Source organism: Bos taurus, chromosome 11, assembly GCF_002263795.3.
Source record: "Bos taurus isolate L1 Dominette 01449 registration number 42190680 breed Hereford chromosome 11, ARS-UCD2.0, whole genome shotgun sequence".
In the NCBI taxonomy this organism is placed as follows: domain Eukaryota; kingdom Metazoa; phylum Chordata; class Mammalia; order Artiodactyla; family Bovidae; genus Bos; species Bos taurus.
The window spans coordinates 20980031-21085129 of record NC_037338.1 but is presented as its reverse complement, the minus strand read 5'-3'; the positions used below and the strand labels follow the sequence as shown (position 1 = coordinate 21085129).

General features: G+C 42.2%; 1 protein-coding gene and 1 pseudogene across 3 annotated transcripts; one reads left to right on the top strand and one right to left on the bottom strand.

Annotated features, from left to right (window-relative positions):
- Positions 1-9360: 9360 nt before the first annotated feature.
- Positions 9361-63987, bottom strand: GALM (galactose mutarotase). 2 transcript variants are annotated; one of them, XM_005212684.5, is made up of 8 exons: positions 63588-63987; positions 51332-51486; positions 46776-46982; positions 41150-41231; positions 27179-27220; positions 12805-12946; positions 11181-11355; positions 9361-10552 (listed from the first exon to the last, which is right to left on the bottom strand). In XM_005212684.5, the coding sequence occupies exons 1-8, from the start codon at positions 63775-63777 to the stop codon at positions 10475-10477; spliced, it is 1071 nt and encodes a 356-aa protein (XP_005212741.1). In that variant the 5' UTR covers positions 63778-63987; the 3' UTR covers positions 9361-10474.
- An 8876-nt stretch (positions 63988-72863) lies between these two features.
- On the top strand, positions 72864-73960 carry LOC782437 (large ribosomal subunit protein uL30-like; annotated as a pseudogene). Its single transcript, XR_083791.6, has one exon. The product of XR_083791.6 is annotated as a large ribosomal subunit protein uL30-like (transcript).
- The last annotated feature ends 31139 nt before the right edge of the window (positions 73961-105099 follow it).

The following is a 105099-nucleotide window of genomic DNA, read 5'->3' as shown; positions in this document are numbered from 1 at the left end:
CTGGTCAAGCTTTTACCAGGTATTTATTCTCTAGCCTTGATGCAAAAAATTCTTTTTAGTGCTGATGGCACCGCTATCTGTCCTTGTTTCTGACACTTTCCAACTATTACTGGATAACAGTACAGTTGGGAATACTGATCTGCCTCATATTTACTGGTTTGAATGATCATTAGTATGTTCAAAGTTTGGACGTTTTTGTTCTTGGAATTTTGACAACTGGCTGCATTACATGGTTGCCGTAAAGCTATGTGTAATCAGCAGGCTTGTTTGTTGCACTTGGTCAGCTTTACTTGTTCTGTATTACATAAAGATAAGTTAACTCAACAATAAATCTGCAGAGAATAAACAGTCCTGATACTCAGTTTGTGGAAGTGGGAGTTCTGAGCCAAGAGTAGGAGTCATTAATTCTGTAGCTTTGGGATGGATTACTAGCAGCATCCTAGAGATTAGTTGTGAGAGGATAAAAATATGGAAGAGGGGTTAGGGGCAAAAAATGAATTTAATAAGCACAGAAAATTCTGTTTACCCTTACAAGAAACGGAGTATAGGGTATGTAGGTCAACACCTTTTTTGTAGCCATGACAACTCTGTACCCACATTTGTTATTCATCTTAATGATGAACTGGCTGGCGCAGTGCACCTTTAAAAAAAAAAACACTTCAAGGTTGAGACTGCTAAGTGGATTGTGTGATTGATTTGAAAAATGCTGGTTTATATTTAACTCTAAATTATTAACCTGGTAGCTAATTGAACATGTCAGACACAGTGCTTTGGACATAGAACCTACTTGGTTGGCACTCCTGGTGTAAAAGTAAGTAAAGCATGACTTAGGACCTCACTTTTGTAGTTCTCCTTCAGGCTTTGAACTCAGCTAAGTATCAAGACACAGTGCAATGCTGTGTTTTGCCATGTCCCCTCCATTGAGAAGAAAATTTGAGGGGTTCTTGAAATAATAGCGGTTTGTGACTAGGTTAAATGAATGATAGTGTGGTATTGTGATTTTCATCATTGTGTAGCCTATCTTGAAGTCGAGTGTTTTCCAGGATATAGTAAGCTAAGTAGGAATTGAAAGCTGTAAAGCTGACATGTTGGCAGTGAGTTTTCAATGAAGGACAGTAGCAAAGAATTCACTAGATCTGGCTCTGAGCAATTAATTGCTTGGAGACCTTTACAGGGCATGGTTGTATAGCCTAGAAGATGTGTATATAATTTTATAGCTGGGAAGTTGTGATGAAGGCATGGTTAAAGTAGAAAGAAATAATGGGGGCTTGGCTGGTGTTGGTGTTAATAACTTGGTTATTTTCTTTCCAGACTTAACGGGGAAAAGATGCTGGATAGAAGGGTAATTGTAGAACACAGAATGTAGTAGCCAAATAACTCTTCAACCCTCAAGGCCAGTTGCCAAAGCTAATACTTTTCCCATTTCCCACAGGCTGCTAGCCTAACCTATTTTCCATTTCATTTCACTTTGATTTGGTGTATATAGCAAGAAGGCTCTGAGCCACCCAGTTACCTCCCCAAAAGCAACCATTGTCGTCATTTGTACATGAGATACTTTTTCCTTCTTTTGGCTGCACTGTGTGGCTTCTGGAATCTTTTTTGCCTAATCACTGATTGAACCTGGTACCCAGCCGTGAAAGCTCTGAGTACTAACCATTGGACCGCCAGGGAAGTCCCACTCTCCTTTTTTCTTTTTAAAAAGAATTATTTATTTATGGCTGTGCTAGGTCTTGGTTGGGAGAAGGCAATGGTACCCCACTCCAGTACTCTTGCTTGGAAAATCCCATGGACGGAGGAACCTGTTAGGCTACAGTCCACAGGGTCGCTAAGAGTCAGGCATGACTGAGCGACTTCACTTTCACTTTCCACTTTCATGCTTTGGAGAAGGAAATGGCAGCCCACTCCAGTGTTCTTGCCTGGAGAATCCCAGGGACGGAGGAGCCTGGTGGGCTGCCGTCTATGGGGTCGCACAGAGTCGGACGCGAGTGAAGCGACGCAGCAGCAGCAGCAGGTCTTGGTTGCTGCAGTCCGGCCTTCTCTGGTTGCGGGAAGTTGGAGCTCCTCTAGTTGTGGTACATGTGCTTCTCGTTGCAGTGGCTTCTCATGGCGCCTCAAGAGTGCAGGCTTAGTAGTTGTAGCAATGGGCTTGCCCCGCTGCATTTGGGATCTTCCTGGACCAGGGATCGAACTCATGTCCCCTGCATTGGCAGGCGGGTTCTTTACTAATGAGCCATCAAGGAGACCCTCCTTTTTTCTCTTAACACAAATACATAAGCCTTGTTTTTCTCATTAAATATCTTTAGAGATCTTTTACATAAGTAAAAATGGCACTTTTTTAAAGTTGCATACTATTAAGTTGCTTGGATGTTGCATAATTTATGCATTAAACTTGTGTGCTCCTTCAGTGTGCCAGGTACTGTTAGGTTTGGAATATAGAAGTGAACAGTCTATCTTCATTGAGCTAAAGTTCTGGAAAGGAAAGGAGCAAACACCAGGTGGGTAATAAATGATACAGAGAATAATGATACAGAAGGATAGGGGATTGGTTGCTTTTGTGTAAGGACTGGTCTAAGGCCTCATGGTGACACTGGAGCAAGTGAGAGCCACACCAACTTCTGAGGCACAGTACAGCAAAGGCCTAAAGTAGTTCGAGTTGAAGGCTAGGAGGCCAATAGGCAGTGAATAGAGGGAAGAGATGGTTTAGGAAGGAGGATGAAGGATTATAGATCGTGTAGGACTTTGTATGCCTTGGAAGGGACTCCCTCTTTTCCTTGGAGAGTTTTTGAGCTACAAGTAATAGCAATTTAATCAGTTTTCTATTCATGGATGTGAGTTGTTTCTGATTACTGTTACAGTGCTGCAGTGAATAACTTTACTCAGTATGTCACACGTGTAACCCTGTGTATGTATCTAGGGTAATTCCTAGAAGTTGAATTGCTGGGTCAGAGGGTCTGTGCATTTATATTTTTGCTGGTACTGTTTGCCCTGGTGGAAATGTATAGGAGAACCTATTTCTCTCTAACATTGCCCATTTGGTACCCATGGTGTAGCAACATGATGGGCCGTCAACGTTGATTTTTACCAATCTTGTGTTGAAACATGGTATCTCAACATAGTTTAATTTTGCGGTAAAATACATGTTTTTCCCCCAACTTCTGTAAATTGTCATGTATTCAAGTCTGGTTTAGGTTCCCTTGCTCTCAACACACTGACCTCTATAGTAGAACACTGGAATTGCCTGTTTACTTCTCTGCACGTATGCTATTGCAAGGCACTTTGTGACAGCAGGTAGCTTGTTCTGTTTCTTCACTGCCTAGTGCTTATTAACACTTAAATATCTGATGAATGAATTCATGGATGAGTGAATGAATTGTAATCTGTTAAACAAAATTAGAACTGTCTTTATAATTAATCACCATTTCAATTAAAAGCCCATACTTTCAGTTTAGTAGCCTATCAGACTTCGGTGTGCATCTGCTTGCAGGGGATGTAGATCCTTAGGCTGCTGTTTACAATGCCCAGCTCTACTCTGCAATTCTAATGCAAGGTTTGTGCCTCAAACCTGGATTAACACTGAGAGGCTAAGAGTTCTGGTCAGAAAGAGAAATTTTCTGTACAGAAAATTCTCTGCTAGGAAAGGTTCAAATTTATTTCCTCTCCTCTTCAAGAACTGGTGAGCCCAGGTGAGTCAGCCTAACCTGCATAAGGAAGGTCAAATCATCCATTTCTTATGACAGTCAGATGCCTAAGTTTATGTCTTATCCACCTCTAGATTCCCTGGGATCTATGACTGAAGCTTGAAGAAGGCTGGATGTGATCCTATTAAAAGACTTTTTATCTTGGTTAATAACATACCTTCAAGAAATCTGGGTTCTAGAAAGTGAATCCTTTTCACTGCCAAGGATCAAAAAATCTAGCTGTAAAGAAACATAATTGATGTGGCAGAGGTAAAGGGAGATAGGTCTGTTTGTCTTGGTCATTGTCCAGAGGACCATCACCAGAGTACCTGGGCCCCTACAACAAGTTAGGAGTTCTTTGCCTAAGAATGGATACCCTGTGACATTTTGTGTTACAGTGGCTGAGCTGAGTAATTGCAACAGATTAAGTGCCACAAAGCTTAATTTCATCTCTTGCCCTTTACAAAAATACTTGCAAATCCCTGATTTACACTTACCTCTTGGTTTTTTTTGGCCATGATGCAAGGCCTGCGAGATCTTACCCCAACATCTCTCTTAACTATTTAGTCTTCAACATAATGGTGCCAGGATTGTCAGTCTGGTTTCTGGGGTCTTAAGACATACTTTTGGTCTGGGAAGATTGTTTTCTCTGACTCAATCTTGAAGTGCTTCCTGAAGCTAGAGAGTAAATTCTAGCTAAACACACTAATGCACTTAAAATATTAGCAAATGTGGAGACTCGTTACTAAGGAAAGCTTTTACTTTATGCTAGAGCCAGTGGTTCTCATCCCTAGTTACAAATCAGGATCACCCAGGGAGCTTTAAAAACAGTGTAATGAAATCAAAATTGCTGAGGGTAGCTTGAGCACTAATATTCTAAAAAATCTCCCTTGTATGCCACAATTGAAAACTACTGCTGAAGGGGTTAGTTTTAGCCAGCTCCTACTTCACTATAACATTATTAGACAGACTGGCCTGGCTTACTGCTATTATCATAAGAAAGTTAGCAGCACACGTGATTCAAAGGAGGATTCTACAATACATCCTCTAGGATCCTTTACTGGAGAAGGAAATGGCAACCCACTCCAGTGTTCTTGCCTGGAGAATCCCAGGGACAGAGGAGCCTGGTGGGCTGCCGTCTATGGAGTCCCACAGAGTTGGACACGACTGAAGCGACTTAGCAGCAGCAGGATCCTTTAACCAACTGACCCTATGGAATGGAACCTTTCTATGAAAAAGGAGTTTATATTAGTACCACTAGAGGTCACTGTGCTCAAGAGAAATACTCATTTTTTTAAAATGTAACATTCTGTTCAAGAAATTTGAAGGGCTATTTATCAGAAGTGTTTGGGTTTTGTCCAACACTAACTGAACTCCAAACATGGCCCCTGGTCACAATAATTCCTTCAAAGCATCTAAGGCTCTAATGCATATACATTTATAATTGTTATAGCTTCATGATGTGTTAATTGTTTTATTGTTAAATATCTCTAGAAATATTGCTTGTTTAAAAATCAGTTTTTTTCTGATATTAATATAGCCACTCTACCTATTTTATGGTTACTGTTTTTATGGTATATCTTTTTCATCTATTTACTTTGAGCTTATTGGTGCATATACAGTTGACCCTTAAATAGCACAGGTTTCACCAGCATGGTCTTCCCTGATGGCTCAGTCAGTAAAGAATCTGCCTGCAATGCGGGAGACCCAGGTTCAGTCCCTGGGTCAGGAAGATCCCTTGGAGAAGGAAATGGCAACCCACTCCAGTATTTTTGCCTGGAGAATTCCATGGACAGAGGAGTCTGGTGGGCCTACAGTGCATGGAGTCACAAAGACTCGGACACGACTGAGTGACTAACGTTTGACCAGCATGGCCCACTTACACAAATCATGTAGGTATACAGAATCTATTGAAAAAATAGATTTTTTTCAATAGATTCTGTATACCTACACGATTTGCAGATGTAGAACCACAGATGCAGATGGCTGGAGTTACATGTGGATTTTTGACTTGGTGGTCATGGTGGTGGGGTACTTCAAAGGTCAACTGTAGTTAGTTTCTAGATCTTGTTACTAAGTATGGTTGGGTTTATGTTTGGGGTTTGTTGTTTGCTGTATGTCTCCTGTCTTTTTACCATTTTGTATTAAATATTTTTTTAGCGTATTATTCAAATTCCTCTTGATTTTTTAAAACTGCATTTTTTAGTTATCTTCTACGTGGTTATATCTTGTTACTGTTCAGTCACACAGTTGTGTCCGACTCTTTGTGACCCCATGAACTGCAGCACACCAGGCTTCCCTGTCCTTCACCATCTCCTGGATCTTGCTCAAACTCAGGTCCATCAAGTTAGTGATGCCGTCCAACCATCTCATCCTCTGTTGTTCCCTTCTCTTCCCGCCTTCAATCTTTCCCAGCATCAGGGTCTTTTCCAGTGAATCAGTTCTTCAAATCAGGTGGCCGAAGTATTGGAGTTTCAGCTTTAGCATGAGTCCTTCTAAGGAATATTCAAGACTGATTTCCTTTAGGATGGACTGGTTGCATCTCCTTGCAGTCCAAGGGACTCTCTAGAGTCTTCTCCAACACCATAGTTCAAAAGCATCAATTCTTCAGCGCTCAGCTTTCTTTATGGTCCAACTCACATCCATACATGACTACTGGAAAAACCATAGCTTTGACTATACAGCTGGATCTTAATTTATCACAATCTCCTTCAGATTAATAGTCAGCAAATAGTCAGAAATTTGCTGCAGTATATTTTCTTTTCCCAAACTTCCCTCCTTGTGCTATATTATGTGTTACAAACTCAGAAGCATGGTGTTTAAGTATTGCCTCATACAACCTTCTGTCTTTTAAAGGAAAGATGAGAAAAATTACCGTTTCTGGTATTTTTCCTTTTTTTCCATGGAATTGAGTTACTGTCTTAATTCCCTTGCAGCATTAAAGGAAGACTTCCTCTAGTATTTCTTGTAAGTAGTTTTGCTAGAAGTGAGTTTTCTGATTTTTTATCTGGAAATGTTTTTAACCCACTTTTGCATTTGAAGGATAATTTGGGGTTTAAGCACATTGACTGTGCCCTTTACTGCCTCCTGCCCTCTGTTGCAGGCAAAAAGTCTGATGTTAATTGTATTGGTGGTCTCCTGTAGTGACGAGATGTTTTTCCTCTTGCTTTCAAATTTTTTCTGTCTTCAGGTTCATTTATCTTTGTTCCCTGCCGTTTTTAATCTGCTTCTGAGCCTCTGTAGTTGGAACTGTCATTGGTTATTGTACCTTTCAACCTCAGAATTTTGCTTGGTTCTTTTTTTATAATCTCTATTCTGCATTTTGGCTATTTCTAAAAGAACACTCTTGTGTGTATTTTGAAGCTCAGCTTTGTAGGGTTGCCCTGCGTCTGCATAGCTGGCTCAGTGGTCAGCAACCGGGCAGTAGTGCTCACACGTTTCAGCCCAGGTTACTGTGCTCTGCTGATGGGTCTGTGTGAAGGCAGGGAGTGGATTCAGTGTTTAGACATTTTTTCAACTCTTTTGTTTTTGCTTTTTGCTAAGTCCTTTTAATTTCCTTTGCATGTACCTGCTGCATCAGAGTTGGCCAGGAGTGTGTGTGTGAATAGCTTGACCCCCTCTGGTCTTTGCCGTGCACGTGTAGCCTCTGATCACCCAGAAGTGTGCTTGTTCCAACCACAGTTGCAAACCTCAGGCTAGTAGAGCCATCAGCCTCCCTGCTTATAGAGCACCAAGATCACTATTTTTATTAACAAAGCAGTTGGGTGTGGATATCACCTACCACTCCAAACTGAGAGAACCCTCCCATCCCCGAAACCATAGCAGTAGCAGTCTCCTGGTCTTCATGCTCTGTTTCGCCCTGGCAGAAGCTCCGCTGCAAGTGAGCTGGGGAAGTAAAGGGAATGGGAGCAGCCCCAGGCAAGGATGCCACAATCTTACAGTTTCTACTCAAAGTTCAGCAGTTTTTCAAACAAACATGCCTTGTATGTTTTGGGTTAGTTGCCAGAGTGACAAACTTGTTTTGTCTCAGTTTTTTTCTACATTATAGTTGCTTTTTTTGAGGAGAGAGTTTGCTGACTTCACTTAGCCACAGCTGGCAGTGCTACCCAGATCATCTGAGACATTATGATTTGAGTAATTGAATTCAAGAAGCTGGAACTTAAAAGAAGATAAAAATTCCTTGATTGGAAAAGGATTGCAGTCCTGTCCAAACTCTCCAAATAGCCCAGGGAGCTGGATCCCACATGCCACAACTAGGAGTTCACATGCCACAACAAAGATCAAAGATCCCACATGCCACATGCAACCAAGACCTGGAGCAACCAAATAAATAGTTTTTAAAAAGCCCATTGCAAACTTCTGATTCCATTGTTTCATTTTAAACAGCTATCAGTTGTAACTGGTGATGGGAACTGGCTAGGGAACAGGGTATATGCTGTGCTTTCTGTTTTCTGCGGTAGTTTTTCATGTTCTACTTTTTGCAAATGATCCATTTATTCATTGATGCTAGCTACTTTCCTTTAGTCTTTGGAGATTGAACTTGTCATTGGTCACCTAACAGTCACAACAGTTCAACGTCCATAGCGTGCATCTTAGACTATAGCAATGATCGTGCAAATTATTTAATGTTAAATCTTACCTTGTTAGGCAAAATGGGTGGGAACTGGAAAAATGAAAATCTCAGTCAGCGATAAGAATTTGTGTCATGAATTTGAAACAAAGGAATCCGTAGATCATTGAACTGAAGTCAATAATATGCTCACCTATGAAAGACCAGAACTCAGAATAATACAGCACTAGTTTGGTCGTGGGTGGGTGTGGGGGGGCTGTATGGTAAAGAAGGCGTGGACTTGTGGGGACCTGGAGACTTACTCTTGGTGGGGGTTGCATCTGAGTAGATACTTACATTTTCAACAAGTTTTTAATAATTCTATAATGTATGGTGTTTTCCATACCAAATAATACCATGGTTTGTTTTCACCACCTCACATTAATTGTACTAGTGGCCAGCTTTAGTTTCTGCCTGCAGACTTACACTCATCCTCCAGATAATTACAGTCTATTCTCTTTGCCTCAGAGGTGAGAAAACAGGCCTAGTGAAATTAGACTGCCCATGTAGTAAAAGCCAGGAGCAAAGTCAGTGGTCAGGGCTCCCAGCTCTGTCATGGTGCAATTCTACATCATCTAGTTGTTCCTGTTAGTCTTGTTTTCCCCAAAGAGATTTGTGATGTTCCTAAGGAACATACTACATCTTGGACATCACCTCTTGAACTGCTTAAAAGACCCAGGAGAGAACTGTAAAGTGCTCAGAAAATTCATGTCAAAGTGAATTAAAAAATAAACCGTATTTTCAAGGGGTGGCAGAGAATGAGATGATTAGATAGCATCACCGACTCAATGGACATGAATTTGAGCAAACTCCAGGAGATAGTAGAGGATACTGTACTCTTAGAGAGGATACTGTAGCTTGGTGTGCTACAGTCCATGGGCCCAGAGAGTCAAACTCAGCTTAGCAACTGAACAACAAAGAGAAAGGGAAGTATAGAGGAAGCTCCACAGGCTGCTGGTTAGATGGTATTCCCAGCTAGGGCTGGGACTGGAGAGCATAGTAGAGTCCAGAACACACGGTTTATATTTGATCCATTTCCCAAAGGTTCACACCTGACAGAATGAAGAAACGGAGTTTTTTTGAAGGTGCAGATTTTGATTTTATTTAAACTGATTATTAGTGTATAATAGTATAAGATACATTTCTTTAAAAGCCACCAACCCAAATCCATCACTGACGATTCAATTAGGAAAGGTGGGAAGCCCAGGCTGGTCTACGTAACACATGTGCTCTCCAGTGCAATTTGTAGTTCTCTCAGTTAAGGCCCTCTCCTCACACTAACATAGCTCCTGTCTCCAGTGACTTCCTTCCTATGCCTTGGCTGAACTGGCCTTCTCAGTTAACTGTGAAGGCAGAGAATCAAATTTACAGATTCTTTCTGGACATTTTGATCTTGCACCTTAAATCACATTACCTGTAAAGCTCAAACAGACTCGCGCTTCTTTTTATAAAAGTGAATTTGGGAAGAAAGGCTAGCTAACAGTAAGGGTTAGACTCCTCTGTGCCCATCAGTTGATGCTAGGGATGCTCCTGAAGACTGGAGTGGAGGCAAAGAAGGGGACTTGAATTTGCACGTTTTTCATGCAAATAACCCGACTTAGAGTCTTGGTTAAAATTTTTCCTAGTTCAGTGTCTTTAGGTGAGTCATTTATCCCCTGTAAGCTTCAGCTGACTCATGTCTCCATCATCTGTTGCCTTATTGAGGCAGACAGGCTCCCTCTGCCAGCAGGCTGAATGAGCTAAGCGACCTGAAAACTCCATAGGATGCATAGGGCAAGGTGATGTGAGCTAGAGAAAGAGGGGGAAAAAAAGGATTGAGTAGGATTAAAGAAAGAAAGGGTGGAAAGTAGAAAAGAAAGGGGCAGAATGGACAGATGGAGCCAACACATGGAGCCCAGGTGCCACTTCTGGGCTAGGATCAAGGCTGAGATGATGGGTGACATTGGTGGTTGAGTCCCCTTCACTTCACAGAGAGGAGAGCTGGTCATTAGACCTGGCCTGGAGCCAGTCTTTGGGAAGGAAATCAATATTCAGACCTGACTACCCTGACTGCTACCATTTGTATGATTTTAAATCACAGGATCACTTTGAAAGCCTCTAAATCTTCAACTCATCTCTTTATAGGAGAGTCAGGCTGCTAAAGGGGCTCCCAGCCTGACCTTGGAGCAGGACATATCTTTACATTTCCTTAGGCCACAGAAAACTTGAACCAAGTGGTGTGGTCATACTCCTCACCAGGCTTCAGCAACACAGGCGGAAAGTGAGGCTGTGAAGAGGAAAACAATACAGGTTACACCTTGCCAACCCAGGTTGCACCCTTAACCACTCAGGATGGCTTCTGGACTGGTCTCCAGACCAGTTCTAATGTGAACCAGTTGCCAGGGTAAGAACCATTTATTATTGGTTTGCAATTAGATGAACTCGAACCAGGATAAAAATAACCACATCACGAAACACACTTTGTCACAGCAAGACTTTCTTAATGAAAGAAGAGGGGTTGATTTACATTCTGGTGCAGGCTGCAAGTGTCTTATTATGGGCTTGAACTTTGAGGAGCATTACTCTAGGCAATAGCTGGAAAAGAAAGGAGGAAGCGAAAGGATGAAAAGATTTGGAGGATCATCTTAACAGTGTGGTTGTATAAAATGAGTAAATATTCATAAGGAGAAAGGTTAAACTGAATAAAGGCTTTGAAGGTACAAAATACAGTTTTTTTTTAACATATGAATGCCATGTTAGTAACATGGCTAAGAATTTCCTATGTTTACCTTGACTTGGAGAAGAGAACACACAGACTTTTGAATCATTCAGATCTGATTTGAGTGTTGTGATCTCTGTCATCTGGTATGACCTCGGACATACCACCACTCTAACAAGCTGGCTTGTGGACTTACCTGATTGACTGCATCAGGCCAGCTCTGAGTCTCAAGGCAGAATCCGGAGTGCTTGGGGTAGCCTGCTCCACTCTTGCCCTTCAGCGTGCCATCCAGGAAGTTGCCCGTGTAAAACTGGACCCCAGGTTGGGTGGTGTACACTTCCAGTACCCGCCCGCTTCCAGCATGATGGACCCTAGAGATAAAGCCAGAGCACGTATACGGAGGTCCAGGGTGAAAAAGCAGACAGGGAGAAGCTGGGAAGCAGCTTTGAGATAGGAGTCAGACCCAGCCACACAGCCAGGCAGGATATGGAAGAGACAAAGATGAGAACAGCATGGTAGGAGATTCTCGCAGCCTCTCAGGGGAGATGTAAGTAGGTGGTTTTGAGGATTCGCCATAGCACCTTCTCACTCTGAGCTTGGCTTCCCTGGGGAAGGCAAAAGGGACTCACCCTAGTCAGATATGTTTGTGTGTGTCAGGGGAGCCAGGCTGGACAGAGGCAGTTTTAGGGCTCTGGGGGGAGACTGGAATAATTTCCCATAAGGAGTTGGAGCTCTCTGCTTGGTCTGACAAGACAACCAATTATGTCTTTTGAAAGAGAAGAGATGCTTTTCTAAGTTAAACTACCTGCCGCCCTGGGGCTAGAGCAGGCAGGGGGCTCCTTAGTCAGCTATTCCCCCCAGAATAGGCTGCTAGACTGTTTCCTTTTTTTAAAAAAAGAAAAGCCTCTACAGAGGAGAGAGTACCTACTTGGTCTTATATTTGGGGTCAAAGGGATATACATAAGGCTAGGTCTCTCATAGCCTTACCAAGGTAAAACATCCCACAATGAGGTTCAGGGAAAGATGTTTAGAAAGAGAAAGGCCAGGGACTGAACAGCCAGAGAAGGCAGGAGTGGCGAGAGGTCTCCTCAGGTGGAGGCCGTCTGGAGAGGGATGTGAATAGGAGGCACAGAGGAGAGTGGGCAGGAGCTAGAGGGAACACGCCTGGGGTTGGTGCTGGGGCTGTGAGGGAGAGAAGGCTTTAGAAGTTCTTTCTGCTGCTATTAGAGCTTCAGTCATTTTCTCTGCTTTACTTAAGGTCCGTCCGTTCTACAAACATATTGATTATGTGCTAGTGCCAAGCATGGTGTTAGGTGTCAAGGTGGAGGGAGGGATTCACAAGGATGAGATGATGTGAAGTACTCGGAATTTAGTGAGAAGGAGAGTGTGGACACAGATGCCTATCAGACAGGCTGGAGGTGGTGAGCGCTATAGGGGAAACGTAACCTCCAGCCTTCCATGCAAGGAAGCAGAGCATACATCATGAGTCAAGAAAGGACAAAGGACTCTGGAAGTTCAAGGAAAGCAGAGGTGACTTTAGTCAGGAGAAACTGGCACTTCTAGTGGGAAAAAAAAGGCCTGAGAGATGGGGCAGAGATGGGGAGAGAAGAGACAAAGAGACAGAATGCCAGGCAGGGATAAAGGCAGATGAAGGGTGGGGATGAAGTCACCCGTGGAACAGGAGCTTTGAAAAGACACTTGAGTTGTGGGAGACAGTCCCCTGCAGCATAGTAACTGGCATTAATAGGGCCAGAGGAAAAGCTCCTCGAATAGGAGTTGGGATCTCTTCCCAACAGAGGCAGCAAATGAAAAGTACCTACCGTGCACAGAAACGCTTTTCTTTAGATCCCTTCAGACAGAAATTGTGGTCAAAGCCATTCACGTGGAACTCCTGCAGGTGTTTTCCAAGCTCCACTGGCTTCCTCAGGTCAAATGCCGTTCCTTGCACTGAAGCAATTTCTCCTGGTGGGAAGAAGCAGAAAAAAAGAGTGATAAATGCCTGAATAAAATCTTTATACCCTGAACACCCTACTGGTTCTACCCTCCCAGCCTTAATTTCAATTTGTAAAGGAGGTGGGAGTCAGATCTTAAGAAGAATAAATTATTAGATTTCCTTAATTGTAAGGTGTTACTGACTGCAAGACGATAAAATTCAGAATCATTCAAGTGTGGAAAAAAGTACAAAAATCAAGGAAGCACTTAATTTTCACTAAAGGATAAGGTGGATAAAGGCTGTCCTAACTGTTGAGTCAGTTACCTTGTTGACATTTCTTGCTTTAGTTCTGAGATACCCCAGGGCTCATATCTTCTGCTCTACTAAAACCACTAAGGAGAAGTCTGGGCTTCAAGGGTAGAAAAGAGGAATCAGAATTATCTTGTGGGTGAATTTTCTAGAGATCCAAGGGAAAGAGTGAAGTTCTCAATAGACAGTCCTCTAGACAGGGTTTGCCAAAAGACTGTAACATGGATTTTACATTCTTCTGAATATTGTGCCATTTTGCTTTATTACTTTCATTCTTTCCCCAACTTCCAGGTCTGTTCTTTAGATGTTAGGCCAAGCCATCAAACAAGGTACACAAATATTTTGAAGTTAGCTCCATTAAGAAAGCTCAGGGAATGTGCGGGAAACTTCCCCCCATAGGCATGTTCCTGGAATGTGTCAAAGCCAAAGCAGTGGACTAGGTGCCATTCACTCAGTCACTCTTTTGATTGATCAACACTTATTCAACACCTACTGTATGCCAGGCACTCTAATGGGCAGAGATGCCACGTAGATGAGACATGGAACATATTTTTTAAGCTGCTTGCAGCCTGAAGGAGGAAATGGACATATAAGCAGTTCATAACCATAGTGTGTAGAGTGTTCCAGCAGAGGCACAGCTATAAGAAGGAAGACAGGCGGTGTGAATGGGTTGGCTTAGATGTGGCAGACTGGGGAGATTTCATGGATAAAAGTTTAGCAGTTGAGCTGAGACTTTAGGTGAGGTCATAGTAGGCTGAATGGGTGAAGAAGTTTGAAGAATAACTGATATGGAGAAAAACGGCTTAAGTACAAGGTGATTTGTGTGTGTTTATCATATCAGTAATAGCAGCAAAAGCAGTAGTAGTAATAGTAGTAGTAGTAGGGTAGAACCTGCCTCAGATAAGGAAAGAGATTAAGCCAAATTAGCTGAAATCACTTCTCTGGGCCTGGGGTTTTTCATCAGTGCAATGAATAAATTGGACTAAATCACTGACTTTCAACCCCTACCCCATTCCTGCAGAATTTATTGTTAATATTCAGAGGGGAGTTCAATAAACACACACACATGTAAAATAAATATATAGTTGACCCTTGAAAAACATGGGTTTGAAATGTTTTTTGTTGACTTATATGTGGATTTTTTTCAGTAATATTACAGTACCACACTGTCCTTGACTGGTCGAATACTTGGATTTGGAAGGCCAACTGTTAAGTGATAGGTGGATTTTCGACTGCATGGAGGGTTAGTGCCCCTAACCTCTTCATTGTTCAAAGGTCAACTGTACACAACATAAAATACATACATATATATATATATATATATATAGGGATTTCCCTGGTGGTCCAGTGGTTAAGAATCCACCTGCCAATGCAAGGCCACAACTAGAGAAAGCCTGTGTGCAGCAACGAAGACCCAGCACAACCAAAAATAAGTAAATAAAAATTTACAAATACAAATATATATAAGCTAGAGTGAAGCCAGTACAGGCTCTGAGCAGCTCAGCTAGAAAACCCTGGGAACAGATAACAGCAGAGGTCTTTGCCGTCTTACCCTAGAAGTATGGCTCAGCAGTGAGAAGCCCCTGGCCCTAGGCTCTTTCCCCAAATACAAGGAATCCTAGGTTCCTCTGCAGCAGGCCAAGCAATCTGGCCAATCTTTCTTGAGAGGGAAAGCGGAAAGGGATAGAGCCTTACACAATGATACAGTTTAGTCCTTTTAAAAGTTTTGTATTGTCCCAGAACTTTATAATATATTTTATAGGTAAGTACAGACTTTAGATGTCTAACATATTCTTTCAGGATGTGAGTCATTTTTCTTTTCATGTGGTCAGATGGAGATGTTTTAGGAACTTGGTTTCGTCTGTTTTTTGAGAGACATACCATGCAAAGTGGAGCTAGAATCTTAGAGGCTAAGAAAAATTAGGAACTTGTATCTTACCATTAAAAAAAATGAAATAGGTAAAAAGAGAACTGACTTTTAGCCATTTAAAGCATTTGGTTCCGCTTTTGTGAGTTCCTAAATACCAAGTAACAGGGATGTCCTGCCTTTGGGTGAAAAGAGGGTTTTCTTTTTTTAACTCAGAGCTTCTGCTCAGAAATGTATTCTTCCTGATGTGTGAGGAATAGGGTCTTTGAGTTCACACAGAGCTGCAAGGGGGCCTGGCGTCCAAAGCACCTGAGAGAGACAGGGAGGCCTGGCCAAGACCATTCCGGAGTCTCGGGTCCATGTTCAACCAAGAGAATCTTTCTCTTACCAGAGTCAGCTTTAGGAAAAGTTAAGCAGTATTCTTGAAAACAGCCTTTAAAAGCATTTATTTCCTTTGTCTTGGTTCTACTTTTCCAAAAAAAATTCTTGAGTAGGTAATATTTACACATGTAATCAGTTTAAAAGATGACAGATGTAAAAGGTACAAAGTAATACCCTGTAGTGCAAAGAAGTTCCCTATTTTCCGTTCCCCACAGACCCAGCTTCTTTCAACAGAAGCAACCACTGTCACTTGTTTCTCACGTACCTTCTAGAGATGCTACAAGAATACCCAAGCATCTAAGTGCATATCCATAAAACACAGCCTGTTTCCACCCCGAACTTTTCACTCAATTTATCTTGGAGGTTGTTGCTGAACGTACGTCCGTATTTCATTAGACAACTCCACTGCACTTGTAGTTTTCTCCATCTTTCTCTGATAATCGATTTAAAATTTCTTTTGGGGCTCACAATCACAAATTTATATATTTTCCTAGAAAATTATCCATTTCATCTATATTACTCTCATGTTGACTTGTGAAGAGTTGAGGAAAGAAATAATTTATGATCCTTTCGGTTCCATCCATCTGTCATTATTTGCCTCTGCTCATATCTAATTCTGTGGACTGAATAGGTTATCTACTGTTATATTTATTTTGGGGGTTATTTTCCCCCTCAGTGAAGTGGCTCTTGGATTTATGTACTACCTTTTCTGATTCTTTTCAAAATTATAATTTCTTTTATTTTTGTTAATTTTTCTTTTGCTCTCTTGGATTTATTTTTTAATTGTTTTCAAATATCTTGTATTAGATGCATAATTCATTTAATTTCACAAGTTTTAATTAACATATAAGTAGTGCTAAAATTTTCTATTACTTTAATTATAGCACATGTAGGCATTTTCATTATAGATAATTTTATATTATACTATTTATTTACTATATAGTCCTATATATTATGTATACATTTCCATTATACATAATTATTTTTCTGATATCCCTAGTTCTGGGGTTTGGCTTCCTTAAAAAAAATTTTTTTTTTATTTCCTTTCTTTTTTTTCGCCACACCACTTGGCACATGGGATCTTAGTTACCTGACCAGGGATCTAACCCGCAGCTCTTGAATTTGAAGTGTGGAGAAGTCCCTTGACTTCTCTTTTGATCCAAGAATTATTAAGAGTTAAAACATTTCTAAGCCAATATTGGCTGCATTGTATTTTGTGAAACTGCTAGAGGTTTTCTTCATGATCTTAGATACAGTCATTTTGGGGTGAACTTTCATTGTGAACTGCATCCTTTATCATTTCCAAGTGTCTTCCTTCATGTAATCGAATGCTTTCTGTCCTGAAATCAGTCTTTTCTGATATTCAGATTGAGACCCTCTGCTACTTGGGCTTTCACTTGCTTGGTTTGCTTTCGAGTGCTCATATTTTGAACCTTTCAAACCAAGTTAATCACTTGGTTTGTACATGGCATTCTGTTGGGTTTTTTTGTGTGATTTAATCTGAGACTGTTTAATAGGGGCTATTAAGACAGCACGGACTTCCTGGATGGCACTGGTGGTAGAGAAGCTGTCTGACAATGCAGGAGACATAAGAGACATAAGCGACTTGGATTGGACGTAAGATCCCCTGGAGGAAGGCATGGCAACTTACTCCAATATTCTTGCCTGGAGAATTCCATGGACTGAGGAGCCTGGTAGGGCTACAGTCCATAGGGTCACAAAGACCTGGACACGACTAAAGCAACTTAGCACGCATGCATTAAGAAGACATATGTATATTATAAGTGTTCTTTGTTTGTCACTGTATTTTATGGTGCGTGTTTATGAATTCTAGTTGCTTTTTAAAAAAAAAAATCTTTTACAATATGGTCTGTGTTTGTGTGTTCCTAATAATTTAGAAACTTTGTATTTTTGTTTTAGTGGTTACATCTGTATACAAGAAACTTCAATATAATATATTCAATTCTCCGTTTCTTAGAATCTTCTGAACTCCTTCCTCCCCTTTTCTCCTCTGCTTCCTGAGTTGGGTTTCTGACACTTTCTAATGTAATTCTAATAATGGCACTTCTTTTCCCAGTAGATGGTGCTAGAGACACAATATAAAGAGCTTACTGTACAGACATCCACACGGAGTTCAGTCAAGTCCTCTAAACCCTGAGCAGTTCTGAGGGCTGAACTTGTCGGATCTCTAACATCAAATCCTGGGTGGTAGTGACCCCACCGGGCTGTAACGACTGTCCTCTGAAGTCTGGGTGACCAACCATCTCCCGCACAAACTTTAAAAAAGACAACAGTTAGACTGGAAAAAAGCAGCTGTTTTCATGGGTTCAACAAGATTTTAATCTTACCAACACATATTCCAAGTGATCATTTATGTTTTGCTTTCTTTCCTAACTTTAAATGGTGCTCACAATATTTAGTGCTTTCTTAAAGCCGTATTTGACTCAAAATCTAACCCTTTTAAGATAGTCCTAATACGATTGCCTGGGTCAGTCAAGATTATTTACTTTTCTTGAGTTTAAAGAAAAAAGAAAGTCATGGAATTTTCATGAAGGAAGCACCCCAGGGCACCTTTCATGTCTATTAACCTGATGTTGTGCAATCTACAAATCAGTGTTTACTTTAGTTTTTCTCTCTGTAAAACAAAGCTGCTATTATTTGTTGCCCTCCACATTACATGGAAATATTTGATAAATGATATGCCTGAACATTTTCAGGAAGATGGCATAAATAAATGGGCCAAATTTCAGGAAATACATATATATATAACACAAGCAGAGCTTAGAGAGGGTAAGAATTCAAGAACAGCAGAGAAGTCCTGACTCAAAAATCAGACAATGGGGATAATCCTAAAATGAGATTTTTGCTAAATAAGAAGAAAAAGAGAAGGTTCTAATCGAATCTTTCCCAGCCTTATGCCCTGACACACTCCCTCATGTGCTTGGTGGTCAGGCATATGAAAACTTTTGTATTTGTCTCCCAGACTCACTATGTCTTTGGACTCTTTCTTATAACTGGAATGAGCTTTCTGGCCCCCCACACCATTCTGGCAAAGTCCACTAGGGTATTTAAGAATGCTTATTCTCCAATGCTATTTCCTCTGTGAGGGAATATATCATCCACAGCTAGAACTAACCCCCTTTTTGACTTTGTTCATCCTACTTTGAACATACTTTCCCCCAAACATTCATCACATTAAGGCATAACTCTAGGATTATATCAAGCTATATATCTATAGGGAATGTGAGCCCCTAAAGAGCAGGGACTGTATGTGTCCTACTGATTTTTGTATCTTCTGAGCATTAAGCAGAGTCTTTACTTGATTGAAAACCTGATGAATGAATCAAGTAAACAGATAAAAAAACGGGCAACTGTGAATGTTGTAGCATCCTGTGACAAAGTCAGAATGAAAGATTTAGAAAGAACCTTAGGAATTACCTCATCTAGTCCCCTCGCTTTGCAGATGAGGTTGGGACCCAGACAGCTAAAGGGACCTGCCCAAGGTGACGCGTCTCCATCGTGTCAGAGTCTCCAGGCCGCTACTCAGGCACTTTTCACCTCCCCTTGGATGGACTTGGCTGCAGCCCCTCCCACCCTTAATCCCCAAATACTCTTGCTTTTTCTAAGAATTTGGAAAATGAATGTGCAGTTGTTTTAATTTCTGTTTATCCGCATACGTGAGTTCCTGCTCTGGTGCTAAGAGTAGAAGGAGATATGAAAATAGCTCTCTCAGCAACGCTGAGTGTACATAAAATGAAGCGGAAATGAAAAGGGTGCCTTCAGAGAGGATGTCACATCACCAGACTTCGGTTTTGAAGCCACCAGAAAGCTATGGTGTCAGCAGAGAGAAGCTGTTTTCTTTTTCTTTGGGCCACACTCCAAAGGCATGTCGGATCTTAGGGCCCCAACCAGGGACTGCACCTGCGTGCCCTGCATTTGAAGCATGAGATCTTAACCACTGGACCACCAGCAAAGTCCCCAAGAAGCTGCTTTCTGATAAGGATTTCTTACCATCCTGAATAAGGCTGGATGTGTGCTAAGGTCTGAGCAGCAATGCCTGGCAGATGCCGGGCTCTGACCCAAAGATATGGCCTTATAGCTCTGGGACAGGGGAGTGGCCTGAGGCAGTACTTCTGTTTCCCCATTTCAGGGAAAGTCTGATTGCAAGCCCAACTAAGGACCCACTTGAGGTTGCTGTCATGAATTCTGAGTGAGACAGTAGCTTTTTGGTGGCAACGGTAGAGAGCATGGAGGGATAGGACTAGTCAGGGTTGGGCTTTGTTAGGAGAACACAAGAACACAAAGAGAGGGGAAGGGCATTGAGAGCATATGAAAAGGGGTGATCCGAATAATGGACTTTTGATCTTAGTAGGGAAGGAGGTGAGGAACAGTGACAGGGTGGTGGGATCAGTGCTACAGGTTCTTGTAGCACTGAAGAATTATTGAAGCTGAAACAGACATCTTACATTATGATAATAGAAGGCAGCGATAAGAGGTAGTAACAAAGTCGGGGGTATGACCCACAGACCACAGGAGTGAGTAGCTGCAAAGCTTGGAGGACAAGATCATTGCAAGAAGATGTCAAGAAGCTGAAAGGTCATGGTATCATCAATACGGATAATAAAATAATTAAGAATTATGACAAGAGTGTTGTTGGAGTGACAGTGAGCCAGGAATAAGGTCGAGTCTATGGAGTAGCTCAACAAAGAGAGCTCATGGGGGTGTCACTGTAGCAGCTACAGCTGCCTTATTCTTGCAAGAAGATAATGTGGACCTGAGCAGTGGAAACAGGACTCTCTAACATTCCAGATCTCTGTCACAAGGCCTTAAATCTTCCTCTATCTGCATTCCTGATAGAGTTATAATTGCCGGCTCTCTGGAAGTAAAGGAAAAAGTCACCCTTCATGAAACTCATCTGCCTTGATTCATATCTCTTCTCTCAAATGAGGGATTCTTAGAGGAACTTGGCCTTTTCCCCATGACTGCCTGTGGCATACTGCATTTTTCAAAGATGGCCACTCCAGGATAGATCCATCCCACAGGCTCTACTTACAATGTGATGCTGACACTCCTTCACCGAGAGGTGGAGTCTTGTTTCCTCCCTTAAGCCTGGACGGACCTTTGTAACTGCCTTAACCAATAGAACGTGGCACAAGTGGTGCTATGTGATTTCTAAGGCCAGGTTCTAAATACAGAGTGGCTTTGGCTTGGTCCTGTCTGCCTCAGAACATCTGCTCTTGAGCCTGGCTGCCAAGTTTTAAGAAACTCAAGTTGCATCGAAAAGCCATGTCAAAAGGGGTATTTTGGCTGACAGCCTCCAACCAACAGTCAGCATCAACTGCCAGACAGGCAAGTGAATGAGCCTTCTGATGATTCCCATCCTGGCTCTCTCATCTTCCAACAGAGGTCCTAGACATCAATATGCAGAGACAAGATATGCCCTGTCTAAATTCCTGACCGCAGTGAGAGATCATAAAGTGTTATAGAGCAATAGATAACTAGTGTACCGCCTTGGGATGTTTTCACCTCTTGGCACTTGACAAGTCCTGACAGGAAGTGAATTTATCCCTCCTTGCTATTTTTACATAGTCAGAAGTCCCTTTAGATGATTCTGCCTTAAGAACACTAACCCTTGCAATTACTTTTGCATAGGGAAGAAACAAATATAAATTTGTTAGCTCACTCTTTTTTGAGTATCTTTTATGTACCAGGCATTAATCTGACCTCAGGGGGTCTTCCCTGGTGGTCCAGTGGTTAAGAATCTACCTCATAATGTGTGGGTTCGATCCCTGGTTAGGGAACTAAGATCCCAGATGCTGCGGAGCAACTAAGTCTGCACGCTGAAACCACTGAACCCACATGCCACAGCCAGAGTCTGAGAGCCACAGAAGATCTCGCGTGACCCAATGAACATCTCGAGTGCTTCAACTAAGACCCAAGGCAGCCAAATTAATGAATTAATTAAACTAAAACAAAACCACAACTGACCTCATGGGACTTAGAATCTGGTGAAAGAGATGGACGATAAAATAAAAACTCACAGGAGAGTATGACAGATGCAGTGAGTATGGTGTTCAGAGGACCCTGATGGAGCAGGAAGCGGCAGCAGCTAGTGCAGCCAGCGAGGTCAGGAGAGGTTTTCCAAAGACGTGTCCCAAGGCTGATCCTGAAAGGTAAGTTGGAACTGGCTAACTTGACAAAGGCATAGGACTACCATCACCTGTGAAGGACAAGAGTGGTCACGCGAGTGTCACTCTGGCAACTACCGCTCCTCAATCTTGCAAGAAGATGATGTATATCTGATTACTGGAAACAAGATTCTCTAACATTGCAGATCTCTGTCACAAGGCATTAAATCTGTCACAGGAATGGACTCTTGTTGTCCATATTTGGGGTGAAGGCAAGACAGTTATGTTATACATATCCTATGGGCTCCTGGCTCTGACAATTTTTGGGGCAAAAGTCTTAAGAAACAGAGCAGAAGGTAAATTAGTCCTCATGAGCTCCTGGCTGAATGCTGACTACTGAAATGATGTTCTGCGTAACATCTGGACGCTCTTCTCAGTACCTGACTGAGAAAATTCACCTGGGGTGAATTTTAATTCCATGCTTTTAACTTCCCATTATCTGAAATAACTCTTTTTGCTTCCTGGTGGCCCTAGTGCCTGACTCTGAGAAGATAAACAGATGGTCACTGCAGGAGTCACTGGGTCTTCATGTTTATTCATTTTTTAGCTCTCTCCTTTTTGGCAGGTCCCCTTTCTAGCTTATCTCACACAACCCAGTGACATAAGTGCACAATGAAAACCAGAATCCCTCCAGACAGTCCTCAGCACAAGGAACTCCTGTTTATAATAACAATTAAAAACCATTTTGAGAAAACAGAAAAGAAAATCTGGCATAGACATTCTAGAAAAATTTGCGGGGGGAGGGTAGGTGGGAAGAAATTTTCTCTAATAATTTTTTCTCCTTTGAAAAATAAAGAGTAAAAAAAAATTATGTTATTCAAAAATTATTTTCTATGATTTGTCCTATACACTGACTTATGAATCTATGTAAGATGTCTTAGGATTTAGACAGACTTACCAACTGACCTTCATAAATTTCTTTGCCTCTGTAAAATTCAATTTTCCCACTTAGAAAATTGGAGCTAATAGTGTTATCTACCAAATACAGATACTGTGATTTTTTTGTTCTTCTTTTTGTTTGTTTTTGTCTGAACCATGCAGATTGCAGGATCTCAGTTTCCCAGTCAGGGATCAAACCCACGCCCTCAGCAGAGCTGGCAGGGAAGTCCCTGGCACTGTGGCGTTTAACTGAGGGAATGCTATGAAGGGGTTTGTGCCTCTTGGCCAGCACCTGGCATATAGTCAGTGCTCTCTCTGTCTGTCACACATACACACTCCAGAAATACAGAGAACAGAACAATTATTCATTATGGTCTTTAAGTTATTAATACTACAGGAAAAGTACACTACTTCCTCCAAAGAGCACTGACATTTTCATTAAAAAAGATTTCTCTTTTTTGAAACTTTCTCTCTTAGTGATTTTTTAGTCTGAAACAATGGTTTTTTAAGTGTCTCTGAATCATGGGCTCCTTTGAGAATATTCTAAAAGTTATGGGCTCTCTCTGCAAGAAAATGCACACACACACACACACACACACACACACACACAATGTTCCTAAAACTTCCAAAGTCCAGTGATACATGCCTGGTTAAGAATCTCTGATCTATATAGCCTGGTGAGTATTTTCTGCCTATCCCACTACTTGTCACAAAACAAGCTGCCCTCTGACGCTAAAATGCACCTTTGGAATGTTGCAGTCCCATAACCTGAGGTGTTTAGTCAAGAAACGCAGCCTGAGTGTCTCCTGGCAGATTCCTGTAGCAGCGTCGTAAAGGCCTTGCGCAATACACCAGGCCTCCTTCCAGACTGCTTTGACTCCTCCATATTCTTGCAGCGTGGACAGCTAGTATGTGAAAGGACACAGAAGCTAGCCTTAATCTGAGCGAGTCAACAGCACAGAGAAACTGCAGGAAAATAATGTATCTGAGAAAGTGCAAATTGCCCCCATGACAGCTGATTAAGCAAACTGTCCTCTTGGTCACAGGATATATCAGAAGTCATCATCACCAATTATTATTACCGGCTTCAGGAGCATCCTGTTCACTTGCTGGGAAAACTCAATAGATGTCAGAATGGATTTTAGAGTCAGAAAGTCCTGGATTTAAATCCCAGCTTTCTTTGCTATAAAAAATGGTGGAATAGTAATATAGTTGCTATCAGGGACCGTAGCCAAGGGTAATAACAGCATAGACTTTGGAGTTAGGGAAACTTGCTAGAAACGTTGACTCCACCAATGACTTACCTGTTTAACTTTGTGCAGGTTACCTGACCTCTCCAAATGCCCATTTTTTCCAAATGAGGCTTAACTGAAGCATAACGCCTATTTCAAAGGGTAATTCAATGAGCTAAGGTATGTATATATGCTTAGCTCAGTGTCTGGTACATATTAAACACACAGTAAATGGTGACAATGATGATGATGGTGGTGGTCATGCTGCTGCTGCTGCTAAGTCACGCCAGTCATGTCGGACTCTGTGCGACCCCATAGACGGCAGCCCACCAGGCTCCCATCCCTGGGATTCTCCAGGCAAGAATACTGGAGTGGGTTGTCATTTCCTTCTCCAGTGCATGAAAATGAAAACTGAAAGTGAAGTCGCTCAGTCGTGTCCGACTCTTCACGACCCCATGGACTGTAGCGTACCAGGCTCCTCCGTCCATGGGATTTCCTAGGCAAGAGTACTGGAGTGGGGTGCCATTGCCTTCTCCGGATGGTGGTCATAATAATAGCTAATACTTACTAAGCTCTTAACTAAATTCCAGGAACTGTTCTATGGACTTCACACATATTACCTCATTAAATCTTCACAACCAATGAGGTAGGTCCAGTTATTACCTCCACTTTACACATAAGGCCCGCAGAGGTAAAATACATTGTTCAGCATCACAGAGCTGGTGAGAATTGAAGCCTAAGCAGTCAAGGTTTGAGTCTGTGTTAACTACTGTGTTTTTCTGATTGTGATGAGTCAAAATCAGCCCTTTTAAATAGCCATTCATGGTCATACCAAGGACTCAATTCAGTAAGGCCAGTGAATTGAGTCCATTTCTTTGGCTGGGGCTCCTTTGCCTGCCCCGTACGTTTCAGCCCCATGGTGGGGGACCTACTGCCCAGGAGCAGGTGCATTTCCAGGGTCAGAGGACATTGATCCAGGAGGGTTTGGGAAGGTGGTCTTGAAAGGAAGGTCAAGACTACCTTCCCAAACCCTCCTGCATCCACTGGACTTTGGCACATAACTACTCTGGCATGAGAGGGACAGCCCTTCTACCTGACCACACAGAGATACAGTGTTTGGGGTTTGCTTGAGGATTTCAAAAGGTGAACACATTGGGGCAGAAGAATTTTCCTGCATGTTTGTTTTGCTGCTTCAGAAGCTCCAACTACAAAGGGGGACCAGGAAGCCCAGGCTCACAGGAAAACCCTGGCCTTCTGCTCTCCCCCAAGAGTCACAAGGCTTCCACAGTCATGGTTCACAGGAACCCAAAAAGATCAGCAGGGACAGGTGGGCTGATGTCCTTGCACCATGGAAAACATAGTCACTAAACACAGAGAGCCAAATTATGTTAACAGCCTAGGTCAGAGAACAGAACCTGTGAAGGAGAGGGGAGAAACCAGTCCAGTCTTTCAGGTCAGGTGACCCAGTGGCTGTGACAAGAAATGGCTTTATGTGGGGGATTTAGCCCCTCTGATCTCCATCAGTGCTTCACCTTCTCACAAATCACCCCACACAAATATACCATCTAAGCTTCAAGGCACACGCCTGTCTCCCTCATCCTGAATCTGCTGCCCCAAGCTCCCCTGACACAGAAATGTTGGTTCCATTATAGCTGCTCAGCCTCCTTTGGCTTAGTTTGAACACAGTTCTGTGTTTGTACTAGTGGAGCGAGGCAGGCAGCCTTGAAACACAGGGCCAGCCGCTCCAGTCTCACTACCTGCAAGAGGTGGTCATTATCTTCTCTGCAACAGAGTGCCCTACATACCCGGAGTTCTACTTGTCTTTGCACCTGTCCCTGCCCACAAGGATAACCTCACATGCTACAAATGTGGGAGCAGTTCTCTGTCCTGGGAAGAATTCTAGAATGGAGACATAAAAGGAAAGAGGAAGCACGCTCCCCAGGAACCAAATGCAGTTGCATTCAAATATAAACCACTGGCTTCTCAAATTGGGTCACATGGACTGTGGCTCAGGGAGCTTGGAGGGATGAAGCATCCGGGCTTCAGTGAGCAGAATCTGCAGGGAGTCATCAAAGAGCCTCTGATCTGTGGCTAATCTAGATGAAGATACAGGAGGTTTTTCTCAAACGATGACAGAGAGCATGAAGCTGGAAGGCAGATATGCTTGGGATAACAGAACCAGGAATCCAAAAGAAAGTATAAAGTGGGGGGTAAAGCACTGATGACAGGATGAAATTTATGGACAAGAACAGATGTGTGAGTCCTGCATGTGTCTGAAAAATAAAAACCCAAACCAAAGGACACCACCTAGATTTAGATTACAACTCTTAATCCTAGGTACAAAACAATCTGAAGTTCTATTTCCTCACTAGTGAAACTGGGACACTGTGGCCCCTCCCTCATGAAGTTGTCATGAGGATTAAGAACAGTTAATACAGGGAAAGTGCTCAGCACAGTGATGTGATGATGGTTGTGATGGTAACAGGTAACATGTAGATGGTTCTTTGTACAGTGCTTCATAGCCAGGCAGTACGGTTCCAGAGCAGGTGGTTCTTAACCATCATATTATAGTAACTCTCATAAAGCTTAAATCTAGTTAGTACAATTATTACCAACTAAGGGAGAGATGTGGGCTGCCCTGGTAGCTCAGCAGTAAAGAATCTGCTTGTGATGCAGGAGACATGGGTTTGATCCCTGGGTCGTGAAGATCCCCTGGAGAAGGAAACAGCAACCCACTCCAGTATTCTTGCCTGGGGAATCCCATTGACAGAGAAGCCTGGCGGGCTACAGTCCATTGGGTTGCAAAGAGTCGGACACGACTTAGCGACTGAACTATCAACCAAGAAGAGATGTAGCTAAGCCACAGTAGGTGTGAAAATGACTTTAAGGATGTGGTTGGCAGTCAGTTCAATGGAAGTTACGTAAAGACTGTAATGAGGTTGTTGACAGTTCTTGTTACTATTTGCAGCAGAGGCATCACAGGATGACCTGAGGATGTTCTGCCTCAAGAAGAAATGACTTTGAGGTGACAGGACAGCTGCCTGCTAAAGTTACAAGGCTGCTCTTTAGGGACCCAAGGCCCAGGACTAAGCCAGGTGGGGGTCAGCGCTAGGTAGACAGATTTCAGCTCAATATCAGGAAGGCCTTTCTGACATGCTGGTCCAGGATGGGCAGTGAGCATCCTGCCCAGTGTCAGCAAAACCTATGGTTCTGAGATTCAAATACTTGACAGGTGAGTGGTGGTTGGAGAAGATAAGGTCCTGTCCAGCTGAGACATTCCAGGGCTATAGGTACAATGGCCCTTGAGACAAACACAATGCAGAAAGTTGTTCCCTTCGGGGGCTCCCTGTGATTTCTGGTTAACTCTTTCCTCTTTTTTTAAATAAAAATCTCAGCTTGTCTTACCTAAGGAAGCCGTTGACGGAGAGCAGTTCTTTCCAGAATGAGCTACAAAGAAAAGATTTTTGTAAGAGAGGCCCAGGGTCTTCCCTGGTGGTCCAGTGGTTGAGAATTCACCCTGCAATGTGGGACCCCTGGTCCAGGAAGATTCCACATGCTGCAGGGCAGCAAAGCCCACACAGCAGAACTACTGAAGCCTGCGTGCTCTAGAGCCCATGCCCCTCAACAGAAGAAGGCACCATGCATCGCAACTAGAGGTAGGCCCTGCTCACCACAACTAGAGAGAGCCTTCGGGCAGCAATGAAGACCCAGCGCAGCCAAAAATAAATTAAAAAAAAAAAAAGCATTGACGTGGGAAGTCCTGGAGCAGAGTGGGGTATAGAGGTAGCTAAGGGGTAGCAGGAGGACTCAGGATTGTTAAGGAGAGGAGTCAATGGGCAGAAATAGGTGCCCAAAGTGAGGAAAGCAACAAAAGTTACAGGAGGTTACACAGAGTGGTGTAGAGCCTTTTCAACAACTACTCAAAGCATGGACCAGGGAGCATCCGCGCAGGCATCGCCTGGTGCTTGTTAGAAACAGGCTCCACCCACACCAAGTCAGAGTCATTGCCAAGTCCACCAGGCGACTCGTGTGCACTTTAAGGGTGAAAGACAGTGATGTGGAAACCATCTAAGACAGACCCGGGCTCACGTGTGCTGTGCTTTCGTCTCCAAAAGAAAAAGAAAAAAAAGGTGGGGCCGGAGGAAGACCTGGAGTCTGATCTCCATGGGGATGGCCCAGCTGTGCCTTCCAGCCCAAGCTGCTCCAGTGATGTCTGTGTCTTCCGTCGGGTTCAGAACAGTCAGTCAAATCTGCATAAGGAAGCCAGCTGTAATGGGGCCTGTGGGCACAGTTACTCATCTGACACCTAATTAAGCCATCTTGACAAAATCATCTCTAGAATGCCCGTTATTATTTTAGGAAATGACACAAAGAGAATGATAATTAAAAGTAACAGCCTCGGAGTGAATTTGGACTTCATTCCAGTGGTTGGCAAGTCAAAGCACCTTGGGATTTTTTTTTTAAGGTAACATTTCTATAAATTTTCATAGATCACACAACCTCAAAGCTTGTCTCTGCTGCAGGTTTTTTCCTCTTTCCTTTGCCATTGCTTTGAGTTTACAGCTTTATTCTACTGCTGTTTTTTTCTTTTTTCCCCACTGAGAACTTTTTGATCTTGACTTACAGTGGAGGAGGGCACTACTTCTGGATATTCCATGCCATCTGAAGCAGAAAATGCCGAACACCATCACATGACGTTTTTCAGGTGAGAAGGCAATTTTACACTCCACAGATGGGCCCATGCGAGGCCTGTTCATGCAGAGGATTTTTCCACCCCAGACTTCCATCCAGATGGTACCCGGGATTTGCGCTGAAGTTCACCCACTGTCTTCCTGCTAGACCCGCTCTCCTGAGCACCGCCATGTTCCCCTGGTCTTCAGGGTGTCCGTCAGGGCGCTCACATCCTTTGTCACCTGCCCGGGCCCACTGTCTATGACCTGAGCCACTTGGTCAGTAACACCCGTGCTGTCCAGCCTTATGCCCTGTCCCCTCCTCCTGCTCCTCCTTCCTGACAAAATGCACCGAGGGATCATCCCACAGTCCACTTTCTCTGCTTCTGACTCCAGCTACCGAGAGAAATGGAGAGAACCCCCAGAACCAACTGCGGCCACCACAATTTCACAGTCTCTGTCCTCTCCTGGATTCTCAGCAGCACTTGCAAACATTTCACTTCTCTTCAGTCAGCTCTGCTCCTCTCCCACCAAAACCCTCCTCTTCCTTGATCCTGCATTTCCATCTTAGGGAAGCACCCTCTTCCCTCTTTTCAAGTTGTTTGAACGCAGATTCAACACCAGGGGCTTCCTGAGCTCACTTAGGCAGCATTTACAGCTCTACATTCGAGCAAATGAATGAGAATCTCTAGGGCGGTCCCGAGATGCCGTATCTAGACATTGCCTTAGCTGGGAACCACTCGCTGGCCTACATTCCCTGACCCTCTCATCTCATTCCCAGTTACTCACCAGTTGTCAGTCTGGCTTCTCTCCTCACATCTGAGAAAGGGGCAGCAGTGACAGCCACTACAGCCCAGGCATGCTGCCCAGGTTCCCAGTTCTCTGGAAACTGATGTGGCTGGTCAGTCCAAGACAGATGGATACCTTTTCTCTTTTTTTCGCCTTCTTCCTCTGACCATCTTCTCAGTGCCATTAGTGTGAGTCTTTCTTGCACTTTAAATAAGTTTGGTGGTGGCCTCCAGTTCCCCTGGGTTCAGCCCTCAGACCCCTTGACCATCTCAGTCTATGGTTCCTCCCTGGGAAATCCATATGGCTTAATCTACAAAACACATGCTGAATTACATTCCTGCTCTCATTTCTCTCGTAATGTATCCATTCGTCCAACTCCTTGCTGGACATCCCCACCTGGTTGCCCCCCAGGCATCTTAACCTCAAATATCCCTGAGACCAAATCCACAGTTCCCCCAGCCCTTCCCCTTCTTCATTCCAGCCCTGTGCCAGCTCCTCCTCCTCTATCCTGTGCTACTTAATATCTCTTAATATCTCCATTTCTGCTGCCCGGGAGCTGCCCTAGAAACCCAGACGCCATCCTATAGCCTTCCTGCTTCCTCATTTACTACATGTCATTCAGGCTTCCTAAGTTTTACCTCTTAAATATTGTAAGACTACACTTCTTCCATCTGACTTCTTGTTGCGGTCATCCTTATTTCTTGCTTGGTCTACTGAAATAGACTCTTCATCAGCCTCTGTCTCTAGTCAAGCTCCACCCCTGACAGTGGCTGGGGTGATATTTGTAAAATGCCAGTCTTGCTAGGTCCATCCCCTGACTTAAATGCTTCAAAGTCTTCCAGGATTGAAAGATAAAATCCTAGCTCCTTAGGATGGCACAGAATGCCCATGGTGACTATATTCAAATACCAGGCTGGGACCAGGGTGATGCAATCAGGGACCCAGGGTTCAAAACTTAAGGAGACACTCATTCTTGGGTGCTGACCCTGCACCTTCATGGCCCTGAGAATGAGTGCTGCCTTACATTTTGCACCATAAAATTGCCTCACCCTAGCCTCCACCCTGCCCAACTGTCTCTGTAGCTTTTGACTTAACAGTCCACCCCCACTCCCACCTTTTGTGCTTAGTACTCTTACTCTCCTTGTTGCCAGACCCTCACAGACACACCTCTCAAAGCTCAGAGTGATATCAAGAACGCCTCTTCCAATCCTGCCTCTATGGTCCCTTCGTTCCATGGGCATCACCGCTGCCACTGCCCTGACTACATCAGTCTCCACTCCCTGTGAGCTTCTCAAGAGCACACACAGTGTTTCTCTGGCTAGCTGAGAATCAGCTGGTGCTGATCAGCAGCAATCAGCAGGTGTTCTACCAATGTTGCTGCTAAGTCGCTTCAGTTGTGTCCAACTCTGTGTGACCCCACAGACGGCGGCCCACCAGGCTCCCCCATCCCTGGGATTCTCCAGGCAAGAACACTGGAGTGGGTTGCCATTTCCTTCTCCAATGCATGAAAGTGAAAAGTGAAAGTAAAGTCGCTCAGTCGTGTCTGACTCTTAGTGACCCCATGGACTGTAGCCCACCAGACTCCTCTGTCCATGGGATTTTCTAGGCAAAAGTACTGGAGTGGGGTGCCATTGCCTTCTCCGTCTACCAATGTTAGCTGAACTGAATACAAGCCTGCTCTCAGAACTCGCTTGAGTTAGCCTCAGACCCACAGCTACCTCTCATCCGCTTCAGAATGACCTCTAAGGACTGCTATGTGCCAGGTATAAACTCGAGCCAGGCCTCTGTCCAGACCTCTGAGGGCAGAGGGGTGGCTGTTAAACCATCAGCTTTCAAAGGGTGGTAGTCAGAGTTTTAGCAAACGACTCCCCTTCTGACAAATTAACTTGATGTTAGTCTGAACTTTCCAGAGGAGTTATACAATGTCTGGCCAAGCACTATTTCTGAGCTTTCTTCCTGCCAAATTTTCAGCATGCTGGCTCATGCTTGCCAATCTTATAGCAGTGATGTTTTCTAGTAGGGAACACGAGTAGCTTTGGGAGTTATTCTGGATCTCATAAAGTTGTTCCCGGGGCCATTTTATAGAGTGGGTTTCAGTAACACATCCCCTCGGGGGTATTGTTGCTGCCAGGAGAGGTCCTTGGAGTTTCTGTTGTTGAACTTCATTGAGTACCATCTAGGAGGGATCTGTCATAGACAAAACAGCTCTAGGGTAAATAAAACTGTAGCCTTATTTAGGGGCTTCCCTGGTGACTCTGACAGTAAAGCGTCTGCCTGAAATGCCGGAAACCTGAATTCGATCCCTGGGTGGGGAAGATAGTCTGGAGAAAGAAATGGCAACCCACTCCAGTACTCTTGCCTGGAAAATTCCATAGACAGAGGAGCCTGGTAGGCTACAGTCCATGGGATCGCAAAGAACTGACCATGACTGAGTGACTTCACTTTCACTTGACTTCTTTGGGGATGCGCCCTGTGCTATGTCCATGGCTGTATGTTCTCCATACAGCCTGGGTATACCTAATTTGCTCAGCCTTCTACCTTCCCCGGGGCTGTATTGTACCTGGCACCTAGTATGTGATATCATCTGGTGACAGGGCATGGGAGGAGAAACTTGGGGGCCAGACTTGGACCTGGAGGGGCTAGTCTCCAGAATTGCATAGCTGAGGGTAACAAGCAGAACACCATGCTCTGGCTTTCCGCTTACAGGGAGGCCCAAGAATACTGGAGTGGGTAGTCTATCCCTTCTCCAGGCGATCTTCCTGACCCAAGGATCGAACCCAGGTCCACCGCATTGCAGGCAGATTCTTTACCATCTGAGCCTCAGGGATGGGGAAGGGAAGGAGTAATTGATAGCATGTGCAGGGTGGCTACTTCTTGGTTTCACTTTTCTGTTTAGCATAGATAAGTTTTCTAGCTTCAGGCCAAAGAAACCCAGCCTGAAACTCCCTTCTAGCTCCCTACTTTGGATCTATTACTAAATCCTGATAGAACATCTGAGGTAGACGCAGGCTTAACGGAGAGGAAGATAAGGGAGCCTGGGCACACAAACTCTGAAACAGATTATGTCATTACAAAACCCCCAGAGCAACAAAGAATCCTCTGTTTCCAGGAAGTAGGGGAAATATTTCTAAGGAGGAAGTGTGGGGCTCGAAGAGAGTGGGGGTCTGTGCAGCAAGGAGGGGTTATAAGGTGGTCCCTGTGGTTGGGGGGGAGGTTCTGAAATAGGGGCATGAGTGAGGCACAGTGGGTGATGCGCCGGGGAAGCAGCTGGTGTCTGGCCTGAGAGCCACGTAAAACTTTTTTTTAAACTGAAAAGTATTATAAAGTAAGATTTGCATTTTTGTTAGATAACTTTAGCAACAAGATGGAGGACAAATCTAGAGAGATTTTTCACCCCCTGGTTAGAGAACTGTTGTCCGCATTCTATTTGGTCTTTCACTGATCCCAATTTATGAAGTTTGTAATACAAGCCAGGCACTGATCTAGAGAAGAAAAGATAGCCTACACCAGGACTCAACAATACATATTGAGGAGACAGATTGAAGAAATACTTTGTTGTTAAAAATCATCAAGACCTTGGAACTTCCCTGGTGGGCCAATGCAGGGGAAATGGGTTCGATCCCTGGTCCAGGAAGATCCCACATGCAGCAAGGCAACTAAGCCCATGTCCTACAAATACTGAGCCCGTGAGCCACAACCACCAAAGCCCTCATGCCCTAGCCCACACTCCACAGCAAGAGAAGCCACTGTAACGAGAAGCCTGCGCACTGCAACGAGAGAGTAGCCCCCTCTCGGCAACTAGAGAAAGCCAGTGTGGAGCAATGAAGACTCAGCACAACCATAAATGAATACAATTTTTAAAAAATCATTAGGACCTAGTGACTAACAATATGGGGGTAGGTGGGAGGAGGGACTGAAAAGGAAAGAGGAAGCATACTGATGAATGGTTGGAACTAATACTATGTCCAGAGGATTTTTAGAGTATACCCTGTATGATACCATAATGAGGGATACGTGTCATTATACACTTGTCCAAACCCACTGAATACACCACACGAAGAGTGAACCCTAGGGAATTCCCTGGTGGTTCAGTGGTTAGGACTCTGCTTCCACTGCAGGAACTAAGATCCTGCAAGATGCATGGCATAGCCAAAAAAAAAAAAAAAGAACCCTGATGTAAATTGTGAACGTTGGATGATAAAGATGTGTCAATTTAGGTTTATCAATTATAATAAATGCACCATCCTGGTGGAGGATGTTGATAACGGGGAGACTATGCCTATGTGGGGCTTCTCTGGTGGCTCAGTGGTAAAGAATCCACCTACCAATGTAGGAGACACAGGTTTGACCCCTGGGTCAGGAAGACTCCCTGAAGAAGGAAATGGCAACCTGCTCCAGTATTCTTGCCTGGGAAATCCTATGGACAGGGGAACCTGGCAGATTACAGTCCATGGGGTCAAAAGAGAGTCAGACATAGTTCAGTTGCTCAGTCGTGTCTGACTCTTTGTGACCCCAAGGACTGCAGCATGCCAGCCTTCCCTGTCCATCACCAACTCCCAGAGCTTGCTCAAACTCATGTCCATCAAGTCAGTGATGCCATTCAACCATCTCATCCTCTGTCGTCCCCTTCTCCTCCTGCCTTCAATCTTTCCCAGCATCAGGGTTTTTTCCAAGGAGTCAGTTCTTCACATCAGGTGGCCAAAGCATTGGAGTTTCAGCCTCAGCATCAATCCTTTCAATGAATATTCAGGACTGAATAAGTTGGACACAACTTAGCGACTAAACAACAGCAACATGCATATATGGGAGTAGAGGGTATGGAAAATATCTGTACTTTCTGTTCAATTTTGCTGTGAACATAAAACTTCTCTAAAAAAGATTAAGCTTATTAAAAAAAAAAAATCAGTAGGACCTGACAATGATATTGAGTGGGGTAGGGAGGTGGGATGAAAAAGTAAGAGGAAACCTATTGATGGAGGGTTGAAACTAATACTATACCCATTACTTTAGAATTATATAAAGTCCAAAGGATTTTTCTGTAAGAAGCTCTGCAAAGATTAAAACACGTAGATCAAAACAGTCTTCATTTGCACTATCTTTGAACCAGGAGACTACTTTGGGATTTGTTATTTCTCCAGGTCAGAGACTTAGACCTGCCCTAGGGAAGTAATTATAAAATCAACTGAATTGTAGGTTGAACCCAGAGAGGTTGAAATAAAATACAAACGTCTTGCTGAGCTTCTCTCCGCAGCCTCGTGGTAAGCCTTTCCTACCAGTTCTAATTTTGTCAAAATGGGGTTGCTTTCATGTAATTTTAGAAGGAGCTTTCAAAAATGGAGAGCAGCGAGAACCGCAAGTGAATGCAGATGGGCTGGGGGACAGGGTGGATTTCATTTTATAAAAATGAAAAGTATCCATCTCAAGGAAGAGAATAAGATGAGACTTTACTAATGTTACTTTAAGAGGCAAATCAAATCATTCACTTTGTTAATTTAATTCCTTATCTACAACTACGAGTAAAGAATAGCAAAACTAGAAGAAGAAGAAAAAAAAAAAAAAAAGCTGTGTGCTTTAAATGCCTGTAAAGACACATGCTTAGTTCTGCACTGGGTTGTATGCATCATAAAGTCATGCTGGGCAAGTGGCCCAGATCGCCTCCAAGTCTCACAGTTCTGTAAGGCAAAAGGATGAAATATAATATTTACAACCCTGGGAATGAATTAATCCCTGAAGAAAAGAAGGACTGAATTTTCTCACCTGCTCACATTCAGCTGGCTCAGAACCTAAGCAGGGCACCAAGGACCGGTTTCTTCCTGTTGCCACAGGGCAGGACACCAGATTCAAGCCTTGAAGCTAAATATCTGACCTGTCAGTGCTGGGTCTTTGTGGACTTCCACCTGTTCTTCCTGGTAAATAGCTTCTAGGAGTTTCACCTCTGGGAAACTGCAGGGACAGCCCTGACAACAACATCAAAAACATTCTCAAGAATAGCTGAAGATGCCTCAGGTAACAGAGTATGCACCCATCCTAAGCAGTAGCAAATGCTATATGGGCTGCACTTTTTTTTTTTTTTTTTAAGTGGAGAAAAGCAGTTGATCAGAAGAAGCTAAGCTCCACTTACTGCTGACATGCAAACCCAGCTTTGACAGCTGAGCTGCAGCTTTGCTCCTGGTCTACAGGTGAAATGAGCTCTCAGCCTTGCAGAAACGTATTGGTGCAGGAGAGAGGTGCCTATGAGCAAGGACCAGGCCTCACACTTGCTGGGGCATTTCTGGTGGGCTTTGAGGAAAAGAACAGCCTTCTACCAGAGCAGAGAAAGGGGAAGAATGAAGAGGCCACATAGGGCAGGCTCTTGTCTTCCATGCTTTACTGACAGAAAGGGCTGAAGACATTTTATATGTCCTCAGCTGTCAACAGGAAGAAAGGCAGGAGTAAAACAGGTACCCAAGGCTGCTGGAGGTCCTCATGCCCTGCCTGTAGTAGAGATCTAAAGGCAGCTATAGGACTTCCCTGGTGGTCCAGTGGTTAAGAATCCACCTGCCAATGCAAGGGACACGGGTTTGATCTCTGGTCTAGGAAGATTCCACATGTCGTGGGGCAGCTAAGCCTGTGCGCAACAACTACTGAAGCCCTCGTGCCCTAGAGCTCTTGCTCTGCAACGAGAGAAGCCATTGCAATGAGACGCACACGCTCTGCAGCTAGAATAAAGCCCTCATGCAGCAATGAAACCCAGTGGAGCCAAAAATAAAATTAGAGAAAAATAATAAACGTGGCTATAAGTTTAAGATGAGGGGATCTCATCATATTATGCTTGCTTTGGTTCCCTGAAATTCTCTGTCAGGGTATTCCTTTCCTCTCTCTGTAATAACACCCAATCAGTAAGACTGCTGCTACTGCTGCTGCTAAGTCGCTTCAGTCGTGTCCAACTCTGTGCGACCCCATGGACTGCAGCCTACCAGGCTCCTCCATCCATGGGATTTTCCAGGCAACAGTCCTAGACTGGGGTGCCATTGCCTTCTCCCATCAGTAGGACTGAGAAGAACAAAATGGAGGACAGGACTTTACTTCTACCCCAAACATACACGGGGGGAAGGTTCCTTTTTGCTGAGTAGCTCAGCCATAGTATTACAACTTCCGTACAGTAAGAGGTGTTACTTTCTATACAATGGGTTTTCCTACTACCTGAGAAGTTACTTACTGAGGGTCTATAACCAAGGTAAAACACCCTCAAAGTCTAGATCTGCATCAGCATTTCCCTTAAGAGCTCAGGTTACAGCCTTTATGAAGGAGTTGAAAAACAAATATAAATTAACAGCCACAAAAGATGGAGACTTGGCCTCTATCTTTGTCTCTCTCCTTTTTTTTCTTTGTAAATATTTTGTGCAAATACTTGTCTTTGGTTTTCTTTGCAGAAAAGCAGAATAAACTGAGAAAAAGGAGAAATGGGAAGGAAAATGGTGAGAGAAGCGGGGAGGCCACCTGTATAAAAGGTGGCAGAAGAATGAGAACTGACAACCATCCAAAGCTTTATTTATTTAGTTCCTAGCTTTCTGTTTCTTGGCTATATGGTGATCCTGGCTATCTATATAGTCAATAAATTAATTTACTTTTCTTTTTTTCCCCCTCTCTTGTCTTTCTTTCCAATCTCCCAGAATGTTTTTTGACATCTGACCATTTGTAGGATACAGGTCGAGTTAAGAGCCTGCCTCAGTTTTAACACCAGACTGCCTGGGTTTGAACCCCAGCTTTCCACTGCTCTTTAAGTGAGTGCTCCTCGGTACATGACTCAAACTCCTTGTGTTACAGTTCCCACCTCCATTAAATAAGAAAAATGAGCAGAACCTGGTTATAGGGTCGTGGTATGGATTCTTTATTTATAAAGTGCCCTCTGAAATGGCAGCCATGATTATTATAAACCCTCACCTCATCTCTCAGGTAAACAGTATCTTCCTTTGCCTCAATTCAACACGACTGCAGTCTCTAGTTACTGTATATCAGTTCCCAGAACTCGTAATGAGTGCAGCTGGTCTCACAGGTTTCTTGTAGTATGTCTCAAGGAAGTGGGCTTGGGGTTCAGTGCAGCCCAGTTCTGGCTGAATACCTGGTACACCTGTGAGTCTGTCCTGGGTGGATTGGCCTTGAACCCCAGGCAAGCCTAGGGTCATCCAAGGCCAACCCAGGACTGCAGCCATAGCAGAGCCTGGTGCAGATCTGACCTGGCCCCCACAAACCTCTATTGATCCATCCATAATTTTCTGCCACCAAAAGCATGTGCTGAATGCTTCAGAAGCCCAGCACTGCCCCGGGGACAGTCTTGCTGTTTCCTGCACTGCCCATTCTTGTCCATCTCCATCCAAAACATCTTTCTCCTTCTCACTACCTGGCAAAATTCTACTTGCCTTTCCAAGATTTATTTCATTCTCATCTCTTCTATCATAGGGATTATATCTATCTTGACATTATTTTCCAGGTTAGTGGATAATATTCTGGCTTGACTCCTCCACCAGTCAATTCCTGGTGAGCCCAGCTACACTGGGGAGGCATTTTTTTTTTTTTTCATGTTGCAATAAAAGCACATATTGGGCAAGAAAAATTTATTTCTAAGAAGAAACATATTTCAGTGAATGTTTAAACCATATAACACTCCCAGAACAGAAACAAAAACTATCATGAAATTTTTAATCTTCATCCTTAGAAGTCCGTCATCTTCAGAGCCAGGTAAACAGAGCCTCAAAATCCACCATCATTACTAAAATTGGGGAGGCATTTCTGAATGACCAAATGACTTTGGACTGGCCTCAGTTAAGCCACTTGCCTGTGGGCTTTTGGTCAATATTAAGAGTCAGATAAGGGAGAATGGATACATTTATATGTATTCTGAGTTACTTTGCTGTCCACCTGAAACTATCACAACATTGTTAATTGGATATACTCTAATATAAAATAAAAAGTTTAAAAAAGAAATGTAATCTGAGCTCCTACAGATTTCTTCTTGGCTGAAAGTGGGCCAGACATGTGAAATCTTACATCACTGAAGGGGAGAATAGAAGTTACCACCCTTTTTGGAGGAAGTTCCAAAGGAACAATAGTTGTTTCTTAAGCATTTCTGAGAAAGAAGGAAGAAAACATCCCTTAATTTCAGTTTAAGTGCCACTGGGCAAACAGATATAATCTATGAGGGACCAGCTAAAGTATGATTATGTAAAAGAAAATTACAAATTTTTCATGAGCTCTGAAGTTGTTGCAACTTATTTACGTAATAGAGTTCTAATGAATTTGACGGTGAAGATGGTAGTAAAATGTTATACTAAGAGCCTTATAGAATTACAGAATGTAAGAGTTACAAGTGACTTTATAGACCAATTGTTGGTTCTTAATCATGAGTATGGTGCTTCCTTGGTGGCTCAGCAGTAAAGAATCTGGCTGCCAATGCAGGAGACACAAGTTTGATCCCTGGGTAGGAAAGATCCCCTGGAGGAAGGCATGGCAACCCACTCCAGTATTCTTGCTAGGAAATTCCCATGGACAGAGGAGCCTGGTGGGCTACAGTCCATGGGGTTGCAAAGAGTTAGACACACTGAAGCAACTGAGTACACAGGCAATCACGAATACATGGTACAATTTCCAATGTTCCACAGAAAACTAAGATAGATTTGGATAATCAGTTGTCACATTTTTTTACAAAGTAAGACAAATTCAATTTAAAAGGTCCTTCTTTATTCCAAGATTAAATTTTTCCCATTTTTGTAGTGTTAATATATTCTTTCTTTTATGAAAAATGGTGACTATGAATGGTAGTTTTTTTTTTTAATGTAGCCTATTTAACTCTGCTTCTTATTATCCCAATCAGTTAAATTTTTTAAATCAAAATATAATATGCATATATTCCCAATTAATTTTAATAGCTCTGTATTTGTAATAGCTTTCTAGCTTGGCAAAATGAAAAGCTGAGCAACCTGAGATAAATTTCCCTAATTTTTTAAAATAAAATTTATGGGTATGATTTATAAAAATTTATGAACCCTGATTGAGTTGAACATCCTATTTGCAAAAAAAAAAAAAAAAAGGAGTCTGGAGAGGTTAAATATTAAAGCATTATACACGCACTGAAGGTCCCGTAGCCAGTCAATAGCCAAGCCAAGACTGGAACCTGGGCTCTTGCCTCCTGAAAGTTCAGAGCTCTTACAGCCTACTCAGCTTCACAGGCGTCCAGGATTAGTATAGAGGGGAGAATTTGACCTAAAGCTACTTACAGTGCAGAACTGTGATGAACATGAGTTTTACGTGGTCAATTAGATTACATGTTAAGTTGTATTGTGCTTTGCCACAATTATCTCTTACAATCATGACAAATAATCTTTACCTGGCATGAATTATGCATTTTTGTGTGTGATTTTCGTCTGATCAAAACTCAGTAGGATAACATAAAATTTTACAAATATACAGAAAGAAATATGCCCTTATTTCATCACCTCGCTCATAAGCTACTTAGCTCATTTTCTTACTTATCAGTCACAAAACAGTAGCTGCCACTATTTTTCCCTTGCAGCTCACAATATAAGAGCTCCAATGCAATAATTCTGCCTCTAGGACGAGACGAGCCAGCTTCCTCAAGCCTACCTGTTAAGCCACGTCCTTATCAGATAACACACGTGATCAGACCAAGGTAAATATAAAAAAACCCTGGAGCCAGGAAAACATTCAACTCTGTGATGCCAAAAAATTGTAATCAGAGGAGCTGATGAAGAAAGCATTTGTCTTTCTAGACTTCTGCTCTGCCTTCCCTTCATCCTCTACTTTTGTTTATTTTAGCTTTCTTTGATGATGCTTTTAACAAAATCCCAGTAAGAATATGTACCTATCGCTTTGGGGGTGATTACTCCAAGTTAATTTCTATAACCTGCCACAGATAATAGTACCCCTGCAGGTCATCTTGTTGTCATCCATCTGTCCCCTGGAGCCAGATGGGGGTACACATATGATCCAGTACAAAATTACACTCATCAATCCTGGAGATAACACACGAACCAAGGTTTCTTCTTTCTTTTTTTACACTGAGGTAACTCATATATCATTTCAAAGTGCACAGTTCAGCAATGATCAGTATATTTACAAGGTTGTGCAACCATCACCACTATCCAATTCCAGAATCTTTCACCCCCAAAGAAATCTCATACTCATTATCACTCCCCATTCTCCTCTGTCCCCAGCCCCTGGGAAACCACTAATTGACTTTCTATCTCTATGGATTTGCCTATTGAATGAAGGTACTTTTGATCCCAAATAATAATAATAACCAAAGTGACCTCAATTCAGCTAACCCAGGACACACACAAACACAGAGATACACACACACACACACACCCATGAAATACCTCTCTGGCAACACCTCACCTTCCCTTCTAGTATGCAAGACTCCTTCCATGCCATTCCCCTGTATTTCAGAGGTGATATACCTGCATTTGTCTTACTCAAGATGCAAGCCATCCCACCTTTTTCCTCTTCTGTCAAAAACCATGACATGTTCTATCGGGTTCTGCATTTGTAGGGTAATGCTTAGGTAAATTCCCCTCTGCTAAGATGCTAAGAAATAACAGATTAACAGTTTAGTGGGGACCTTCTGAAGTCTAAAGCTCAGCTGGAATGACCATCTGACCCAGTTGTTTGGGACTATCTCAGCGTATGCCTGTTGCCTGGCTTAATTATTAACAGCATTCCCTTTCCCTCTCAATATTGTCATGGTTTGAGCGTCTAACTACATGGTCTCCCAACCTTACCCAAAATAAATGACTAATTATGGTAACTATGAGCACTGTGTCAGGCCAACAGGGGAAATATATTTAGGGAAATGAAGTTTTAATGTTTCTCACACTGCACCCCAGTTCTGCATTCCTATAAAAGGTTTAAATTCACCAACCTGTAGGAATCAGGACTTCATCCACAGGCAAAAAAGCATCAGCTTCTATAGTGACTTCATGGTCATATATATTTGGGGAACCCTGGGAGAGAAAAATTAGAGAAAGAAATGAAGATTTAATGCTCAGTCTTATATATTTGCTTTACAACTTCTCTTGCAGAAATGATTTCAAGTATTGATGAAAACTTCAGAAATCTCATTTGACTGATGAGGATGACTAATGTGTTCATTTAAGTTAGGTAGGTAGGGGCTCAGAATAGTAGCCGGTACATCTGAAAGAAGATTCCAAGGATGATCCCAGCATGACTTTTCTGAATGGAATGATGAAAGTGAAAAGTCAGAGAGACAATGGTGGTTTGAAAGCCTTTAGGGTTTACACTTATTAGCAGAGGGGTTTCTTCTACTCTTCACATGCCAGGCAAAGAGAAGAGCAAGGGTCAGCAACCTGTAACACACAGGTGCTGGGTGTTCAAAGCATCGCCTGTAGGCTCGCTAGGGGTGGGCCATGTCACCACTTCTCTGGCCTAGTTCCCACCCAGAAGTCCCCCACTCCCTGCCACATAGCAGAAGACTGGGAGTCAGAACTGGGGTCCCAGCTCCTCCATAAAGACAGCCTGCCCTCCTGGCAGAGTCCAAGTCTGGTACATTAAGTGTTAGTTGGTGGTCAGAAAGGCCTGGGGTCTAATCCTGGCTCCCAGTGAGTGGCCCAGGGAAGTCACTAAACCTCCTGGAATCTCACTTCCTTCAGCATAAGACTGGGCTGATGCACCCATTCTCTCCAGGGTTCTCATGGGGAACAGTTTAGTCAAATGTGCTTGCAAACTGGAAAATACACATATGTGCTTCTAACAAGAAGGGTTATATTTTAACAGCAGTATTTTTAGTTAATTAAAAATTTTTATTTATTTATTTATTTATGGCTGTGCTGGGTCTTTACTGCTGCACGGGCTTTTCTCTAGTTTCACAGAGTTGGGGCTACTCTTTAGTTGCAGTACGAGGGCTTCTCACTGCTGTGGCTTCTCTTGTTGCAGAGTACAGGCTCTAGGGTGCACGGGCTTCAGTAGTTGTGGCCCACAAGCTCAGTACTGTGGTTCCGAGGCTCTAAAGTACAAGCTCAATAGCTGTGGTGCACAGGCTCAGTTCCTCTGCACCACGTGGGATCTTTCCGGATCAGGGATCTAACCTGTGTCTGACGCACTGGCAGGCGGATTCTTGACCACTGAGCACCAGGGAAGCCCTAATAGCAGTGTTTTAGAGCTTCCCAGCAAAAGATGTCGGAGAAGGCAATGGCATCCCACTCCAGTACTCTTGCCTGGAAAATCCCATGGACGGAGGAGCCTGGTAGGCTGCAGTCCATGGGGTCACTAGAAGTCGGACACGACTGAGTGACTTCACTTTCACTTTTCACTTTCATGCATTGGAGAAGGAAACTGCAAGCCACTCCAGTGTTCTTGCCTGGAGAAGCCCAGGGACGGGGGAGCCTGGTGGGCTGCCGTCTATGGGGTTGCAAAGAGTTGGACACGACTGAAGCAACTTAGCTAGCGGCAGCAGCAGCAACAAAAGATGTGGGATGGAAAGCAGCTGAGGGCTTTGCTGAGTGAATGCTCAAAATAAACTACACCGGTAGTTTCCAACTGGGGATGATTTTGCCCCACAGCTGTCCTGAGACATGTTCAATTGTCACGACCAGGGACAGTCATGCTCCTGGGGAAGCAGTTCTTGGAAGAGGCCATGGATTCTGTCAAACAGCCGACCGCACCCAGGACAGCCTCCCCACCCCCACAACGAGGAATTATCTGGCCCAAAACGTCAACAGTGTTGAGGCCGAGAAACCCTGAACTGAGGTAAATTGAAGGCTCTGCAGTTTCCTGAGACGTAGGCAGAGAGAGGTGTGCGCTCTGGGTACAAACTGAAAACAGACTCTATAGTGAGATGGCCTCAGCCGCACAATCAAATGGAGTCATCCTGAGGAGAAAGGCCAAGATTTTAGAGGCCATGAGAATTGATGTCTACACATGACAGAGACCAGTTTATTTACACTACCAAGAGTTTCTGAGGAACTGTTTCTGAGGAACTAGGATCCACTTGGCTTGTCCCAGCGGTCGGGGGTAGGAGTGGGTGGGAGACAAGGCTGGAGCAGAGGCCTCTGCCCACACCGTCTTAGCCACATCTTTCGACCCTGATCTGACCTGGGAAGGCAGGTCCAAGATGGCAGTGGCCTGCATGGCTGCCTACAGCTGTTACAGCCTAGAAGGGTCTCTCTCCCATGTGACTCTCCCTGTGGCATCATCTCATGCCTCAGGCTACTGAGAGCACCGAAGAGGCGCCTGGGACTGAGGAAGAGAATTTGGGACTCTTTCTTTGGCTCGAATTATTTGTCTGATGCTCACCTCAAGGTTGAGTAGTATTCCACTGTATGAATATATCACTTGTTTATCTGTTCTCCTGTTAACAGACTTTTGGGTTGCTTCAGAATTTTTTTTTTTACTATTCTGAATAGAGTGTCTTGGGAATTTCCTTTTACTTCTTTTTTTTTAAACACTAGGGCAGGAAGAAAATGATTCCATATGAAAATCACAAACCAATAAACTGAGTCCAAGATGTTAAGAAGAAGTCTGGGAGGAGAAAGAAAGGAACACTGACTAAGCACCCACTCTCTTAATTGTTGAGTCACTAAACAGCAGTAACATTCCTTCAGTAAAGAAAGCATGCTTTTCAGTTTATGGCTCTCTTACTTGGAATAATGCAATGTCTCCTCTCGTGGATTATTACTGTTGGATTATTTTCTTTTCCAGGCTGATGAAAACTTGGCAAGGAATGCTGATTCACAAACAGAACTGAGGCCCATCTCTGAGTTCAGTGTTTGCTTTCATTAACTTTGGTTGCTACTGTTTGTATTACTAATGTTAATCATTGAGAGCTGACTATGGCTTGGATGGGGCATTAAAGACCTTTATGTGCATTGCCATGACCACCACCTTAATTCAGCTCTAATCACCTCTAGCAAAATAGACACTGTTGGTTCCTACCCAAAAGCCGTCTCAACTCCATTATTAGCAAACACCCTCCTTTCCCCCTGGCAGAACACTGACTAGTTGATTCATCCTATATGAGGATATATTCAGGGATAGGACCCCCACCTGGGCCCCAGAGAGCAAACTGTCTAATTCCCTCACTGGTGATTAGGTTAAGCAGAGCATAGGACACACTCTGGTCAACAAAATGTGAGCAAAGTCTGTTGAGGAGCTTCTGGAAAAAGTTTTGCTTCTTCTTAAAAATGGAACATTAGAGATGGAAAAAAAAGAGGAGGTCCAGTTTTTAAAATCTCTGGATGTGACTATATGAAAAGGTGACTCATGGAGCTGTGGCAACCATTTTGTAATTATGAGGGGATAAGCCTGAAGACAAAAACCGTAACACTGAAAAAGCAGAATGGAATGACGGAAGAATTTGGGTCCTTGACCACATACCTACACAGACATACCAGAACCATAACTATTGCTTTTCATCTCAAATTGCCCCAGGCCTGCTTTCATAGCTCTTAAGGCAAAGTTTCAGTTTTGTTTTGTTTTTTTAAAGTTCACCCACTTTTGCATTAGATAAGAAAGGAACGGCCAAAAGAAAAAAAAAAAAACCTCAACTAATCTACAACCTACATACCTTTTCCATTCTTTGAAAAACACCCTGCTTTCCTGTCTCTAGGCCTTCAACACTCAAACTTAGAAGTGATGAGTCAAAGCTTGACCCCCCCAAGTAGGACAAAAGTTTGCTAATTAAATTTAAAAGACAAACAAAAAGAAAATATATATGATGAGTTGATTACTTTAAATATTAAGCTTTGAGCTATTTTTCCTGGGGAGGGTTTAAAACACACAATAATGCTTTTCTGGTGGGGCAAGAGATGTTCTGAAAATTCAGAGACCCCTTGACCCCAGGCTGATTAACTGCCCAGCAACTCTTACGTGTCTGCTCCAACGGCTGGTGGCCCCCACCCCTGGAGCTACTGGCTGTGGATCTGAGCTGTACTTACTAAGACAGCACACACAAGGGAGTTCGCCCTGACCACTTTTCTGTGTGGGATCTGTGATCTGGGAAACAATCCAGCCTCTGGAAAAAAAAAAATTTAGAAATACCTGTCCCTCCAAGTCCTTGTAGGAAAATTCTGGTCAGGAGGGTCCTCCTCTCGGGTAAACAGAAAGAGCCTTAGTGAACCTTACACCCCCATTTTGTGTCCTTCATTGGAACACACAGGCAGATGTAATACTTCACACCGAATTTCTCTATTTCTGAATCTATTCCTTTAGACCACCCCCTTGGTTAAAAAAATGTGGAAAATAGTGAAAAATCACCATGATCTGCCACCCACACAATACCATTAATATTTTGTGTTATTTCTGTGAAGTTTCCTTCTGAACTTATTTTTGAAAGTGGGGTTTTATGCTTATGACTGCAGAGTCTTTTATGGCTTGTGCATGTTTGTCTTTTTTTTTTTTTTGGTTTGTCTTTAAGATCTCAAGAAGGATGCTTCTTCAACATAAGGAATGAGCAAGTGAAGAACCACCTTTCTTATTTTCAAAGGAAGAGCTTTGGAAATTATGTAAGAACAAAGTAGCTCATGCTATTTGAAAAGATTCTAGAAAAAAATCAGCAGGACCATCAGCAAACTCCTAAAAAGTATAAAAATGCAAGGTATTACTAGCTGGCTGTGAACATCATTTTGTGGTAGGAAATCATGCCAAAGTGATTCAAGTATAGTGAACAATGATGAGCTTCTCAGATGAAGAGAAAGTCATAGACGGAATCTAGAGTTTAGCTAAGTCTTTTATTCTGTGTCATGTAATAACTTCCTCAATAAGCTAAAATATTACCAGTAGGGGGGAATGAGGTAGTTTAGAAGGATAATTACCTAAGAGGGGCTCTCAGTGTCTTCCCACCACTCTTAGGTGGTTTGTACAGTGGGAGCACCCCAATACTGGCAGCATTTCCTAAAAGGGGCTGGGCTAAGTACATTTCCAAGGATCCAATATAGAAAATGCCTTACTTAGAAGTAATTTTTAGGGGAGGGGGAGGAGTGGAATAGGGGAAGCAAATGTAAGCCCTTGTCACAGTTAGAGGAGAGGGAGTATTTTTTTTTTTTAATATTTTTATTTATTTATTTGGCTGAGCCTGGAGGATCTTCAGTTGTGGCATGCAAACTCTTAGTTGCAGCATGTGAACTCTTAGTTTTGGCATGTGGGATCTAATTCCCTGACCAGGGATCGAACCTGGGACCCCTGCTTTGGGAGTTCAAGAGTCTTAGCCACTGGACCACCTGGGAAGTCCCAGATGAGAGGGAGTTCTTGAAATAGCTAGTTTTACCTGTCTGAGCATGTGGGCAGCCAAGCTATTTAATGTACTCCCTTCCCTATAATTTCCATTTGTTGAGCAGCTACTACGAGTCAGATGCTTTGCTGGGTGCTGGTCCTCACTCCAAGGGCGACCCCATCTCCAGAGTAATTCCCTAGTGGGTTAGTCTCTTCAGTCACAGCCCCACCACCCCCAGGTCAATCCACAAAGCTCATTGCAAGAGAGAAGAGGCAAGTGACACTTTACACTACAGCAGGTAAGCAGAGGCAAGTTCACTTACCTGGCCTGCCAGGTTGAAGTAAGAATGATTGGTCAGATTGACTGGGGTGGTCTGACTGGCCTGTGCTCGATAGTTGACCACAAGCTCACCGCCATCCAGTGTGTACATCACCCAGACTTTTAACTCTCCAGGGTAGCCTTCCTCACCGTCTGGACTGACCCGTGAGAACTCGACACCATTTGACAGCACCCGAGGGGTCCAGAGGACCTGGAAGAAAGTATTTTCAAAGCTATTTAGTCACTCTAGTGCCGAGCTAAATGCCACATTGCAATATTTAAGGACAGCTTGGAACCTTAAAAATAAAACTAGTGAGGATAACAAAACAGAAGCAGACTCAGATAGAAAAAACTAGTGTTACCAATGGGGTTTCTGTAAGGATAGAGGATTAAACATACAAACATCTATGTATAAAATAAATAAACTACAAGGATATATTATACAGCACGGGGAATATAGCCAACAGCTTCCCTTGTGGCTCAGCTGGTAAAGAATCCGCCTGCAATGTGGGAGACCTGGGTTTGATCCCCGAATTGGGAAGATCCCCTGGAGAAAGGGAAGGCTCCCTACTCCAGTATTCTGGCCTGGAGAATTCCATGGACTGTATAGTCCATGGGGTCACAAAGAGTTGGACATGACTGAGTGACTTTCACTTTCACTTATAGTAACTTTATTTATTTAGAGAAGAGGTTAATTTTTTTTTGGCTGCACTGGGTCTTCATTGTTGCATGGGCTTTTCTATAGTTGCAGCGAGTAGGGGCTACTCTCTAGTTGCACAGTGTAGGCTTCTCACTGTGGTGCCTTCTCTTGCCGCAGAGCATGGGCTCTAGGCATGCGGGCTTCAGTAGCTGTGGTTCCCAGGCTCTAGAGCACAAGCTCAGTAGCTGTGGCACATGGGCTTAGTAGCTCTGCAGCATGTGGGATATTTCAGCACCAGGGATTGAACCTGGGTCTCCTGCATTGGCAGGCGGATTCTTTACTACTGAACCATCAGGGAAGACCCTATAATAACTTTAAATGGAATACAATCTTTAAAACTTGTGAACCACGATGTTATACACCTGAAATGTGTACATAATCTTCTATGCCTTATCAAGTGCCCATTATGAGCCCAGGGACTTGCTAGAAACGTCACACAATCTTTTCTGTCTCAGGACTGACTTAAAGTGGGTACCATTATCCTCATTTAAAGATGAGAGAGCAGAGGCTCAGAAAGGATAAACTGCTTGTTCCAGGCCACACAGCTAGTAAAACGCTGGAATTGAATCAAGTGATCTAATCCTAGAGCCTGCCTCCTTATCATACACCATCAGAGGATGAGGTAGCCAGAGACCTCCAGTCCCTTTGGGGAGCCCTGGGATCACTAGTAAAGGGAATCTTTGCTGACATGAGACCTTCATTTGTTGGGTGCTCATTAGCCACTGACCTGGTGCTTTACATAAACCATTTGAAAAGGATTTGGCTGAACCAACTAAAATTACCATTTTTGTAGGTCAAAACAGTTGTGCACTGGCAATTTCTTTTTTTTTTTTCCCCACTGGCAATTTCATATGGGTACAACTAATATTATTACCCACATTTTACAGATAAACAAACTGAGTACAGTGGTGTTAACTTGGCCTTAATGTGGGAGGTGTTAACTCTACCTCCCACATTCTATAGGATGGAGTAGAACACTTTCACACTTAATGCAGTTACTTAAAGGGAAAAAAATCTTGTTTAAAGTCATACATGTAATGAGTGACAGAGCTAGGATTCAAACTTAGCCTGAGAGTTATAGTGGAATAGTTTACACTATTCCACAGCCTTACTTTCAGTGAATGTTTTATTCCAATCTTCGTTTTCAACGGCGGAGTTGAGACCAAACACTGTCATTCCAAACAGACTTGGAAGACAGCAACCTGTGTGGGCCATAAGAGTGGCCCATGCGCCCAGGCTCTGCCTACCGACTCCTGACATGGCCTGCATCTCTCACTGACACTACATTTGCCAGGAAGTGGAGCCCGGTAGGAAGGGAGGTCTCTGCCTTCACCTACAGTGAAAGCAGCTGGTATTTGAAACAAATTCAGTGACCTTGGTAAAAAATTAATTTTACACCCTAATTATCTCCTGGAAATGGTGAACTTTTGAGACACTTGAAATATAAAACCCAGTATATGTGTGATTAAAGAAAAAGGTCAATTAAAGTCAATCCTAAAGGAAATCAGTCCTGAATATTTATTGGAAGGACTGATGCTGAAATTGAAACTCCAATACTTTGGGCACCTGATGTGAAGAACTGACACATTGGAAAAGACTCTAATGCTGGGAAAGATTCAAGGCAGGAGAAGGGGACAACAGAGGATGAGATGTTTGGATGGCATCACAGACTCGATGGACATGAGTTTGAGCAAGCTCCGGGAGTTGGTGATGGACAGGGAAGCCTGGCGTGCTGCAGTCCATTGGGTCGCAAAATGTCAGATACTACTGAGCGACTGAACTGAACTGAACTGAACTGAAAGAAAAAGGAATCCCCCAAATGGGAAATTTTATAAATAAAATATTTGAAATAAAATGGTCTTAACTTGCTACCTTGTTTTTCTCCTTTAGAGAAAGGACACGATGGAAAGATTTTCGTGTAAGTCAATATCATCAGATAAAGTGGAAAGTCTTATTCACAGGAGAATTTCCCTGACTCAGTAGTTTCCAAATTTTCCTGAAAACTTCCAAATTTGTTTCTCTAGGCCTACTTACACCATTTCTAATCCTGTCAGGTTATTCAAATTTCATCTTTAAAAAAATGTGTTGGTATAAATAAGAAAACAATTACCCGCAAACCGACAATTATGCAGTAATTGTTGAGATCAAACACAACTGAAAGCAAAGTTCATGTGATACTGCTCATGTTGCTCCATGAAAACCTCATGTCCTAAAATTTCAATGGCTTCATGATTATATTCCGAGTCTTTCCCCACCCTCTGCGGGCTGTTGCACAGCCACTCTCTCAAATATCCACTTATTAAATGACATGCTATATTTTCTTGAAGAACAGTTCAACTCCAACCTCCCTAGCTGCCATTAATACCAGTTCCTGTAGCACACCTCTGGCATCTATACTATGTGGCTCGTTGCCTATAACTGTTATTCTTGTAACTTACTACATGATGCTCACTATACTGGAGTATCAGGAATCCCCATCCTATTATGCTCCCTGGTTCACAGAAGAGGCTCAGTAAACACACGGCAGAGAAGGATATAAACACTCACTATCTTTCTGTGTTTGTTCCTACACGGAGTACCCTGTAAGTAACACCTCTGTGGCAGCAGGAAGAAGCTAGAACAAGGTGCTGAGGCTCCTCTGAAGACTCCTGGCCAAACAGAGCTGAACCTAACTTCCTCTGGTTGGGGTTTGCCCATGGACCTGGCGTATTCCAGAGACCCTCTGCCCTAACACTGCCAGGACAGAAGCCATCCTCTGCCTTCAGCCATCTCTGGCATGAGGAGTTTCATCATGGAGGAAAGGGGAAGTAATGGGGCTGTCTGGCTCTAAGCCACAGACAGGATGCTGATAGAACAGGGCAAACAGAGTGACCAACTTCCTTCGGCAGGATACGTGGCGATTAGGAGGTAGAAAAGAAGAAATTGTGATTCTTAACATGCCATAAATGTTCCTGTCTTCTCTGGCTTTTCTCTAGGAAATAACCTGGGTGGTACAATTTAAAGGAAAGCTAACTACCAAAATTACCTCTCTAAAATTAGACTAGTAAGACAATCGCTGAGGTTAACCTGCAGACTCCCACACAGCTAGGAAAGAACAGGAAGCCAGGCATTCCCACCTCAGGGAGAAGCTGTCTGATCAGTTTATTTTCCTAACCTGGTTTTCCAGGGGTTCACTTACAGGATGGAAGTTAACGTGGAAAGGGGGAACTGGAGAGAACCTGACGTCATTTTGAGGTGTGAGCCCCTTCACTGGAAGGGTAGCCTGGATGGGGCAGCACGATACCTGCCTGTCGGGGTCGGGGGGAAGAGCTCATAGACCAATACTAGCGGGGTGTTGGGTTGGGGGTACGCAGGTGGCTGTGGCAGACACCAGCAATTGTAGTATATATAGGAATGAGGGCTTTGGGTCAGGCAGCCCAACTTAGGAGTTGTGTGGCCTTTCAGGGCCTCAGATTTCTCATCTGGTGATAATATGGGGTTCTAATAAGGGTGGGAGGTAATATATGCAAATGCTTTGTGCAGGAAGTGGTACATATTGTCTTTAATCCACTTTTCTGTTCTGCCTAAAGTCAACTCTCTGATCCCAAAACTGTGAGACAGGCGTTCATTCCCTGTCTTTCCTAAGTCAAAGGTTGTCATCCTTTCACTCAGGGGCTCCCCTGCCTACTATAGTCAGATGGTCTAGAGAAAGGTGGGTCCTGGAACACAGCCAGCAATCTCCTTCATGAGAGCAGCCTCTTTCCTGGATCACCTTACCATGCATTGACTCTAGGGCCTAGGGCTGTGCCTTGCAAAGGCATGCTTGAAGGGACTTAGTGAGGTGTGCCAGGTGAGGACACTGTGCAATGACTTCAACTCACCTTGTCAAACCCTTTGACTCCTCCATGCAGGCTGTTGGGCCCGTTGTTAATGGCTAGTTTATACTCCTTCCCATCCAACGTGAACGTTCCTTTGGCAATTCGGTTGGCCACCCTGCCAACCACAGCTCCAAAGTAGGGCTGCTTTTGGAGGTACCCTGCAAGGATATGGGATGACAGCGATTTTAAAACCTTCAAGCCAAAAATGAGGCTCACACTGCTGCCCACCACTTCCTTCTAAGGGCAGCTGTAAGTATTAACAACATGGGCATACCACATGTGCATGGAAGCAGGGAAAATTGGTGTTCTTTACACACCACCCTTCCCCTTTCCAAAAGTAATTCATATTCTTTACAAACATTTTAAAAAACTAAAGCACAAAGAAGAAACTTAAATCATCCTGATCTTATCACTAGAGAGAACCACTGACTGTTAATATTGGGTTTTTTTTTGGCTGCACTGGGTCTTTGTTGCTGCACATGAGCTACTCTCTGGTTGCTGTGCACAAGCTTCTCATGGCAGTGGCCTCCCTTGCTGAGGAGCATGGGTGCTGGGCTCTAGGGCATGCAGGCTTCAGCAGCTGTGGTGCTCTGATTTAGTTGTCCCACAGCATGTGGAACCTTCCCAGATGAAGAACTCAACCTATGTCCCCTTCACTGGCAGGCAGATTCTTAACCACTGGACCACCAGAAAGTGCACCATTTATATTCTTATGTATATCTATATTGTTTATTTCTTTTGCTTGTTGTTTTGGCCACGTAACATGGCTTGCAGGATCCCAGCTCCCTGGTGGTGGTGGTGGTGGTGGTGGTTTAGTCACTAAGTTGTGTCCGACTCTTGAGACCCCATGAACTGTAGCCTGCCAAGCTCCTCTGTCCATGGGATTCTCCAGGCAAGAATACTGGAGTGGGTTGCCATTTCCTTCTCCAGGGGATTTTTCCCAACCGAGGAACTGAACTCGGGTCTCTTGCATTGCAGGCAGATTCTTTACCAACTGAGCTACAAGGGAAGCCCCACCAGTTCCTTGACCTAGGATCAACTGAGTGCCTCCTGCAGTGGAAACTCACAGTCCTAACCACTGGAATGCCAGGGCATTCCCTCCTATGTAGATCTGCGTATTCCCTTTAATATTTGAGTATACATGTGCATATGCTTTTCAAATGGGTTTCTTTCACTTAGAAACATGCATTTAAGGTTGCTCCATATATTTTTGTGGACTGATTTTTTCTAGCACAGCATAATATTCTGTTGTCTGGATGTACCACAGTTTACTTATCCATTCACCTATTGAAGGGCATCTTGGTTGCTTCCAAGTTTGGGCAATTATGGATAAAACTACTACAAATATTCATATGGAGGTTTTTGTATGGAGATATATTTTTAACTCCCTTGAGTAAAATACCAAGGAATGTGACTGCTGGATCATATGATAAGAGTATGTTTAATCTTGCAAGAAACTGCCAACTATCTCCCAAAGTAGCTATACCATTTTGTATTCCCAGCAACGAATGAGAGTTCCTGTTGCTCCATGTGCTTGCCAGCATCTGGTGCTGTCACTGTTCTGGACTTTGGCCATTCTAATAGGTCTCAACGTTGTTTAAATTTCCCTTTCCCTGATGACATATAACGTGGAACAAATTTCATTTGCTTTCCAGGATCTCGAAAATGTGAAAAGCAGGACTTCTGTTCAAAAATCATTTAGCTACATCTCCTTTTGACTCCTACCTTGATTCATTCAACTGGTGTACACCAAGCCCCTACTCGTTGCCAGCCACATGCTTGGCATTGGAGACAAGGATAAATTCAACAGTAAGCTGCATCATGGACTTGCAAGAATTCTCTCAGAAGGGACCACTTTCTGGCAACAATGAATAAGCCCACCAGTAAGAAGCACTGTTCAACCCTTGGTTTAGATGAAAAGTTTTTAAGGATTAAATGGTAAGGATAGCAGAAATGACTGCTCCTAACTGTCTCTGAGAAACTCTTCAGAACAACTGGATTTTATATTATTTTCTTATGTTACTAAGTTTTTTTTTTTTTTTTCCCAGCTGCATTGTGTCTTCGTTGTGGCATGGCAGCTTTTTGTTGGAGCACACAGGCTTTCTCTAGTTGCGGCACAAGAGCCTCTCCTTGAGGTGCTCGGGTTTAGTTGCCCCGTGGCATGTGGGATCTTAGCTCCCTGACCACGTATGGAACCGGAGTCTCATGCATTGGAAGGTGGATTCTTAACCACTGGACCACCACGTAAGTCCTTATTACTAAGCTTTTAAATAAATCAAAATGACAGAAAGTGGCAGTCCCCCAAAGTCTGAATAGGGCTAAGAAGATTGTTTTTGAAATGCAGAAAATACTATTTTCCATGAAAAAGGGTAGTTTCTAGGTCAAGCCAAGAATGCTGGTTTAATCTAGTCAGTAACTTATGTAGTTTGGCCCCAGGAAAACAGCAGGGAGGGAACACAGCTGCACCCATCAACGGAAAATTGGATTAAAGATTTACTGAGCGTGGCCCCGCCCATCAGAACAAGACCCAGTTTCCTCAGTCAGTCTCTCCCATCAGGAAGCTTCCATAAGCCTCTTATCCTTCTCCATCAGAGGGCTGCTGCTGCTAAGTCACTTCAGTCGTGTCCGACTCTGTGCGACCCCACAGACGGCAGCCCACCAGGCTCCCCCATCAGAGGGCAGACAGACTGAAAACTACAGTCACAGAAAACTAACCAATCTAATGACATGGACCACAGCCTTGTCTAACTCGATGAAACTATAAGCCATGCCACATAGGGTCCCCCAAGATGGATCGGTCATAGTGGAGAGTTCTGACAAAATGTGGTTCACTGGAGAAGGGAATGGCAAACCACTTCAGTATTCTTGCTTTGAGAACCCCATGAACAGTATGAAAAGGCAAAAACATAGAACAGTGAAAGATGAACTCCCCAGATCAGTAGGTGCCCAACATGCTACTGGAGATCAGTGGAGAAATAACTCCAGAAAGAATGAAGACATGGAGCCAAAGCAAAACCAACACCCAGTTGTGGATGTGACTGGTGATGGAAGCAAGGTCCGATGCTGTAAAGAGCAATATTGCATAGGAACCTGGAATGTTAGGTCCATGAATCAAGGCAAATTGGAAGTGGTCAAACACCATCTTCAAACAATACAAGAGAAGACTCTACACATGGACATCACCAGATGGCCAACACCGAAATCAGATTGATTATATTCTTTGCACCCAAAATGGAGAAGCTCTATACAATCAGCAAAAACAAGACCCGGAGCTGACTGTGTTCAGATCATGAACTGCTTATTGCCAAATTCAGACTTAAATTGAAGAAAGTAGGGAAAACCACTAGACCATTCAGGTATGACCTAAATCAAATCCCTTATGATTATACAGTGGAAGTGAGAAATAGATTTAAGGAATTAGATCTGTTAGAGTGCCTGATGAACTATGGACGGAGGTTCGTGACACTGCACAGGAGTAGGGACCAAGATCGTCCCCAAGAAAAAGAAATGCAAAAAAGCAAAATAGCTGTCTGAGGAGGCCTTACAAATAGCTGCAAAAAGAAGAGATGCCAAAAGCAAAGGAGAAAAGCAAAGATATACGCATTTGAAAGCAAAGTTCCAAAGAATACCATGGAGAGATAAGAAAGCCTTCCTCAGTGATCAGTGCAAAGAAATAGGGGGAAACAAAAGAATGGGAAAGACTAGAGATCTCTTCAAGAAAATGAGAGATACCAAGGGAATATTTCATGCAAAGATGGGATCAATAAAGGACAGAATGGTATGAACCTAACAGAAGCAGAAGATATTAAGAAGAGGTGGCAAGAATACACAGAACTGTACAAAAGAGATCTTCATGACCCAGATAATTATGATGATGTGATCACTTACCTAGAGCCAGACATCCTGGAATGTCAAGTCAAGTGGGCCTTAGAAAGCATCACTATGAAAAAAGTTAGTGGAGGTGATGGAATTCCAGTTGAGCTCTTTCAAATCCCAAAAGATGATGCTGGGAAAGTACTGCACTCAGTATGCCAGCAAATTTGGAAAACTCAGCAGTGGCCACAGGACTGGAAAAAGTCAGTTTTAATTCCAATCCCAAAGAAAGGCAATGCCAAAGAATGTTCAAACTACTGCACAATTGCACTCATCTCACATGCTAGCAAAGTAATGCTCAAAATTCTCCAGGCCAGGCTTCAACAATATGTGAACCGTGAACTTCCAGATGTTCAATCTGGTTTTAGAAAAGGCAGAGGAACCAGAATTCAAATTGCCAACATCTGCTGGATCATTGAAAAAGCAAGAGAGTTCCAGAAGAACATCTATTTTGCTTTAGTGACTATGCCAAAGCCTTTGACTGTGTGGATCACAATAAACTGTGATTCTTCAAGAGATGGGAATATCAGACCACCTGACCTGCCTCTTGAGAAACGTGTATACAGGTCAGGAAGCAACAGTTAGAACTGGACATGGAACAACAGACTGGTTCCAAATAGGAAAAGGAGTACATCAAGGCTGTATATTGTCACCCTGCTTATTTAACTTATATGCAGAGAACATCATGAGAAATGCTGGGCTGGATGAAGAACAAGCTGGAATCAAGATTGCCGGGAGAAATATCAATAACCTCAGATATGCAGATGACACCACTCTTATGGCAGAAAGTGAAGAACTAAAAAGCCTGTTGATGAAAGTGAAAGAGGAGAGTGAAAAAGTTGGCTTAAAGCTCAACATTCAGAAAATTAAGATCATGGCATTCGGTCCCATCATTTCATGGCAAATAGATGAAGAAACTGTTGAAACAGTGGCAGACTTTATTTTTCTGGGCTCCAAAATCACTGCAGATGGTGACTGCAGCCATGACATTAAAAGATGCTTACTCCTTGGAAGAAAAGTTATGACCAACCTAGACGGCATATTAAGAGGCAGAGACATTACTTTCCCAACAAAGGTCCATCTAGTCAAGGCTATGGTTTTTCCAGTAATCATGAATTGATGTGAGAGTTAGACTATAAAGAAAGCTGAGCATTGATGAATTGACGCTTTTGAACTGTGGTGTTAGAGAAGACTCTTGAGAGTCCCTTGAACTGCAAGGACATCCAACCAGTCCATCCTAAAGGAAATCAGTCCTGAGTGTTCATTGGAAGGACTGATGTTGAAGCTGAAACTCCAATACTTGGCCACCTGATGCACAGAGCTGACTCATTTGAAAAGACCCTGATGCTGGGAAAGTTTGAGGGCAAGAGGAGAAGGCGACAATAGAGGATGAGATGGTTTGATGCCATTACCAATTCAATGCGCATGAGTTTGAGTAAACTCCAGGAGTTGGTGATGGACAGGGAGGCCTGGCATGCCGCAGTCCATGGGGTTGCAAAGAGTTGGACACAACTGAACGACTGAACTGAACTGATGTATGGTAAAGGGTAGAGAAAACATTTGTCCCTTTTATCTGGGCAAGGGATTGGCCAGAATACATTAATAAACGGGGTACGGTTTTCTGCATTCCTCAAACATCCCAAGGATTCTAGCTATGACATCAACCTCAGACAGCCCAAACCTTAACAAGAGTGCCCTAAAAGTCTCAAATAAAATTGCTCAGGATTCTCAGACAAACCCTCCACACCCTGAATGACTTTCTTTTGGCCTTCTGAGGAAAATCAACACTAGTTTAATTGACAAGCACTTTAAACATCCCAAATCTTTTATATGTTTTACAGTCGCTGCTGGTTGTCCCAAATGAATCTCCATGCCATTTTGTGCAGTGTTAACAAAGTGAAATAGGACGTTCGAGGAGTGTGAGGAAGATATTTGGGGGCAAAGGAAGGAAAGACAATTAAAATTATTAATTGTTCAATACAGTCAGACAAAATCACAGCCAATAGCACATTTAATCATTATCTATTTGTTTCGGGTGAGGAAATAGTTCTAGAGAGGTTAAATAATTTGCCCAAGGTCACAGAGCTATAAGGGACAAAGCAGAGATTTTAAACTAGGGATCCTTAATGCTTCTAAAAGGACACTCTCGTGCATCTGTAATATGAAACTGCAGTCTCTAAACTGGTCCCTTTTCCTCCCACCACCTCTTATAAACTCAGGTTTTCTAAGAGCACTAAGTTGATTTTTTTCCTAATCTTTTCATAATGCCTCTCATGGCAGTAATAGCTGGGTGTTGGTGGCAACTAGGGTGAAGATGAAAGGAAAGAAATCATGTTGATTATCTGGGTAGATTATTTATACCTGTAGCTCATATGCAAATATTCTCACCAAGGTTTTGAAAGAAGTCATAATGACTGCAAGCGGGACACGCAGATGAAAAAACATTAAAAAATATTTTGAAGGGACTTTCCTGGTGGCCCAGTGGTAAAGAATCAGCCTTCTAATCCAGGGGACATAGGTTTGATCCCTGGTCAGGGAACTAAGGTCCCGTATGCCTAGGGGCAACTGAGCCTGCACGGCACAACTAGAAAAGCCTGCACACTACAGCCTAGACCCAGCAAGTCAAAAAAGAAGAAAAAACATTTTCAATACAAAAAATGGCAGAAGAAAAACCTCACAGGAGGCATTACTGATTTTTCTAGCATATAACTAGAAGATCATATTATTTACCTCTTTAGAATTCTACAGAACAAAGATCTCATTTCCTAGGGAGTATGTGAACTGTTCTGACCTCCATTCATGGCCATCATCCACATAGTTTATATAATCTATCTGGGAAATCAGAGAGTTCACATCTAACCTGGCAATTACAAAAGGGCCATGTCTCATGGAATTATCCATGCTTTGCTCTTCCCTGTGGCTCAAAACATTTTGGGGACATAGTAATGTGATGATAAACCCTGACTCGGTCACATCTTATTGCTTTAAATTATTTGCCTCAGTTTGTTTATATAATACTTACTCAGACATTCGAAGACTATACAGTGAAAATCCAGCCTTCTTCCTATCCCTGTACCACAGCTACCCAGAGTTCCTTCTGAAATACAACCTCTGTCGCCAATTTCTTAGCATGGGTTTTAATACCTAGAATTGATCAAAATACTAATATACTGCCATTCACACTATTATGATTGAGACAATTATGCTTCCCATAATGACATATACAAAGTTCAACCCTGAAGATGGCTGAACATATCAGAAAGCCTTCCCATAATAAGAAAAAAAGAGAAGCTAAAGGCAAAGGAGAAAAGGAAAGATATACCCATTTGAATGCAGAGTTCCAAAGAATAGCAAGGAGAGATAAGAAAGCCTTCCTCAGTGATGAATGCAAAGTAATACAGGAAACAAAAAAGAATGGGAAAGACTAGAGATCTCTTCAAGAAGGTTAGAGATACCAAGGGAATATTTCATGCAAAGATGAGCACAATAAAGACAGAAATAGTATGGACCTAACAGAAGCAGAAGATATTAAGAAGAGGTGGCAAGAATACACAGAAGAACTATACAAAAAAGATTTTTATGACCCAGATAACCACGATGGTGTAATCATTCACCAAGAGCCACATATCCTGGAATTTCAAGTCAACTGGGCCTTAGGAAGCATCACTATGAAAAAAGTTAGTGGAGGTGATGGAATTCCAGTTGAGCTATTTCAAATTCTAAAAGATGATGCTGTGAAAGTGCTGCACTCAATATGCCAGCAAATCTGGAAAACTCAGCAGTGGCCACAGGACTGGAAAAGGTCAGTTTTCATTCCAATCCCAAAGAAAGGCAATGCCAAAGAATGCTCAAACTACCGCACAATTGCACTCATCTCACACGCTAGCAAAGTAATGCTCAAAATTCTCCAAGCCAGGCTTCAACAACACATGAACCGTGAACTTGCAGATGTTCAAGCTGGATTGAGAAAAGGCAGAGGAACCAGAGATCAAATTGCCAACATCTGCTGGATCATCGAAAAAGGAAGAGTTCCAGAAAAACATCTACTTTTGCTTTATTGACTACACCAAAGCCTTTGACTGTGTGGATCACCACAAACTGTGGAAAATTCTTAGAGATATGGGAATACCAGACCACCTGACCTGCCCTCTTAGAAATCTGTATGCAGATCAAGAAGCAACAGTTAGAACTGGACATGGAACAACAGAATGGTTCCAAATAGGAAAAGGAGTACGTCAAGGATGTACATTGTCACCCTGCTTATTTAACTTATATGCAGAGTACATCATGCGAAATGCCAGGCTAGATGAAGCACAGGCTGGATGAAGCACAGGCTGGAATCAAGATTACCAGGAGAAATATCAATAATGTCAGATATGCAGATGACACCACCCTTATGGCAGAAAGTGAAGAAGAACTAAAGAGCCTCTTGATGAAAGTGAAAGAGGAGAATGAAAAAGTTGGCTTAAACCTCAAGATTCAGAAAACTAAGATCATGGCATTTGGTCCCATCACTTCATGGAAACAGTGAGAGACTTTTTTTTGTCGGGGGCAGTGGTGGGCGGGGGTGCTCCAAAATCACTGCAGATGGTGACTGCAGCCATGAAATTAAAAGACGCTTGCTCCTTGGAAGAAAAGCTATGACCAAAACAGCATATTAAAAAGCAGAAAAAAAAAAAGCAGAGACATTACTTTTCCAACAAAGGTCCATCTAGTCAAAGCTATGGTTTTTCCAGTAGTCATGTATGGATGTGAGAGTTGGACCATAAAGAAAGCTGAGCGCCGAAGAATTAATGCTTTAGAACTGCAGCATTGGGGAAGACTCTTGAGAGTCCCTTGGACTACAAGGAGATCCAACCAGTCCATCCTAAAGGAGATCAGTCCTGAATATTCATTGGAAGGACTGATGCTGGAACTGAAACTCCAATACTTTGGCCACCTGATGAGAAGACCGACTCACTGGAAAAGACTCTGATGCTGGGAAAGATTGAAGGCGAGAGAAGGGGACGACAGAGGATGAGATGGTTGGATGGCATCACCGACTCAATGGACATGAGTTTGAGTAGGTTCTGGGAGTTGGTGATGGACAGGGAAGCCTGGTGTGCTGCAGTCCCGGGGCCGCAGAGTTGGATACGACTGAGTGACTGAACTGAACTGAACTCTCATAACGACATATATGAAGTTCAACCCTGAAGATGGCTAAACATATCAGAAACCTTCCTGTAATGACATATATGAAGTTCATCCCTGAAGATGGCTGAACATAACAGAATGTCTTACTTGATATTCTAAACACTTCTTTGTCTTTTGAAAATAGCTTGCTTTCCTTTTTAAATAAACCATTAAATTATCTAAATTATAGCATAAGGTTGAAAATGTCTCTCTCAATCCAGCACCTGGAATACTTCACTATTTTTTTTGATGTGCCACACAGCTTGCAGGATCTTAGTTCCCCGACCAGGGATGGAATCTGTGCCCCTTCAAGTGGAACAGAAGCTCGGAGTCCTAACTACTGGACCACCAGGGAATTCTCAGTATCTAGAATATACTTTCGGAGAAGGCAATGGCACCCCACTCCAGTACTCTTGCCTGGAAAATCCCATGGACGGAGGAGCCTGGTAGGCTGCAGTCCATGGGGTTGTGAAGAGTCGGACACAACTGAGAGACTTCACTTTCACTTTTCACTTTCACGCACTGGAGAAGGAAATGGCAACCCACTCCAGTGTTCTTGCCTGGAGAATCCCAGGGATGGGGGATCCTGGTGGGCTGCCGTCTATGGGGTCGCAGAGAGTTGGACACAACTAAAGCAACTTAGCAGCAGCAGCAGCAGCAGCAGAATATACCTTAGATGCTTTAATTCGACCTGGCATTTTGTGGCCCCAGTCATGGATGCCGACAAAAGAATGCCATTTAACTTTCTCAAGATATGTTAATAACATGGGGTGGGGGGCAATACAGTCAATAAAAGCTAGATCACTGTAATCCAAGGGGATCTATTTTTTTTCTCCCTTTTAAGAACATTTGGGGATAATACTTTATTTCACCTCCTGCTGCTGCTGCTGCTAAGTCGCTTCAGTCATGTGCGACTCTGTGCGACCCCATAGATGGCAGCCCACCAGGCTCCCCCATCCTTGGGATTCTCCAGGCAAGAACACTGGAGTGGGTTGCCATTTACTTCTCCAATGCATGAAAGTGAAAAGTCAGAGTGAAGTCACTCTGTCGTGTCCAACTCTTAGTGACTCCATGGACTGCAGCCTACCAGGCTCCTCCGTCCACGGGATTTTCCAGGCAAGAGTACTGGGGTGGATTTCTTTCACCTAGACTCCCACAAAACTCAGACTCACAGAGATAACGTATTCAACATTACTGCACTCACAAAATTCATCTGCCTACAATGCGGGAGACCCAGGTTCGATCCCTGGGTCGGGAAGATCCCCTGGAGAAGGAAATGGGAACCCACTCCAGTATTCTTGCCTGGAAAACGCCATGGACGGAGGAGCTTGGTTGGCTACTGTCCATGGGGTCGCAAAGAGCTGGACACGACTGAGCGACTTCACTATCACTATCACTATCACTATGCCTACTAAGAATTTGGTGCTTCCCAGGTGCCATATCATCATCATGGCACACTTTTCGTATGAACTGTGCAAAGATGCCTTTTGTTTTCAGATCCATGTGACTCTTATATCAGAACTAAAATTAGGAACTTTCCTGGTGGTCCAGTGGCTAAGACACCACGCTCCCAATACAGGGGGCCCAGGTTTGATCCCTGGTCGGGAAATACACCCCACATGACGCAACTAAGAGTTTGCATGCTGCAACAGAGATCGAAGATCCTGAGTGCCACAACTAGGACCCAGTAAAACAAGCAAATAAATACTATTAATTAAAAAAATAATTAAAACTAGTAAGAAATGAGTGTGTGTATCCAATTCTCCTTGGACTCCACGGGCAATTTTGCACCAGTTAAGTAATCTCTGTGATTCTGTTTCCTCTGAGCAAATGGTTAGCAAATGCTAACAGAGAGATGACTCAGCAAAAGTGAGTCTAAAGCATTCTTTTGCCACTTGTCAACTCTCTTGCCTTCTGACTCTGAAGACAGGAGATAGGAACATCCAGAAACTGAAAGGGATGTAGAGAGTAAGGGGAAAGTGGAGCTGATTATCCCAGTCCCTGTACCTTCCTACCAGAGTCTCCTATAATAGGCTTGCTGAAATTACCAAAGAAATTCTGCTGAATGTTACCTACAGCTTCTCCAAGCCAAGCTGTGGAGGCTCCAAGGTAGTTAAAGACAACCAACCAGAGGGCAAGGAATAGAATCCTCAGGAATATTTAGAAAACATTTTTGTTAAGGAAATGAAGAGCCAATTTCAGTCTGCTAAGGGAAAACCAATTCTGTTTTCTGTTGACCTCCCATCCTGGGCTATGTTGCTAAAGAAGCAAACAGACAGAAAGACACACACCTAAAGGAAAACCTCAAACCTCCTCTCTAACAGATTTTGTCCACACGTTTACCACCGAGCAGAGAATTAATTCTCAAGCAGTTGCCCTTTGCTAACTTTATTTTGATCTCTTTTTCTCTCTAGCTATTCAGTGTGCCAAGAGACAGCAAGCACTATGTACATTTTCCTTTGCCCCAGTGAAATTGCAGTTTTAATTATTTGTTTATGCCATTATTTGACTAAGGTATATCTCCACATCTAAACTGCAGGCTGCATGAGGGCAGGGACCTGTCTCCTGGAATGAGATAACTGAATCAACAATGAGTGAATGCATGAATTAATACACGTTCTTAGCTGTCATGGATTCCTGCAAAATAAAATCCATCCCAGTTATAAGGAGACTCATTTCTTGACAGTAAGTTGGTCTTCCATGTTCTTTCAGTACATAGTTAAAGCAGATAAGCTTCTGCACCCGCTGAGCTTACCTTACTGAGCATTTCTGAAACAACCAGACCTCAAAGAGAATCTGATCAAGCAGAAAGGAAGTAGAAGACGCACGTCTTTGATTTTTTTTCCCCTTCTTCAGAAATGGCAAGAGAAAGAGCTGGGAGCCACACCCCCTCCAGCCTGTAGGTCTCCTCTCCCGCCCTCTGAGATCACGCAGTTCAAAGATCGCTCCAGGGTTGCTGAAGTTTTATCTTTCCCTCAACTGACTTTTTAATTAGGGCAAAGCCTGAATGTATAACCGGAAGCTAAGTTCTACGCAGTTTCTATTCACTTTGTCTTTTCCCAAACACTGGATCACAACACACTGAGTCAGCCGGATCCAAGCGGTCACAAGCTCGGTACTTCCTCTCGGTCCCCGCATCCCTGGCTGCTGGTGTGGGGCAGTGTGCGCGGCGGGCCTGGGGCCCGTCGGCAGCCCGGGGCGGAATTCAACCCACCTTCCAACTCGTCAAAGCCGAGCACCACATCTGAGGCTCTGCCCTGCCTGTCTTTGACCTCCAGGGCTGTGATGGTGCAGCCCCAGGAGATGATGTCCACTCTCAGCTGGTCTGACTGCAGCTGGAACTTCTCCACTGTCCCTGCTCCCAGGGGCAGGTCTCCAAACACGGCTCTGGTCACCGAAACCATGCTAAGCTCAGGGTGTGCAGCTGCTCCAAGTCCTTCGAACTCCCGCCGCTAAACCTGTAGCCGCTGAAATTTACTGGAGAAGGGGCGGGACGCGGCCCACACTCCTCCCCTTTCTTGCCTGGATTTAGGGAGTGACCACTCCTGCAAAAAATATCCTCTGGGACTTCTCTAAATCATTCCTCTGCCTGAGGGAAGGCAAAGTTTCCAGCTAGGCTGGCAACTTCCAGTCAGTTCTTTTCTTTTGGAACCCTGACTGCACTGCATGTTGGGAATGGTAGTTTTTGGAATGTGAAATTGCATTTTGGGGCCTGTAGTCTTTCTAAACCGAAATCCTGAATCTGCAGTGTTCTACCGTTTTTCCGGCACGAGGTTCTCAACAAGCAAAGACATCCGTTAATGGTGGCTGACTTTCAGATAAGACGCTGAAAAATGAAGAGATGAGAATTAGGAATAGTGAAGGGAGGAGATCTTGGGGGGAAATTTTGATTTTTAACTCTTTGACCCAGTGGGAAAGAAGTACAAAGCTAATTTAGAAAAGGGGTAAATAACGGCAGGTTTCTCTGGACACTGACTGAGGATCCATTCTGTTTGTCCCACACAAACAGCTCTGAGGTGTTTCTGCTGGAGCCACTGCGGAGAGGCTCTCCAGACTACCAGCCTGGAGTAGCAGCCTGCACGGGGTCCCATGTAGAGATGAGGACATAGTTTATATAGAGGCAGTCTCTGACTTTCTTTTCCTCAGGGAACTGGGCAAGGACCTTGGGTATATACCCACTCTTATTCCTAAAATCCAAAGTTCCTTTAAAAAGGGATTAAGGATGAATATTTATTAAGGTCCTAATAAATGTCAGATACTGTACTTTGATTGCTTCCCAGGTGACTCAGTGGTAAAGAATCCGCCTGCCAATGAAGGAGAGGCAGGTTCCTTGGGTCAGACAGATGCCTTGGAAAAGGAAATGGCAACCTACTCCAGTATTGTTGCCTGGAAAATTCCATGGACAGAGGAGCCTGGTGGACTACAGTCCATAGGGTCGAAAAAAATCAGACCCAATTGAGTGAGTGAACACGCAGTACTTTTATTATCTCCTTTCCGTAAGCAGAAAAATGTTTTAAGTATATACTGCTTGAAAAGAGACAGAGGTCATGGATAATTGTTAGGCTTTGATGTGCCTCAGAATTATCTATAGAGATTTAAAAAAAAATACATATCCCCAGGCCCATACCTGGAGTTTCTGATTCTGTGAGTCTAGGGTGAAACTCAGGAATCTCCTTTTCTCACAGATTCCTCATGGTATTTTAATGCAGTCTATCTGGAACCAGACCTTGAGAAATATTGCTCCAGGTTTTGATGACTAATCTCAGATGGTTTTGGTTTTTCTTCCCCCACTGATGGCAGAGGACTAGAATAGAGATATGAAAGGCCTTATTAGGATTGTCAGATAAAATACAGGGGCCTGGTATTTCTTTGCTAAATCTGTCCAGACAGTACTGGGCCTAGGAAGGGGAAGGATTCTGGAATCCTAACAACATGTTTTACTTGACTGTCTATATACTCATCTCATCTTTGCTTGATACTGCTTTTGTTTTGGTTTCTAGATACTTCAGAGGGGATCCAGCTAGACAATGTGTGATCAGTTGTTTAATCATGTCCAGCTCTTTGTGGCCCCATGGACTGTAGCTGCCAGGACCTGCCAGGCTCCTCTGTCCATGTGATTCTTCAGGCAAGAATACTGGAGCGGGTTGCCATTTCCTTCTCCCGGGTATCTTCCCAAAACTGGGTCTCCTGCTTGGCAGGCAGATTCTTTACTACTGAGTTCGGAGAAGGCAATGGCAACCCACTCCAGTACTCTTGCCTGGAAAATCCCATGGACGGAGGAGCCTGGTAGGCTGCAGTCCATGGGGTTGCGAAGAGTCGGACACAACTGAGAGACTTCACTTTCACTTTTCACTTTCATGCATTGGAGAAGGAAATGGCAACCCACTCCAGTGTTCTTGCCTGGAGAATCCCATGAACGGGGGAGCCTCGTGGACTGCCATCTATGGGGTCACACAGAGTCGGACACGACTGAAGCGACTTAGCAGCAGCAGCAGCAGCCTAGGAGGCCAGCTAGACTATGGTGAAGGCCAAAATACACCTATGTCTAGGGAATTGGGAGAATTGGGATCACGCTCTGGGAATCAAGTGCTAATAAAACAAAACTGTCTCTCAGTCATGTCTGTGTAGTTTGAAGGAATATTTAACATTCTTGTCACAAAGCCTCAATTCTCATTCATGAATCAAGGGAGTTCTGATAGAAAAGGGAAAAAGAGAACTTGCAACAAGCTTCAGTGAAGCATAACATATAATAACAAAAAGACCCAAACAAGTCAAATTATAGACTGTACTGCACTTACACAATAATGGCTAGGCACTCTTAGTGCTGCTCCATCAGAAATTCTCATAAACTCTGCCACCCTCATCAGCCCACTTAACATTTTTGTCTGATTCATACATAAGCCCTTTTGGCAATGCTGTATTAGCAAGGATGACTTAGAATCTCTTCTGTGAGCAAGAAGACCAAATTTTCTTTTCTCAGCCACCGGTTCTCAATGTTCTGCCAAGCTCATGTTGTCACAGAAATAAACAAATGCATTTGGATGGCCAAAGCCAAGTATCACTGTGGGTGTCTTGTAACTTGGCTTGGTAGAAAATGAAACATACCATGATGCCTCTCTAACAGCCTCAATTTTCCTTTAGGTTTGAACGGTTTAACATAGTGTCCCACTTTGTGCTAAGTCAGCTGTCAGGCACAAATCTTGATTTTTTCTTACCAAAGTGTCTTATTTTCCTAGTCCTACAGTAATACTTTATAGGAATATCTGTGAACTTAAAAAAAGAGGAAGCCATTTAAATCTAAAGAAATATTCTCCATCCCAAATGCTGCTGCTGCTGCTGCTGCTAAGTCACTTCAGTCGTGTCCGACTCTGTGCGACCCCATAGACGGCAGCCCACCAGGCTCCCCCGTCCCTGGAATTCTCCAGGCAAGAACACTGGAGCGGGTTGCCATTTCCTTCTCCAATGCATGAAAGTGAAAAGTGAAAGTGAAGTCGCTCAGTCGTGTCCGACTCTCAGCGACCTCATGGACTGCAGCCTACCAGGCTCCTCCGTCCATGGGATTTTCCAGGCAAGAGTACTGGAGTGGGTTGCCATTGCCTTCTCTGTCCCAAATGTTGGATTGGGTTAAAAACAAAGTAGTAATTTTGAGAGTGAAGCACTGTCAAGTTTTAGGGGATATTTATTTTTACTTGGAGGGTAGAGGCTAAGGGTTTGGTTATGAGACAAAGAGTGTAAGAATTGTGATAGTTATGTCAAAGAGGAGTTACAGAGAATACCTTTTCTTTCCACCAGAGAGTGAGGTATAGGGAGAATAGGTCAAGTATAAGGTCTGTTTTTCTTCACAGATGGAGGTTAGTCCCCAAAGCTGAGTGCTAGGAGGTCAGGAATGAGGAATCTTGGTCTCTGGGCCCCACCTCCTCCTTCTACACAGAAGTGTAGAAGTGGTGGTCTGAAGTGGGCCCATCAGACCCTAAGCCCATGAAGATCAAGGCTCCAAAACCTTAAGCTGTTGACAGGCTGCTACGCAGAGCAAACTCCCCAAAGTCCTGGTGATCCAGTGGTTAAGATTCTGCACTTTCATTCACACAGCCTGGGTTCGATCCCTGGCAAGGAGCCAAGATCCCACAAGTTGGGCAGCATGGCCAATAAGAAAAAAAAAAAATATGATAGTAAACTCTCTGAGATGTAGTAATAAAACCAACTCACAATACCTCACAGTTTGTCAATAAGGAGACCTAAAATAGCTTTTCAGTCAGACTGATACATTACCACCCTCCTATTTCCTTTCTCCTTGCTCAGAATTCCAATAATGTTTATTATCATTTCTTTTCATCAGACACTCAGTATGTACTATCTTCGATCATTCCTTATCTCTCCATGAATACATTTTGTTGTTGTTACTTTTTACTCAACTATTAGCTCCCTGAGTCAATTTTTTGGGACTTCCCTGGTAAATCAGATGGTAAAGCATCTGCCTACATTGCAGGAGACGTGAGTTCGATCCCTGGGTCAGGAAGATTTCCTGGAGAAGGAAATGGCAACCCACTCCAGTATTCTTTCCTGGAAAACTCCATGGACAAAGGAACCTGGTAGGCTACATACAGTCCATGGAGTTGCAAAGAGTCGGACACGACTGAGCAACTTTTTTTTCAATTTTTGACTTATATATATATATTTGTAACCCAAACAACACTATATTTGGTTTCAGATGAAAACTACTTGAATCTGGAAGCCACACATACCTGGGAGAATGGCATCAAGCTCAAGAGAGGTAGGCTTCTTCACAGTTCAATTCCTCTCCATTTCATCAACGATTTTGAAATAGCTGCTGGGGAATGTATTATGGAGACTGGTAAGTTGTTGAGGAAGATAGATTAAACTTTGCTGTATGACATGTTCATTTATCAAATAGTCAATGAATATATACCGGGCACTGTGCTAAGTGCTGATTGTACATTGGTAGGTAAAATATGACCCTTGCTTTCAAGATATTTACAATCTAAAGTCAGGTGATGTTCATCTCTATCCTCCATAAAAACGTAAGTAAAAATCTTCAAAATTCAGTTCATGAATTTAGTCAATGCCAGATGAAACAAAGTCCTGAGACTGGCCTCAGATAGCTGTGATCAGGCCTGCCCAAAGATGATCCACCATAGTGGGAATATTTTAGAATTTCCTGCCTCCAAGCACAATGACAGGCAATTTTAGCTGCTCAATAAATAACTATTGAATGAATACCTGATATACATACATATATGCTATGCTTTGTCACTCAGTCGTGTCTGACTCTTTGCTACCACATGGACTGTAGCCTGCCAGGCTCCTCTGTCCATGGGGATTCTCCAGGCAAGAATACTGGAGTGGGTTGCCATGCCCTCTTCCAGGGGATCTTCCCAACCCAGGGATCCAACCCAGGTCTCACGCATTGCAGGTGCATTCTTTATCATGCTGGTGCCAGAGAACCTGAGTTCATGAGGCACCAGCACTTACTGTCTGGGCAGTTTATTCAGCCACTCTGGGCCTCAGTTTTCTCATCTATAAAATGGGAATATCACATGATTGACCCATCCAATTATTAATCGATCACTAGTAAATAAAGTCAGAGAAGGCAATGGCACCCCACTCCAGTACTCTTGCCTGGAAAATCCCATGGATGGAGGAGCCTGGTAAGCTGCAGTCCATGGGGTCTCTAAGAGTCGGACACGACTGAGCAACTTCGCTTTCACTTTTCACTTTCATGCATTGGAGAAGTAAATGGCAACCCACTCCAGTGTTCTTGCCTGGAGAATCCCAGGGATGGGGGAGCCTGGTGGGCTGCCGTCTATGGGGTCACACAGAGTCAGACACGACTGAAGTGACTTAGCATAGCATAGCATAGTAAATAAAGTGTTAAAAATTTACTGAGCACCACATTAAGCACCCCTATGAGTCAACACTATCATCTCAAACAGAAATTGAGGCTTAGAGAGATAAAGTAACTTGTGCAAGATCATGTGATTATAAGCCAGGAAACCAAGATTTGATCCTGGGCAGCTTGACTACAGAGATAGGGGCATTTGGCCACTTCCTTATATGCTGCTAGTATTATGGTTAACTGATAACATGGATTCCAAAGCACTAACTGAACTCTAAAACATTACATCAATGTAAACTAGTCATCTTCTAATTTTATGGTAATTACAAGTTTTAAAAAATCAGTTTCTGAAAGTAGGTTCAAGATGGCATTGTATTCACTTACTGTAGTTAAAGAAGGGCCCAAGGAGAAGAACTAGTCCTTGGCACCCAAAGACCTTGGAAACAAGACACTCATCACTTCTGGACCCTTTATATATTCATTTTTTATTTGTTATTATGTCTCCTGCCAAGAAAATGAAGCTCCAAGAGAGCAGGAAATCCCAGTACCCAGGACAGATTAGCAGATAACTAAAAAATATTTGCTGAGTGAATGTTTGAGTGCCAGAAAGGATGAGAAACATCTCTTATATCAATACAAAGCTGGTGAAAGTCTCAATTCATATAACCACTCTTGAGGACAACTCATCAATATCTAGTAAAATCAAATTGCATATAACTCATCAATGGTCCATAACCCAACAATTATATTCCTTGTAATATACCATAGATGATCTTTTGCATATAGGCACAAAAATATTTATGGCCGTAGTATGCATAAAAGTGAAAATTTGCTAAAAAAGTGAAAATTTATTTTTGTTGTTTTTTTAAAGATTTTTTTTTTAATGTGGACAATTTATAAAGTCTTTATTGAATTTGTTACAATATTGCTTCTGTTTTATGTTTTGTTTTTTTTGGCCATTCGGTATGTGGGATCTTAGCAGGAATAGAACCTGCACCCACTGCATTGAAAGGCAAAGTCTTAACCACTATACCGCCAGGGAAGCCCCAAAAGAATGAGAATTTGGAAACAACGTAAGGTCTGTCAATTGAAAAAGGAATAAAAATATTGTGGTAGATCCATATTCCATAATGGAATATAGCATAAAAGGAAATGAAGCATAACAGGCTCTGCAGGACCTCAAGCATGTATTTCATAATTATGATACTTAAGGGAGAAAAAGATCAGTGGCAGAAGGATACAGATACATCATTTATTGTTGTTGTTTAGTTGCTAAATCATGTCTGACTCTTTGCAATCCCGTAGATTGTGTAGCCTGCCAGGTTCCTCTATCCATGGGATTTCCCAGGCAAGAACACTCGAGTAGGTTGCCATTTCCTTCTCTAGAGGATCTTTCTGATCCAGGGATTGAACTGGCTTTTACTGCATTGGCAGGTGAATTCATTACCACTGAGCTACCAGGGAAGCCCATATCATTTATGTCAAATGCAAAATTTTATAAAGCACACTAGATATCCCAGCATTCAAGACATTAGTCTAGAGTCATTTAGGTTGGTAAATTGTACAGCTAGGATTTGAATCCAGAGCACTCTATCAAAATGCCCCTGGTAAACACTGATAGTCAGATATGGATTAAACCCTATAGTGCTCTGTAAACTTTGGTGATTGATCTTTACTCGGAAAATCCCATGGACGGAGGAGCCTGTTAGGCTACAGTCCGTGGGGTTGCAAAGAGTTGGACACGACTGAGCAACTTCACTTTCACTTTAGTTTGAGTCAGTGGTGGTGCCAAGGGACTGGCCTGGAGGGTTGGTTGGGTCTTTTCTTCCTCCCATTCTTTGATATGACTAATAGAAGTTTAAGCAAATTATGTAAAGCAGCTTTAAAACAAGTCCCTCATCCATTCCCTCTGATTTAACTATAACACCTATTTATATAAATTCTGGGGCCACAGCTAGCCTGAACACATTATTTTCTTTTATACAGACTAAGTAGCTACTTCTAGGAATCTTTTGTGATAGCAATACTCTCAAAAGTCAGAATGTTTTTTATTTCTGAAAAGTATAAACCAACTCAAGCTTGGCTTAGGCAAAAAAGGGAATTTATTGACTAACAGCGAAAACTCTAAAGATGTTCAGGCATGTTCAGGCATGGCTGGATCTGGACTAAAACTATGTCATTAGGACCTGGTATTTCTCTTCCTCTTGTTTCTGTTTTCCACAATGTTGGCCCTTGTCTCAGCATTCCTTTTCTATCTATGATTTCTAGTATCCCCAGGCTTATATCATCCTGTATTCCAATCTTGCGTGTGTGCAAAGTTGATTCAGTCATGTCTGACTCTTTTCAATCCTATGAGCTGTAGCCCATCTGTCTGTGGGATTCTCCAAGCAAGAATACTGGAGTGGGTTGCCATGCCCTCCTCCAGGGGATCTTCCTGACCCAGGGATCGAACCCGCATCTCTTCCATCTCCTGCATTGGCAGACAGGTTCTTTACCACTAGTGTGACCTGGGAAGCCCACACAACAATCTTAGAATAAAGCAAACTTCACATTCCCAATAATATCAACAAAAGTCCCAGTATTGAATCGCACTCAGTCACGTGCTCTTCTGAACTGATTAACTGGTAGTTGGTAGGTGGAGTCAGGCTCACCCAAGAATATGGACTGTGAGAGTGGGGAGGGGTGATTCCCTAAGGGAAAATCTGGATGTTATTTCCAAAGAGAAAATGGATACTGATCAGGCAAAAACAACATGTCCTCACCAAAAAGAGTAATGTCATTAGGGTATTAGAAATTAGAAATAAAAAATAGCTACATAGGGAGTCCTTGTAGAGAGTTCAAGCATTTAGAATATTTTGACACACCAAAATACGTGTCTCCTATGGAAAACAGTGTGGATATTCCTTAAAAAACTGGAAATAGAACTGCCTTATGATCCAGCAATCCCACTGCTGGGCATACACACTGAGGAAACCAGAAGGGAAAGAGACACGTGTACCCCAATGTTCATTGCAGCACTGTTTATAATAGCCAGGACATGGAAACAACCTAGATGTCCATCACAGATGAATGGATAAGAAAGCTGTGGTACATATACACAATGGAGTATTACTCAGCCATTAAAAAGAATACATTTGAATCAGTTCTAATGAGGTGGATGAAACTGGAGCCTATTATACAGAGTGAAGTAAGCCAGAAAGAAAAACACCAATACAGTATACTAACGCATATATATGGAATTTAGAAAGATGGTAACAAGAACCCTGTGTATGAGACAGCAAAAGAGACACTGATGTATAGAACAGTCTTTTGGACTCTGTGGGAGAGGGAGAGGGTGAGATGATTTGGGAGAATGGCATTGAAATATGTATAATATCATATATGAAACGAGTCGCCAGTCCAGGTTCGATGCATGATACTGGATGCTTGGGGCTGGTGCACTGGGATGACCCAGAGGGATGGTGGGAGGAGGGAGGTGGGTTCAGGATGGGGAACACGTGTGTGCCTGTGGCGGATTCATTTCAATATATGGCAGAACCAATACAATATTGTAAAGTTTAAAAATAAAATAAAATTTAAAAAAAAAAAGGAAAAGTAAAAAAAAAAAAAAGAATACATGTCTCTCATGAAGAACTTTCAACATTTTGCTCTTTCCCGGCTGGAACCATGGAGGGTGCAGAAGAGAAGAAAAAGAAGGTTCCTGCTGTGCCAGAAACCCTTAAGAAAAAGCGGAAGAATTTCGCAGAGCTTAAGATCAAGCGACTGAGAAAGAAGTTTGCCCAAAAGATGCTTCGAAAGGCAAGGAGGAAGCTTATCTATGAAAAAGCTAAGCATTACCACAAGGAATACAGGCAGATGTACAGAACTGAAATTCGAATGGCTAGGATGGCACGAAAAGCCGGTAACTTCTATGTACCCGCGGAACCCAAATTGGCGTTTGTCATCAGGATCAGAGGTATCAATGGTGTGAGCCCAAAGTTTCGAAAGGTGCTGCAGCTCCTTCGCCTCCGGCAGATCTTCAACGGCACCTTTGTGAAGCTCAACAAGGCATCAATTAACATGCTGAGAATTGTGGAGCCATACATTGCATGGGGGTACCCAAATCTGAAGTCTGTAAATGAATTGATTTACAAGCGTGGTTACGGCAAAATCAACAAAAAGCGAATTGCCCTGACAACGCATTGATTGCTCAATCTCTTGGGAAATATGGAATCATCTGCATGGAGGATCTGATTCATGAGATCTATACCGTTGGAAAACGTTTCAAAGAAGCAAACAACTTCCTGTGGCCCTTTAAATTGTCTTCTCCACGAGGTGGAATGAAGAAAAAGACCACCCATTTTGTAGAAGGTGGAGATGCTGGCAATAGGGAAGACCAGATCAACAGGCTTATTAGAAGGATGAACTAAGGTATCTACCAGGATTATTATTGTAATCTGGTTAATAAACAATCGAAACAAATTGAAATGTACTGTCTTGGTTGACTTTTATCTTTCCTTTGCAAATCTTGGTGCGAGAAGATTAAGTCAAATCAACAGCCTAGCCTCTTGGATGCAAAACTTACGGTCCAGCCTGTGTCTTGTGAAAAACATTCCTTGGGTTTATTGAAAATTTTCCTGTACAAAAAACAATCCTGATTTTCCATTTTCAGTTGGCCAAACTGGGTCTAATCTAAGAAAGCCTATGTCACAGACTTTTGTGCATGATAAAAAGTTCAGTTTACAGATTAAAAATGTTGCAGAAAAAAAAAAAAAAAAAAAGAACTTTCAACATTTTGTCAGTGGTTTCAGTAGCAGGTGTTGCCACATCCTCACATCTATTCTTGTTTCATCTTTGCCTTTTCTCTTGACTAATGTGGTATTGATACAACCCTGCTTGAACCTTTCTCAACATTGTCAATTACTCTGCTGCTATTCAAAGGACAAGAGCTATCAACATTTTAAAGCACCAGGGACTGGTGGAAGACAATTTTCTGGAAGATAATTTTTTCACAGTCCAATGGGGTGCAGTGGAAAATGGTTTACAGATTATTTGAGAGCTTTACATTTATTGTGCTCTTTATTTCTGTTATTATGTTATAATATATAATGAAATAATTATGCAACTCACCATATTGCAGAATCAGTGGGAGCCCTGAGTTTCTTTTCCTGCAACTAGACGGTCCCATCTGGGGGCGATGGGGAACGACTGTAAATACAGACGAAACTTAGCTTGCTACTGACCTCCTGCTGTATGGCCTGGTTCCTAACAGGTTGAGAACCCCTGAACATCCTAGAGAGAATGCTAGCTCAGATTCAGTCTAGCCTGATGGATATTAATCCTTGCCTTGTCAGATAGGGAATTGCTCTCCAAGTTTATCTGAACTCCGTTTCTCATGACATGGAATCTTATGTCAAAACTCACAGGTGTATATAATTCTTGGCATAAAATAGCTTTCAAAAAACATTTTAAGGGATTTCTCTGGTGGTCCCGTGGTTAAGACTCCACCCTCCCACTGCAGGAGGTGCAGGCCTCATTCCTGATGGTGGGGAGGGGACTATGATGCTGTGCGGCACAGCCAAAAAAAAAAAATTTTTTTTTAAGATTATCTTACTCAAAAAAATGTGGAAAATCCACTCTCATGATTTTGCCAGGCTGATTCAGTAAGCTTGGATTCAGTCCCTTTCATATCTTCTCATCACGGGAAACATAGTGTCATTTTCTTAATTCCTATCTGCTATACCACTTGTTCAAGAGGTCCCAACACTATTACAGTTTCTTGCTTTTGGATAGATCATGTTTGGCTCAGCTTAAATAATAAATTTCTGACAAGATGTAACAATAGTGGCTTAAAAGAGATACAAATTGACTTCTTTCCTAAAAACAGTCCTGAGGGAGGTAAGTGAGATTCTAGGATTTTACTTTGTTTGCAAGTTAATGAATTACTGTTTCACAGATGCTGGTTGAAGATACAAGATTCCTAGGTCTGAGACAAAAGATTTAGCTACTTACTGCATTCAAGCAGAATGGGCATTATGTTGGTATTGGTTCCTCATGCCCTTCAAAACCCATGGAGGCAGCATGAAAGGACCAGTGGGTTTGAGAGTCAACTGGAATCTACCACTTTTACAGTGAGGGAGAGCAAGCCTGCTTTTTGTTTGAGAGAAGATAATACCTTATCTCTTGAGCCTGCTCATTGCAAATTCAACTCAGAAAATGGTTGGCTAAAGAGCAGTCAAGTCTTGCACTGCTGGCATACCCAAAAGGGGTGTTCAGGGATGCTCAGGCTCACAATTGCTTGTCTCAACAGGTCATCCAAGGTTAGGATGGCAGTTCTGCTTGATGTGGTCATCTGGGACCTAGGTTCCCTCTAACCTGTTGCTTCATCTGTAGGGTGTGGCCTAACGTCCACTTAGCTAATGAGGTATGCTGCCTTGTCCCCATATAGAGGACTGGGGTAGAGAAGAGGAGATAGGGACTGCTGGAGAAAAGGGAGCCACCTCCCTTTAAGGACACATACTAAATGTTGTATACTTCACTTCCCTTCATCTCCCATTGGCCAGAATGCATTCATATAATCATATCAAACTTTAGGATATGTTGGGAAATGTATAGACTTTATTCTAGATATTCTATTGTGGTGTATGTGGTTTAGTCCCTAAGTTGTATCTGACTCTTCGCGACCCCGTGGACTGTAGCCTGCCAGGCTCCTCTGTCTATGGAATTTCTCAGGCAAGAATACTGGAGTGAACCCAGAGATGGAACCCAGATCTCCTGCTTGGCCAATTCTTTACCACTAAGATACCTGGGAAGTCCTCCCACTGTTTCTTCATAATAATAACCTGAGCCTGTGGCTTGGGTGTGTACTGGTCACAGCCAGAAATCTATGAGTACAAACTACAAGTCCCATACTTTGAAGGCATTGCCCAAAGTGAGAAGACAAAGGAATCATATGACTTTCAGGGGTCTGGAAGAAGATAGAGAATTTACTCTAGATAATGGTGTGTTTGTGATTAAGGTTCTGGAGGCTCCAAGGATAGGATCAGTGTGGCAAGGTCTGAAGTTCTAGCTGGAGAAGTTTATTATGCCCAGAGGTGGGTGGTACAGGTTTGGGAACCATTTTGATGGTGATGTGTTCATTGATTGAGGAAGAGCCCAAACCACACAGAATTTCCCCCCAACCCTCATATAAGTGTCTCCCATAAAAGACATTGAAAACTCCAAGTCAGTTGGCCCAGACAAGGGCTATTTCTGTCATGGAAGAGGAGACAGAACCAAGTTGGAGGGAAAGATTTGCAAGAGTCAGTGTTGACCCAATATAGTTACAATAAAGAATTTCCTAAGGCTGACTAGGAGTTGCCTGGCACTCTCCTTAGTAACACTCAGTTGAGGTTCCTGGGATGACTGTGCATTTGGCAGGTGTTTTTCTCTAGATAATGGTGACTCTGGAGTATAATCTTCTAGTCCCAGGGAAGCTTCTCCTTCATGGAAGACTTGAGCCTCTGCTCAAAGTAGAAGCACTTGGCCAGTTCATACGACTTGGACTTCAGCACATTAGGCCTCCATCAGCTCCCTTACAAAATTGACTGTGTCCCTCTCCCTACAGGTGGGTAAGACAATTATTGACCAGGTTAATTTTGTCCTGAGCAGGGTTATAGCAGAAGAAATCCTTGTCAAAAATTATCACATATTAAAAAAAAAAAAAAAACAACTAGGAATGAGCCCCCTTTGAATGATTTCAGGTATGCCACCAGGTGTACCAAGAGGTGTAGCATCGATTGATAAAACTATGTGGATTCTCCAGGAAGAGGAAGAGAGAAGAGAAGGCAAGGAAGTGAGGGGACAGCATTCTAACATCAAACTCTGGGAGCACAGGAGGCCTTTCAGAGGTGAGGCCAAGATAGGAAGGCTTATCAGAAAAGACTTTACCTGGTCTCCTGGGGCACATTCTAGTGGACATAGCTGAGTAAGTTTATTGCAGCAACTTTGAGGCCTGAGGAAAGGCTTGACCACTGAAAAATAGCCAGAAGGAACAGCGGCAGAGAATCTAGTTAGAGGGAAGAGGTCTGGCAGACACAAATGACCAGGTTCAAAAGGTTTTGAAGCAGCTCAGGTGGGGTCCAGCCAGAGTTAAGGCAGTCAGCTAGTCCATGGATGATTCCAGTAAATGAGCTTGTACCCTGTTGTAGAGTAGGCCCTTTGCTCCCTGGCTTGTTGGAGACTGTCTTCTGGGTGTGCTACTGATTACAGTCTACGTCAGAAGCTGATAGGCAAATTCTGCCCTCCTTTTGGGTAGGCTTGAACAGAGAAAATTTTAGCCCCGCTTCTTTCCCTCTTCAAAAGGTTAACACTGAATTTAGGTCAGAGAATTGCAGCGGAATTGACTGTTTCTTCTGGGCTCAAGCACATTCTGTAAAGAAGTGTGGTTAAGCAAGGGCCAGGTGAAGTCAGGAGGAGACAGAATGTATGTAGTGGTTTTTTCTGACACCCCTTTTGGCACTAAATGTATGTTGTTTTTCCACATGCCAACCAATTCTATGACACTAATTGGGTCCTCAGCAATTCAATTCCCACCCTATCTACCAAGAATTAGGGTCAGATCCCATGAGTTAAGGGGCTCAGTCTCATGTGACTGCCCTTACTTCAAACCAGCTACAAATGGGATACCTGAGAAACCCACTCTTCTGGCTGGCTAACTACAAATCTGGGAGTCCCCATGGGCTCCCCTCAGCATTGTTAATATTCTAGAATGACATAAAACTCCTCAACTTATGCCTACCAGTTCCTTACAGAGAATATAAATGAGGGACCGCCAAAAAGATGTGTCAGAGAAGGAAAAAAATTTCCTTTACCTTTCTAGGTTCTTCTGATTAGTCTAAGAATTAAATTGACTTGAGACAGATTAACAGAACAAAATGAAACAAAAAGTAATAACATGTATACCTGGAAGAGACCCAGGAAAGCTGAGTAACTCACCAAAATGGCCAGAGTCCTCAGCTTACACACCATCTTCAGTTCAAGACAAAAGAGGATGTTGGGGCTAGTGGTTTGGGACTTCAAAAGGGAGGAAGACAACTGACAGGAGGTGGACAAGCAATGTTTGTTAGTAAACAAATGTTTGCTGGGCCAGGCAGAGGCACTAGGACCCAGGGAGGAGTTTTGACAGACTTTGCTATTGTCAACCAAACCTAGTTTTATACTATAGGTGTCTGTGGTGATAGTGCCCTTCAGGGAGCAAGTCCTCTATATATATTCTTAGGCAGTTAGGGGGAAGGTCAAAAGTTCTTCCTGGGTCTCTTGGACCTTGATAGTTTTCAGTTCAATATACTCTGCATGCCAAAGAGACAACTGGGTTCCCCTACAGATGCACAGGGCAAGTTATAGGGGATAGGGCTGAGGAGTGGGGATTGGTGCAGAGCTTTCACGCTCTCTCCTGTTATGCTGTCTTCCCACCACATGAGTGTGTTCACCAACCTGGAAGCTCACGGAACTTATTTTTTAGGTTTTTAATCAAGGTTATATTAGCTAGGCATGATTACTGGCCATTGGTGACTGAACTCAGTCTCCACCCCTTTTGCCTCCCAGAGGAAGTCAGGGGCTGAGGTGGAAAGTCTAGCCCTTTTAATCACTTGGTTGATTTTTCTTGTGACCAGTTCCCATCCTGAAGCTGTCTAGCCCCCCACCAAACCCCTCCAAGGGTTATCTTATTAGCATAAGACTAATCACTATTAGCATAAGACCTTTATCAGTCAAGACACTCCTTACTCAAGAAACTCATCACTCAAATTCCAAGGATTTGGGAGCTTTGTGCCAGGAACTGGAGATAAAGACCAATTTTTTTTTTTTTAAATACCATGGCCCTCAACTGGACCCCAGCACCCACTCTGTCTATCAGAATAACTAGGTCAAGAAGGAGACAAGAGAAATTTCCAGACAGGGCAGTGATTCTCATACTTTGGTGCATGTTAGAATATTCTGGGAAACGTATTAAAAATGTAGATTCCTGGATCTGACTCTCAGTGACTCTCAGTCACTGAGGGAGGGACCAGAGTATCTGTATTTTTATTTATTCTTTTTTTTTTTTGGTGCATGCAGGACCTTAGTTCCCCAATCAGGGGTCAAACTTGTGCCCCCTGAGGTGGAGGCTCAGAATCTTAGCCATTGACCTAACCAGGGAAGTCCCTGTATTTTAATAAACTCCCTAAATGATTCCCACGCTCACTGAAGTTTGAAAGCCAGGGAGTAAGCATTTCCTTTAGTCTTACCCCCAACCCCAACACTACTCCTTTCTAGAAGCCTGTCCAGTCAGAGCCCCAAGTCTGACTGTAGGTTACCACCTTCCCCTGACTTAAAGACAAGGAAGAATTACAACTGAGTACAAAGGACTCTCAGGTGAAGCTGATCTTTAGGATCCTGGAGATTCTGCCTCAGACTAGAATCAGAATCTCAGAAAAAGGAATCAGAATTAACATCGGTCAGTGTCTGCTGTGTCAGGTATGTGCATGCTAGGCATTCTCAGGTGGTTTACCTGTGAGGGAAGTGTAATGTAATTTCATGGCTGAGAAAACCAAGACTTGAGAAGATGCAGCCAAGTATGTATGGCTAGTACTCAAACTCAGCCTTGCCTGGCCCCACTTTCTACCTCAGACTTTGTTGTTCTTCAGTTGCTAAGTCGTGTCTCTTTGAGACCCCACGGCCTGCAGCACACCAGGCTTCCCTGTCCTTCATCATCTCCCAGAGTTTGCTCAGACTCATGTCCATTGAGCCGGTGATGCCATCCAACCATCTCATCTTCTGTTGTCCTCTTCTCCTCCTGCCTTCCACCTTCCTCAGAATCAAGGTCTTTTCCAGTGAGTCAGCTCTTTGCAACAGTCGGCCAAAGCATTGAGCTTCAGCTTCAGCATCAGTCCTTCCAATAAATATGCAGGGCTGATTTCCTTTGCTGCTGCTGCTGCTGCTAAGTCGCTTCAGTCGTGTCCAACTCTGTGCGACCCCATAGACGGCAGCCCACCAGGCTTCCCCGTCCCTGGGATTCTCCAGGCAAGAACACTGGAGTGGGTTGCCATTTCCTTCTCCAATGCATGAAAGTGAAAAGTGAAAGTGAGGTTGCTCAGTCGTGTCCGACTCTTCACAACCCCATGGACTGCAGCCTACCAGGCTCCTCCGTCCATGGGATTTTCTAGGCAAAAGTACTGGAGTGGGGTGCCATTGATTTCCTTTAGGATTGATTTTACTGGCTGAGCCACCAAGAAAGTCCTACCTCAGAATAGTAAGTAATTAAAAGGGAACATGCTGAGCCGGTGTGACTTAGTTGTGAGCTGGAGTTGCCGCTACAGTACCGAGTGTCAGTCACTCCATAATCATTGCTATGGAAGCGGCAACGCTGACACAGCAGCCCTGGACTGCCAAGTAGGAAACGCTTTTGCCTACAAATGTTACTAACTGAATAGCTACCTTCTCAGAACCTCTCTGGGAAATCACCAGTCCTGATGAGTGTTTCCCTGTCTTTTTGCTGAACTCAAATCCCTGAGGTAGAAGAGCCCAGCCAAGGGTTCTGGAAATTGCTGGGATTGTTACATCTCTTGCTGCATCTAGCGTGGTTGAGTCCAAGTTGTTCCAGGAGTGTGTCCTGGAGAGTTCTGTGCATCTAAGTCCTGTCAGCAAAGCCAGAATAGGCCTGGTGGGAGAGTAGCCCTTCAGTTCATGGTTGAGGTAGAGGGAGACAGGCTAGGGAGTCACCCAAGGCTTTTCGAGTCAGCCAAGTTCAAATCCAAGGGGAGCAATTGGGGACATAAGCAGGAGAAGGAGTTTAAATGTCAGCAGCCAGAACTTTTAAGAGTTGGTCAGAAGGAAGTAGACTGGGGATGAGAGACTGGGTGGCCAGCTTGGCCACCACTCCTGGAGTGTGTTGTGGGACAGGTGCAAGACCTTAGAGGAAATGTGCATCTGGCCAGACTCTGTTCTACTTCCGTGTAGGTCCTTCTCCATCTCAAGTGGGAGTCCCCACTGTGACATGACATTGATGAAGGGGCAAGGCAGGGAAACAGTGGTGTCACCAGGAGAAACTGGACAAGTGGTTACCAGAGTGTGGATTCACCCATGAGTCCAAGGTCTGGTCCTCAGCCTTTCAGGCAAGAGACTCAGTCTTTTTTTTCCTAATTAAAGTATAGGTTTTTTGTTGTTGTTGTTTGTTTACTTTGCCACACAGCTTGTGGGATCTCAGTTTCCTGACCAGATATTGAACCTGGCGTTGTCAGTTGAAAGCCCTGAATCCTAACCTCTAGGCCACCAGGGAACTCTCTATTGAAGGACAGTTGAATGACAATGTTGTGTTAAGGAAAATCCATCTCGTTAGAGCCCCAGGCAAATCCTGAAAGATGATGCTATGGAAGTGTGAATCACAATAAACTGTGGAAAATTCTGAAAGAGATGGGAATACCAGACCATCTGACCTGCCTCTTGAGAAACCTGTATGGAGGTCAGGAAGCAACAGTTAGAACTGGACATGGAACAACAGACTGGTTCCAAATAGGAAAAGGAGTACGTCAAGGCTGTATATTGTCACCCTGCTTATTTAACTTATATGCAGAGTACATCATGAGAAACGCTGGGCTGGAGGAAGCACAAGCTGGAATCAAAATTGCCGGGAGAAATATCAATAATCTCAGATATGCAGATGACATCACCCTTATGGCAGAAAGTGAAGAAGAACTAAAGAGCCTTTTGATGAAAGTGAAAGAGGAGAGTGAAAAAGTTGGCTTAAAGCTCAACATTCAGAAAACTAAGATCATGGCATTCGGTCCCATCACTTCATGACAAATGGATGGGGAAACAGTGGAAACAGTGGCTGACTATTTTTCTAGGCTCCAAAATCACTGCAGATGGTGATTGCAGCCATAAAATTAAAAGACACTTATTCCTTGGAAGGAAAGTCATGACCAACCTAGACAGCATATTGAAAAGCAGAGACATTACTATGTCAACAAAGGTCTGTCTAGTCAAGGCTATGGTTTTTCCAGTGGTCATGTATGGATGTGAGAGTTAGACTGTGAAGAAAGCTGAGCGCCGAAGAATTGATGCTTTTGAACTGTGGTGTTGGAGAGGACTCTTGAGAGTCCCTTGGACTGCAAGGAGATCCAACCAGTCCATCCTAAAGATCAGTCCTGGGTGTTCATTGGAAGGACTGATGTTGATGCTGAAACTCCACTACTTTGGCCACCTGATGCGAAGAGTTGAGTCATTTGAAAAGACCCTGATGCTGGGAAAGATTGAGGGCAAGAGGAGAAGGGAACGACAGAGGATGAGATGGTTGGATGGCATCACTGACTCAACGGACATGGGTTTGTGCAGACTCCGGGAGTTGGTGATGGACAGGGAGGCCTGGCGTGCTGTGGTTCGTGGGGTCACAAAGAGTCAGACATGACTGAGCGAATGAACTGAACTGAACTGAGAGCCCCAGGATGAATCCTGCTTAGGGTGACTAATACCAGCTACACTGTTAAGACACTGATGTGTAAAACAAAAGCCCATTCTGTTTCCTCAAAAGGAGGTTATGCTTTTCCGCTGCCAGTCTCTAGAATGGACTAACTTTATGATGGATTAATAATCAAGGACCATTTGATAAGCATGGATTGGAGCAGAAAGCTGGAGAGTTTGGGCCAGGGCTAGCCCTCCCAAAATGTACTTGCTTCGTAAGTGGGAGTTTCCTCTGATGACCGAATTGCTGATGTCCCACAGATTCAGGGTGGTGTAGCACATAAACAGCAAATATTTGTAGTTTTGACTTGACTTTTTTTGTGGGCTTCTGATTCAGAGTTGTATAATTCAACTTTGTCACGCAGATAAAATGGATTTTTCCTACTATTCTGTCCATAACTGATGCGGTCTTCTCTAGAGCTCCCACCTACTGGTTAGTTATTGGTAGTGGTGATGATAAATTAAATATCCCATCTGGTTTAAAGCACAACAATGCCAATAATTTAATAAACCTTTCAGGTATGTTAAAATAGAAACTGAAGCATTTAAAACTTTTTAAGAGTTTGTTAGAGCAAAAATGGATTGCCATTAAGGTAAAGTCGCTCAGTCGTGTCCAACTCTTTATGACCCCATGGACTGTAGCCCACCAGGCTCCTCCATACATGGGATTCTCCAGGCAAGAATACTGGAGTGGGTTGCCATTTCCTTCTCCAGGGGATCTTCCCAACCCAGGGATCAAACCCAGGTCTCCCGCATTGCAGGTAGACACTTTAACCTCTGAGCCACCAGGATTGCCATTGGGCAGCACCAAATCAGAAACAGTCAGGAACACTCCACCAATAGGAGCCTGAAGAGATACTTTTATAGAAAAAAGTGGAAGCAAAGTAAGGAAATTATTGATTGGATATATACACACATGCACACACATATTTTGGCTGTGTCATGAAGCTTTTGAGACCTTGATTCCCTGACCTGGGATCAAACCCAAGCCCTGCACAGTGAAGGCGTGGAGCCTTAACCACCAGTCCGCCAGGTTCCTGATAGGCTATATCTCAAAAACTAGTTGGCTATTTGTGATTGGTTGCCTGTAGGTTTCAATTTCCTAACACTGAGGCATTGACAGGCTTAGATTTCAGTTTGCTTACATAGGGCCCCATGGCATTAGAGCCACCTCAGTGTAATGGCCTCATTGAATTAATTTAACAGGTATGTTCAGTTTCTCTTTATTAAAACAAACCAAAAACCAAAACCAAACTCTCAGATAGTTAAAACGTGGCTCATAACAGACCAGGCAATGCTCCCTAGGAATGCTGACCCTCTCCCTTGCAGACCTGGCCTCCTCTCAGTTCCTCCCGGCTGAGCCTCTGCTTCATCCTCCCATTGGCCTCCTGCCCTGGGATCTCCTGCAGGATCTGCACAGGGTTTTTGTTGTTGTTGTTTTTAATCACCTTTATCCTCTCTCATTTGTTATAGTGCAATAGTCTTCAACTAGCCTTCTATGGCCTTCTATGGCCTTCTCCAAGCTTTTTCTCTTTCTGAAATACACACATAATCACATCACTCCCTTCAAAACTTCTAAGAGCTTCCGGTTTGCTGCAGGATAAAGTTTAAACTTTAGTGTGCTTCATCTGATACATAAAAGTGAACAATTTGACTTCAGTTAGCTTTTTAGCCTCATCTTTGCTCTGGCTTCCCACGCCCATCTAACACATCATACGCTTTCATGCCTCTGAGTTTATGTATTCTTCTGTATAGAATTTTACTTTCTCTTCTTTCATTAAGACCTAGCTCAAATGTGTCTCTGTAAAACAACTTTTCTTTTTCTTTATTTTTGCATAGATCTGTAGTATGGCATGTAATAGCTTTTTAAGGAAGATAAAATATTTTAATTAAACTTAAATGCTTAAGGAAAATTGTGCAGTTTTGTGTAATTCAATGAAGTATATACCAATTTGTATAATCCATTAAAGTGCATAAGAATTTAAACCCAGATTAACTATAAATGGACTTCTTTGCGTACAAGAAGCAGCCCCTGGACATTAAAATAAACTCACTTTGAGACTGAAATATTTAGATAATTTTTAAATATGAAAAGTCTAATAATTGACTTGTTTAAAGTGATTTTGGGACTTCTCTGGTGGTACAGTGGATAAGAATCCACCTGCCAATGCAGGGGACACGGATTTGATCCCTGGTCCAAGAAGATCCCACATGCCCCAGGGCAACCAAGGCTCGTGTGCCACAATGACTGAAGCTTGTGTGCCCTAGAGCCCATGCCCCGCGACAAGAGAAGCCACCTCAACAAGAAGCTCATGCACTGCAACTAGACAGGAGCTCCCGCTTACCACAGCCAGAGAAGAGCCCACACAGCAGAGAAGACCCAGCACAGCCAAAAATAAATAAATGAAAACTATACTTTTAAAAGTGCCTTTAAAAAGCGACTGAACAGCAACAGCAACAAACTACTTGTTTGCAACAACAAGTAATAGTAGGTGAACAAAAAACAGGTTTTTTTTTTCTTACATAAGGAGAAATCCAGAGCTGAGCAGTCCTGCACTGGTACAGCGGCTGACAAATGTTGACAAGGACCAAATGTTTCTGCTCTACCTTCCTTAGCTTATGGGTTTTTTTTCTCATGCTTGTCCCCTCATGTCCCCAACTGGCTGTTGCATCCCCAGGTCTCATGCCTGCTTTCTAGGTAGGAAGAAGAAGGAAGAGAAAAAAGGGCTCTGCCAGTTGTAATTATCCCTTTTCATGTGGAACTAAAACTTCCCCGGAAATCTCAAATGAGAGAGTTCTGCTTACACTGTATTGACTGGATCAAAGTCACGTAGTTGCTTCTAGCAGCAAAAATGGAAAAAGAAACATAGTCATTGGGGGATTAGTTCCAGGACTTCTTTGGATACCAAAATCTGTGGATGCTTGAATCCCTTATACAAAATGGTGTAGTACTGGCACGTAATCTACTCACATCCTCCCTGATACTTTAAATCATCTCTAGATGACTCATAATACCTAATACATGTAAATGCTATGTTAACAGTTGTCCATACAATGTAAATGCTATGTAAGTAGTTGCCAACATGTGCCAAATTCAAGTTTTGCTTTCTGGGACTTTCTAGAATCTTTTTCAGTTTTGAATATTTCCAATCTGAGGTTGGTTGAATCCATGGATGCTGAATCCACAGATACAGAACCCATAATACAGAAAGTCAATTTTATTTTGCTGTCTAGCCCCTATATTGGAAAAGGGCAGGAGGAGAGGACATTCTGACTGGCTGATGGGCTGTCAGTCCCCAAAGTCTATCACAGGGCTCCATTGGGTTAGATTATTCATATGATAAATTATGAAGAAGGATCTTGCTGAAAAATGGGGAAAGAAAATGGTGAAATATTAGGATATATTGGATCAAAAACCTCAGGTCTGGCCTTTGTTTCCTGGCCTTAAAGCTTTAGCAAAGAGATTACTCATATCCAAGCAACTTCTTTTTATGGCACTCTTCTCTCTTCCAGATTCTTCCTCAAGAACAGATTAAAAAAAAATCTTTATTGAGATAATTCAAAACCATAAAGTTCATCCATTTAAAGTGTACAATTCGATGGTGCTGTATATTCACAGAGTTGTGCAACCACCACCCAAATCTAAGCTCAGAACATTTTTACTATCAAAGAAAGTACCCCCTACCCAGCAGCAGTTACTCTTATTTCCACCCCCAGGCCTAGGCAACCACTAATTTTCTTAGAGCAAAAAATTTTTAAAGAGTGATTTTCTGCTGTAAAGTCAGTAGGAACACTGTAAAAATGAGCTTTGGGGTAGGTAATTTGATTTAAATATGTCACAAGCCAATTCATCTGCTACAGTAGAGTTGTGTGTGTGTGTGTGAACTGATGCGGTATTGCACTCAGTTGAAGCAGAACTTTTAAGCACCTCATCTCTTTTCTCATTTTGTCCTAAAGAATCATACTGTTTTCTAAATCTTATCTTTGTTATATTTCAGCCTTTTTTAAAAATAGAGATGAGATTTAGAAAGATATAAATTAGATATAAAGTTATAAAACTCATAATGCAAATGCAAAATCTCAGTAGTGGGAAGAGTTTAATTAGAAAAACAAAACAAAACCAAACCCTAAGGCTTTGGGGGGCCAAACGTTTGCTGGCTGGAAGTACTAACTGAGCCAGGTGCCTTTTCTTGTCCCCTGGCATGGTACAGCCCATGTCCCTGTTTTTGTTATTTGCAAGAGATAATATCATTTACCTGCTGAAATGAAAATGAGCAAATGGGCCTAAGACTCGGAGTAACTGCTTTCATTATTGTTTGTAGCATTCCCTCTAACTGTCATATCCTGCTCTGCTTAGTACCTGGTGTATCTAGATGAGAGAAAAAAACAGGAAATGAAGCAGGTACCGAGCAAACAACTATCACCTAAATGTTCTAGGCCAGGGCTTTCTGATCAGAGGTTTGAGGAACCATGGAGAGAAACAGAAAATTTGTGACAGTTAGTACTGAGAAATGAAAACCTGTGCCTGAACAAAAGTGAGGAAACATTTCAATGAGACAGCTTTTGATATTGGGTTATGTTACACTGAAAGTAGAGATCTTACCCCTGACACAATCAAGCTATCAAGTTTCTCTTCCTCTTAGCCTCTTTTTTCCTTTAGGCATTACCGTCCTTATAGCAGAAAGGCATTTTGTACCAGTTTGCTATTAAAAAAGTTAGCTTTCTGTTTATTTTTGTCTTATTTTTTTGAGACTTAAATAAATTAACAGCTAAGTGGATGCTTTAATAACTAATAATTTCATCTCTGAAGGAAAGTTAAATACCAATTTAAAAACCTTTTTACAGTTTGAAAAGTTCATAGGACTTCTCTGCTGGTCCAGTTGTTAAGATTCTGCACTTCCACTGCAGGGGGCAAGGGCTCAGATCCCTGATGGGGGAGCTAAGCATGGGGGAGCCTGCATGCCACATGGCAAAGCCAGAAAAAAAGTTCATAAGTAGGAAAATAATATTTCTGGTTTCTAGAACTGTACGTGAAAAAGTGAAAGTGTTAGTCGTTCAGTCGTGTCTGACTCTTTGTGATCCCATATACTAAAGGCCACCAGGCTCCTCTATTCATGGAATTCTCCATCCAGGCAAGAATACTGAAGTGGGTGGCCATTCCCTTCTCCAGAGGACCTTCAACCCAGTGATTGAAACTCCCACATTGCAGGCAGATTCTCGACCATCTGAGCCACTTTCTAGAATTGTACGTGGGCTTCTTGATAAGCACACTTTTTAATTCTCTACTTTTTTCTTTTGTTTATTAATATTAAATTTTTGAGGCATGCCAAAAGTAGAGAAAAATATAATAAAAAATCAAGTTTCAAATCTTGTTTAAGAAATGAAATATTACAAATATGACTGGTGCTTCTGTGTATCTTTCACCTACTGCTTTCCTCACTTTTCCCACAAAAGAACCAAATTCATACTTGAACTTGGTTTTTACTCTCAGACATGCCTTTGTAATTGTGATACATATTCATGTAATTCCCCTTAAAAACAAGACAACAGGCCCAAAGTGGAGTCATTAAGCTAAGGCCTCAGTCTCTGAAATGAGACTTAGTTCCTCCTGAAATGAAATCTTAAATCAGTCAATTAAGAATCCCCTGATCAGCACTAGTTAGATAATCTGAGACCCCTGTCATCTCTGAAAAGAAAGTAACCTTTCAATAACCAATCTGCCTTTTTGCCAAGTACAACTTCCTTGTTCCTGCTTCCTTCTGCCTACAAAAATCATTTTGTGGAACATCTTGGAGCTGCTTTCTATCTGCTAGCATGGATACTGCCTGATTTGTGAATTATTGAATACAGCTGATAATATCTTTAAAATGTATTCAGTTGAATTTTGTTCTCAAATATCCCTAAACAAAATCAGGTTTTCTGCATATTTTAAACTTTTCAAAGTGAAAGAAGAGCTACAATACTGGCATAAGCTTTGTTTTGGGGAAGGCCAATGAGCTGAATCCTGCTTCCAGATCATTCCTGGCACCCAGTTCAGGGGTCAAGGAGTGATCAGTGCTCACATACTCTCGTAGTTAACTTTATAGTTAATCAGTGCAGCTATTCAAATTATTTGAACAAGACATGCAATTTGGATTTATTCTTAATATCTGGAAATTCCTTTTCAAATATAATTTAGCTTTGTGGATATAAGTTGGGGTGAAAAACCTCTTTGCGTGTTTTTGTACATTGGAATTCTATCAGTCTTTGAAATAAAAAAATGTATTTATTATTGCAAGAGGAATATGCCAGAATAATTCATGATGATTGTAAAAGATATTCATTTTCCATGAAAATTATTAAGAACTTTTCAGGAGTCAAATGAATAGGGAAACAGATGGACAGTTAACACAACTATTAAGGGTGCATTTGCTAGATACTTGTAGGAAGAACAATAGATTTTTGTTGAGTGAATAAATGTAAATCCTTATGAAAATAATAAAAGTCAGAATAAGAGAGATTATATTATAATTTTAATAATTGTGCAATTATTAAATAAAATAATTAAATAAATTAATTATTAAATGGATTAAATAGAATAATCTTTAAGAGCTATTTAAAATTCTGTTTATATCATGAATTATTCAAGAAAGTGCCATTTGGGAAATTTCTTCTTTTTGTGAAGATAAATTTAAAGTGGAATGTCAATTTTGCCAACTCAAAATTTTACCAAAAGGGGAAAGCTCCAAAATCATGTATAGCATCTATAATAAGTCATTTTTGATTCAGACATAGTAAAAATATAAAGTATATGAAGAAAAGAAAAAAGTATTAGAGAAAAATTAGATAATCCCCAAATACCCTGCTTTTCTACTGACCTTAGCTAAAAAGATCTTAGTATTACACATAGGTAGATCAGTGACTATAGGAGCAAAATAGCATCTGGAAGTGGTATCAGTTCATTTCAGTTCAGTCACTCAGTCGTGTCCGACTCTTTGCGACCCCATGGACTACAGCACACCAGGCTTCCCTGTCCATAACCAACTCCCAGAGCTTGCTCAAACTCATGTCCATTGCATTGGTGATGCCATCCAACCATCTTGTCCTCTGTCGTCCCCTTCTCCTCCTGCCTTCAATCTTTCCCAACATCAGGGCCTTTTCAAATGAGTCAGTTCTTCTCAGGTGGCCAAAGTATTGGAGTTTCAGCTTCATCATCAGTCCTTCCAATGGATATTCAGGACTGATTTCCTTTAGGATGGACTGGTCTGATTTCCTTGCAGTCCACGGGACTCTCAAGAGTCTTCTACAACACCACAGTTCAAAAGCATCAATTCTTCAGCATGCAGCTTTCTTTATAGTCCAACTCTCACATCCATACATGACTACTGGAAAAACCATAGCTTTGACTAGACAGACCGTTGTTGGTAAAGTAATGTTTCTGGTTTTTAATATGCTATCTAGGTTGGTCACAGCTTTTCTTTCAAGGAGCAAGCGTCTTTTAATTTCATGGCTGCAGTCACCATCTGCAGTGATTTTGGAGCCCCCTCCCAAAAAAGTCTCTCAGTGTTTCCATTGTTTCCCCATCTGTTTGCCATGAAGTGATGGGACCTGATGCCATGATCTTAGTTTTCTGAATGTTGAGTTTTAAGTCAACTTTTCACTCTCCTCTTTCACTTTCATCAAGAGGCTCTTTAGTTCTTCTTTGCTTTCTACCATAAGGGTGATGTCATCTGCATGTCTGAGGTTATTGATATTTCTCCCGGCAATCTTGATTCCAGCCTGTGCTTCTTCCAGCCCAGCATTTCACATGATGTACTCTGCATATAAGTTAAATAAGCAGTGTGACAGTATACAGCCTTGACGTACTCCTTTCCCAATTTGGAACCAGTCTGTTGTTCCATGTCCAGTTCTAATTTGCTTCTTGACCTGCATAGATTTCTCAGGAGGCAGGTCAGATATCTGGTATTCCTATTTCTTTAAGACTTTTCCACAGCTTGCTATGATCCACACAGTCAAAGGCTCTGGCGTAGTCAATAAAGTAGATGTTTTTCTGGAACCCTTTTGCTTTTTCGATGATCCAGTGGATGTTGGCAATTTGCTTTCTGGTTCCTCTGCCTTTTCTCAACCCAACCTGAACATCTGGAAGTTTACGGTTCATGTACTATTGACGCCTGGCTTGGAGAATTTTGAGCATTACTTTGCTAGCGTGTGAGATGAGTGCAATTGTGCGGTAGTTTGAAGTGGTATAGCCTGGATTTAAAACCAGGCAATTTGGCTCCAGAGTCCATGCCCTTACTCCTTTATTCTTATCTTGCCCTAATAAGAATAAAAGAGCCAGGGCCTGCTCTAATATCTAGGTTATTTTAGTGCTGCACTGTATATCTTTGTTCTGATATCTTTGTCCATACCTCAAATTATTTCCTTAAGAATATGTATATTTTCATTTATAATATGAAATCAAATTTGGAAGAAGCCATGTGGTTATGGAAGGGGCTTCAAGAATTTAACGTTTTCAGTAATCCTACGAGAGGAGGGACCCTTCCATTACCGTTTGCTAAAGACCTACTATTTCACAATTAAATAGTCAGGGAGTCCTTTCTGAAATGTCAGAAAGGAGATCAAGATAATTAAACTGATTGCACCATCATAAGCACATCTATAAAATGGTATATATGAGGTGTTGTTTAAAGAGGAAAGCATGGTGCACAAATAATATGCAGGTATTACCAGGTTACTGTAGGCTACCTGCCTCTAAACTGAACAAACATAGGTCTAGTAGACAAATTTTTTCCTGCTTCCTTTTTTATTGTGTACAGCTCAGGACTATTTAAGAACAATTCGATGCCATGGTTGCCATGGTAAATACTTTCCATAAGAACTAAGTAATTGGTGGAAGCTCTTACAACTTACCATTATTTAGTTTCAGAGTCAGGGTCCCCAGTTCCCTCTCTCCCTCTTCATGTAAACATTTTATCTGCATCAGCATTTCTTTTTAAATTTTCTCTGCAAAAGGCATATCTCATTAAGGACTAAGACACAGTAATTATAGTGAAAATATGCATATTTTTTTCCCCCAAAGAATATGGTCAGCTTGGTTTTATGCTTTTTGATCTGTAGGACTTAGAGCATTTGACACTGACCTCACATTAAGGTTGTTTTAAACCAGGTAACAGATCTCAGTCCTCAACAGTTCAGGGGGAAAAGAGGCCATCTTATCATAGAGGGAGTGTTTGGGAATACTTACCTTACAGATTTGCTTTTTACCATCATAATGGAATCATAGTTCATTCAAACTCGAAAAGACAAAATTTTAAATGCAGTTTTATAGCATAGATGAGTTCTGCAGCTATGGTAACAGAATTTATTGCCAGGTGTCTGTCATGCTGCTAATCGATAACATGGTTCCCAAAGATATCAAGATAATAAAGTATCCTTAAAAAGCAAAGGACTCGACACAAAAATGACATCAAGAACTTGAGCTGATACAAATAGGATTAAGGAACATGATGGGGAGGACTTTTGTTATAACTGTTGCTTATTCACTAAGTTATGTACCAACTCTTTGCGACCCTTTGGCCTGATCGTAGCCTACCATGTTCCTCTATCCATGGGATTTCCCAGGCACAAATATGAGAGTGGGTTGCCATTTCCCTCTCCAGGATCTTGGGTCTTCCTGACCCAAGGATTGAACCTCCCTCTCCTGTGTCTCCTGCATTGCAGGTAGATTCTTTACCCACTGAGCCATTGGGGGAGATCCCCTTTGTTGTAACTAGGTACTCATAAAAATAGACACTCCAAAGAGCCGGAAGTGTTCGGGTATATTTTAATTACAGGGTGAGAGACTTGCCATGTATCCTTCTAGGGCAACCGTTACGGGGCAGAAGTCCCTCAAAATACAAAACTTATTTTCAAAGATGATATTGGAAAGATGATATGTGGAACATCTGTTGTGGACTTGTTCTTTTTTCTTTCTGTTCTAGGATGAATAATAATCCTGCCCAGTAGTGAGTTACCTGGACAAATGTTGATCTCCCTTTTCTCTGCTCTCCAGTCTCCCTCTCTCCCTGCCTCCTTCTCCTCCCCCCTCTCTCTTCCTTCCTTTCTTCTTTTCTCCTTCCTTCCTCTTTCCTCTCTTCTTTTCTTTCTTTCTCTTCCATCCTCCCTTCCTCCCACCTTCTTTCGTTCTTTCTTTCTTCTTGCTTTCTTTTATTAGTAATAAGTGATATAATTTTAAGTCTGTGTGACTCTGTTTTGGTGTCTGGGTGTTTCACATAGATAATTCTTATGCCCCTAATTGGGCTTCCCTCATAGCTCAGTTGGTAAAGAATCTGCTTGCAATGCAGGAGACCCCAGTTCAATTCCTGGGTTGGGAAGATCCCCTGGAGAAGGGATAGACTACCACTCTAGTATTCTTGGGCTTCCTCTGTGGCTCAGCTGGTAAAGAATCCACCTGCAATGTGGGAGACCTGGGTTCTATTTCTGTGTTGGGAAGATCCCCGTAGAAGGGAAAGGCTACCCACTCCAGTATTCTGGCCTGGAAAATTCCATGGACTGAATAGTCCATGGGGTCCCGAAGAGTCGGACATGACTGAGTGACTTTCACCAAAACCACCCCCCCCAAACAACTCCCTAACTAGCTTCTCAAGAACAGGGACTATTTCCAAACAGAAAGCTCCTCAGTCTTCGACCCTGACAATTCTCCCTTGAGGCCTTCTAGAGTCCATTTTTTACAGTTTGCCTCAAAACATTTTATCCAAGAATTCTTTACCAATGTACCACTCTACTGCAATCTCTTCTATTAGAAAAAAAAAGAAAAAGAAAAACACAAAGCTGAGTTAAAAATACAGATGAATATAAAGTTTTCTCACCTCCCAGAATTGAGAGTGGTTGGCATTTTTTACATATTTGTTTTTAGTCTTTATGTATATTTTTGTGTAAATAATAAAATATTCCCCAATACATTTAGTACCTTGGATCCCCACCCATCATCACATTCCATCTCTGCCTCACCCTCTGTGCTTATCAACCATAAACTTGCTGTGAATCCTTTAAGTTCACTTTTCGTATTTTCCACTGTCTTCTTTATTCTGTATCGTAAATGTTTTCATTCATTTTTTTTTTTTTTTCTGTAAGGAACTCCTGGTATTGCCCTTGATCTTAGAACATCCAGTTTTTCCTGCTAGATGGGGATGAACCAGGACGCAACTGTATCTCCCAGAGGCCAGCCCTTGCTGACTATGGTCTGTGAATCTCCTCCAGCCACCAGATTTAGTTGAGGGCATGCTCTCTCCTAGGTATATCCTGAATTCTCCCTGCTACAATTCTACATCTTGGTCCTTGATAACAGATTCATAGAAGAGCTCAGATAAACATATGATGTTCTACCTGACCACATTTGTGTCCTGTTTTCTTGGGCTCTGTGACTAGAACTTTAACTTGGCTTTTGGTTTTCTAACTGATTTAAGTTTCCTCTTGTTTGGCTGCCAGAAGCTCAAATCCAACAATACAGTACACTCATATTAACAGGAAAGTTGGCTTTGTGGCATGGCTTTTATGTGTTAACCACATTATGGCTTTATTTTCTAATCTTCATTTATCTTCTGTCTTTTTCTAAAAATATCCTATTTACTTATTCAAGAGTTTATTGTGGACCATTTTTTAATAATTATTTATTAAATTCTTTATTAAATAATTCTTTATTATTGAATTTGTTACAATATTGTTTATGTTTCATGTTTTGATTTTTTGACCACAAAACATGTGGGATCTTAGTTCCTGACCAGGAATCAAACCTGTACCTGCTGCTTTGGAAGGTGAAGTCTTAACCACGGGACTCAAGCAGGAAAGTCCCACCTTTTGTCTTAATGTTCTTTATTTGTACATTTTTTACTCTGAGGAGTTTACAAAACTGTCCAAGATGCACCTCATTGTTTTAAATCGGGAGAATAAAACTCAAACAATCTGTTGTAGCAGGCAGAAGTTTTCATTATTTCTGATCCAGGAAAACTGAGTGATCTGACAGGTTGCCTCAAAAGAAAATTTATATTTAGAAAGATTAATTATTTCTTGTACTGAGATACACATTAGGTGTGGTAGATGTCCTTTTTTACTTTTATGAATAATTTATACATTTCCTTTAATAGTTAGATTTTTGAATGTATTACATGAAATTCTAAATGAAACATGATTTGGAGCCATGGTTTGAAAATATCTTTTTCTTTGAAGACCAAAAATAAAACCTTTATGCTATCCACTTAAATATTTTCCTTCTCCCTCTGTTTTGAGGTAGAAGTAATGAAGATTCTTTTCCTAGGGCATTTTGGGGATCTGGAACTAACCTTAAGTAGGTGGTGTATGTAACCAATCTGCATGTATGGCCAGGAATGCTATGGGCCTCTGCTGTTTCCACACCAGGCTCTTACAGTCTCTAAATCACCAGTATTAAGAGTTATGTTCCTTTTGGTCTTTACAAAGTTTTTTAAAATGTGAATATCCCTTGGAAAAGAAAACCATCTTATGAATTTATAAGCTTCCATGTTTGAAATTTGGCTAGGGAGAACAATATGAACAAGTATAAAACAAATTAAGTTTGGAGAGGATACAGAGAGTTATAAAGCAGGAGAGAAAACTGCTTTTAATTCTCCCTAGGATGAGCCCTAGCAAAATTGAGAATAGTCCTTTCTTATTTCTGCTAAAATTTTAAGACTTTTCTTTCTTTCTTCCCCAAATATAAAGTTCAAAAGGTTTTGGTCTTTAAAAAAAAAAAGAGAGAGAGATCTTGTAAGAATAGACCAAAGGGAGTAAAATCATTTACACCACACAGGAAATTTCCCATAAAGGAAACTTTCAGCAAATTTTTTTCTTCAATGAGTTTCTATATTAGAATTTTTCTCTTCATAAATTGTTTAAACTGTTCCATAGAAAATTTAAAATATACATATCTAAACTGTGGTTTCCCAAGACCATAAAGCTTCCTAAAATGAGATTATGCATCAGTAGTGATGGTGCTTAAACAAATTCTTCTGTGGAATTGTCAGCACTGCTGATAGGTTTAGGGCCAAGCTTCTGCCACATTTTGTAAGATAACAACCAAGTATAGCATGACTTTGATAGATTCTGCTCTTATTTTAGCAAAACCACATTCTGCTTTGAGAAAGGTCAAGCTTAGAGCAAGGGTATAGCTTTTTCCTTACTTATCATTCATGACAAGTTATCGTTCATGAACTTGTCACCTATTTATTACACAGTAAGGACAAAGGGGAAATTTGCTTAATCTAGATACTCTACAATTTCATCTCCAAGTGCCTAATGTTCTGAGCCAATTATTCTTGGATTTATCATGCTTTTTCCTGAAGATTGATGCTAAATCTTATTATTTTGATAAGTTATTGACTACTCAGATTTTTTTAATTAAAAAAATTTAAAATAACTAAAAATTTGTGTTTCCTTTCTGGGCCTCTGGAAAACTATGTATCTTCTACTATGCCTCACCTTTTCTATCAAACAATGTCTAATGTATTTATTGGTCACAAAATTGAGCCAGATTTCACCAAGCAAAAGCCCTAAAAATTATTTCTTTTGGTAGTACAGATTAGATACTAATTTTGAAGATCCAAGTAGATGTTTGGGCAGTGAAGATGTAGGATAGAAGAGTGGGAGTTGGCCAGATTAAACTGCCTTCAGCTTAATCTTCAGGAATATTATGGTAATGAATAGGGCTTCTTGGGAGACATTTGTCCTTGGGATGTGGTGACCGCCTGTTTAAAATATTGCCTGAGGTTGTATAGAAATTCAGCACTAAGTCAAGCTTAAAAACAGTCCTTTATGGCTGAATTAAATGTATGAAACTCACTTTCCCAAACCTTGCTTGTGTTCAGTTGCTAAGTTCTGTCCAACTCTTTGGGACCTCATGGACCGTAGCCCGTCAGGCTCCTTTGCTCATGGGATTTCCCACACAAGAATACTGGAATGGGTTGCCATTTCCTTCTCCAGGAGAAATCTTCCCCCCCAGAGATCAAATTGGTGTCTCTTGTATTGTCAGGTGGATTATTTTACCACTAAGCCACCAGGGAAGCCCTTTCCCAAACTTTAGAAAGTAACTAAAAGCTTCATTGTTGCCAAATGAAGCAGCAAGATATGGAAACTGGCCGGGTGGGGGGTGGGGGGGAATCCCATACTAGGAAGCAGGATATTTGAACTTTCATCCAGCAAAGATGAATACTTTAATATGACCCCAGACTTGTCGTTTAAACTCTTTGCTTGACTTGTCTCATCTTGGCAGACTTAAGGTCAAAAGCTGGGCCAGATGATGGTTAATAAAACTTCTATTTTAAAAGTAATCATGAGTGGACTTTCCTGGTGGTCCAGTGGTTAAGACTCTGAACTGCTAATGCAGAGGCTGGAGGTTTGGTCCCTGAATGGAGAATTAAGATCCAACATGCTGTGTGACTCCACCAAAAGATTAAAACAAACAAACAAAAAGTAAGCATGGGAATTCCCTGGTGGCCCAGTAGTTAGGATTGGCACTTTCACTCCCAGGGCCCGGGTTTAATCCCTGGTTGTGAAACTAAGATCCCACAAGCTTCAGGGTACAGCCAGAAAAAAAAAAAAAAAAAAGTCACGCTCATTGTAACAAAACAAAATAAAGAACTGAAAAATGCAGAAAAGGATTAAGAAGAATATAGTGGTAACCCATATAAACCATAATCTCATCTGCATTGATAGATTAATCGATGTTGACATAAGCTTCTTTTTTTTTTTTTTTTTTGATAACTGAAATGTATACAGTTTTGTGTATATACTGCTTTTTGAGAGGTAAAGGGTTTGAGATTTGTTGTCCTTCATAAAAGAGGCCTGGGACAAATGGAAAGGTAGACTGTGTTCTTGGGTAGAAAGACTTACAGGCATGATGATGTTAGCCCATTAGGGACTGGCAGTATCCTTCAAAATTGTAAGTGGGTATACATTTGGATCCAGCATTCTATTTTTAATAATGATTCTAGAAATAGTGTCTAAGAAATAATATTCAATGCAACATTCTTTTTGGGCAATAGTGAAAAATTGGAAACAGCATAAATGTCAATTAGTATAAGCCTTGTTAAATAATAGATAATTACACTTTGGAATATTACACAGTTATTAAAAAGAATGAGTACATACTTTTTGTATTGATTTAGAAAGATCTTCAAGATACATTAAATGAAAAAATCAAGTTGCTGGGAAAATGTGTATAGTATTTTATTATTCATGTAAACAATGTAAGAGGACAAAGAATACTCATTGTCTTCTACCCTAAACAATTCTTGGTAAGTCTAAACAAGAAACTTCCAAAATCAATGACTTGTGCTATGGTTAAGGATGGGAACCAAAGATCTGGGACTGAGTGGGAGTGAGACTTTCTACTGTGTACATTTTTATACTTGTTTGATGTTTGGACAATGTGAATATATTATTAACATTAAAATAGAAATAAGAATGTGCTATCCTTTGTTTGTTTATACATTATTGATTCACCATTAGTATGAATTCTAATTTTAGTTTAACAGTGATATAGTTAGCCTGAATCATGAGACCACATTTCTTCCATTCTAAGATGCATTTTTTCCATGTATGAAAATTTCTGAATTGAGTAATTCCCTTCTCCTATTGCATATAAATATACCATACTTTACTTTGCTATTTGACTTTCATTGGATTTTTTTTTTTTTTGCTATTTAATTTTCACTAGACAGGTTGCTTTCAGTTTTTTCTTTCCTTTTTTTCCCCATGAATAATTGTCTCACTCTGTTATTGAATCATTAAAAATATTTTGTTTTGACAATTAGAAACAATACTATAGTATAACATGGCACTTAAAAATATGGGCCCTAAAAGCACACTGCCTGGGTTTGGATCCTGGCCCATGTACCTCTAGGCTGAGTAATCTGAGTAGTGATTTAGCCCAACTCAGCTGTTCGTGATGGGGATTATAACACTATCTGTTTCATATGGTTTAGCACCATACTTGGCACACGGCATAAATAGTCAGTAAATATTATTCATTTTGTAATGAAAATATTTGTGGATATATAATAATTACTTCTATAGAACAGCTTCCTGTAGATGGTATTATTTAACCAAAGAGTATAAACACTTTTAAACTGTTTTAATTTGAGAGATGATAGTATTTAAATATTCAATTTTAGGGTTTTTTTTTTTACTACTTAGTTTGATGGAAGTTGTTTTCTTTTTTTAACCCCATGTGTTTAACTGCTATTTATATCTCTTCTTTGAATTTGTCTATTCTTGACTTGTCCTTTTCCAACACAATATTTATCTGATTAATTTATATGAATTTTATATAATACTGATGCTTTAACCTTATTATTTATGCATTTTCAAATTTTAACCTAATGATTTTTAAAATGAACTCAGAAAAAAGGATCAGATGACCTTCTAAATTAAAAATATAAAGATACTCAAACAAAAGAATATATGTAGCACATTTTTATAATATAAAACTTTGTAATAAATTGAACACCTCTGTATCCTCATTCAATTTGAGAAACAGAATATTTTTGATGACACCTGTGTGAAACTCTCCAGTCTTATCCTTCCTAAGCCCTGGGGTTGTCAAAGTTTGAATCTTGGTTCTTACTTTTTAAAATTGTTTTACCAGGTAATCCCTAAATAATATACTGCTTGATTTTGTCTATTTTCAACTTCTTTTTATCAATGTAGTCATACTGTATGCATATTTCTATAACTTGTTACAATGTCAGTTCTATTATATATTAGATTTCCATGTGTAAATCTATTTCTGTGTTACCTAATCTATTCTGTTGGTCTATTTGTTCCTGAGTTAACACCATAAAACTTTACAATAAATCTTTTCTTAAAACTTCTACTTATCTATTTTATTTCTGGCTGCTCTGGGTCATTTCTTCCTCCAGGAGACCTTTCCAATCCAGGGATTGAACCCAGGTCTCCTGCATTGAGGGCAGACACTTAACCATCTGAGCCACCAGCGAAGCCATGTCTCTGTTGCTGCTGGTAGGCCTTCTCTGACTGTGGAGAGTGGGGGCTGCCCTCTTATTATGGTGCACAGGCTTCTCATTGCAGTGGCTTCTGTTGCAGAGCACAGTCTACAAGGGTTCAAGGGTTTCAGTAGTTGTGGCACATGGGCCCAGTAGTTGCGGCTCCTGGGCTCTAGATCAGATCAGATCAGATCAGTCGCTCAGTCGTGTCCGACTCTTTGTGACCCCATGAATCGCAGCACGCCAGGCCTCCCTGTCCATCACCAACACCCGGAGTTCACTCAGATTCACGTCCATCGAGTCAGTGATGCCATCCAGCCATCTCATCCTCTGTCGTCCCCTTCTCCTCCTGCCCCCAATCCATCCCAGCATCAGAGTCTTTTCCAATGAGTCAACTCTTCACATGAGGTGGCCAAAGTACTGGAGTTTCAGCTTTAGCATCATTCCTTCCAAAGACATCCCAGGGCTGATCTCCTTCAGAATGGACTGGTTGGATCTCCTTGCAGTCCAAGGGACTCTCAAGAGTCTTCTCCAACACCACAGTTCAAAAGCATCAATTCTTCAGCGCTCAGCCTTCTTCACAGTCCAACTCTCACATCCATACATGACCACTGAAAAAACCATAGCCTTGACTAGACGAACCTCTGTTGACAGAGTAATGTCTCTGTTTTTTAATATGGTCTCTAGGTTGGTCATAACTTTCCTTCCAAGGAGTAAGCGTCTTTTAATTTCATGGTTGCAGTCACCATCTGTAGTGATTTTGGAGCCCAGAAAAATAAAGTCTGACACTGTTTCCACTGTTTCCCCATCTATTTCCCATGAAGTGGTGGGACCAGATGCCATGATCTTCATTTTCTGAATGTTGAGCTTTAAGCCAACTTTTTCACTCTCCACTTTCACTTTCATCAAGAGGCTTTTGAGTTCCTCTTCACTTTCTGCCATAACTGCATATCTGAGGTTATTGATATTTCTCCCAGAAATCTTGATTCCAGCTTGTGTTTCTTCCAGTCCAGCGTTTCTCATGATGTACTCTGCATATAAGTTAAATAAGCAGGGTGACAATATACAGCCTTGACAAACTCCTTTTCCTATTTGGAACCAGTCTGTTGTTCCATGTCCAGTTCTAACTGTTGCTTCCTGACCTGCATGCAAATTTCTCAAGAGGCAGATCAGGTGGTCTAGTATTCCCATCTCTTTCAGAATTTCCACAGTTGATTGTGATCCACACAGTCAAAGGCTTTGGCATAGTCACTAAAGCAGAAATAGATGTTTTTCTGGAACTCTCTTGCTTTTTTCATGATCCAGCGGATGTTGGCAATTTGATCTCTGGTTCCTCTGCCTTTTCTAAAACCAGCTTGAACATCAGGAAGTTCACGGTTCACATATTGCTGAAGCCTGGCTTGGAGAATTTTGAGCATTACTTTACTAGTGTGTGAGATGAGTGCAATTGTGCGGTAGTTTGAGCATTCTTTGGCATTGCCTTTCTTTGGGATTGGAATGAAAACTGACCTTTTCCAGTCCTGTGGCCACTGCTGAGTTTTCCAAATTTGCTGGCATATTGAGTGCAGCACTTTCACAGCATCGTCTTTCAGGATTTGGAATAGCTCAACTGGAATTCCATCACCTCCACTAGCTTTGTTCGTAGTGATGCTTTCTAAGGCCCACTTGACTTCACATTCCAGGATGTCTGGCTCTAGGTCAGTGATCACACCATCGTGATTATCTGGGTCGTGAAGTTCTTTTTTGTACAGTTCTTCTGTGTATTCTTGCCACCTCTTCTTAATATCTTCTGCTTCTGTTAGGTCCATACCATTTCTGTCCTTTATCGAGCTCGTCTTTGCATGAAATGTTCCTTTGGTATCTCTGATTTTCTTGAAGAGATCCCTAGTCTTTCCCATTCTGTTGTTTTCCTCTATTTCTTTGCATTGATCGCTGAAGAAGACTTTCTTATATCTTCTTGCTATTTTTTGGAACTCTGCATTCAGATGTTTATATCTTTCCTTTTCTCCTTTGCTTTTCGCTTCTCTTCTTTTCACAGCTATTTGTAAGGCCTCCCCAGACAGTCATTTTGCTTTTTTGCATTTCTTTTCTATGGAAATGGTCTTGATCCCTGTCCCTTGTACAATGTCATGAACCTCATTCCATAGTTCATCAGGCACTCTATCAGATCTAGGCCCTTAAATCTATTTCTCACTTCCACTGTATAATCATAAGGGATTTGATTTAGGTCATACCTGAATGGTCTAGTGGTTTTCCCTACTTTCTTCAATTTAAGTCTGAATTTGGCAATAAGGAGTTCATGGTCTGAGCCACAGTCAGCTCCTGGTCTCTAGAGCACAGGTTTAATAGTTGTGGCACATGGGCTTAGCTGCTTTGAGGCATATGGGATTCCTCCTGGATCAAGGATCAAACCTGTGTTTCCTGCATTGGCAGGTGGATTCTTTAGCAGTGAGCCACAAGAGAAGCCCCTGCTGTGACTTTAACAATGTAGAAATCCAGTAGATATTGTTTCCTTCTTTCAGATTAACATGGTAGGTAATTCTCGCTCTAGAGTCAGAAAGACCATGGCTCTACTCTAACCTCAAGGGCTGGAGAATAAACCTTTTGGGAAGTCTGCCCAGACCACAAGCCTCCTTCTCTGAGAACTTCCCCTAGGAGTGTGCCCTGTACTCATGTTTGCATTACGTGACTGCCTGACGACATATTCTATTGGCTCAGAGGAGAAGAAGACAAGGTTAATTGGATTTCCTCTTCCAATGTTTAGAATTATGACCACTTGAATTTAGAACAAGTATACTTGCAGGCTGGGGGGCAACTATACTTGGCCATGCACACATGGAGAAGCAAAGCAAATGCCTGGGGCATACAAAAGAATGAGACAGAGGAAGAAGATATTCAGAGAAAGAAGCAAGAAACCTTGAGGAAGGAAGATGATATTAAGGAAGAGAGAGAGATGGGGATGCACTAACCATAAAAATACCCTCATATGAATTCCAGGCATTTGTACTGCCTCTAACAGATTTCCATTTCTTGATTCAAGTCCATCTTGGTGCCTGATGTTATTTCCTGACTCTTGGGTCCCTGTTAACAACCCTCTGTTCTTAAATTTCCTTTTTGTGTAGGAGGGGGAGTTTTATTTAGCTCAAATCTTACTGGTTTCCATAGTGGCTTTTTTTTTTTACTTTCTTTCTTTTTTGGTTTACATTCCTACCAACAGTGCACAAGGATTCTCTTCTCCATATCCTTGTCCCTACTTGTAATCTCTTGTCATTTTGATAATCATTCTAATAGGTATGGTATCTCACTGTGGTTTTGATTTGCATTTCTCTGATGATGTTCAGCATCTTTTCATGTATCTGTTAGTTATTTGCATGTTTTTTTTTTTTAATGTCTATTCAGATCTCCTGCCCATTTAAAACAATTTTTGGATAGGCTATTGAGTTGTGTTAGTTCCTTTTATTTTTTGGATATTAACCCCTTATTAGATAGATGGTTTGCACATATTTTCTCTATAAATTGCCTTTTCATTTTGTTGATTGCTTCTTTTGCTGTGCAAAAACTTTTTAGTTTGATGTAGTACCACTTGTTTATTTTTGCTTCTGTTGCTTGTGCTTTTGGTGTCATACCTAAAAAATTGTTGCCAAGACCAATGTTAAAGAGCTTTGTCCTTATGTTTTCTTCTACAAGTTTTATGGTTTCAGGTCTTGTCTTTAAGTCTTTAATCTGCATAGCCATTCCTCTCTCCAGGAAGTCTTTAATTTATTTCAAGTTAATTTTGTGACTGGTGGAAGATACAAATCCAACTTCATTCTTTGGATGAGATTATCCAGTTTTCTGGGCTTCCCAGGGAGCAGTAGTGGTAAAGAACTGGCCTGCCAATGCAGGAGAGATAGAGATGCAGGTTTGATCCCTGGGTTTGGAAGATCCCCTGGAGGAGGGCATGGCAACCCACTCCAGTATTCTTGTCTGGAGAATCCCGTGGACAGAGGAGCCTGGCAGACTACAGTCCATAGGGTTACAGAGTCAGACACAACTGAAGTGACTTAGCACACATGCATCCAGTTTTCCAACATCATTTACTGAAGAGACTATCCTTTCCCCATTGAGTATTCTTGGCTCCCTTGTAAATTATTAGTTGCTGATGGGTATGTGCTTGCTAAGTCACCTCAGTCATATCTGACTCTTTGTGACCACATTAACTGCAGCCTGCCAGGCTCCTCTGTCCATGGGATTCTCCAGGCAAGAATACTGGAGTGGGTTGCCATGTCCACGTCCAGGGAATCTTCCCAACTCAGGGATCAAACCAGCATCTCTTATTTCTCCCTCATTGGCAGGCAGGTTCGTTACCACTAGCCCATGGGAAGCCCATTAGTTGACCATATATGTATGATTTTGTGGAGAAGGGGGCTCTTGATTCTGTTCCGTTGTCCATTTTTATGGTAGTACCACACTGTTTTGATTACTATAACTTTGTGATATCATTTGAAATTAGGATGTGTGATTTCTCCAGCTTTGTTCTTCTTTCCAGGATTGCTTTGGCTTTTGAAGATATTTTGTGGTTCATACAAATTTTCGATTATTTGTTCTATTTCTATGAAAAATGTCAATGAAATTTTGATGGAGATTGCATTGAAGCTATATATGGCTTTGGGTAGTACGGACATTTTAATAATATTAATTTTTTGATCCATGAACACAGATTATCTTTCCATTTAATTGTGTCTTTCAATTTCTTTCATCAAAGTCTTATAGTTTTCAGTGTACAGATCTTTCACCTCTTCAGTTAAAAGTATTATTAACTATTTTATTGTTTTTAATGCTTTTAGAAATGAGATTTCTTTCATTTCTTTTTCAGATATTCTGTTGTTGGTATATAGAAAGGCAACTGATTTTTGTATAATTTTGTAAGCTGAACACATCATTTTTCCAAAGGTGTAACAATGATTTTAAACAGTATTTCATGTTATATATAATACATAAAACACTCCCAAATTGTTTAAAAAAAAAAAAAGTTCCTATGACCATGTAAAGCTGGCAGTGTTCTGTGGGACCTTACAGAATTCTCAGATTCTCAGGAGATTAATTCAGAGATTGTGTGGATCACAGTAAACCGTGGAAAATTCTGAAAGAGATGGGCATATCAGACCACCTGACCTGCCTCTTGAGAAACCTATATGCAGTTCAAGAAGCAACAGTTAGAACTGGACATGGAACAACAGACTGGTTCCAAATAGGAAAAGGAGTACGTCAAGGCTGTATATTGTCACCCTGCTTATTTAACTTATATGCAGAGTACATCATGAGAAACGCTGGACTGGAAGAAGCAAAAGCTGGAATCAAGATTGCTGGGAGAAATATCAATAACTTCAGATATGCAGATGACACAACCCTTTTGGCAGAAAGTAAAGAGGAACTCAAAAGCC

Bases quoted from the DNA above. Each gene is read 5' to 3' on its own strand.
- GALM (XM_005212684.5), bottom strand. From the start codon at position 63,777: ATGGTTTCGGTGACCAGAGCCGTGTTTGGAGACCTGCCCCTGGGAGCA. The intron at 46,983-51,331 runs GTGAGTTGAAGT...ACTTTCTTCCAG, and splicing joins GAGTCAAAGGGTTTGACAAG to GTCCTCTGGACCCCTCGGGT. The intron at 12,947-27,178 runs GTAAGACAAGCT...TCTTCCCACCAG, and splicing joins TCCGTCAACGGCTTCCTTAG to GAGAAATTGCTTCAGTGCAA.